Below are 144,179 nucleotides of genomic sequence, written 5' to 3'. Positions count from 1 at the left end.
AAATGATAAGAAAAATCTACAAGTTAAGCCAAGATCATCTAGAACTTTTTTTTGGCAGTATTCGGTCTCATGGCGGATATAATAATAACCCTACGGTTAGACAATTCCGTTCTGCCTACCGAAAATTAGTAATACGAGCTAATGATGTACAAAATATTAACACCGGAAACTGTATACCTCTTGAAGACATAGACATTCTTCATTACTCAAGTGCCGATCCAGTCAAAGTTTTAAACAACAGTTCTCATGGTTGTGTTTCTGATGCAGTGGATCAAGAAGAAAATGTAATAGATATAAATGCTTTCATCATGGATCATGATTACATTGGTTGTAATAGTAATTATTCTATTAGTAATTTTACAAAAGAAATTATAATTTATATATCAGGGTTTGTGGTGCATAAACTAACTAATACTCTTAAATGTGATATATGCAAAGATTCATTATGTTCAGTTGAAAGAGACTGTTTTTTTAACTCTCTTATTACCTTAAAAAATAAGGGAGGTAATAAAGGTGGTTTAATATATCCATCTGAAGATGTACTCAACATATGTTTCAAAACCGAAAAAACTTTAAAACAATATGACTTTTCAAATAAAGTTATTAACAAATTAAAAATTCAGTCAGAAGTTCTTACTTATTTGATGTACAATTCAACTATTTTTAAGTCACTACAAAGCCATAGCTGCGAAACCAGAAGTCCATTAACAGATCATGTAACTCTTCTCATAAAATCTATAACTTCAACATACATTAATTTAAAAATCAACTATAGTTTAAAAATTCTCAGCGAAAAACCTTCACTTAGAACATGATACAACAAACTTACTATTTTTAGGGGTCAATAAATGTTAATAATTCTTATTATATTTGTAAAAATTAAATATTGTGTGAATAAAACCATTTTTTAGCTGTATTATAAATTAGCCTGTTTAATTTTATTCTATGATATAAATATACAAATTACTCTACAATTACTATTATGATACCTACTTTAATTATCTTAGATCACGATTTTGAATAATTAGGTACCTTAAAAAATAAAAGTGTCAGTGGGTTGCTTACTTAAATATATTATAATGCAATTACAAACCATTGATTATATGCCTATTGTCTGTATAGATTGTAAATATGCTATTTAAAATAATAAAAAAAAAGGATTGTAATTAATATACATATTATATAGTGTATTCGAGTATTTTCAGGGTGCTATGTCGTTTACAATTATCATTATTTGACCCTTATTGTCATACATAGTATTTGGTCACTACAAAGTTGTGGTCACCCATCTGGGAACTATTAGTAGCGGGTGTTACTTACTCTCAGTCCCATTGCGCGAGTGGTAGCAGCCAACGTGCCGCGACCAGCCACACATTTTATTTTATGTAAGTGGTTAACCTGTACATTATACACTACTTGCGCATCAATGTTCAGACAGAACGGCCTCTCTATATTACTCTATGGGTGTGGTCATCTTCCATTTCTTTTCGTATTCCTGTCTATCCAACCAGAAACCACTCCCTATATTACATCCCCTCTCACCGTACAAACTACAACCACAACCATCCTATACATAGACTGCTCCACCTCCTAAAACTGCATTTCATTTTGTATAAAATGATATTTCTTCGTATCTTAGTTTTATTGCCACGTTCAAAATTAGGATGCTGTTAACTTCATAGGTAGCTATTTTTTAATTATGTTAATTATTAAGTTAGTATTATGTTAAATTTAATATACTATCTATTATGTTATCTATCTATAATTTTACATGTATACAATTTAAAATGTTTTTCTTCATTAACTGTTATATCACCAATATGTAAATGCCGACTGGCATCGATTAATTAAATAAATTAGTAATTTATATTAATCTAATAATATATATAATTCATAAAAATAGTCCAAGTTAGTGAAGTTTTTAGAATTTTTTCAAGATGACATTAATAATCATATATAAGCTCGAGTGGGCTTAATCCCAATCCATGGGCGTAACTAGAGTTTAAATTGTAGGAGAATTAACAATACCAAACACATAGTTCTGAGATACGTGCGTGAAGTTGCCCCCCCCCCCCACATTGTCGTATCAACCTCGAACCTTCACCAATATTTAGGAACTAATTTGGAACTAATTGGAACCTAGTTTTCGAAATTTGGAACCTCATACATTTCCTGGGAAAAATTTTTTTTCAGTTGGGGGGTCAACTTCACGCAGCCCCCCCCCCCCCACTTTGTCATATCATCCTCAAACCTTCACCAATATTTTGGAACTAATTGGAACCTAGTTTTCGGAATTTGGAACTTCTAACTTTCCCCAGGATATATTTATTTTTTGGGAGGGGGCAGACCCCCATATTTTCGTATCGACCTCGAAACTTCGTAAGTACAATAAAATTAATAATTACAATATTCAATGTTCAATAACTAATCAACAATTTTTAATATAAAACAACTATATAAACTCAATATTTAATGTTGCTGATCAGCAGATACAAAATTTCAAAATCAATGCTAAAACTAAACTAAAATAAAGTAAGAATATCATTTTTTTTCCTTATAGTACCTTATACTATACTACTTTAATAATATAATTATAACAATGACGTACGATTATAACTTAACATACATCAATACATGAGGTCAAATTTTTATAGTTGATGAATTAATTTTTATCTTGGCTACTAAATCATTGTGGGTTTCCCATCCACTTGCTCTTTTAACGTAGGCTATGTAATGATCATTGTTGTATCCAATTCCACCAACCAAAACAAATCTAAAAAATATATATGAAGTTAAAAATTAAAATTGTTTTTAAATAAATATATTTCATAACAAAGTATTTTATTATACAATAAAATAAATCAATACATTTTCAAAATATATCTAAATATTTCTTCCTTTGAAATGATAAACATACGTAATATTATAATTAATAAAATGTATATCATATTTAAAATATTAATCCTTGAAGCTTTATATCTGTAGGTATTGACTTATTATATTTGTTATATGTATTAGTTTTGATTACCTGTTTTTATCGACATTCACTTCCTCCGGATATTCATTTAATGCATACGAAGTAAACTCTGAATATGTATCTGTTTCAATGAATACGTGAGAGTTTAATTCTCTTAAAGTTTCCATAACTCCATCAGTACAATTTGAGCAATCAGAGTAGATACAATTTACATAATTGTTCAACCCTTCTTCTATGGTTTTGAACCCATTAGGAATTTTCATTATAACAGTTGCGTTTTGAAATTTTTTTTTCATTCCACAGTTCGAGCAAACTTTTGTTTCATACGCCGAAGGTTCGTCAATAAAATATTTCGAAATATTATGTAATTGACATTACATCTTGCGTTGATGAGATGTATATCAGTTACTCCAGAGTGGACGTCAAAAATTTTTGTAAGCATTAGAACTCGTTGTTTGTAAATTGAACGTGATGTTCCGTTTAAAGCAAGTGTTTTACAGAAATTCAGGTAACAATTATTTGATTTATTAGCAAAATTTTGATAGCTCAATACATCTGTATAAGCGGTTACGACTAAAACTGAAAGAGCGTCAAATGGGCATGTATTTTGTACTAAATACCTTTTTTTTGAAACAATTACTGGTGTAGCTAAGTTTCCATTTATCAGCAGACTGTTTAACGTTGAACGAGTTTTCACGGTTGATAAAATTCGCTCAATATCTTTTTTGTACCCATATATTTTGTATGCCTTGGTTTCATTTTAAGTGATTTTTTGTTTGGAAATAACTCTTTGACAATGCCTTTTCCTTTCCAATTTTCACATGCAGTTATTGATGTGCTAGAGGCATTACTTGATATTTCTTCGTCGTGTTCTGTCTTATTATTGATAAATGTTTGATCATCATTTGAGTGCATATTCGTATTTTCATTCTCAAAAATGTCATCGCACGGAAAATCTAAGTTTGACGATTTTAATTCAGGAGATGACTCGTATCTAAGCTCCTTACTTTTAAAAAGTTTAACATTACTTTCGATACTATTAAGATGTTTTAGAATAAATTTGTCAGCTCTTATCGGACGAAAATCGAATTTCAAAATTTGAGTTTTTAGCTCTTTGAAATCGTTCTCAACCGGTGCCGATGACGCCATACGATACGGTGACTGAAACAAATTACTTAAAACATTTGTCCATAGGGGGAAATGTTTGCACAACCTCATAGTGTCTGTTAATAAATCCTTCAAAAAGTATGCTGATATTCTGTTGCCTACTACTGAAGAATTTTTTATACTTTTCTATTTTATATTTTCTAAAAATATTTGTATATGTGAGTCTTCATTGTCATCGTTATCAATATTACAATCTTCAGAATCTGACAGAACTTCAGAATCAGAGATTGTTTTGTCCTCTAACTCATCTTCACGAATATCTTTTATTAGCTCTAATATATACAATCTAGCTGTCTCCGATGGCGTTTTAATGGCCGCTAGCAAGGCTCGAGAATAATCACAAACAACTTCATTTGGATGTCGTATTCCAGACGACATCCAAACTGCTAACCATTGAAAATAGACAGCGTATCATGCTTTTCTGATACCATTTGGGTAACAGAGATATGGCCAAAAGGAGTACTAACTGTACCTTCGTATAAAAATATACTTGCAGATAACAAACCCAACGACGTTCTTTTAAGCTTTTTCATAAATCCTCCCGATGCATCTAATGATATTTTGCAATATCCTTTACATATATCTTTATATATACTGATCTGGTGATTTGTCCAGTAGTGTACATAAAATGGATCAATTCCAATTGAATGTATTGATCCTGAGTAATTAGAATTGTTTGAACTCTATAAGTGACTGGATTGGACAATTATAAATTATACCTAATCTCTTGTCTTTACCTTCTTGTTTAACCTTTTACCCTGAAAATGTATTGATTTATTTTATTGTATAATAAAATACTTTGTTATGAAATATATTTATTTAAAAACAATTTTAATTTTTAACTTCATATATATTTTTTAGATTTGTTTTGGTTGGTGGAATTGGATACAACAATGATCATTACATAGCCTACGTTAAAAGAGCAAGTGGATGGGAAACCCACAATGATTTAGTAGCCAAGATAAAAATTAATTCATCAACTATAAAAATTCGACCTCATGTATTGATGTATGTTAAGTTATAATCGTACGTCATTGTTATAATTATATTATTAAAGTAGTATAGTATAAGGTACTATAAGGGAAAAAAATGATATTCTTACTTTATTTTAGTTTAGTTTTAGCATTGATTTTGAAATTTTGTATCTGCTGATCAGCAACATTAAATATTGAGTTTATATAGTTGTTTTATATTAAAAATTGTTGATTAGTTATTGAACATTGAATATTGTAATTATTAATTTTATTGTACTTACGATTTTTATTCTTTTTACTATATATTTTGCTTAATCTATTTAAACATAAAACGACATTTTGTTACTTATTACATAAATATTTTACATATACCTACTACGTAATATCATTGATTATAAATACTATAGATTGCTCACTGGCCGGTTTTTCGGTGGCGTGCTATTTGCACGGTATCGTTAGGCTGCGCTGCGGACGCGTGGTTAGTTGTGCACGGTAACGCTGCAATCGCTAGCGTCTAACTGAGTGCGAAATGCTAAATATAATATTAAGTACCTAATAACTAATAAACGTTCAAAATCTATTTTGGTTTCGTGTATAATTTAGTCAATGGCTCGATGTCTCACACACACACACACACACACACACATATGCAATAATGGATAATATGGTGTGTAGTTTTTCATTTCCAATTGACGCTTTGACAGTCGGTTCACGGTTGTATCGCGATTGTTAACACGTTCTGTAACGTTTCTTTTATTACGCCAAAATGTCGAGAAGAAAGTGTTCTTATTTTAATTGCAATAATATGCAAAAAAATACCAAAACTCGATTTCACACCTTTCCGTTGGATTCTAATTTATTAAAAAAGTGGATAATCCATTCCGGCAAGTACCTAATGGGCTATTTTTTATTAAATAATGTTCCTATAATCCTATTTAATTCAAATTTAACCTAATCTAGTAACATACTTCAAACTTTAGGGAATGTCGAGTTGGATTCTATAAACCCGAAAAAAATGAGAAATCGATTTTTATGCTCTGAACATTTTAATAGAGACCAGTATTCTAATCCAGTTGATCCTAAATCACAACTTAATTCCAACGCGGTTCCAAAAAATTATTCTGAAGGTAGGTAACATTTGACAGTTTAACAAAGTTTATGTGTATGCCTTTATAATTTATATAATTATATTTTATGATATAATATCTACTATACACAGCGCACGTGTTTCCTACATTAAATTAAATATATTATTGTTATAGTTGCATATGTAACTAGATCTACATCGTCGGTTAATATATTAAATTCACCCAAAACTTGGAACTGGAGTGTTTCCAGTACAGACTTCATTGAAGGTATATGAATTATAAATATTATAAATACAAAAATAAAAGTAGTTATCTGAAATATTAAATTAATTATGTAATTAAAAAAAGTGGGCAAGTGTGTATCGCTCTGCTGTATTAGTAGGTCACTTTAATGGATGTGTTAAATTTGAATGCAATGATAGGTATCATTGTATACGAAAAACGATTCTGAATGGAGATGATTTGTTAGTCTATCCGTCTAGCGTCTAGGATATATTATACAGGGTGTATAAGATAGAACTGACTAAAAAAAAAAAATTATGCTAATTTAACGTAAAACAAAAATTGTGAAAATTATATAATTAATAAATTTAAAAAATATACTCATTTCAGAAATTATATTGAAAATAATATTTGAAAGAAGTTATAACACTCCAAATTAATTTATGCAAAAAAATATTGATATTTTAAAAAATTCTAAAAAATTAACAAGATTTAGATAAATATTTTTACCATCAAAATTTTTTTTAAATTAAATTTACAAATTGGCTATTTTGAATTTTTTCAATAAAAATTTAATCAAATTTAAATTCTTTTATTTTTACTATTAAAAAAATAAAATTTTTATTTTCATATTGTAAGCGCAAGGATCTCTTAATGATGAACAAAAAAAATAAAAAAATATTAATTAGAACAAAAGTTATTCTAAAAGTCAGTTTTATCTGTTACGATGGAAGACATAAGCGCCAAAATTAGATAAGACAAAATAAAGTCTTATCGTACAAAAGCGCCAAAATCGTATCGTACGAAAGCGCCAAAATCCTAGGTACCTGTGTAAATTTAGACCACAGAAATTTTCAATTTTTCTTTAAAAAATTTTGTGAATTGTCGATAAAATTTTTTTGGCCCTACCAAAATACTTGAAAATTTAATACAAAGTTCCTCATAAGTTATTCTTATTGTGATTAAAAAATTATAAGAATACATAGGCACAATTTTTTTTTATTAGCATTTGAAGTTCAAACATTGACAAGAATTCGTCATAAAAAAAGAGAATTACAAAATGCAGACAAATTAAAAATTTTTAAAAATAAGTAATTGATTGGTGCTGCATAAAGTACGTGTTCATTTGATAGTTTTAGTTATTTTACAAGAAATCTTAAAAATTAACCTGTTATAAAAAAAAATAAATGTTTATAAATACAGTATATTAATTGAACCTTGTAGTTGTAAATTTCATATTATTGTTTGTATAATTATTTCTGTAAACGTGAATATATTTCAAAAAATTTTTTCATCAATCGAAAGCCATTAAAATAATACTTTTGATTTTGTTGAGCAAACATAAGGACTTAAAGCTCCATCGAATTTAATAATAAAAATTGCAACAATATCATTAACTCAAACTCTTAATGGTTTATGATTTACTAATTGCACCTAGGTATTATAGGTATATAAAATAATTACTGGAATATTAGTTACTGTTTATTTGAGTAAAATACCTACCTAAATAAACTAAGAATAGATAAGTCCCATCTTTCCAATATTTTTTAGTTTACTCTTTCTTAATTTTCTAACAGCTCTTATAATTAATAGTAAATTAGAACGCTCTAAATTAGTTTCTTTTCCCAATATGTTAATAGACAATAGTTGAAGGTTTGATTATTAATTAATAATATAAATAATTATTGTAATGACGATCAGCGGAGAGCAAAATAAATGGTCACTCATTTCAGTGAACATCGATCGGTAACGTAAAACAAAAATAAAAATTGATGCCCGTAGACACTGCGCACACGACCAAATCATTCAAAATAAAAATAGTGATTATTTGATTATTATTAGAAGTCGGACTTCGGGATCGGGAGTCGTCGACGTCATGACGACTGACGAGTGACGATAAAAACCAGTTATACCCGCACCGCGACAATCGCGGCGGTTACGGCATTTGGAATAAAATACGAATTTATTAATATTGTTTGTTCTTATCGCCATCTATCGAGAGTTTTAATGTACGCCACCGAAAAACCGGCCAGTGAGCAATCTATAGTATTTATAATCAATGGTAATATTAAACATATTATTATTCATAACCTTACCGAATGTAACCTAACTGTATTATTCGCAGCATAATTTCAGTGAGTTATTAAGTCGTTTAATTTCTCAATAAATGTATACAGTAGTAGAATATTTTATTTTCCATATGAATACATATTTAAATGTCAAACAAAATTTAATACATTTTGAAAAATTTCATTTATGAGAAATTAAAATATAATATATATATCAAAGGATATGCAATTTTTTAATATTATTTAACATTTTTTTACATAATACTTATAATAAGAAACATCACGTGTATTATTCAGTCTTAATTTCTGTAAAAAACATGAACTAACAAATTTCGAAAACTAGGTTCAAATTAGTTCCAAATTATTGTTGAAGTTTCGAGGTCGATACGAAAATATGGGGGTCTGCCCCCTCCCAAAAAATAAATATTTCCTGGGGAAAGTTAGAAGTTCCAAATTCCGAAAACTAGGTTCCAATTAGTTCCAAAATATTGGTGAAGGTTTGAGGATGATATGACAAAGTGGGGGGGGGGGCTGCGTGAAGTTGACCCCCCAACTGAAAAAAATTTTTCCCAGGAAATGTATGAGGTTCCAAATTTCGAAAACTAGGTTCCAATTAGTTCCAAAATATTGGTGAAGGTTTGAGGATGATATGACAAAGTGGGGGGGGGGGGGCTGCGTGAAGTTGACCCCCCAACTGAAAAAAATTTTTCCCAGGAAATGTATGAGGTTCCAAATTTCGAAAACTAGGTTCCAATTAGTTCCAAATTAGTTCCTAAATATTGGTGAAGGTGTGAGGATGATATGACAAAGGGGGGGGGGCTGCGTGAAGTTGATCCCCCCAACTGAAAAAAAATTTTACCCATGAAATGTATGAGGTTCCAAATTTCGAAAACTAGGTTCCAATTAGTTCCAAATTAGTTCCAAAATATTGGTGAAGGTTCGAGGTTGATACGACAATGTGGGGGGCCAACTTCACGCACGTACCAACAATTAGTAGTAAAAGCCAACCTACTTATTAGTGATATGATTACTGCAATTTACTATGATTAATGGATAAAAACAAAAGTTTATCGCTAAATTACATTTATTAAGAAGAACAAAAAATTTCAAGGGTTTGAAAATATGGTCCACAAGTATATTTAAAAATTAAAAGAATTAGAATAAACAAATTAATGAATTCATTATTAAAAGAAAAAGTTTGGAGGGTGTAGTGAGCAGCTTTGGTGAATTTTCTTGTGAAATATCTCTAACATGAGCACTATACAGTATTTCAAACAAATTTTGAAAAATCTGACGAAAATACGACATGCTTCGTACATGTGCAGTTTCAATGACTGTTGTTGATACCCGCAAATACGTGCAGTGGTCCTACCATTATAAGGCTATGCAGGTTTTCCAAACTTATTGAGAATACCTAGGGTATAAATTAAAGGAACAGTGCATTAAGCAATTACCTATAAGGCTATAACTATCATTAAATATACATAAGTATTTTTTTTTGCAATAAACGAATAAATATTCAAATATTGAAAATTTTCAACACTGATATGTATCAAAACAATTTGTTTCTTTGTGCATGAGTTAAATAGCATTGAAAATTTCATAATTTTTATTATATAGTATTTAGTGATACCTTATAAAGTTATAACAAAAATTATGATAATGATTATAATAACGTTAGAGATAATATTATATTGAGTACCTAAATAGTTGTAATAGTATATTGCACAGATGGCCAACATGAATAATTTGTTCGTAAGCCTCGTGTATAAATGCAATGATATCAAGAGCCAAAATATTTATAAATATGTGTATTTTATAGTCCTTTTTATTTTATTGTCACCAAAATTATACTATTATATTAACATGTTATATCAGATAATTCTATTTGACTTAAATTGAATAGGTAGGTACAAATTTAAAAAAAAAATATGTATTATATTTAGGTGATCCTGTGAAAACTTATGAGCTGCCTATTTACAATAATAACATAAGCAATATGGATGAAATATTTAAACATAGGTACCTATTATTATATATGTTATAAATTTATAATACATAATAATAATAAATATACATTATATAATTCGTTACCTTAACAGCAACAACACGTATCTCATTTTGGGCAAAATGAGATTTATATACCAAAATAGGGAAAATGGTAGTTGCCAGAAAAATGATAAGAGTGGTTACCCGGCGGTTAAATATAATGGTTATTCGACAAAAAGGGTGTTGCCAACCTTGTAAAATTAAAATGGATTTGGGTGGTACTAACTATATACCACTGGTTATATTGTATGATTAACTATGAAAAGGTCACTATGATTCTACATAGGAAATTTCCAGTAATAAAAACTTATTTTGCTCTATATTATACTATGACTTCTACATAGGAAATCTCCAGTAATAAAAATTAATTTTACTGTATATTTTACCTCCATGTTATATTGTATTTAATATGTACAAATATGCTATATTTATGAAGAATGAGTCGATGAGAGACATATTATTGCTATCACTCATAGGTACCCGTTAACATTTTTTTTTCAATTTTCATAATCAACATTTAATTTTTTTAAGAATTGTTTTTTTCTTTTATATGTTCTAAATAACACAACTATTTTTCTGATGAAAATTTGGATGGTTAAATTCCAAAGAAATTCATTCTATGTCGAATCCATCTAGTAAAATCTAAAATTTCAATTTTAATAATTCTTTAACATTCAGAAATGCCACTATTGTTAAATGTATTAAAAAATTTATTATTTATTACTAATTTTATTTAATCTGAGGTATAGATTATAGACGTATAGTGCTAAAAAGTAAAAACATTTTAAATATTATGTAAAGATTTTGTCATCAGTGATGTCTATATGTAGGCTGTAATTATTATTGCGATGATTTTTTTTCACGTTGGTATCACTGCTGATTCACTGGTATAAATCGTGGTTAAACATTCTTATCATTTTTCTGACAACTACTCTGTACCCACCAAAATATTTGAAATTGAAACCTCCTTGCGCATAAAATTGTTTATTATCATGCACGTTATAGAATCATTAGTTTCCCGACAAAAGTGATTTCAGTGATAACATGTATCGTAAATTCGCCTGTGATAACACGTATTTGACCAATTTTACACAGTGGATGTAGAACGTCCCTTAAAATATCTGCGTTCTATTCAATATTAAGCTAATTATAATATAAGTATTTTTATTATATATATTATGCATTGTATTACAATAATTATTAATTTGTTATTGATTATTAACTTATTTAATATTCCTAAACTCAGTTACCATTTTGCATAATTTAGATACGTGTTATTACACGTATAGGTATACAATTTATATAAACTTCATTGTACACTATGTACATTAACAAAACATTTCATTGCCTTTTGACTTTGAATAATTTAATAACTTATTTTTTAATGTTTCAAGTACTGAAATAAAGCATTTAATTGTTATTATAATGTATTAACTACCTATAGGTTAGTCATATTTTTTAAAACAATTTTAAGATTTTGTTTATTCATTGAGATACGTGGTTTTACATAATATTTTTTTTTAATTTGATTTTACCCAAACCTTTAATAGTAATTACTTAATTTAATATAAACCTATTACCTAACTATTTAATAAAAGTTTTTTTAGTTATTTTAAGTATAATATTTAAGCTTAATCCTTAAATTGTACCAAATAAATCCAAAGACTGGAATAGATTCTATAAAATGTATTGATACTTTTTTGTTATTATTTTGTTAAAATATTGTAACTGTCATGAAAAATAAAGTTATGATAATTCATCTTTTATATTTTTTTAAAACTTCACCAAAATATTTTTCTCTCTTTTAGGTACGTGGTCTCGACATTATTATTTTATAATAATTTAGGGATTTTTTTTATAATAACACGTATCTCTAAATTGAAATACCACGTATCTTATTGTGATGTGGCTAATTACACGTAAGTGGATTTTTCAGTAAATAATACAACTTTTTTCACTATTAGTTAAAAAAAACGTTGTAAAACTACTTAGATTAACAGAATAAATCTTGAATCTGGTCGATTAAGTATAAATTACTAATTAATTTAGTTTATTGTCTCTCCTGAAAAGTAGCAAAAAATGAGATACGTGTTGTTGCTGTTGATGTATACGATATAGGTATTTACTTAACTATAATTTTATATATATTTAATATTTAAAATAAATAAATAACTACCTACCTACATATTAACATATTAATTTATTGATTATAGTTAATGTTAGATATTATATAATTAGGACAATTTAACAATTCTCTTTTCTATGGGCATAGTAAACTATGTATCAATCAATTTATTTTAACACACATATTATAAAATTAAAAATTATACATAGGTAATTAAATAAAATTACTTACCGAGTAAACGAATAGTCGAATCACAGGTGACAGGTACACTAGTAAAAAATAATGGTATAATAATTTGATATTATTAAATTGAAACTAAAAATTAACAGTTAGTTATAATAGTTATAACAGTTAACGGCATAAAGGTATGTACTATGTTCGACGTTAGACGGCAAATGGCAGTGTGTGTGACTGTAGAAGTCCGAATAAGTAATAAACATAAAATGTGTAGATAATAGATAAAATAATATTAAGCTATAATATCTATGTGTTGTGTTGACTGTCGAGACAACCAGCACAAAGACGATTACTGGGAAAATACTAAATCGGTGTAAAACCATCGTTGGTTATCGCATTTCTATTGTTATTCAACGCCAATATTAGAGCAGGGTTTAATGTTTTATGTTATATAGTGTGAAGGAGGTCATACACTCATACTATTGTCCATTTTAATATTTCATAAATTTCTATAATATATAGTATTATACAGACAGTCAATGTATTTATATAGACGACACGCGCGACAACTAAATAATTGTAAACTAGAACTATATGATATAATATTATATTTTCGTTCATTGGAAACAGTGGTCGAGATTTGAAAAGAAAAATCGTAGTTGTAAAATCAATACACTCTAAAAATAAAAATTAATTAAATGGCATTTCTTAGTGCAATAATATGCGTAGCAGCGTATAATATTGTATACAAAATAGTAATTATAGACATAAGCATATAACTTAAAAAGGATAAAAATAATCATAAGTCATAATTTATATTTAATATCATAACATAATAATATAATAGTATTTTATTTTTTGATAACATATTATAATAATAATAGAGGAATCTCGAATCTCTATATATATTATAATTTATAGGCAAGTAACTCGTTATAAAAATAATCAATTTAAATGATATTATGATGTTTTTTTCCTAATATTATTTTATAATTCGTTTATGATATCTTATTAAGAGGCCGTCACAGTAGGAAAAAATCGACCGTAAAAACATACTTTTTTATTTCCAATAGTACTCGGGCCTCATTGATCGTAGAAACATGATTTTAGTATCAAAATAATCACGAGAAGTTGTACTTAAAAATCTTGTAACAGATTTTCTGTCAAACAAAATTTGCTGAAACATTAAACGATTTATATAATATTACTAATTTACGAATATATTTTTCAAGATTACGTATTACATTGTTTATTAATTTATATTGTATTTGTAAGGCGCAAGTACTGTAGTAATTATATTCCTCTATTGGCGCACAAAGGTAATTTGAGAGCACGAGCAGTTAAAAAAATTTACCCACCTGCCCACGCATTTTTATTTTATAACGTACCCTAATAATTTTTGTTTCAATTAGTGTTTCATTTATATATTATTTATGAATAATATTTTATGCTATAATTTTCAGCATAAAATACGTAGGTTAGGTTATGATATGATAATTATAGAATTATACTTGTGTATAAAAAGTATCTACCTATCTATGTAAAATTTGAATTTTACGGAGACTTTTGGAAGTTATGTATATATTTTCAAAAAAAAAAATGCTGCGAATGATAATTTGTATAGCCGATAGGACTAAGCCACTTAGGTCAATTATAATTTATATGTAATATGTTTGATTCCTATATGTCTTTATGTGTTATCTTATTCACGTCGTCGATAATATCAACACTTCAAAAAAATGTTTACAGAAAAATTGAAAATTTCAGTTGTCTATAAATACCTCAAAAAAAGTCAAAATATTTTGAAAATTAAACCATGTAAAGAAAATGCCAATCTAAATAACTGGTAAAATTTTCATGTATCTACGACTTATACTTTTAGAATAATAACGAATGTTTAAAATCGTTTGAGGATATATCGTTATCGTTACGCTATTTCGAAAAAAATTAAAATTCAAACGCACTTAAAACTTTTCCTATAACGACGCTTCGAGTTTTCTCTATAGCTATTTGACCGAAAACTTATGGAAAACTTACTGTTCTATTTTTAATCCTTAGTTATAAACGGAAAACATTTTATGATTTTTCAACTTCAAAATTACTTGCAAATTTTCGCGTTTTCGACATATTTCGTAAAAATTTGAACTATAAACGCTTATTAAAAAAAATTGTGACTAACGTTTTTTAATATTTTTTAGCTACAATAAGAACAACTCATAAGGAACCGTGTATTAAATTTTCAAGTTTTTTTGGTCGTCAACTCAATCGAAGCATTTTTACTGCCCCAAAACGTGATGACAGACACAAAAAAAAAAACACACATCATGGTAAAATCAATACATTCATCGCTCCGCTCAGAATCTAAAATCGATTTTTTTGAAAACTGTTGGAAAATGTTCACTTTTGACCTCTATAATGCACCAAGGATCTTCAATTTTACATCGGAAACCACCCCCAAAGTTTGAAATCGAAGCATTATTTCGACTAGTTATGCTGTACACACACAAAAAAAAAACACACATCATTGTAAAATCAATACATTTATCACTTCGTTCAGAATCTAAAAATAAAAAATATTTTTTATGTTATTTTTTTTATGTATATATTATTATAATATTTTGTATGTAAAAAGGGCATAATTACCTACGTGCATAATAATAAAATATAACTTTTTGTAAATATATTTTACATGTTTATTTGCCGCGCTAATTAAAAATCATCTGTAACGATTTATGGTCACAAATAAAATTAATTAGTCACCGATGGTTTTTTATTATTGCGGAAAATATATGCGTAACATATTTAAGTACATTATGTTATATTATATATTTTATTTTATTATTATGTACGTTTAGGTAATTATGCACTTTGTGTATAGATAATATGTACATTGTACAATTTGTACAATATGTACATATCACATATTTATAAGCTTATTTATAAGCTTATTTATACGTTAGTTATCCATTGTACCTATATGAATCTAAATTCTCAATAGTAAAAATTTGTCTCTAATCCAAATTTGTATATGTATCTCTATTGTTTCTTTTAATTTATACATTAATAATTTAATCACTTAAATAATATTGAACACCTCTCACCACAGCTATATTATATACTGTATATCGTTATTTTATGTTTTCATATTATAATTATTGTAATTGGGTTCGTCCGTTTAATAAATTATTAAATATATATTAATGTTATGTTTCAATTAATTATTATACATAAATTAAATGTGTTCTTTACATTTGTAAGTACCTACATTATTTATATTTATATAGATCATATGAACATGATAAGTTTGTAATGTTTGTATACAGATTGTTTTTTTACTGCCAATTGCTATTGTATTAAATAATATAAAAAATTAAAGTATTATTCTATTTATTTCATATAATATGTTATGTATAACACTCAACTTCCTATATTAAGTTTAAAAATAAAATAAGTAAACAGGTATGTATTTTATACTAACAAAAATATTTAAAACGTTATACTAATTGGAGATGAAAATATCGTACGATAAGTACTTCAGGTCACTAATAAGTAATAACGTAAAAAACGTGACACAGTTACTAAAAAAACCTATTTAATCGTAATGAAATTATTGTTACTACATGTTATGTGTAACACAATGTAAAAATTGTGACTATTTATTTCTTTTAATGTTCAACTGCTGTTGTAAAAATATTTTAGGAGCCATGTATTAAATTTTCAAATTTGTAACCTAGTTTTTTTTTTCGATTATTTAGAAAAGTATTTCTTAAGAATTTTAGATTCTGAACGAAGTGGTGAATGTATTGATTTTACAATGCTGTGTGTTTTTTTTTGTGTCTGTGTACAGCATAACTAGTCGAAATAATGCTTCGATTTCAAACTTTGGGGGTGGTTTCCGATGTAAAATTGAAGATCCTTGGTGCATTATAGAGGTCAAAAGTAAACATTTTCCAATAGTTTTCAAAAAAATCGAGAAAAACAAAAAAAAAAAAATGACAGAAAAACGGGAATTTTTACGCAAAACCCGTTTTCGAGCAAATCGATTTTTTTATATGGTTGTCATTCAAAAACTAATCACTGTAAATACTTGAAATTTTCACCAAATGTTTATGTTAGTGTTATCTATATACAGTTTAATTTTCAAAAATTTTCGAATTTTTTTGAGTTATTTATAGACATCTGAAATTTTTTTGAGAATTTTTATTTAAAATGTTGGACGACCAAAAAAACTTGAAAATTTAATACACGGTTCCTTATGAGTTGTTCTTATTGTAGCTAAAAAATATTAAAAAACGTTAGTCACAATTTTTTTTAATAAGCGTTTATAGTTCAAATTTACGAAATATGTCGAAAACGCGAAAATTTGCAAGTAATTTTGAAGTTGAAAAATCATAAAATGTTTTCTGTTTATAACTAAGGATTAAAAATATAACAATAAGTTTTCCATAAGTTTTCCTTCAAATAGCTATAGAGAAAACTCGAAGCGTCGTTAAAGGAAAAATTTTAAGTGCGTTTGAATTTTAAATTTTTTCGAAATAGCGTAACGATAACGATATATCCTCAAACGATTTTAAAAATTTGTTATTTTTCAAAAAGTATAAGTCGTAAAGACATGAAAACTTTACCAGTTATTTATATTGGCATTTTCTTTACATGATTTAATTTTCAAAATATTTTGACTTTTTTTGAGGTATTTATAGATAACTGAAATTTTCAATTTTTCTGAAAAAATTTTTTTGAAGTGTTGATAACATTTTTTTGGCCCTATCAAAATACTTGAAAATTTAATACAAAGTTCCTCATAAGTTATTCATACAGTGATTAAAAAATTACTAAAATACATAGGCACGATTTTTTTATTAGCATTTAAATTTCAAATTTTGACTAAATACATCAAAATTACCGCAATGTTCAAATTATCTTAGATCGAAATTCATAAAAGTTTTTCTTTTTATACCTAAGATTTGAAAATTTTATACAAGGCTCCTAAAATATTTATACAATATTATTTGAAAAATAAAAGACATATAATATAGTCACACATTTTTTTAATAAGCATTTACAGTTCAAATTTTGACTAAATACATAAAAATCACGAAAATTCGAAAATAAATTTATCCTAGAAATTCATAAAAAAATTTCCTTTTAAATCTAAGATTTGAAAATTTAATACAAGATTTCTTACAAATTTGTCAATCTTTATCTCAAAAAAAAATGTCAACCGGAAATTCAAATTAAATTTTTATTAGCATTTGAATTTCAAATATTGACAGAAATTCGTCAAAACCATGAATATTTGCAAATTATTTTGTAGTTCAAAATTCATAATATTGTTTGTATTTATATCTAAGGTTATAAAATTTAACACCAAGTTTTCCATAAGTTTTGCTTCAAATAGCTATAGAGAAAATTTGAAGCGTCATTATAGGAAAAATGGTTTGAGCGTTTGAGTTTTAAATTTTTATGAAATCGCGTAATGATAACGATTTATCGTCGTTAATTCAAACGCACTTAAAATTTTTCCTATAATGATGCTTCGAGTTTTCTCTATAGCTACTCGAAGGAAAACTTATGGAAAACTTTGTGTTGTATTTTTAATCCTTAGTTATAAACGCAAACAATTTTATGATTTTTCAACTTCAAAATTACTTGCAAATTTTCGCGTTTTCGACAGATTTCGTAAAATTTTGAACTGTAAACGCTTATTAAAAAAAATTGTGAATTACGATTTTTAATTTTTTTTAGCTACAATAAGAACAACTCATAAGGAACCGTGTATTAAATTTTCAAGTTTTTTTGGTTGTCCAATATTTTTTTACTGACACTTCAAAAAAAATTCTCAAAAAAATCGAAAATTTCAGTGGTCTATAAATAACTCAAAAAATGTCGAAAATTTTTTAAAATTAAACTGTATATAGATAACACTAACATAAACTTTTGGTGAAAATTTCAAGTATTTACAGTGATTAGTTTTTGAATGACAACCATATAAAAATTCCCGTTTTTCTGTCATTTTTTTTTTTTGTTTTTCTCGATTTTTTTGAAAACTATTGGAAAATGTTTACTTTTGACCTCTATAATGCACCAAGGATCTTCAATTTTACATCGGAAACCACCCCCAAAGTTTGAAATCGAAGCATTATTTCGACTAGTTATGCTGTACACAGACACAAAAAAAAACACACAGCATTGTAAAATCAATACATTCACCACTTCGTTCAGAATCTAAAAAAATGTATATGATGTATGTTTTATATATAAAAATAAAAATTTATAGTAGATTTCATACAATAAAATGGCTATAAATTATTAAACTTTATCTAATTGTTTCCCTCGATGAGCATGGTGTTTGATTAACAGCTCCCAAGAAAAAAGGTGCCATAACAGATTCTATGGCCTCTGGATTGTGACTTAAAAATAATTACAATAAAATTGTATTATATAATTAAAAATCATACTAGTACATAGATTAAGTTTAGTTATAATTTATTTTTAATTAATATTATAGTTATGGTATTATACATTTGAATAACAACCTAAAAATTATTACACTTAAAACTTTACCTAATTATTTCCTTTGATGAACATGGTGGTTGTTTGTCAGCACCTAAGTAACATGATTCTACAATAGGTTCTGCGATTTCTGGATTGGGACTTTGTTAACATAATTTTAGTGAATTGTATTAAATTAATAATAATAATATATAGGTATCTACCTCTTAGTCTTATCACGAATTCCTAGAATATTCATCACTCGAGAACTCAGCGATTTTTTAACTGATAATTTTTTTGATGCGCAGCGACGAATTTTTTTGTTGAGTTGATCCATTTTCTCGTGAATAAATAATTTAAAAATATATAAACCGTAATAAAAATCTAGCGAAAATGTATTAGTTACTAGTTTACTACTACCAATAATTACTGGCGTGAACAGTTAGACATGCAGGATGTCAATATTTAAATCCATTTATTTCAATATTTAATGTTTTATCATTAATAATTAAATAATTAAATAATTGTTATTTATTTAGAGACTTTCTTTTATGTTATCGACGACGTGAATAAGATAACACATAAAGACATATAGGAATCAAACATATTACATATAAATTATAATTGACCTAAGTGGCTTAGTCCTATCGGCTATACAAATTATCATTCGCAGCATTTTTTTTTTTGAAAATATATACATAACTTCCAAGAGTCTCCGTAAAATTCAAATTTTACATAGATAGGTAGATACTTTTTATACACAAGTATAATTCTATAATTATCATATCATAACCTAACCTACGTATTTTATGCTGAAAATTATAGCATAAAATATTATTCATAAATAATATATAAATGAATCACTAATTGAAACAAAAATTATTAGGTACGTTATAAAATAAAAATGCGTGGGCAGGTGGGTAAATTTTTTTAACTGCTCGTGCTCTCAAATTACCTTTGTGCGCCAATAGAGGAATATAATTACTACAGTACTTGCGCCTTACAAATACAATATAAATTAATGAACAATGTAATACGTAATCTTGAAAAATATATTCGTAAATTAGTAATATTATATAAATCGTTTAATGTTTCAGCAAATTTTGTTTGACAGACAATAATAAAATTGGCGTATATTATGCTGATTAAATGTTAATTAATATACAAAAACAGTAATTTGTGTACTTAGTATTATGAAATATTACATATTTATTTATCCATCGTTGATAATTTTTTTCACAGCGTATGATTTTAAATTTTTTACATAATATACAGTTATACTGATTTAAATGTAAAAAAATTCATCTGAAATATCAAATATCCAATTTTATCGAATAGTTTACTACAGTTTGAAAAAAAAAAATTGTTTGAATCGGACGTTTTCTCGCTGATTAGTTACAGTTTTAAGATTTGGTTCCATTTTGCGTAAAATACGATAGTAATAGGAATACGAAAATTGGAAATGTAGAATAATATTCTTCAATGACAAAATTATTATTTTCATACTGACAATTTGGCTATTTATAACCAGCGCGCGACTGAGATAGATAACCAGTTTTGATCTATGGAGCGGTACCGCTGCTTATGAACGCGGGGTGGTGGCAGAAGTACTGTTCAAAATGCTGCCACTGTAGTCACTAGAGCAGCACATGACGACGCCGAATTCATGATTTTTTTGCCAAAAACATACTTTTGTATTTCCAATAGTACTCAGGCCTCGTTGATCGTAGAAACATGATTTTAGTATCAAAATAATCACGAGAAGTTGTACTTAAAAATCTTGGAACAGATTTTTGATACCACAATTTGCTGATTTTATATAATTTTTTAAAAAAATTAAAATTTGTTACAAACTTCAAATGCAAATAAAATTGGTTAGAAAATATAAATCAAAAATCTGTTCCAAAATTTTGAAGTACAACTTCTCGTGATTATTTTGATACTAAAATCATGTTTCTACGATCAATGAGGCCTGAGTACTATTGGAAATAGAAAAGTATGTTTTTACGGTCGATTTTTTCCTACCGTGACGGCCTCTTAATGCTCCAATTAATAAATTACACGCCTATAATTGGACGGTGTTTGGGAAAAAGGGTTCAAGTCCAAAATCATAGTTTTTCAATAAACGAAAAAAACTTAATAAATGGTACCCAATCTGAAAATATTCAGGTCTTATATTGAAGATAATTATTTTAAGTTATAATTATTGCAATTTTAAATTTGTTTTAAGTAAAAAAGGAATTTCTTATTGTTTACTAGGACTTATGCCCAATGGCACTTAAATTCTGAAAATTTGCATGTGACTTGTGCCTTTGTTCACTAAAAATATTATCTTGTTATATTATAATTTCTAATATAATATTATTGTTAATGAACAAGGAACAAAACAAATGTATTCTTTTTTATATAATTATTATATTATAATACATTATTAATAAATTCAACAACAGATTTAAACTTTTCTTAAGTTTGTAACATAATTAGACGACTACATCAAACTTTGAAATTTAAATAACATATTATATTTTAAATAACACACTTGGTACTAAATATTATATAATAAATAAAATTGCACTTAATGTGTAATTCTAGTTATTTTGATTAATGTGAAACAAAAACCATCATAAAGATGAAAATAAAATTATAGTAAATGGTATAAATGGTATTTTATATAACTACAATATACCTAACATATAAATTATTTTTTTATATAAGAACCATTGTTTAAATACTTAAGTACTATAAAATTTTATGTTATTCACAACAATTTCATTGATGTGCCAGTGGACATAAAATGTCAGTACCTATATAATATAATGAATAATATTTATTATTATAATAAAATTAGGTAGTTTGAATACTACATATTTTGTATAATATCTACTTACCAGTGGCTAATTGGATCACAGTAACACGAAACGAAACGCAAAAAAAATAAAGTTAGTGTGACTTGTGCCCTTATGCACAAGCAATAATATGTTATAAAAATAACTTAGTCCGTTTATCACATATCAGTAAAAACACGTTATCGGACCTGGGCCGTTTCTCACCATGATCTATAAAGAAGATTCTTTATAGATCTTGGTTTCTCACTACACAAATTATTTCCGTTATGACTTGAATCAAAACGCACAAGACAATTTCATTGATAACAAAACATGATGGGTTCATTACAGTTTGACCAATCGATGCGGCACAAAATTTCCTACAAAATCGACTATTTACATCAAAATTACCAAAAATGGACTTGAACCCTTTCTCCAAAACACCGTCCAATTATAAGTACCAAATCATATTATTGTTTTTTTTTTTTTGTTTATGATGTCCGATACGGAATAATTTACTAGAACAATAATAGGTATTACTGTATTAGGTACATTGGTAATAATCGTTTCAGGATTTTTCAGTGGGTAAAGATGAAAAATTTAATGCAAAGTTAGCCATGATGGATGGTATTGGATTTATTAACAGCAAATATAAAATAATTTTCAATATAGGAAAAGAGAATTCTAATAGCATGTAAGTATTTGTGACGATGTTTACCTACGCATGATAATATTTTCAAATTTAAATTAAACACAATGAAATTATTGAAATTATTATATCGATAAATTATTTATTTTCATTGTATATCATATAGCTATATATATAGTGCATGTGTATACGTATTATTGTATTTACTATTGGGAACACATATATATAACTATTATCGAATAACATCGATATGCGCAGTTTACCATCATTGTTCTTAATTCAATAATCTTGGATTTTTTGTCAATATCGGTAATATATAATTATTTACGCATTTTGTAATATTTGTCTATTATTTAAAATTATACCTACCAACTCTAAAGCCTAGAACACAGTCTTATCGACACCGTGTTCTACACTGAACAATAAGGTGAATTCGTCTAAATTCTACATCACGTATGTTCTGACTGTTAAGAATATTGGTAATTCTGACCGATATCGCAGACTGCAGAAGTGCACACACTTCACACAACCGCATGTCTACTTCACATGTGTGCCTGTCTCGGGCTTCAGCTAGAAAGTTGCAACTTTGGAAGTAGCCAGTAGGTATGACCGCAATATATATTATTATTATTATTTTTTTTTTCTCATTAAAATTAGTCACCGCATGAAAATACGCTTGTTGGTCGCAATAGTCACAATCATTTATTAATATTCGATAAAAAGTTCAAATACTTGGGCAAAAGCTACCAACTTATTATTCCACACACGCTCAAAGTCTCGAATTGTATGATATTCTTCGAGCAGCAATAATTGCAAATTTCTATAACCATTATTGATTATAGACGTCCCTTATCGCCATTAGGGAAGGGGAGTAATTTTAAACGGAGGGAGCTTATTGTTTCATTAATTTAAAACTATTGTAATGTAATATAAAGACTGTTCAATTTTAAATAGGAGACACGACTCCAATTGTTGAGGAAGTAAAAATTAATCACAATTTACTGATCCATTTAAAATTATAAATTTGAGGCCCTTCGTTCTCTTCCCTACCAATATCGAAAATGATTACAATGCATACCTATGCTTTATTCACAAATTATTAATTCGGAATTAATTATGGTTTCTCTATAGGTATTAAAGTTAAATACCTATTTACCAAGCTATACGATCGTTCGAAATTAATAGGTGCCAACGCCCAGTATTTTTTAACAAATTTTTATTTTCGATTAACTGAAATTATAACAACATAATGTATATGCAAAGTTAATATAAATTATAATAATAGTATCTCTCGGTGGGTGTTTAAAGTTTAAGTAATAAATCTGTTATGCCGGGCTCACATAAAGTGTGGATTTTGTTTTGTTTCTTTATTAAAAAATACTTTAAGAATGACACGTCTCGTCCGTGTCGGGAAAAATCGTGATTCGTGATTAGTATGTTTCGTTTTGTTTGTTTGTCCTGTGTGGACCAAAATTACAGCAGCGTAACCATTTGTGGAAAATTATTTTTCAAAAATCATTCGTCGTTTATCATTTTTCTTGTTATCAGGAATCAGAATAGACGGACCTTTTCGGTTGTCAAGACAAGACTTAGTCCAAATGGCAAATACTCTATAATATGATCATATAGAGTGTTTGTTTAGTCTTGTCGTTGAACAGCCGCTTTGAAGCTAAACTACCAAAGTCTGTTCACTGACTCACTGTTGGAATGTGGGTCAAATTGTTTGAAAATAAGTAATAACAAATCAATTTTAATTTTAGGTAACTACACTACAACTATAAAATATTATAATAGTATCACAAACGTAGTGATAGGTATTTATAGCAATGATAGAATAACTGTATTATTCTGTGATTTAATATCAATAATAATGATTAATGGCCGTGGCGCGACGTGACATGATGAATTATCGCTGGTCAACAAGACTGTAATAAACAATAATCAATAATGCTTACCACTGTCCTATATTTATATCTGTGTAATGTTAGTATGTTACATCAAGGCCGAATGTCCATCCCAATGACATATAGTGAGTTTATAATGGTGGGGTAAGTTTCGGTCGTATACTTAGTAGGTACAATGAATTATTCACGACGTGTTGTTGCGAAACAGTAAAATTGTGCTTAGTTATTAACATTTTGTATTTTCTAGCCCACCGCCACCGCCGTTTGGTTTGGGTCGTCTTGTGTTTGAGCTGCTGCATCCAATGGTGTATTTGCTAGATAGCGTTGGTTAAATCGATTGTTTACTGGGAAATGGAAGGCATTGATGTGGAGTTTGCAGATGTGACCCTAACGGTCAATGTATGGGATCCTCTGGTGACGAAGACATTAAGACCAGGTAAAGTACATAATATCTACCTTAAAATACTATGGACAATAATGTGGAAAAATATTGTGTATACTGCAAGTGTGGCCAAAGTATTTTTGATGAAGTTTTACTGAGAACATATTTTTTCTTTAAGAAGTTGCCTATAACTGTTGTTAAATGCAGTCACTCGTATTTATTAAAGGGAATAATGAACTTTGATGTAGGAAGTCTGTAAATTATTGGCAGTTCCTGGCTTATAGTGTTCTTTATTTTCTACCATTATTCAGACTGTTCAAATTAAATCATCATATTATTATAGTTATCAGATATTAACATACTCTGTTGTTTTAGAAAAGAAAACTGTTTTGAACAATGTCAGTGGCTCGTTCCATAGAAATCAAGTTGGGGTCATACTTGGATGTCCTGGATCTGGAAAGTCAACTCTTATGAATATTTTATCTGGTTACATGTGAGTGTTTTACAACAAATTATTAACCAACGCTAATTATATTGGTATAATATATAATTTTTTATTTTATTATTTTATGTGTGTAATCTTTTATGTTATGATGTTTTATATTTTTAAACTGCTTAGGTCAAGTGGTTACCAAGGTTCTGTGACTTTAAATGGTGCACGACGAGATTTGCTATCATTTAGGAATATCTCAAGCTTCATCATGCAAGAGGATAATTTGCAACTATACTTGACTGTTCAAGAATCATTGGAGATTGCCATGAAGCTTAAACATTCAATCTCTAAATTGGATGTTCAAAAAAGAATCTCAGTGAGTTTCTAATAATTACTGAAACATAGCTAATTAATTTTAAAAGGCTGCATCATTAAAAATAATGTTTGTCTCTAACTTAAATAGAGTAAAGTAACAACAAAAGCTATCTCCGTATTTCACTTATTGTAATTTCATTAAAATTAAGGTTTCATTAAATTATTTATTTTTATTTATAAAAATAAAATGCTAAAAAAAGGTTCTGATGTAAAACTGATTTTATATTAATCTTTATAATTATTAAAATATCAAAATTTAAATGCTGTAATCACAATGTGTGAATTATGGAGGGAGATTTTTACATTTTACAATACGCTACAAAAAATTGAAGAAAAAATTATACTTCTGTGCTATCTTATTTATTATTTGTACCTTTCAGATAGACAGTTTACTTCATAATTTACTTTTACATGATAAACGAGACTCATTGGCTTATAATTTATCCGGTGGCGAGTGTAGAAGACTGATCATTGCTTTAGAATTGTTTCGCAGCCCAAAAGTGATGTTTTTTGATGAACCAACAACGTAATATATTTGTATTAGTTTTTGATAAATTATAATATTTTGGTTTGTTTTTATGGACCAGCAGAGGTCTGGATATTGTTTCTGCAAATAATGTTGTTAAGATTATGAGAAAATTGGCCGACTCTGGAAAAACTATAATATGCACTATACATCAAGCTTCGGCTTCTCATTTGACAAATTTTGACACGGTTTATGTTCTTACACCTTCAGGGCAATGCATGTATAATGGCAAATCATCACAAATAATTGATTATTTCTCAGATCTTTGATTTCAATGTCCTGCGTATCACAACCCTGCTGATTATGGTTGGAGATAACGCCTCGAGCAAAAATATATATTATTGTTTCACAAATTTATTGAATTATTTATTCAGTAATTGAACTGAGTTTGGGTGAATATGGAATACCCGTTAATACAATGATTGAGTTAGCTACTGAACAAAACAAGAATGATAGGCATATAATTGGTAAGAACAATAAACAAATTTAATATAAATTACTTAATATTATATTATTCATTGTTTAATTTATTTCAGACCCAAGTTCTAACTCTTTACCTGTAATTTATAGCCGAGAATATTCTACAAAATGTTTTCCTGAGCTTTGCATACTTATGCACAGAACTTTGCTATAACTACTTTTAGAGATCATGTTAGTGGTTTATAGTTGACATTTTGAAAACTATGTAAATTTATAAAAATATTTATTTTCAAGTTTCTAGATAAAGTAAGAATTTTTGTTCACTTCTTGCTGGGGAGCATGTTTGAAATTGTTTACATAGGACTTGGGAAGAGCGCTATGCACGTTCGTGACAATGCAGTCGTGTTACTATTTTTCTGTGTAATGTTTATGACTTATGTAGCAGCTTTTACAATGTCTATAAAATGTTAGTATTGGTATAAATACATTAAATATTTAAATAATAATGCTTTTATTGGTGTATTAGTAGTATAGAAACAATTTAATATTTATACTTGTATTTAATTAGTATTCAATAATAACATTTTTGTGCTTTATGCTATATGTTTTAGTTCCATTAGAGTTTTCAGTGATATGAAATAAATAGTTCAATTATTACAGCTCTTATATTTTATTTTATTTCAGATTTTTTGTACCTTTTTGTTTTGTTCATTGATATACTTGTTATCTGGTCAGCCTATTATACTCTTTAGAATTTCAATGTTTCTGTTGATATTTATTGTAACTGGACTTATGTCACAAGCAATTGGAATGCTCTCTCTGTAAAGGTTTTGTTGTAAGTTCTAAATCCTAAGCTAATATTTGTTAAATATGAAGTACTAAAATGTTACTAAATTTGTTCTAGATTAATACTGTTATTGTTGCATTGATATTAATGTTTTGGACGACTTATGCAGGTGGCATGATAAAAATATCAGATACTCCTAAAATATATAGATGGTTATATGATATATCATTTATGAAACATTCTGTGCAAGGTGTACTTCATTCAGTTTATGGATATGATCGTTCTGTATTGCCTTGTCCAGTCGTAAGTAATTTAATTATGTTTTAAGATTTTAAAAATTGATTAGGTACAGTTAGTATCTAGTTAATTGATAAAAATAAATCAATGTAAATTATCATAACAATTCAATATGTTTTAAGACCTTGTATTAATAATGTAAGAATTGCTTATAATCCAATAGTTATATTCGCTTTCTATGTATGTAAGAAAATGTACATCCACAAGAAATGGTTAAATTTTGTTCAAAATAATTTTAGATGAAATTTTATTGTACTTATTGGTATCTCATATGATTTTACACACTAAGAAAATATGTATTTAATATTTATACATTTTCCATAAATCTGATGGTTAAAAAACAACTTAAAATTAAGATACAAAAATTAGTGAGCAGAACAAATTATTTAATTGTTTTGCTGTTAAAATAATAACATTTTTTTTATGTTTGTTAAGATGTTTTGTCCATTTGGTTCTCTAAAAGTTTGTAAGGTTTCCCTTACGATCGGACATTAATATGGTACCGACCACCACGGATCCGAGACTGGTTAGGTCGGAGAAACGTGGATTTTGATCATATAACAAACATGGTAATTTAAAAATACAGGATATACATTTATTATCGGTATATTTCTTTAACTATAATATGGGTGGCACCCGAAAACTGTGCCTGAGTGGAAAAATATGTACAAATAATAGGTTACTCGACACCTGTGGGGTCACCACCACGTTAGCCTGGTCGCAGCCGTGGTTGTTTTGTTTGTCATTGTTGTTGTCGTTGTTGTTGTTGTTTTACTGCATGGCTTGTCCACCCTCGGACTTCCGGGTGACAGTCCTGGCCGATTTAGTTGTTCTACTCCATGGCTGGGAACATAGCAAACTTTTCTCTAAACTGTGTTGCGCCGGTGACCACGGTTTGTAGGTGAAACACGGCGACTGACTGATCGGCAGCAACGCATTACCGTAATGGTGGACTTTCAGGTATATATATAAGTAGTATAGATGTACCATTCCTGGCGCACTTTTATTTTATCAATAAAAGATCACAAAGAAAACAATGTGCAAAAAGATCAGACAATTGAAATGCAATAATTATTATAAGTTTTGCGAAAAACTTATAATATTAATAATTAAAAATTGAAATGCAATATTTTTGGGGAAATATTTTATTATATTATATTTTCAATCTTTTTTATTTTGGTTTTTAATTAATGTATTAAGATGGTTTATAAAATTATTTCTATCTATATTTGTTTTATGATGTCCCCAAGCTAAAGTATCAATACCATTTTCCAAAACAAATCTTTTATCATCATAAGCTTTTTTGTTTTGTTCTACAGTAAAAATATCATGTTTCTTTGTTCTAAATAAATTTTGTTTAACATATTTTGGGGTTTTATCAAATAAACAATTTTTAAAGTCATTAAAACATATTTTATTTTCCACCACGTTTTTTTTAACACCTTTAGCTTTTTTATTTTCTTTTTCACTATCTAAAATTGTATGTGAATATAATTTAGATCTTAAACCTATAAATTCTGTCATAATTTTTCCATTCAACTCATCTTTAAACTTACCTAAAACTTTTTTGTTAATTAAAGGTAGATCATAAATATTATCTTTTGGATAATCAGATGTATCAAAATGATCTAAATTAATTTTCATATCCTGATATAAATCATCAGTTTTTATTTCTATTATTAATGAGTCTGTATCAGTATATAACAATCTAACTCTATTTCCACATTTTTTCTTTAGTATATTATAATAAAAATCATACATTAATAATTTAGATAAATCTAAAACACACATTCCTATATAAATTGGTTGTTTGAAAGTTATTTGTGTTCTTTTCATATGGATTGCAGCTAAATTTTCTGTAAAAATTGTACTTCTATCAAAATTTGGTCTCACAATTAATTTGTCTAGTTTTGACACATTAGAACATAATCTTATATCAACATGATTTCTGACATTCATCATAGTACGTCCATAAACACTATTGTTCATTAATTTGAAATATTCTTTTTCAAACTCATTCTTAGCTTTTGATCTAAGATTAGTATTGAAATCAATATAAACTTTTAACCAAGGAGATTGACTAAATTCTAACACTCTATGAATTTTCTCTATCTTTAAACCTAATTTAATATATAATTTTAACGTTTCATAATGTATTTTATATTTTGTCTTATCATACAAAGTTGTTAATAATTTTGGGAGTTGTTCACCATCAAAATGTCTTTCTGGCGCTAAAGGTAAATCTGAATGTAGATCATGAAGTTCTTTAGGATAAGATAAATCAACTTCTAAAATATAACCTTTAGGTGATTCATCAGAAATATTCATTACATCAAATTTATTCAGATTGTCAATCCATTTGAAATCTCCAGTTGGTAAATATTTACTCATTGCCCATCCATAAAGATTATTTGCATCCAAGTATTGTAAGAATATTGATTCCTTAAGAGTATTAAATTTTTTTCCCATATATTTATTATTTGCTTTAGAATATCTTTGACTACATTGAGATAAGCCCCCTCTTATTCCGGATTCAAACATCAATATTTGATCGATATCTGTTAATAAATCTAGTTTTATTTTTGTCATTCTTAACATACTATCCCACGCAAATCCTGGTGTTGTGTAATACCACAGAGGATCTAATTTATAATTTTTTAAAGAAATGTCTCTAAAATTTTCTATTATATCTGTTAATAGTAAAACATCGATCTTATTATATAATCTGGTGAATTCACGAAGATTTTGTATATTAAATACTTTCCAAATTTTTTGTGAGTTTTCATATTCCTCTTTGGTTATATTTTTATCAGTGAGAGAACTATAAAAATTTTCTATAGGCGGTAAACATGTTTCATTAAATTTTTCTTCAGAATCCATATACTCATAAGGATAAGCTAACTTCCTAGTTATTAAATTTAAATATTTTTTAGGAAAATATTTACTAAGTTCTTTAAATTGATGTTTTTCAAGATTATTTGCTAGTTTATCTAAAGAACTTGGTAAAAATTTAAATGAATCAATAAATCTTAATTCTGTTGTTAATATTGTTTCTTCACCTTTGATAACTTTTGTGCGTTTTATAATTTTTGAAAACGAAATATATTTTTCCTCATTATTTGGAATTAATTTTATATCATTGTCATCATTCCCAAATTCTTTTATAAATAGATGAGCATCATAACCTGAAAGATTATGACATACAATTGGGATAAATTTAGGATTTTGATAAGTAAGATTACATATAGAATGAGCCGCCCCTCTATATTTTCCTGTCAAATGATCATGATCACAAACTTTTCTCATATTAATGTTTTTATTTTTTATTTCTTTTTTCATTAGATCTTGATATTTTTTAATATTTTCATCATCATTATACTCTTTATAATATTCAATAGCATTGTGAAAGATTTTTAATTTTTTCTCTAATCTTGGAGGTAATTCACTAAATAATCTTTCACATATATGACATTTATTAGAATTATTAAAATTATTTTTTTGGTTTGCAGTCATTAATTCCATAGGAACTATTTTATTATATATTTCTGAAATAGCTATTTCTTCATCATACATACATCTTAAAAATTCTTGAGCTACATTTGGACCAGAATATACTACAGGAGGTTTATAATCACCATTACTATATTTAATATAGTAACAAAAATTATTAGGTATATGTTTCTGATAACATTTTGTAAAAGACTCTTTATCATTTGGTTGACAAGTGTATATTGGTACGAGTGTACATTCATAGTCAACAATAATCTCAAAAGGGATTCTAAAAGAATGATTATACTTCTCAAATTCTAAAGTTTTATTAAAAGGTTCTGGTAGAATCATTTTAGCAGCTTTATTATTACCACAATAATGTTTATGTTCATTTAACTTATTTTCTGTATCAAAACTATTTAAACACATTTTACATAACTTTCTTTTATGACCATCTTTTGTAATTTGACTCCCAACAAGTTTCCATAAATCCTTAATCCAACAATAATGACCTTTATTCTCATTATCCTCTCTTGAATACAACAAATCTATATGATTAGTTTTTTCAATTTTAGTTATTTCTAGTGGTAAAATTATATTTATATATTGTTCTTGTTCTTCTAGATAGTAAATATTAATAGAAATATCCTCTGTTTTTTTAACAAATTTTGGAACGTCTGTGGTTTTTACTGGAAAAGCAATACCTTTTAATTCTTCATCAAATTCATTTTCCCATTTTTTATAATTTGTAACTCTTTGTGCATCTTTTTTAACATCTTTAGTATGTAAAGCAGAGAGTATTGACCAAAGAAAACATTTATCATCTTCATTTTGAACATTTATAACAGCGTGTTTATTTTGAATATCTTTAGGTAATGGAATATATGAAGAACCTTTAAAAGGAACATATTTATTTATATTTATTCCCAAACTTAAAATTTGATCAAGTCTCCATTGAGATTCTTTCATTACAAAATCTTCTATTTTATTTACATTTGTATAAAACTCATTTAAGTTAGAATTTTTTGTTAAAATTTCATTTTGTGTTTTAAAATTACATTCTTTATATATCATATCTTCTTCAGATTTACCTTTCTTATATATAGCTAACATCATAATATTTACTTTTAAATCTTTCTTTTTTAATTCACCTTTAATGCGTCCTATTACTGGGTTATCTAAACGATTTAAAAACACTTGTGGATCTTTAATACCCATGTTATTTTCAATAACATAAGTTTGTAATCTACTTTTAAATGCAGTTTCTTCAATTTTTAGAATAGGTCGATTATCTTTCTTTTCAAACATTTTTGCACTAAAATTAAAAACCTTATGTGGTTTTGGTATTCTTTCTTTTTTTAATCTTATTTGTTGTTGTGGTTTTGGTATTCTTTCTTTTATTGTTCTTATTGGTTTTGTTGGAATTGTATTGTACATTTTATTAAATTTAGGTTTAATTGTTTGATCTACATCATTTGTTTGATGACGAATAGATTTCATATGTCTAGACCAATTTTTGTAAGTAACTGTTAAGTTACATTTATCACAAGTTTTGTTAGGATATGTTTTTTTGTTATCCATTTTATTAATATTAACATTTCCTTTTGTACGGGCCGGGAACACAATAATAGGCCGTGACGCCCGGTCACCAAATACTTCGCGCGGCGCACTCACACACCGACCGACCGTGTATGTGTGTATACGTGTATAGCAGTTCAATAGAGGTGGTCGGGATCGCCGAGCAAGACTATTGAACGCTAGTGTGTGGTGGGTGTGTAGGTGTGTATATATGTGGTGTGTGGACTTAAAACTAAAATAAAAGGTAACACGGTTTTTGGTAACTAAGTTGCTGTAATATACAAATAATTTAAAATACACAAAATAATATAAAAATCACAGCAACAAAAAAGGTATAAAAAGATATAATAATATGGCCCTCTTGGCCCAACAGGTAAAAATGATATGGGGTGCTGCTATTTAAGCTGTAGCTCGTATAAAGACAATAAATATAAATATAATAATATGTATAAGGGCTCGACCCTTATGCTCAAACTGACAAGTATAACAATGTACAATATATACCTACGTGGCATTCTGAGTCTGCTTTTGGTCGGTATCTCCATACCATTCTTCAATGCTATCATCTCTTTTCCGAATACTTCAGCTTGTGCTTTTTTTATTAATACTTCCTTCGCTTCGTGTAGTTCTTGGACTGTCAGCTGATGACTTCCAGACCATTTTCTCTTAGATCGCAGATACTCCACAAACCGTCTCAGCCAAGCAATGGCACGCGTTAGCCTGCGCCAGTCTGAATATCTACTTATTAGGTCCCTCGATTCATCAATGGTGCTTAACACCAACTGAGGAGTTCGCTGCTCTGGCAGTTCGCCTTCATGCGTTGGTTTAACCAAAGAATTTTTCCAAGTTTCATCCTCTTCGGATAGCCAATTAGGACCATTCCACCATAAGACTGCTCCTTGCATCTGCCGTGGTCTTAAACCTCTTGAACATATATCAGCCGGATTTTCCTCTGACCTTACATAATTCCATTGCGTTGGTTCACACAGATCCAAAATTTGCGTTACTCGATTTGATACGTAAGTTTTCAAACGAATGCTTTGGCTGTTCAGCCAGCCTAACACAATTGTTGAGTCAGTCCACAACTTGAAGGACTTAAGGGGAAATTCCCATGACTGTGCTACCTTTTGAGCCAACTGTGCTAGTAGCAATGCGCCGTTAAGTTCAAGCCGCGGTATTGTGATATTTTTTAAGGGCGCTACTCGCGTCTTTGAACACAACAATCTGGAATGCCAGTTTCCCTTATTATCTCGCGAGCGTACATAAACGCTGGCTCCAAATGCTTCTTCTGAAGCATCGCAAAATCCATGAATCTCCGTTAAGCCACTAACTTCAGGTCTTGCCTTTCTTGGTATTCGTATGGTTTCTAGCTCCTCAAGCTCTTCGTAGAATTGCCTCCATTTTTCATGAATTTCATTTGGCAGCTTTGCGTCCCATTCAATTTTCATTGCCCATAACTGTTGGAGAAATATCTTTCCCTTTATCAACACTGGAGACAGGAAACCAAGCGGATCAAATATTCGGTTTAGCTCTGCTAATATTATCCTCTTGGTCAAGTGCCCCTTATTTTCTCTCGGCATAATTATGAATTGAAATTCATCCGCAACTGGCTGCCACTGTAGTCCCAACGACTTTACTAGGTCCTGATCTCCAATTTCCAATGCAAATAACGGTGATTCTCCATGCTCTGATAATTTCTGCCGAACAAATTCAGAATTTGAGCACCACTTTCTTAAAGGTAACCTAGCAGAATCCATGATCATACTGATATCCTTTTGCAGCTGACAACATTCTTCTTCAGTCTCTGCGCCTGTCATTATATCATCCATGTAGAAGTCCTCTATAATCGCCTTCGCTGCTGTTGGGTGTGATTGTTCAGCCGACTTACCTAGAGTAACAAGGCAGTAGATAGCTAAAAAGGATGCTGGTGTGGTTCCGTATGTAATCGTAGTGAGATAATACTCTCTCAGCTCTTCTTCAGGACTTGATCTCCAGAGAACCTTTTGCAACCTCCAATCCTCCTTTGCCACCTTTATCTGCCTGAACATCTTTTCAACATCCCCGGTTATGACAATTTGGTGTTTTCGAAATCGCGTAAGTATTGACAACAATTCTTGCTGAACTGTGGGCCCACACTTCAAGACATCATTTAGCGATAGGCCTGTAGTGCTTCTGGTGGAGGCGTCGAACACTACTCTTACCTTTGTAGTCAGGCTAGATGCCTTGACTACCGCGTGGTGCGGCAAATAGCAGCCGCTTTGGTTGTCAGATATGGCTTCGGTTGCTGCTTCTTCCATATGCCCCAAACTTATGTACTCCTGCATAAACTGCGTGTATTCTCTTCTCAGGCCTTCGTCTCGCTGCAGTCTCCTTTCTACATTTAGATACCGTGACGTTGCCATAGCTAAGGTCGAACCTAATTCACTGATTGAAGGCTTTACTGGTAAACGCACTACAAATCGCCCTTCATCATCACGAATGGTATTCTGCTTAAAATGCGCTACTACCTCTTGTTCTTCTAATGATTTGAGATTACTCTTCGATGTCTGCCCAAAATTAGCACAATCATCTACTAATTCTGTCCGCCAACTGCTCTCCATGTCTTCACCTAGGGAATTTGTCCCCAGAAAACAGTTCACTCCTAGCTCGCCGGTCACAATCCATCCCAAGGCGCTATCCTGCAAGCTTAACGGGCCTGTACCGATTATCTTACGCTCTGATCCGATTATGTCAAAAAAGACACCTCCACCTATTAGAAGATCTACACTCCTTTTCTGGTAAAATTGTGGATCTGCGAGGCCTCTTGACAATTCATTTGGAATCTTCCAACCATCTTTGGGCTCTGCACATGAAGCTAGATCCGTGACCATATTTGGCAACACGTAGCAGATTAATCTCAACTGATATTCACTCATTCTCGATTGGACACTTACTTCGACATATGAGGTGGATCGAGCTTCAGTAGACCCTATACCACTTATTGGTAAGGACGCTTTTTTTGTTGGCAACATCAATAGATTTGCTAGCTTCTTTGAAATGAAGTTTACCTGGGAGCCACTATCCAGAACTGCCCTGCATTCACGTTACTGCCCGAATTTTCCGGTGACGATAACGACCGCTGTCGCAAGAAAAACATGCGCACATTTGTGATACGCCAGCATAGCTGTCCTTGCCACCTCTTCTGATCCAGCAGCTTCTCCAATATTTTCTTCAGAACTTCCTTCAGCAGTTTCCTTTGAAGCTCCTTGGCTTTCATAATGCATGAGAGTATTATGTCTCCTTTTACACTTCTGGCAAACGAACTTTGATCTGCATGAATCTACTCTATGATATGGAGAAAGGCAGTTAAAACAAAGCCTTTTTTCACGCACGAGCGTTATTCTTTTGTTAGGGGACATATCTTTGAATTTATTGCATTGATACAATCTATGAGGCTCAAGGCAACAAGCACATGCTTCTTCTGGACATGCCTTTGTAGTTGCAGCCAGCGCTCTTTTTCCCGCCGTCGCTCCAATGTTCTTCTTCAGTCCTAGCTGTTTTGTCGCTACATTGTTCTCTTCCGCTTCCTTAAGTTCGGGAAGATATGTATAAGAATTTTGCATCGCGACACAGCGACTCGCTAGGAACTCTTCGAGATCAATATACTTGGGAAGCTGTGTGTTCCTTTGGTGGAGCTGCCATCCATGCAACGTGTCCTTGTCTAAACGCATACAGACTATCGTAATTAGCCATGCGTCCCATTTCTCAACTGGCTGATCCAGTGCCTTGAGAGCGGCGACGTGGGTACATACGTGCGAATGCAGCTGTTGAAGTAGTGCTGCTGTTGGTTTTTCCACATATGGTGACTCTAATAACGACCTAACGTGTGATTGTATGGTTAGACTCCTATTGTCATATCTCTGTTTCAGTCGTATCATCGCTACCTCATAATTAGCGTCAGTCATCGGGACTGTCTTGATGAGGTCCAGAGCTGCACCGAAGACGGACGCTCTCAGGTAATAAAATTTATGAGCTGGTGCGATATTGTTGTCCTCATGCACCATAGACCTGAAGCAATCATAATACGATTCCCAATCTTGAATATTACCATGGAACTCTGGCAGTTTTATGGAGGGCAGTTGTACACGCGCCTGAGTAGCTGACATATTAAGGGTGGAGCTGTGCGCGCTGCTATTGAAAGCGTTTTTTGTATTGATTATTTCCTGTATTGTAGATCTAATCCTAAAAAACTCAACTTCAAATCTCTCACGCTCGTCCTCCTCCTTATCCAAGTCATCAACCGTGATCAGCTCAATCTGAGTTTGGATATCGTCAAATTTTTGATTTATCTTAGGAAGCTCCTCCTGCCTAAATTCTAAGAGAGAAATAGCTTCTACCGTCGGATCAAAACTCTGCACGAAAGTTTTCATGCGAGTGAGCGCTGCCTTAACTATGCCTCGCTTCTTCTTAAGCTCTTTTAGCTGAACCAACAGTGCCTCGTCCGACGACATGCTAGCGATAATTTAATTAGTTAGTTTTAATACCTATTTTGCAAAGCTGTACTAAAAAATAAAAAATATATATATTCTCTCATATATTTCTTTCTCAGCAGTAAATAATAATTTATTAGAAGGCTAAATATATATATAATAAATAAAATCTGAATATACTCATACAACAAAGTAAATATGATCTAGTATCAAAATAATGCGATATCAAATTAAATCACAAATTGCTATATACGATAAATTGACAATAATATTTATAATTTATAATTCGCAATAAAACATAATAGATTAAAGAATTGAAATATTAATCATTAAGTATGCAGTTACGCAACTATAAAATATACCAATTAAAAATACCACAGAAATATGATATTTAAAGATATATAAAATATACGTAATAAAATAAGATAATTATCACGTCGAGGTCACCAATATGTACGGGCCGGGAACGACACAATAATAGGCCGTGACGCCCGGTCACCAAATACTTCGCGCGGCGCACTCACACACCGACCGACCGTGTATGTGTGTATACGTGTATAGCAGTTCAATAGAGGTGGTCGGGATCGCCGAGCAAGACTATTGAACGCTAGTGTGTGGTGGGTGTGTAGGTGTGTATATATGTGGTGTGTGGACTTAAAACTAAAATAAAAGGTAACACGGTTTTTGGTAACTAAGTTGCTGTAATATACAAATAATTTAAAATACACAAAATAATATAAAAATCACAGCAACAAAAAAGGTATAAAAAGATATAATAATATGGCCCTCTTGGCCCAACAGGTAAAAATGATATGGGGTGCTGCTATTTAAGCTGTAGCTCGTATAAAGACAATAAATATAAATATAATAATATGTATAAGGGCTCGACCCTTATGCTCAAACTGACAAGTATAACAATGTACAATATATACCTACGTGGCCTTCTGGCACGACAATAATAATAACAGTAATATAATATAGACAGCTATTAGAGCAGTAATAACAAATAATATATGGATATAAAATAATAACAGTTTAGTATAAAATAGACTCACAGTTTATCGTCGCACTGCTGGCCAGCTGCTACCAAGATCTATATAATTAATAATAATACACGACACACTATGTCTACACCCTAATTAAAAAACAATATAATATAATTTGATGAACGAAATACAATAAACGACAAATTTACTAATTTAATAAATATAATTTTACAGTAATGGCGATTCGCACCAGCGGTATTAATAAGGTGGCGATTAGCGCACACACTTAGAAAAATACAATGTAAATTTAATAATATTATAATAAATGTGGCGATTCGCACCAAGCGGTATATAATAAGGTGGCGATTCGCGCCTACGTAAAATAATAACAGGTGGCGATTCGCGCCCGTACAAAAAATAATAAAAAGGTGGCGATTAGCGCACTCACAATTTTACACTTTTTTGACTATTCGAGCCTTAAAAAGTGTACTTAAAATTTTAATTTCAAAGGCGATTTTCGCACATAAGTTATTCCGAACACACCACTTATCGGACTGGTTGACTGGGTGACGTACGGACCGTACGGTACGTAGACTAAATGTCACGGCGGCTGTGTTAAATAATAATCGCCAGCCGATTCGGCTGCGTGCGATAGCGCTTTAATCTGCATATTACATAATAATTCACAATATACATTTAATATAAAAATATACAATACAAAAATAAAAATATAATTATATGCGTTTGTGCGTGTGTGTGTGTCGGTCGGCGGCGAGATATTCACGTACGCCCCACATAGGTACCAAACTATATTATATTGGCGTCGACACCTTTAACTAAGGAATCAATTTTATTTAAACTTTCCATTCTTTATTATAGAGGATATTATTTTTTTTTTACATTCAAATTTTTAATAGAAATTATTCTATTAAAAATACATTTTTTAAAAACAGATAAGAGTTGACCTACTTACTATCCCACCTCTCGTCTGTTGTATCATAGATATCACTTCCTTTAACTCATGTCATTTAAAAACAATGTGAAACATATAGTCGATTTATTTAATTTAATATTATTTTAATATTAAGATCCCATAAAAAATTTACACATTTTAATATTTCCTAAATCTTGAACAACCTTAACATCTTCTAGAAAACGATGTCTATAATTACCTGTTGTAATTATCATATCATTGGCTATTCTACAAAGTTCTAACCAACTTGGTGAATGTAATAGCTTAGAAATATAAGGATTTCTAGTATTATCATCTTCTTGATCAATAATGAAAATATTTCCATAAATTGAAATTTTATGTAGATTATATTTAATTATTTCAGTATTATCATGATATTCAAAAGCACAAAATTCAACATATAAATTATCTTTTTTTGAAAATTTTTTCATATATTTTTTTATATCATTTTTCATTAATTTCAAATAATTATATTTGTTTTGTTTTTCTTGATTAATTGGTAATCCTTTGTATGTTTTATTATATCTAAAAGGTACAATTGTTTGATCTATATCATTTGATTGATGACAAATAGTTTTCAAATGAGCAGCCCAATTTTTGCTATCAACTGTTAAGTTACATTTATCACAAATTTTGGGAGGATATGTTTTTTTGTTATTCATTTTATTATTATTATCAATTTTTTTAACTAAGGGTTCAGTAATATTTAATATATTCATTTTATTATTGTTATCAATTTCTTTAACTAAGGGTTCAGTAATATTTAATATATTCATTATTTATTATAAAAAATATTATTATTTTTTAGATTCAATTTTTTAATAGAATAATTTCGATTAAAAATAACAATTCATAATATCTGGAGACAATAATAACGTGTGCCCGAATGGGGCACGCGTTAAATATAGAAAAATTAAATAACAATTAAAATATTGTTTTTTGCATCTCTTCGTTATAAAAACTCCCTTCAACCGCTTCATTGTTTAAATCTATAATTTTATAGGTTATAGGATTTGTGTTTAAAATTTCATTAACTATAAATATTTCTGTTGTCCAATTATTACTGTATTTATTAGCAAATGTTTTTTTATAAGCTTTTATTCTGACTCTATCACCCACGCTAAATTTTATTTTTAATTTAGGTTTGTTTTTTGTATAAAATAATTTGCGTAGAACAAGGTCTTCGTTAGATTTATTTACTTCACAAGGTTTCATACCAATAGATCTATGTATATCATCAAAATTATATTCATCTATTAAAGATTGTAAAATGTTAAACCATTTTTTAGATTTTTGCATTTCAAAATCTATTCTCATTTTTTTGTTTAATATTCTATTAAATCGCTCAATAATTGCAGATTTTTCTTCGTTTTGAGTATGATACATCAATCATTCCCAGCTTTACAGATACCCGTTATGAAAAAAGGAGGCCGGAACTCTTTTACAGATATCTGTAAAGCTATCGTGGGAGGGAGAAATTATCCAAGTGTTGTTGATCGTCAACTACAGTTTTTCAGTAGAACTAGATAGGTGGGCGCCTACACCTATCCAATTTACTGTAAACGTCTTCAAAGCATGATTAAATTAACAGGAGAATATGCGGCGCCACACATTCCCCACTAATTACGATCTTACTAAGAACACATTTAAAACAAACGCATTAACTGACCAGGCTACAACACTTGGACATGTATAAATGATATTTAAACACTATTTAAATAATTCGATTAATAAAAACCACATAATATATATATGTATATATGATAAGATATTCAATACCGGATGTTAAAAAAAATAATCAGTCTAGCTACACAAACGTTGATATATTATATATTATTATTATTATTATTATACGTAAATATTATTATACGTAATTATTCAACGTAGTTATGTTGTTATGCTTAAATGTATGTTTTAATGTTTCGATGTTTAAAAATTTTTATTTTTATTATAATAAATAATAGAAATGGGAAATGAAAAAGTTGAAAGTTATAGTGATAGTTCTACTAATTTGATCATCGAATGTAAACATGAAAATAAACAATGTCTACGTGAAAATGGTAAATATGATAGTGATAGTGATAGTGATAGTGATAGTGATAGTGATAGTGATAGTGATAGTAATTGTGATTATAATGAATATAATGAATATAATATATTTAACCTGGTATTTTCTCAAATCGAACTACGTAAAAAACAGTGTGAAGAATATGAACAAGAAATCAAGAAACTTAAGAATATGTTTATAAATTTCCGCAATGTGACAAAAAAAGATAATAGAACAACGTGAATGTGAATGTGAACGTGAAAACACTAAACGTCGACGTGAACATAATTAATTGATTTACGTAGTTATGTTGTTATTAAATGTATGTTTTAATGTTTCGATGTTTAAAAATTTTTATTTTTTATTATAATAAATAATAGAAATGGAAAATTTTAAAGCATCTTTAAATAGATGCGGCAACACTAAATATGATTTTGTAAAATTAGATACATTAGAACAAGGAAAAAAATATGAGGTGACTTTTTTCGAATATTTTGATACAGAGCATGGTAAAACAATAACTGTTGTATTAGATAATAAAATTAGAGTATTTTTACCAAATAGATATTTATAGATAATGATGAAATGACAGATGAAAATATATCGTTATATAAAAATTCGAAAACAAAATTTAATCTTATTTATAAAGGAATGAAAAAATTAAACAAAGGAAAATCAATGCATTTGATTGATTTTGAATAAATTAGAAAAAAAAATATATAAACTTTTATAAATGGTATTTATAAAAGTAAAAAAAAATGGTTATATTCATTTACCACAACCAGAATTCAATGATAATAATAAATTTAAAATAGGTCTCGAATCAATGTATTTAAAAAGTTTAAATTTGATTAATATTGAATCAGATTGTAAAATAGAAATTGAACATAGAGAAATATATATAAAAAAAGGTATATATAGCATTTCATATTTAAATAAATTAATTGAACCGGTATTCTTATCTTATAAAAATAAAAAAATTCAAATTGAATCTCCTTGTTATTATAAATTAGATGAAAAATTTAAAAAAAATTTAGGATTTGAAAATACAGAATTTGATTTTTCATTAGTTGGTAATACTTTAATGTATTGTCCTACTTCTGAAGAAAAATATATAAATATAGATCAAGAATGTACAATTAGATTAGGTAGAAATGGTGAAATACCGAAGATTGAAATTCCAATAGGAATATACACAATAAATGAAATTGAAAATTTAATGAATTGTTATGATTTTCCTAAAATAAGTCTTGAATTAATTGATGATTTTTTAAATATTACAGCCTCAATCGGTCTAAGTTTTGATGAATATTTATCAAATTGTTTAGGTTTTGATTATATGGGATATTTAATCCCTATAAATAGGGTATGGCCTGATTCGTGGAAACTAGGTCCTGATATTGAATATAAAATAACAGGATCAAACAAACCAATTTTTTATACACAATGTTTTTAAAAAAATATAAACGGTGTTATATTTAGCCAAACAAAAAAATCTGATAAAATATATAAAACTGAAATTGAAGGTAACTATTCAATTGATCAATTGAATAGTTTATTACCTTCAAATATCAAATTACTAAATGATAATAATTTTATTAAATTAACTTCAAAAAAATACTTGTTTGATAGACGAAAATTTAAAATTAAGTTTAGGGATTGATAATAATGTTTTATATAAACATGTAGGAGATTCTGAAAAATTAGATAATAATATAAATAAACAATTATTAGAAGTACATTGCAACATAATTGAAAAGTCTGTTTCATCTATTGATGAAAAAGTTATCGAAGAGGAACTTTTGTGTGTTTTTTATTATGATTCAAATAATCTTTTTATAAGATGTAATCCAATAATGTACAGACAAGTAAATGTAAGAACAATTCAAAAGATAAATATATATATTCTTGATCAAAATGGTGATATTGTTAATTTTGGTCATGATTTTATTGTTTATCTTGATCTAATTGAAGAAAAACAAAATAAATATTAAAATTATTTTTCAATAGAAATATTTCTATTGAAAACACAAAAATTTATTCCAGAAAGAGGTGGAGTACTATTATTGTTGTCAAAAAGACATGAACATAATTCTCTTAAAAGAAGTGTAAATCTATTATCTAATTTAATCAGTAAAAGATTCTTCAATTGTTCCTTTTTCAATATCAAATAAAAATTCATCATTTCTAACGAAAAATACATAGCAAATTGTACTTTTAGGTAAATCTTCATTGAAATCCACATGTAAAATAATATTTTGTTTAGTTGCAGAAATATTTGTTGGTTGTCTAGTCATGTTTACAAGATATATTGTTCTAAATGTTTTAAAATCGTTTGGATCATTATACATCAAAGGAAGTTCTTGATGAGTTTTATGAAAAGTTTTTTTATAATCCATCAAACTATCATAAGCCTCACAATATTTGTTTCGGCTGGCACGCCCAACAAATAACTTATCAGGAGATTGCCAACAGCAGGAATTAAAATATGGATAGTAAACAAGCGAATACCAATATGACAAATAATTGAATAATATTTGAAATACAGATAATAATACAAATGAGGTCTTAACCTATGTTAGTAATAATATGGTCACAAACGACCACCGTAAGTACAAAATACTATACTAATAATGTAATAGTATAACAATAATATAATAAATTTCGGATCACATGCGATCGTTATAATAATAATTTAAATAATAATATAATTCAACAATAATACGAATACAGAACGATAACAATTAATATCATATAAACATCCCGAAGTGATAATAAATATACACAATGATAGTACGACCTGATACCGTGGATTGCAGTGTGTGAGTCGTGGTGGAACCGCTGGACCAGTTGCGTAATAACTTGTCGACGTAGCAATAATGACGGGCAGCCGGTAATAATACTAATGGCCAACACTCACGTACTATAATAGTATTTTCGAATATGTCGAGTCACGTTGCGCACTTTGCGGACGAGCGATGATCATCGACTTAATACATAATAATAATGTAAACGTTCGCACTGCGACGAGGGACGGGCGAATAAGTACGTTTACATACGGCGATATATTTGCACGGCAATAATACCTTTTCTGCCAAAAACAAAGCGGCAACGGACGACACGCACACGTCGTCGCGGCTACGTCACCTGTACTGGTCGAGTCGAGAGAATACGCGGAGTCGCCGCCGCCGTGACCAGTCGGTCGACAGATAAGCTTATCGGGCTTTTGGTGGTGGACATGGTGTGCAGGTGCATGCATTGATTGTGGCGTCAACAATATTTTTCATTCTTAAAATCTAGATCTTGAGTTTCTTCAGGATAACGTCTTCCATTTATTTCAAACCTAAAATTTTTCACATTACAATGATCAAATTCACAAGGATCATGTTCTTGAGTATTTAACTTGTTTGTTTGAAATACCACACCGGCAAACAAAGGACTATTAAGACTTCGATATTGAGTTGTTAAATCGAGTTTTATGGTTTTTCCTGATATATTTCTTTCTTCAATACATTGCCATGATTTAAAATTAAAAATATTTTTTTTTTCTTGAGAAATTGTTTTTAAATCATTTAACAATAAAACTTTATACATAGGATTGAATTCTAAAATTGGAATTCTAAGTGTAAATTCATCAATAATAATTTTTCCATCTTCTGTTCCTATAACAACTTTTTTTAACAATGCATCATCATCTGTATATCTCGTAAAAATCATTTCCATATCACCTTGGAAAACAGGATATATTTGGTCTTTAAACCATCCTAATCCGAATTGTGATAATTTACCCATAACATTAAAACGACCTCCACCTTGATATTTGCTTGAAAATCCTGAGTTTATAATTGGTCCGTTTGGATCCACAGAAAAATCTAACACACCTTTAATTGTACTAGCAACTCCTGGATTTTCGATTTCATCCAAGACTTTACCATGTTTTTTAACTTCAATTCTAGTATATAAAAATGCAGGAAAATTATCAATTAGTTGTATTTTTGATTCTTTAGGATAATCTTTTCCATCTTTTTGCAAATATCTACCATAAATATAAAACTTTGCATCTTTAATGCTCAGAAAATCATCCATATTATCTATTCTAAAAATTGTAGTTTTATTAGGTGTATTAAGTTGTGAATTATTCGCACGTAAAAAAGTTTTATATTGAGATCTTTCAATATATTGATCGTATTTTTTAAAAATATTATACATTATTATTTATAATAGCAAATATATATATTTTTTTTTATATAAATGGATAAATTAGTGGTAAAAAAATATATTGAAGATGATAGTAAAGAAAAATCTTTATTTGAAATACCTTCACGAGTTTTAGTGGTAGGAGCATCTGGCTGTGGTAAAACAACTTTGTTGTATAATATGATTATAAGTTATTGGATTCCATATAAAAATCTATATATTTTTACAAAAAATATTGATCAGCCAGTTTATAAAAAATAAAAAAAAATATTTGATGGAATATCTTCTATAAACATTCATTTTTCTGATGGTGATATAATATCTGTTGATGATTGTGAACCTAATAGTGTAGTGGTTATTGATGATTTTCTTTTAGAAGATCAAAAGTTGATAATGGAATATTTTATAAGATCGAGATCAAAGAATATTAGTGTTATTTATTTAAAACAAAGCTATACTTCAGTAGATATAAAAACAATAAAAAATAATTTAACTGTTATAATTGTTTTTAATCAGTCAAATTATTATATTGAAAAAATATGGTTCGATTTTATTAGCAAAATTATACCATTAGACAAATTTAAAGACATTTTTAGAACTTATTGTAAAACATATGATAAAAAAAATAAAATAAAAACATATGGTTTCATAACAATAGACATAATAAAAAATTTTATCTATGACAATAAAGGTAATGATATTTTAAGTATTGATGAACGATGAAAATTATTTATTATGTAATAAATGGATATCAAACAAATTCAAAATGAATTAAAAAATAAAATTAAAAAAAATATAACATTTGAAGACCAAAACAATTCCAAGGTCGGAAATAACTTAGAAAACGAAACAGAAAAAATGAAACAATTAATTCATCTTAGACAAAATTTACAAAAAACTTTTAAAAAATCAGATTTAGAACAATCCGAAAAAAATTTAAATTTAATAAAAAAAGATGAAGATGAAGGTGACAACAATAACGCGTCCCCTATTCAGGGACAATATATACAAATAATTAATCTTAAAAAAATTTTACAAAATAACTATAGAAAAACAGTTTTAAACGATAAATATACATCAGAAGAAAAAGTAAAACATTATGAACCAATATTAAAAGCCTTATCAAATGTTGAATCATCTGTTAATGACGTTAAAGAGGTTGCTATTAAAACCGATAATGATATTCAAAAGATGATAATACCTACTCCTTATAAACCTCGTAATCCAGAATTATTACGACTAACAGAAGATCAAGATAATATGAAAACACCTAAAAGTTCTCCACGAATAACAACAAATAAATCTCCTATGCCTAAAAATATAATAATATTAGGTGAAAATGCGCAAAAATATTTACCAACTTTACCAAATGAAGCTAAAAGTGTTAATCCATTTGGAATATATCATATAAGTAAAAATGATGAATTCATGATCGGAAAATACCCTATAATATTTGACTTTGATGATATAATTTTAAATGGAAAAAAACATATACTAACCCCAGGTATGTGGAGATTATTAACTCATACAGATGTTACAAAACCAGAATTTTATACAAAGGAAGATTTTGAAAATTATGAAAAAATATTAATTGAAACAGATTCAATATACCAAAATAATGATATTAACACAGGAAAACTTAAATCAAGTGGAAGTGCTAAATATAATGAAATGATTAAACCTATTTGGGAAAAAATTAAACTAACATCAACAAAAACTAAAGAAAGTAAACCAAAAACATCAAAAAAAGATAAATCACCAACACTGAAAGAATCACAAAGTTTACCCAAAGGAGAAGGTTTAATAAAATATACAAATAATCCTATTGAATTTATTTATATCAATAATATAATAAAAATAATTGACAGACTATATTTTATATTAGCAGAAGAAATAGCGGGAAATTATGGTTTTCATAATGAAAAACTTGGTATTGTTCATTTGTTTAAACGAAACATGGAAACACTGATTGATACTCCCAAAAAAGGTGTTGAATATTTACTACAATCTTTGTTAAATTTACCAAAAGAAACAACAAATAAGTTAGAATATAATATTAAACAATTAATTGACAGACTACATGTTATATCATCTGCAAAAAGATCGGGAAAAAACACTTATCATGATGAAAAACTTGAAATTCTTAATTTTTGTATTAAAAAAATAGAAAAGATAATTTATATTCCCGTTAAAGGTGTAGAATACTTAATGTCGTATATTTCACATTTACCAAAGGATATTATAAAAGGTTCAGGGTTTTTTAATGATTTTTTAAATTGTTCAAAATTACCTCCGATACATTGGCCTGGATATAATTATCTAGGACCATTTACAAATTTAGATGAAAATATTCCCCCGATTAACAAGTTAGACGAATATGCAAGAGAACATGATTATTTTTATAAAGATCATAAAGATACTAAAACAAGACATATCGCTAATAAAAATTTACAACAAAAAGCAATGGAAAGATTTTATGCTTCTGATAGTTCTTTGAATGAAAAAATTGCTGCTTTGACAACTGCAAATGTAATGAAAACAAAAAGATATTTAGGAATTAATTTAATATTTGAATAAAATTTAATATTTTTAAATAAATATTTTGTATAATAAAATGCATTTTAAATTAACTGAAAACCATAAAAAAAAGTTGGCTGAAGCTCATAAAAAAAATTCTAATGCAACAATTCATATTGCTAGTGATAAAATATATAAAGGAGAAAATAAATATTATTTAGATCAAAATCAAATAGATAAATTAAAAAATGCCAAGAAAAAAAATTCTGGAGTAAGGTTGGAGATTACACCGAAGCAAATTAAAGGTGGATTTTTACCATTAATTTTACCTTTTCTAGAAGCTGCAGCAGTAGCTACTCCAGCTTTAATTGCATTGTATGATAGTTATAAAGATAGTAAACATAAGAAAAAAAAGAAGAGGAAATAATTCGACACAATAAAGAAATGGAAAAAAATAAAGGTTCTGGATTGAAGACAAATAAAAAAAAAAAATCGAAAAAATGATTAATTTCGATATATCAATATTTAGAAAAAACATTAAAAATTATCCAGGTTGATATACAACTTTTTGGAGTAAAGTAAAAAATATAAATATCGAACCGTTAAGTAATTTTGATATAATAAAATTTGGAAATAATATAAAAAATTTTAGAGGTTGTTTCATGATAAATGAATTACCTGAAAAACCTTGGTTAAATGAATGTGGGATATTTAATTTAAATAATTCTACTCAAAACGGTTCTCATTGGGTTGCATGGAAAAGAATAAAAAATTATAAAATATATTTTGATTCATTTTCGAGTACTCCTCCTCCTGAAATTTTAAATTATTTAGGTGATGATAATCTGTGGTATAACAATAACAAGTTTCAAAACTATAATGATCCTCCTATATGTGGACATTTATGTTTAGAATTTATTGACAATTATAAAAAATTTATTTAAATATAATATATTAAGATATTTTTAATAGAAATATTTCTATTAAAAAAATGATGATTATTTAGTTATATTCTAAGCAATTTGTGATCGGAATCTGTACCTCCCATGCCAAGACAACAAATTTTAATATTTCCTAAATCTTGAAAAACACAAATATCATGAAGATATTTGAATAAAAAAGTACCTGTTGTAATTATTAAATCATTAGCTATCTTACAAATTTCGAGCCAAGTTGGTGATTCTAGTATTTTAGAAGCATACGGCTTTCCATTTCCAGAAATATTGTGTCCATTATCGACGATTATAATATTTCCTTTAATAGGAATTGCATTTAGATTATATTTCATGATTTTAATATTTTTATTATTAGTAATATAGTATTCATATTTACAAAACTTAACAAATATTTTATTATTTAATATTGATTTTTCTATTTCATTTTGCATTTCATTTTCTTGTAATTTATTAAAATCTTTTGTTATATATATATATATATCATATCCATTGTTTTATTATACATTTCAATTCCTTTAACAAAGGTATTCAATTTCTTTTTAATAATTATTGTATTTCAATTTTAATTATTAATGTCATAAGTTTTGTAAAAAAAAATAAAAAATATTTTAATAATTATTGCAATTCAATTTTTAATTATTAATTTCATAAGTTTTGTGAAAAATATTTTTGGGGAAATATTGCATTTCAATTTTTAATTATTAATATTATAAGTTTTGCGAAAAACTTATAGTAATTATTGCATTTCAATTGTCTGATCTTTTTGTACATTGTTTTCTTTGTGATCTTTTATTGATAAAATAAAAGTGTGGCAGGAATGGTACATCTATACTACTTATATATATATAATAAGAGTGCGTTATGACATATTTATTTTTCTTTTATCGTGCGTGTGCGTGATCGGGTCTGGGTACGCCTTATCTGTCCGGACTTTACATTGTGGCACATATCATCGTAACATTATTATATCATATATCCGACCCATAATATATACCGGCTTCAATCTGTACCCGGGGATAATTTAGTCACGTTACAGAACCCCCTGACAGATTTGTAAGAGTACCATGCGCATAATCTGTCCCAAAAATAATGTGAAATTATCCCTGTTAAGAATTTAGATTTAATCAATGTATAGTTTCTTTCAACTTTCAGTTGCCTATCCGAGTAATTTCTTTTCTTTGTTTTATCTTTGATACATAATACATTTTTTTTTTTTTTTTTTTTAACATGCAGAAATTCCAACTTTACTATCTCTATTATCATATTCATTTGTCTTGGGGTGGATTATACTTTTTTAGATGGATGCAGTTAAACGTCCCACGAGTCAATCTCAACTCTGGGTGAATGACTGTATATGCATTACGGTTACGTATTCCCGATGGTTATTCGGTCGATATTACTTATGATTGAACTTGGTGAAAAATCTATGATATCAACCAATGGACTTTTCCCCGTCATATTTAAAAATAATTCGGCTGGTGTAGAGTGTGTTGATTCATGTCTCACGTTATTTAACACCCATTCAACATATCCTACGTATTTAGGCCAACTCTGATGTCTATTGTAGCAATATGTTCTGAATAACCGCCCTATTTCACGCATAACCCTCTCCGCGGGGTTGGACTGTGGGTGATACACACTGGTCATATACGGCTGGACACCAAGTTTACATAACGATTGTTGCCAGATTTTACTCGTAAATTGTTTACCATGGTCAGAAATAATAGTTGTTGGTTATCCGTACGTGGGTATATAGTTGGTTAGTATTTTCCTTATACATGCTTTCGCGGTTGCTTTGCACAACGGGAAAAGTTTAACGAATCGAGTAAAGTTATCGAGTACTACGGGGATATAGGTATATCGACATTGTCCTGTCGGTAACGGACCATATATATCTACTAATACGCGATCTAGTTTATCTCTGGCTAACACCGACACCATCTCGCCCTCGGGATTGTAGTTAATTACTTTACTACGTTGACATATGTCGCAGGCACGTACTACTTCGCGGACCGTTCTGAAAAAACGTCCAAAATAAATATGTTTACGAAGTGCATGTGCAGTTTTAACGACCCAGGGTGCCCGTAATAGTCGTGAAACGCAATAATTAGAGTTCTCTCTAAATGTTTTGGTGTATAAATAGACCACGGCGAAGCACTATGATCGGACTTTCGTACAAACAAGATATCATTATGTAGTAGGTAATATTTCGACAGTTGCTTACTCAAACAATTATTACCGTTGAGATTATCTCGAATTTTTAGCAATTTATCGTCTCGTTTCTGCTCGTTTGACATTTGGTATAGAATTTGTGTTAGAGAGCTGGGTAAAGTGGGTGGTATCATCATAGATAAAATTACTGGTTGTCTGTTGTCGTTGACGTCATCACGTCCAACTGGGTTTTGAGACAGTGTATCTACAGGGTTTTCTTTACCTGGGCAATGACGAATTTTTAAGTTATATTCTTGTAGCAAAAGTGTCTACCTGGACAACCGTGCATTTCGTAGCTTACACGTAAAGAGAAATGTCAACGCTTGATGATCGGTGTACAGCTCTATCGGATACCCTAATATATATACCCTGAATTTCTGACAAGCAAACACGATGCCTAATAATTCTAACTCAGAGATCGTATAATTCTTTTCGGCAGCAATAAGGGTTCGGCTCGCGAAAGAAATTGTGTGTCGTACATTGTTATGATCGACTTGAAAAAGCTCGGCACCGAGCCCTAAGATAGAAGCGAAACGTTTTATTAAAATCGGGATGCGTTAGGGAGACCTGTTTACTGAATACATTTTTAATCTCTTGAAAAATCGTTCTTTCGGATTGTCCAAATTCCCAGGGGACTCCTTTTTTCAATAAACGAGCAAGTGGTACTAATAACGTTGAATGATTATGTGAAAATTTCCTATAAAAATTACAGAATCCTATAAATGACTGTAAGTCTTTCCAGTTTCGGGGCTCTGGAAATTCGCTGATTGCTTGAGTCTTTTCGGGATCTATAGAAAACCCCCCGTCTGAGATATAGTGACCTAAGAATTTTATTCTGGATTTAGCGAACCTACATTTGCAATATTTGAGCGTTAAATATGCATTCAAAATTTTGTCGAACAACCATTGAATGTTTCGAATATGTTCAGTGAAAGTTTGTGACGCAATCAATATGTCATCAACATATATGTGTATATCTTTGGGTAGGACCGTATAACATCTCACATATTTATATATTTGAATGGTCAGTTCTATGTGGTGTTATGTGACAACCAGTTGTATATATATATATAAGGTCGCCAACCAGAGCCCGAGACCGAAGTCAGAGTACTCTGGATTTCTTTCTTTTTTTTATAATAATGTAATGTATAACACAATTTTGTTCTATATGATCGTTACGTATATTTCAAGAGTAAAGTGATAATATGAATTTATAAACAAAGAAAAGCCTTGCGGCATAAAAACTTTGTTTGTGAAAAAATAAGTTAAGCAATAAAAGATAATAAAACAATATTAGTAAATTACTAATAAATACATTAATTAATGTCATCGACTGTGACTTGACACATCATGCAAAGGAATAAAAATAATAATAGTGTATCGGCCATACCACGGGCGTCCGACCACGGCATAAGTATAAGTAATTGATTATTATTTGTTACTTATATATATTATTTTTATTTTTATTTTATTTTTTATTTTTATTTTTTTTATTTTACTTATGTACCATATTCTACGGTTGCGGTACGCCTCGGGCTACCACACATAATATATACATTACAATGGTAGTAATAGAGAATAATATAATATAATATTTAAATAAAAATACATGCATGATAATAATGAATACCGGCCAAGGTGTGATAATATATTTTTATTATTCTTGAGTTTAATATTTATTTTCAATTTTTTGTACTCACGTACTCCGACCCATCTTGGATACACACGCCCCAGGGCGTACCAGAAATGATCTGGATAATTTACTCCATATTGTGGTGTATATTACTTTATACGGTAAATTTACGCGGAACTGATTCCGCGTGTGTGCGCGTTGGAAACGGTGACACGAAAAAGTGAAGAGGAGAGAAAAAAACATTGGCCAATATTCATTAGTTTATTTAATTGCAACCTTTGCTCTCGCATCGAGTATTGTTCCCCGTCGACGCGGCGGTGGGAGGCTACCGATGTAGTGCGGCGGTGTTATCGTCTCGACACTGATCTACAGGAGGGAACATTATAACTTGACCAGCACTGTACTGATATATAATTTCGAACGTTACAGAGACCCCCCTGTAGAAGTGTACCGCGGGCTTGCCGAGGGATGCTTCTGCACACGAAAAGGGAGAAATTGTAAATATTTTATATTATTATGGTATAGTGGTCGTTTTCCGGGTTTCTCGGAGGTACATTGGTATGGTGGACCTTATCCTTCATACCAACATTATTGTGCTATTGTGGTGTTAAGACGGACATACTTTCGGAGGAAGATCACGTTAAATGTTCCTCGTACCTGATTCGTTACAGGGTCGTTTAATACATACGCGTTATGGTTTTTGACTTCGATAATATTGTATGGACCTTCATACAACATAAAAATTTTTTTAATCTGTCGGTCAACGGCAGAGGAGGAGTGATGGGTACGAACTAGGACTTCATCTCCTATAGAAAATTTTGTGGGTTTCCCCTGACGATTATGGCGAATGCGGCGTTCTTCAGATTTGATTCGTTGAACTTCGGCAGCTTGACTGTATAGTCATCTGCGGGTTTTGGGGGGCACTCTACGGCTTCATAAATCGGACTATATCGATCTTCTTTCAGAAAAATCTCACTAGGGGTAAAACCGGTCGCCTCATGCACAGTATGATTTAGAACCCACTCAATATATTTGACATAACGGGGCCATTCAGTATGAGCCTGGTGACAATAGGTCCGAAAAATTCTACCTAATTCTCGCATAACCCTCTCAGCCGGGTTACTTTGGGGGTGGTACACACTAGTAGTAGTTACAGACGCGCTAATGGCTGTAAGACGAGCCTGCCATACTCGGCTGACAAACTGGACACTATGGTCGGAGACAACGGTCTTTGGAGTACCGTGGATGGCAACATAATCGTTAATCATACGATTAGTCACGACAACGGCGGTAGATCGTTTGATTGGGAACAATCTAACGAATCGTGAGAAACAATCGAGGACGACAAAAATATATTTTACATGGTTCCATCCAGGTGGCAAGGGACCATAGAGATCAACACAGACACGTTGAAGAGGTGTGGTGGCTAACACATTTTGCATTTCGCCCTCTGTCCGTACTGTCGAAAACTTCGCACGTTGACAGAGGTCACAACTTTTGACAATCCTGCGGACGTTCGTACTCAGACCACGAAAGAAACACACATCCCGGATTGCTGAAATGCATTTCTTCGGACCGACATGTCCGAAGTGTATATGAAACTTGATAATAAGCTCATCAACTCGATGCAGAGGGACGCAGACTAACCACTTATCGGAGGAGAGATGTCGGCGATAGAATAAGATGTCCCTATACATGCAGTCAACACCAACGAGCTCTCAGATAAAGCATCAATAACTTTCCCGATCCTTTCATCCCTTCGTTGTTCGGACAATATATGATTGAAAGCTTGAATATGGGATTGGTGCTCAGAAAACAACTTACTGGGAGTGGTTATGAAAATGTACGGTGAACGATACTGCCCAGCGGTTGTATCACGGCCGATAGGATTGCGAGATAGAACATCGGTTATATTACTAGGTCCGCTGATATGTCGAATCCTTAGATTAAACTCTTGAAGCACAAGCGTCCAACGAGTAAGACGTGCGTTTCGAAGCCTACACCGGAACAAAAATATAAGTGCTTGATGGTCAGTCAACACATGAATGGGGTAACCAAGAATGAACACCCGGAACTTATTACACGCAAAAACGATAGATAAGAGCTCTAGCTCAGTTACAGTATAATTCTCTTCTGCGGAGTTCAACGTTCGACTCGCAAACCCAATCGTTTGTCTCTCAGAGGAAGCATTGATTTGAAACAATTCAGCTCCGAGTCCGAGGTTACTTGCATCAGTTTGTAAATAAAAGTCAGAATTGAAATCAGGGTGAGCAAGGAAACGTTCAGTAAATACTGATTTGACAGAATTAAAATTGGATAGATCGTTTTCTGTGAACCGCCACGGAACCCCCTTTTTCAAAAGGTTAATGAGTGGACCAATAAAAGACTCGTGATGGTCGGCGAATTTCCTATAAAAATTGCAGAACCCTATGAATGACTGAAGGTCCTTTTTGTTGCGTGGCACTGGAAAATCGTGAACAGCTTGGAGTTTGGAAGGGTCCATAGACATTCCTGAAGGTGTGATGATGTGGCCCAAGAACTTGATTTTGCCCCGGAAAAATTTACATTTGCTGAATTTTAAAGTCATTCCAGAGACAGCAATCTTTTTGAATAAAAGTAGAAGACGACATAGGTGGTCATCAAATGATGTCGAAGACACGAGCACATCATCGACGTATATGTGAAGGTCATCGAGCGCCTCATCTACGTCAACTTCTATTTGATTGGAGAGCACCGATTCCAAAGCCTGTTGGAACGCGGTATTCGAGATATTGAGTCCAAATGGTACTACACAGAACTGGTACGTTCGACCATCATACACAAAAGCAGTGTACTTCCTAACATCGCGGTGTAACGAAACTTGCCAATACCCAGCTGTGAAATCGATACTGGAAAACATCGCTTTTCCGCCAAAACGTGCAAGTAACTCATCGAGTGGGGGCGACGAATCACGCATCGGTAAGATAATCTTGTTCACTCTCCGAGCATCGAGACAGAGCCGGACTGTGCCATCTGCTTTACCAACACATACTATTGGATTACTGTAGGGTGATGAACACCTCTCAATCACCCCCCAGTTAAGCATACGGGCCAGTTCTTTTTCAACGGCGGGACGACGAGCGAAAGGCACTGGATATGGACGTACTTTGAATGGTACATCTTCTGTGGTGTTGAAACGACAGGTGTATAACGAATTCAAGCCGGGTCGTGTCCGAAAAATTTGATGATACTCATGAAAAAGGTCCAACATTTTCTCAAATTGTTCAGAAGAGGGTACTATAACGTTTGAAAGATGGTCCGTTATGTTGCCGAATGGTTATAGATCATCATTGGGTGTTATCTGTAGACTAGCCACGACGTTGTGACTGTTCGATGAGTGCAGTTGTTGATATATCATTTCAACACTAGATATCCAATGTTCGGAGACTGTTCGAACACAGTCTTCTGGGGATATCGACATAGTGAAGAACGCATTTATCGGATTTACTGATTCTTCTTGAGTAACCGAAATGGTACATCAAGTCCCCATCTTTTGTCATCAAAGATGACATCCGTGTTGAGTAATCAAGACAGACCTGATTCTGGGTTAACCAGTCATCTCCTAGTATGATCGAGGTTGCAAGGTGAGGAACAACAAGGCAGATACAGTCAGTGATATGCCCGGAAACGGAAAATGGTATGAGGACCTGTGTTGTAACTTTTCGACTACGACCTCGAACAGCAGTCGATATTGTCACTCCGGTGACTGGTAAAATCGACAAACATTCTCCTTCCGGAATGCTTCGTTTGATGTTCGCAAATATTTCTTCGGAAATGGCGGAGATGGCGGCACCTGAGTCAAGCAAGGCGTTAAACTGTTTAATGAAAATAGTGATCGGTAGTCCAGGTCGTTTTCCGTTTGGCTGGTCCCTATCCACGACAACAGGAGGTGGAACGGTACGCATAGTATTGGATATGGAGGCTTCGTGACGTGACGTACTTACGCACGAGCCTCGTCGGCGTTTCCCGAGACATTAATCTGGGTCACTGGTCGAGGTACGGCACTTTCCTGAACTGGTGTGCGAGGTTGATACCGGTTATTATTGTCTCGTCGGAAATTGTGTCGGGGCTGTTGATTTACATCGGTCTGGTGTTGAAAGGGTGGTCGGGTATTGTTCTCCTCACGACGTCGTTCACAAAATGAGGCAGACTCCTCAAATTCTTTTAATACCGATAGCAACTCGTTTGTAGCACGAGGGCCTCGACCACGGATAGCCATTCCTAGTGGCGTGGGGTAATGTTGAATGATGGTAGACACAAGGTCAGCTTGTTCAATAGGCGGAGATAGATACTTTGCCCCAGCAATCCATTTCATAGCGTGGGTGGCTAAACCATCGTATCGGGTATACTGATAGAGGCGGAAAACTTCATTCCGGGCCTTGCGTTGGGTGGCTGAAGACCAAAAATGTTGGCGGAATGATTGACGGAATTCAGCATATGATCGGGGCGATGGGATCAGTGACTCATACCAGACTTGTGCATCTCCGACTAAGCGACGTTGAGCAGATATGAGTTGTTGAGCAGGTGATACGAGTACACTTTCGAAATAGGCATCAACTTGCGTAATGAACTTTTCTGGATGAAGAACTCTAATTTGTCCGGAAAATTCAGCCACGGCATCTTGAAAACGTTCTTGAGGCCCAAGAAAAGATGATCGCGCTAAATCGAACATCGTCAAGTTGCCAGCTGGTTGGTTTACCGATGGAAACGCCGGAGGTATCGATGATGTATTATAATTGACAGAACAATTTTCAGCTGAGGTGGATGACAGAGGTGTCGGTTTCAAAATGTGTGATAAATCCGGATTGTTAGATACCCGATATTGATCAACTAACCGGGATATGTCATTCCTCATGTGTACAATATCATCTTCGAGTGTTGTAAGTCGACCGGACACATTACTATTGGTAGTGGATTGTTGGAGACCTTGAGCTCTGAGCTCTACGTTGTCGTCTTCCAATTTTGCCAGACGAGTATCTGTGAGTTGGTATTGATTAAGACACTGAGTAAATTTTTCTTCAGTTCCTAGATGTAGTTTCTCAATTTTTGATGTAGTCTGGGCATGGTTTTTGGCAAGATCGGTCATCACCTGCCTGAGCATTGCCTGAACATCCGGATCCGATCCAGGTTTTTCTGAGGATGATGCTTTGGGTTGATGATTAGCCGAAGGGTTACCAGGCATCGATGGAGCTGACATGGTTACCGTAGGTGGCGTTATGATCGGTGGGTTCGAAGTAGTGACCGTGTTGGTCATGGTTGCGGGAACTGTTTTGATCTTGTTAGAGTTCAATAGAGCGTCGAGCAGTCGATCGGGTGGACGAGTTTCCCGTTTCCCTGCACTATCCATACAAAGGCAAGATACAAGAACAAATAGTTGACAGAACGCGGGGGTAAACTTAAATAAAATCTTATCCAGATATCAAAGGTTTAGAGATAAATAAGACAATAGAAATGTGTTCATTTCCGGTACTGACGGGCGGGTGTCACCACAGATTTTGCAGTCGGAGTCATAAATACATACAGACTATAAATATAAATGTATATTTATATTATATACTAGCCGACCCGTCACAGCCCGTGATTGGTTGTTTATTTTGCCTTCGGACCATGATATGTAGAATTTTTTATTCAAATATTATTGTTTATTGTGATCGGCTAGTAAATATAAAAAACGGTTTCTAGCGTTATAAATGATAAAAATAAATACTGATAAAAAAGAAATAATTTATGGTTGATAAAGATTTATTAAAGAAAATTTATTAAAGATTTATTAAAATTTATTAAAGAAAAAAAAAGAATTAAAATATGAATTTTATAAGACTTCTGAGTATATGATGTTTTTTGTTATATTTCCTGTTGAAATTAAAATCATAAGATGATTCGGGTCTCCAGTTCGAGAAAATGCCACGTATAATTGCCCATGTGAAAAGCACTCTGTACGAAGATCTACGCCAACGTACTTGGATGTTTGACCTTGTGCTTTGTTTATGGTAATGGCAAAAGAAACTTTAACCGGGAATTGAAGCCGTTTGAAAGAAAACGGCAAGTCAGAGGGAATCATGGGAATTCTTGGAATAAATGCAATTTCTCCTTTCGCTGGCCCTGTAAGAATTACGGCTTCTATAATATTATTTTGCAACGATTTTATTTGTAATCTTGTACCGTTACATAAGTTCGGTGGTTGAAGATTACGTAATAATGTAATTGGAGCACCAATTTTTAATTTTAGTTTATGAGGAGGAAATCCCGAAGGAGAAAGAGAATTGAGAAATTCTTGTGGATAATGAATAGCATCATCTGTTGATGTAACTGTATCAATAGATAGATATTCACGTGAGTGTCCATCGAATTTTAGAAGGATGATATCATTAATTTCTTCTGCTGTTACATTTCTTGGAGAGATTATAGCTCTTTCACATAACCACTGATCTGATTTATTGGACAGATTAAAAATGTCTGGATAAACTGTAGAAATCAACTCTAACACGTTATTGACCACCCGTCCAATCGTGTGATTGACAGAAATGTAACCATTTTCATTTTCTAAAGTTCCATTTCCAATTTTCAACAACTGTGCTGGAAAAATATCGTCCCCTCCGCATAAATAAACTCTCATGTTTGTTCGCAAATAAAGTTTTTCAACATAGTTCCATATATGGGAAGATTTTAAGCAAGCATTAACGACATCAGATCGAGTACCTTTAGGGATTACTGGTAAGGTTTGACGGAAATCACCAGCGAAAACGAATGTTATGCCACCCATAAACTTATTATTACACCTAAGATCTTTTAATGTTCGATCAATTGCTTCGATATGTGATCTGTGACTCATTGTACACTCATCCCACACAACGAATGAGGTTTTTTGAAGAATTTTTCCATGAGGGCCATTTTTACGAATCGGACAAACGTATTCTGTATCAAATAATACATTTAACGGTAACTTGAAAGTCGAGTGAGCAGTTCTGCCGCCACTAAGGAGAGTTGCTGCTATACCAGATGAAGCTACTGCTAATGCAACTTTACCTGAGGATCTAATTTGAGCCAACAACAAATTAATTAGGAATGTTTTTCCTGTACCGCCCGGAGCATCTAAAAAAAAAACTCTTCCTTGATGATTCATTACGCTTTCTGTAATAACATTAAAAGCATATTTTTGATCATTTACTAATTTTGGTAAATTGATTTCTACAAATTCTTGTAATCGGTTATTATCGTAAGAACGCAAAATTGAGAATTCAAAAAGATCAGATGCATTTTCATTTCGAACAGGTGAGTTCATTCCAAATTCAGTTAAATATTTTTCAGACAGAAAAACAACTTTATCTTCTATTTCAATCAAACCTTTATTAAATATTTCATCAGAAAAAGTAAATTGCAAGTCATTTAATCGAGTGCGCTCTGTAAGAAGAATATCTTCACAAAAATCATTTCTGAACTGTTCCCACAAAGATTGAGGTTCAGACGGTTGGCAGAAAACTATGATTATTGCGAATAATTCTCTTAATTTTGAAGGACTTTCTGAAAGAGTTGCCTCCGCTAGAGTATTTTTCCATTGCTCGTCATTTTCTAAAAGCCCAAGAGCAAAACAGGAAGCTTTAAAAGTCGCGTGAATGACTCCATCAAAGGCCTTCAAGCTTTCAAATGAAGTAGGACCTTGTACATAATTTAGTAACAATCTTAAATGGAAGCACTCACTTTGATTTGGGTGAATCGTGTAAATTCTACCAATGGCAGTGTCCATTTTTATTCCTGACCAACCTGGAACATCTTTTCCCCGTCTTCTCTTTAACCAGCCTCTGCTATTATCCCAGGTGTAATAAGAAGGAACTTCATGATAGAACAGTGTTTTCGCAAAATCATCATGTGAACACAGTTAAAAAAATGCAGTTAGTGTCGTTTTTCTTGGATTTTCAATAACTTGATGAAGATTATTATCATTAAAGAAAACACGCTGTCCATTTTCTAGATGAACAGCCAAGTGCTGAACTGTCGGATCTCTATCATGGATTTCAAAATTGAAAATTCTCCAAAACGCTTCAGATGTACATATGTATCGACCATTCAAAAAATTTGTTATCTCATCGTTTTCACGATTAACAGAAAAAGTAGCTCTATCTGATCCTTTATTAATATATTTACATATGTATTTTATCGCTTTAACCGTATGACAGTATTCTACGTTAATATGCGCATTAAAGCACCTAGATAGCACTGGACAATACGGTACAACCCAACGGTTGTCAACCACGATTTCTGTTTTACCACGAACTTTTAATATTGCAGTATAACCTCCATCATCTGGTGATCTCCGTCGGTAAGTCGGATAACCATCATCTCCAGTTTGAGTATCCTTGACCAATTTGTGAGGGTATTTCTTACTACATTTTCCAATATTCATACATGGCAATCTAATATTTAACTCGCCGCATGGGCCATGAATCATATTCTTGCAAACTATTTCATAAAGTATAGGATCTCTGTCTTTGTTTGGTATCTCGGCAGAAATAATTTTATCAATTTCATCTGGCTGAATTTTCGTTTGTAACCACAAAAGAATGTGGCAGTGTGGCAAACCTCGTTTTTGCCATTCAACACTGTAAACATAACAATTTACATCTCCGAAAATATATTTATTTTTTAATACATGCATAAACTTTTTTAGTTTGAGATGAAAAACTCTAGAGATTATATCGTGTCTATCAAACGACTTTTGATCTTGAAATAATTCATTTTTTATTTCCGGCCATTCCGGGTTGCATGTAAAAGTAATAAATAAATCTGGACGGCCAAATTTACGAACATAAGTCATGGCATCCTGATTTTTTTCATGCATGTAACGTGGGGAGCCAGTAAAAGAGGAAGGAAGAATTACTTGTTGCCCAACGTTATTAGCATTAATATTTGCATCATTGTTAACAGCATCTCGGAGTTGAACATAATTATCCGCACGTAGTTGTTTTTGATGGTTACGAATAAAGTGTAGTGTTTCAGAAATCAATTTTGCCATCATATCTACGGCGAATTGGCTGAATAATGTTTTGTAATAATGTAGATGATTTAGACTTGTTTCTCTAACCATAAACCTATAAGAATAAAATTGCATGCAGGATACAGTTTTGGTTCGATTTTGGTTATTTTCCTGTAATATATTAATGTGATAACCGTCTTCGCCTCTATACTCTATTCGCCGTAAGTTGACCCACTTGCTCGACGAAAACCGGTCGTAGCTGCGCAGGCCACCGCGTCTTCGGAGCGCTAGTGTTGATCGTTACCACCACACCTGGCGTATACGTAGTGATTTGATTATCTTCACGACGTATCGACACTATCTCCGCGAACGCGCGCTATTATATTGCTATAATTCGTATAAATTATTTTGTATAACATTCTGTATGCACGGCGGCAGCTGACTACTACGACGAACACCGCCGATTGCCGAACACCACTGACCAATCACAAACCACCTGTCTCCGACATGGGGGGTCTGAACGTTTCGGCGGCTCAGTATGCATGCGCGCAAGTGGGTCAACTTACGGCGAATAGAGTATAGTATACATCAATGGATATTGCAATGCATCATAAGATCTATTCAATTCGGAAACTCGACTCAATTGTCCACTCCGACCGTGCAGAACTATATCTCTGGGACCTTTATCTTCATTAACTAATAATACAGCTACTTCATCGATGGTAGGTGCATTATATTGACCTCTGTGTCCTTCACGGAACGAACGGTAGCACAGGTGTGCGAAAACCTAATATATGGTCGATGCGTGACCAACGTATCCATGGTTTACAATATATATATATATATCCAACTTACGAACTATACGTCAATGTGTGCGCGGGTCTAACTGGCTATATAACCTTATTCTACCAACGAATTCGACAGAAAAAACAAAAATTAATAATAATATATATATATATATATATATATAGATTTGTGATACAGATATCCCAATGGTGAACACGGACCAAACCAGAGAAGAAAACAATCACAAAAACACGTATCCACAAATCTATAGATTGTTAGATCTATTGACCACACAAAGGGAACGGTCACACGGCGGGGCCGGAATGATCGCACCGAGGTGTTGACGTAAAAGATTACAATATTGACTGTCGAATCGGTGGTAGAAAATAAACTTAATGTAGGTCACCAAACACGTACCTGATAAAGAGCATTAGATATATTCATTTACAGGCACACACACCGACGCTTACATACCATACAGTGCTTAAAATTAACCTATGTACTATTCGCCGGGGAACTCTGGTCAGTGGGATGATAACACCTGCAGTGACGACGGACGACGGCGACGCACTTGGACCCAACGGCAGACGGTACGACGACGATGACAATCGGTCCCACGGCACCGCTACACGACGCCTCCCTCCACCGCACCATCGACGAACAGCAAACGACGACGACTAAGGTTCAACATAGACATTTTTCGTGTCACTGTAGAATTTCTGAAAATACACGCAGACAGTACCGGTTCTTTGGGAGTTTTCCCTACAATATATATATATATATTATCTACACCTTATTGTTGGCCGATATTTTCACTACGGTCGGACAGACAAAATTTCACTGTCATGCTGGTATGTACTATTATAAGTATACGGAATAGCAGATCTATGACAATATAATACATTGTGCCGCTGTCCACCACACTCGCCACATTTCCGTACATGCATGCAATATATAATAATAGGTATTCATAACGCATGTACCGGTAACGCTACCATCCTGGCAAGGTCGCCATCTATAACATCTCACATATTTATATATTTGAATGGTCAGTTCTATGTGGTGTTATGTGACAACCAGTTGTATATATATATATATATATAAGGTCGCCAACCAGAGCCCGAGACCGAAGTCAGAGTACTCTGGATTTCTTTCTTTTTTTTTATAATAATGTAATGTATAACACAATTTTGTTCTATATGATCGTTACGTATATTTCAAGAGTAAAGTGATAATATGAATTTATAAACAAAGAAAAGCCTTGCGGCATAAAAACTTTGTTTGTGAAAAAATAAGTTAAGCAATAAAAGATAATAAAACAATATTAGTAAATTACTAATAAATACATTAATTAATGTCATCGACTGTGACTTGACACATCATGCAAAGGAATAAAAATAATAATAGTGTATCGGCCATACCACGGGCGTCCGACCACGGCATAAGTATAAGTAATTGATTATTATTAGTTACTTATATATATTATTTTTATTTTTATTTTATTTTTTATTTTTATTATTTTTATTTTACTTATGTACCATATTCTACGGTTGCGGTACGCCTCGGGCTACCACACATAATATATACATTACAATGGTAGTAATAGAGAATAATATAATATAATATTTAAATAAAAATACATGCATGATAATAATGAATACCGGCCAAGGTGTGATAATATATTTTTATTATTCTTGAGTTTAATATTTATTTTCAATTTTTTGTACTCACGTACTCCGACCCATCTTGGATACACACGCCCCAGGGCGTACCAGAAATGATCTGGATAATTTACTCCATATTGTGGTGTATATTACTTTATACGGTAAATTTACGCGGAACTGATTCCGCGTGTGTGCGCGTTGGAAACGGTGACACGAAAAAGTGAAGAGGAGAGAAAAAAACATTGGCCAATATTCATTAGTTTATTTAATTGCAACCTTTGCTCTCGCATCGAGTATTGTTCCCCGTCGACGCGGCGGTGGGAGGCTACCGATGTAGTGCGGCGGTGTTATCGTCTCGACACTGATCTACAGGAGGGAACATTATAACTTGGCCAGCACTGTACTGATATATAATTTCGAACGTTACAACCGAACTAATATATTCAGGGGCCATAGGAGATAATGCCATCTCAAGTCCTTTACCAAACGCTGCGTTTGAAACATTTAACCCAAACGGTACCACGCAGAACTGGTATGAGCGACCGTCGTACAAGAAGCTGGTGTATTTCCGGACATCTGGGTCCAAAGGTATCTGCCAATATCCCGAAATAAAATCGAGAGTAGTGAAGTACTTTTTGTCAATGAATTTTTGCGAGTATCTCATCTATAGGTGGGGATGAGTCACGTATAGGTTCAATCACCGTGTTCAATTTACGCGCATCGAGACAGAGACGTATCGACCCATTGGCTTTTTGAACACTCAAAATTGGATTGTTATACGCTGCCTCAGACCGCTCAATCACCCCCCAGTCCAACATTCGATTTAGTTCGCGTTGTATCGCGGGACGCCGTGCAAATGGGACGGGATATGGTTTTAATCGGAATGGCTTGTGGTCAATGACCTTAAATTGATACGAGAAGTAATTATGCCACCCAGGACGGCCGGTCTTGAAATACTTCTTGATAAGCAGCCACTAATTGGTCTAATTGTTGTTGTTCAGCGGTGTCTAACATGCTACCGGTCATTTGATTACTACTAATGGCATTTTGATGGTTTATCGGTAATAGGCCGGTGTCACCTTTGTATTCTAATGGGTACGATACACTGGTTTCGTTATCAACGTGATTATATTCGTCGTTAAGAGACATATTATCTAATATGGTGTCGATACGAGGATTAATGTTATCGGATTTAATAATTACGTTTGGACTATCATCCCAAAACGGAGAGGAGATCATTTTATCATTGTAATTAATTATAATTTTGTTATCGGTTAACCAATCGTTTCCCAAGAATAAGTTGCGTCGATAGACTAGGATCAATTAAAAATATCGCATTTGATTTAATATCGTGCACGTCAATTTCCAAAAAGGTCTGAGTATGGATTTTCTTATTCTTACCTAGGAGGGCGGTTGAAACAGTGATGCCAGTAATTGGTAACATAGGTAGGTTCTGTTTTGGAAAATTTTTTTGTAGAGACTTAAAGAAAATTTCAGACATGGCTGAAACTGACGCACCGGTGTCTAATAAGGCAGCGTATTCGTGATTAAAAATTTTAATGTACATTTCCGGAATAAACGACGGTTTTTCGGGTTGAGGTAGATTTTCTGTTAATGGATGAGTTAGTATATTTATGGTATGAGGACTGTAGAGGGGACGTGACCTCGGTCCTTACGAAGCCCGTCCGCTCGCGTTTCCCTGGTCGGGTCCGTTTCCCTGGTTATCGGTTATTCCACGGCTCACATTTGTCGTTGGTGGGGCAGTACCGTTACTATTTTCGTGGCGGTTTGAATTTTGGTAATTAGAACGATAATTGTAGTTTCTATTGTTATTATTACGGCTGTTGGATTGATAGTTAGAATTAAAATTACGACCGTGATATCGAGAATTTTCATTTATGTTACCGTTATCTTGAGATGAATTGTTAGCACTATTGACCTCATTATCATCACGATTTGTCGCACTATTGATAGTGTGTTGATTATTTTGATTGCTATTCGTCGGCTTGAGAGTATACTCATAATAACTGATTTCATTAATTAACTCATCCACTGTTTGTAGTCGAAGATTACGAATTGTGTTGGAAATTGATCGAGGATAATGCGATAGTAGTCTTTCAATCTTCTCCGTTTCTGGAATAGGAGGGTGTAAATACCGAACTTTGTTGATCCAATCAATGGTATATTCTTGTAGATTCGATGTATCTTGGTGATAATGTGGGCGGTAGAATTCATTACGTACTTTTTCTTGTTTCATCGGACACCAAAAATGTCGTCGAAAACGTTCAACAAAATGGTTAAACAGGACTATGGAGCCTAGGGTGTACGACCACTTTTTGGCTCTATCACTGAGTCTACTGCATGCGGCGTTAATTTTTGTTAGGTCGGTAAACATTTGGTTTTGAAAATAATTGTTCAGTTTTTCAAGAAATTCTTCGGGGTGTATCGGATCAATATTACCGTTAAATTCCGGGACGACATCCTTTATTTTTTCTGTATGACTCGCGAAACTTTGGTTAAAATTATAGGGCTGAGGTATCCTGGAAAACTCTTGAGACGTCATCGTACCTGGTATACCAAAACGATAAGAGCTGTTACTGTTATTGTTCATTGTGCTAGTGGTTGTTATAGGTACTGAGGTATTGTGAACTACCGTCGACGAAAATACATTGCTACGTTCAGGTCGTGAAAATGTATTCACATTATCGTTTATGAGCGCTGGACCGAATGTTGACATGCGTGGAACACTTGACGTAGTCCCGTGTGTTTGGATTGTTTGGATTGCATTTTCCACCGCAGCAAGACGTGCTGCCTGTCCCTCGACTAGACATACTCGTTCCGTTATGCTTGACAGTTTTCCCTTTGTTTCACGTTTATAATTCGCTATATGACGATCAGTATATTGCTTACACTCAGTACGAAGTTTCTGTTGGTCGGATTGACATTGTACACTGGCGAAACTTAGATCTGCACGTAATTCCTCAATATTCTTGTCAAGTTTTGAGTCTAACTTATTTAATATACTCTGTTGGTGGTCGAACCTATCATTAATTTCTATACGATTGTCCTCGAATTTTTCATTGATCTCAGCAAGGCTGGTTCTAAAGTCCGTAATTAAATCGATCCGGTTCTGTTCAAGTTTTTCGTTGAGTGCACTACATGTTCGTTCGATGGAATCGTGGATTAAATCAAATTTCCTATTTGACTCTTCGCTTTGATTTCGAATCGCTTCATTTTGAGCCTGGACCTGATCAAACATCCGTTGGAAGTAATCCTGATCGTCCAGAACTTGTGTCAGATTGACCGGGGACGGCGTCAACTGTCCAAGCTGGTCCCCGTCCTCGGACATCGTGATATCGAAATCGGAGGCGGGCAGATTGATTTTATATGGTTGGGAGGGGTTGTATCGTTCCGGGGGGCGAGTATCGCATTTGCCGGCGCTTTGCATCGAATTAGACTGCTTCGTCGCAGTAAAGGTTTTTTATTTTTATGTTTATTTTGAGACACGTATAGGTTTAAGGTCCTTTCAGTCGATCATCATGAATTACCGAGTATTATAATTTATAATTGATTAGGTGAACAACAACAATGAGGTGAACAGATGATACGTACTCGAGAAGTATAGCGTCAATTAAGTAATTGAACACTTAATAAATAAAACAATCCTAGTGAAATACAATGATTTTAGTACTGTGGGGATTATAATGATACATTCTCTCACGCACTTTAGAGTTTGGACTGTAACCACTCCGACGGCGCAATTATACTAAACCCACCAATACTGATATATTACAATGAATTCTTACAAATACTAACTAGATATATAAATATTATATAACACTGGGTGGTTATTTAAATTTCCTGTGTTTAATTATTATTCTAACCCAGGGTTAGAGAGTGGAATGATCACTGATATTAAAATGAATATAGATTATATTGGTTTGAACTAGTTTGAATAACGTCGGCCAAGACCTATTCACACCGGGTGTTGGACTATAAGAGCGGACAATACAACAGTGTTTATTAATATAAACAACAACAACAATAGCGACACATCAATAGGGCGATTGACCATAGCGGAAATATCTAATATTATTATTAACCGAATACCTAATATTAATCAATTTTTTTTTTTTTTTTTTAATTATATATCTTTTTTTAAACTTAATGCCTATATTTTAACACGAAGTAGCTAACTGAAATACTGTATGTATAATATATATTATATTAATAGGGTAATTTGACTGCTGGGCGGGGAATATATCTTGGGAAACTACTGAACGCTCGGTAAATGGATCGTAATATATAATATAACACAAAACAATTTAAACATTTACCATAAAATCCGAGACATGACGTTGGCTCACTGGCTCCTTGTATATTGGGATCACCGATCACTGCTTCACACGTCACCAGCATCCACGTATCGCACACACACACAACAGTACAGTACCTTCAATTGGCCTCAACATATACATATAATATTTGAACATATATATTTTTATATAATATGAATTATGACATTACGCAATTTCATAATGTCACAAGAATACAGAATTATACAAAACAGTTTTTTTTTTTTTTTTTAAATTAAAATTTAATATTTATATATTATAGAACCACTCGGGTCCTGTCACGGTCGCCATTTTGTAAGGTTTCCCTTACGATCGGACATTAATATGGTACCGACCACCACGGATCCGAGACTGGTTAGGTCGGAGAAACGTGGATTTTGATCATATAACAAACATGGTAATTTAAAAATACAGGATACACATTTATTATCGGTATATTTCTTTAACTATAATATGGGTGGCACCCGTGCGAAACACGGCGACTGACTGATCGGCAGCAACGCAGTACCGTGGTGGTGGACTTTCAGGTGTATATATATATAATAAGAGTGCGTTATGACATATTTATTTTTCTATTATCGTGCGTGTGCGCGATCGGGTCTGGGTACGCCTTATCTCTCTGGACTTTACATTGTGGCACATATCATCGTAACATTATTATATCATATATCCGACCCATAATATATACCGGCTTTAATCTGTACCCGGGGATAATTTAGTCACGTTACAAGTTATGCTAAAAAAAATTGATATGGGTGAGAATTTGTACTGGATAAATATTAGCTTTATCGCTATTATTTATATTGTATTGAAAGTATGTGCTTTTATCGCCTTAAAGTATAAGCTATCTTCTACTTGAACCAAATACCAATCAAAACATTAATGCAATACGAGATACTAAAAATTGAAGATGATTCAATATTAGTATTCATTTTTTATTTAACTTCTTTTATTATTTAGTATTACTTTCAATTGAAAAACAATTACACATAAATTATATTATTTTCATGTAATAAACTAATAGTCAATTTACTTTAGAATAAACAGGAACCTAAATTTCTACAAAATTAAATACTTGTACGACCAGGAATAATTGTAATGTTAAAATAGGTGACTTTAAATTATTATTGATTATAATGTAATAATATGTACATCATAATAAATAGTTTGAAGGAAAATAATAAAATATTGTAACGTCACAGAATTTTGAGACTTTTGTATTAGAATATTACATAGTATCATTATTATAATCTTATGATATGTCCACGTCCTTTTATTATATAACTCATAGTATTTCCATAATCTCAATTAATATGCATGCGCTCATTAAATATTATAATGACAAAAACACTGTTATGTAATACTAGTCCCTGACCTCCCCCACATGCAATGACCATCGCGTCGATGTCGCAGCGGGCGCTCCGCCATTGCTGTCGGGCGTCGCGGTCGCAGCCGCTTGCGCATACGGACAGGGCAACCTGTTTCCCCACTATATATTATACGAAAGTTCCCGACGCGACGACACTGACCACCTCTCTACCCAAGAACATCAAGACGCCGGAACGGCCTACGACCATCTACCGACATCTACTGCCGAGCTGTCTGTTTTTCGCCACCATCGAGGATAGATCTTTTTTGTGCTTGTTTTTTTTTCTTCTGCTCGACACCGTTGGACTTTCGAAAAACGTCTCCCAGATGTACAATTATTATTTTTTGTTTGCACCATCGGCGGAATACCACTATGATGGGCTGATGTGACGTCATTGGCCCGTGGCGGACGAATCAATCTCAAACATCAACTCAGTACAAACAGTCGTCGTCAAGTATTATTTTTCCCCCACATTCCCCTTTTTTCATTTTGATTATGTATCACCTTAGTTTCTTTTTTATATACTCAGATTTTCATCAGAGGTGCCCCGGACCTCGGTGGTCCTGCGGAGCCGTGGGTCGTTTCCTTTATTACAAATAATATGTTATAGATATGTCATAATGAGATATTATAAATCTCACATATGTGCTCGGTAACCGTTCGTCGGAGGCGTAGCGTTAATATTCATTTTTATTTCCTTCCTTATACACTTGCCATGTGCCGAAATATTATCCATTTTATATTTATTGTATTTATCTGATTATATTTCTTATGCACTTGCCATGTGCCAAATTTATATTATTAATTTATTTCCCTGTTTGGTGCACCTTGCCACGTACAAGATTTTATATTATATTTTGAATGTATTTGCCATGTGCCTGTTGATATTATTAATTTTTTTGTATTATTTGCTATGCAAATTTAGTGCCTCGTGTAAAATAAATCGTATAACTACCTTTAAAATTCTAATTTTATTATTTAAAATATTTTTTCCCTTTTATAATAAATCTTTGGTTTTCATTAACCACTGCGTGTACAAAACCTATAAATTCCATCGACCTGACTCTCGAGCCAAAACGCGGTGCGGTTTATAGGTCATGTGGTCAGTGTTCCCCTTCACATGGGTGGAAAGTAAGTCCCTAAAAAGACCGAAATCTCACAATATTAATACTGACAGATGTTCTTAATATCTTTTTATTTATTTATTTATCAACATTTCACGGGCTGGGCCCTTTAAACAGTTGAAACAATAGAACAGTGCATAAACATTTATAAATACAATAACTAGAAAAAATATTTATATTATAAATAAAGATGAGTTACATAATTTAAAGATTGGCTAGTGACGTTATATGCCTTAGGTATTCCTTACAGGTTCATTTAACATAATATTGTTTATGTTTGTAATGTCTATATGCCTCTTCGTCCGAGGCAGTCACACAAGTAAAGCAAAGAAAAGTAAAAGATAAATTATCAGTTTTCAATCATCCTTCAAACCATCAACAACGCACCAGCTGAAGGAACGAAGGACTGAACATTGTAGTAGAACCAGCGATTCCGGAGAAAACAAATCGACGACCGACCACCACAGGACGAAGCCGACTTAACGGAACGAATCGCAGACTAACCGCTACATGACGATCCAGTAACTTTAAGACCAACAGTATACCTGTATTGTCTTCGGTTTATCCAATGACATTATGGAAGGAGCCAACGCTCGAAAATCACCGTGAATATAGAGCCACAAAATTGAACGAGTATTACCGCGGTCATCAATTTATGCGTCGTACACCTTATAAAACCGACGTCGTTTACGTGACACACCACTCAGAACAAATTATTTTTTTTATAATATTTAAATTTTAAATTCCCAGGCGTTTGACCAGGTATGGCACTCTGGTCTACTCTTTAAACTCAAAATGTTCTTACCTGCTCCGTATTTTTTGATAATTTGTTCATATTTAGAAAACCGTACTTACATAGTCAGGTATGGTAACTATGTATCGCCATTCTACCCAATTAAAGCAGGAGTTCTTCAAGGAAGTGACCTTTTTACCGATTTATTTAATGTTTACACGGCTGATATTCCTAAAAACCCAAATACACTGTTATGGCCACCTATGCTGACAAAGTGATGACACAGCAATTCTCTCACCTGGTAATGATCCTGTAGAAACTGTACATTTGTTACCATCACATTTAGATTTAATAGACAAATGGTCATCCAACTGGAAAATCAAAATTAATCCTGACAAATCAATTTATGTCCCATTTCCACTAAAAAAGTCCATACCCTTCCCCTCTATTTTCAAGGAATACCAATCCCAATATCCTCAAAAGCAAAATAGCTCGGCGTCCTAATTGACAAAAGATTGACCTGGGGTTCTCATATCAAGTAAAAAAGAAAAATTTTCAATAGTCGATTCCACTTTGCTCAATTCTGAAATCAAAATTACCCTTCCCCACAAAAATGATCATCTACAAATCCTTATTAACGGTCTGTCTGGGATTATGCAATCCAAATCTGGGGATGCGCTAAACCATCTCAAATACGTACCCTCCAAGCCTTACAATCTATCACTCTCCGAATTATCTTTTCTGCGCCTTGGTGGCTTGGTACGTATCAAATTTCACGCTTCAAAATTACTTTAAAATAGAAACAGTAAACCAACTAGCCACAAAACATAATAAAAAATTTCACTCTTAATGATAATTACAGTCTCACTCTAACGCTTTAATCGCTGAATATGCTTCCAACTCGCTTCCTAGTAATCCCCCACGCCGTCTAAAGAGAAAATGGTATCGTCATTTATTAAATGATTGGTGGTTCAAACCATTTAGTTTTAATTTAATTTATGTTAAGTTAATAATTAATAAATAAATAAAATAACGTTGCAGGGTTCTATCACTGGATGGCCTCCCTCCTCATGTGTTCAGGTTGTAAACATTTTTATGTGTAGTGTGTATTTTAATTTGCTTATTATGCCTTGTATCATAGATTGTAAATATTCTTTGTTAAATAAAAAAAAAAAAATACATTTTAAATTATTGCATTCACCACTACCTACTGATAATGATTTTATAAACAATAATTTTACCATAATTTATGTGAGTGTGATGAAGAAGAAAAAAATGTTACATAATGTTTGTAAAGTAAAAACCCATAAGATAAATTTCCAGCTTTTAGGGATAGTAAAAATAAATTATAGGTATAGGTGGGTACAATTTTTTTCAACTGATTACACTGTCGATGATTCCACGCAACGCCACTGCGCCAATCGTACCCATAATGTCGTGTTGGCAAAGTGCCCGTAACACCGCACGAATATCACCTTCAAGACCGTCGAAAGTTTAATAAATCTCTAGCTGCTGTGCGAGTAGTCCTCGTCAGTTCGGAGAGCCTTAAAAGGTCTAATCTTTTCAGTACCTACCATCCTCCTTAGCGCACATGGTTAGGCCATGCTCTTTCCCGGACGGTATTTACGAGCCAACGTCACTTGTCCTAGGGTGCCGGACGTAATATAATATTATGTTCCCCAACCCGAACGCTGCAACAAACCGTCACTAATTATTTTATTTAAAGTGGATAAGGTATTCACTAATGTAGAACTATTTCGTTGGACTATCGTCATTGCTTAGCATTTTGGAGAATAAACATTGGAAGTATGCATTTTTGGATTTTTAAGTTCTTATAAATAAAGGTATGAAATAGGTACCTACTTTGAATTAAACTCACATGTCTCGCGAGGACCATTAAAAGCTTAACTTAAAAAAGTAATCAATACACTCCATATCATCATAGAACATGAAAATTAATAAATATTTATATTTTTTCAAACATATTTCCATTTTGTTAATTGTTTTAATAGGTATATTATATTGTTTAGAAGTATTATAAAGATAATAAAAACATATCTTAAAATACGAATATAATTATTAGATGAAAGAAAATATAATAATAAAAGAAGTTTTTACTCTCCCCCTGCATGAATGCATTTTCTTTTTTAAAAACTCACGTTGCATGAAAAAAATCATAGTCATATTTATGGTATAATATCATTTCAATTGAAAATAGCATTTGACTTGTAAAATAGTGAATTTTTGTTAGTCGAAAAGTTTCCAATACATCCAAGTTAGGAGATAACAAAAACATAACAATATGATAAGAATTAATGTAGTGCTAAACTTATAACTGACGTATTTAAATCATCAATAATGAAATTCGAAAAGTAATAGATGTTATATAACTCCTCTAAAAACTTTTTGGCACCATTTTTAATCTTAGAAGAACAGTAAATTTCAACTAGATTTATCTCTGGAACTGAAAAATAAATTGGTATTAGAATTTTTGATAGTATATATTAGAATGCCCCACCACTAACTTATAAACTTGTACCAGTGGCTGAGTCAGGTAAAATTTATATGTGGGCGAAGTAGACTTAAAGAGGCCCTTTTTTAAATTTTGTTAACTTCTCCAATATTTCTCTATGGTTAATTATACAGCCCTTTAGAACGCGAAGCCCTTTAAAGAGTGAGTGAGGCCGTGGGCAATGGCCCACACCGCCCACGCCTAGCACTGCCACTGAGTTGTACATACATAAAGTTTATAAAAAGTAAATTTGCAGAAAACCAGACAAAATTGAACTCAGCACAAAGTGATTATAATTAATTTTATAATGAATATATTGAATGTTTCTATTATTGTATGATAATTATAATTTTTAAATTTCTGGATTTTGATGTATTTTTTCCAAGACGGTAACTTTATTAAGATGAAGTTAAAAATTTCCTATAAAAAGTTCCCAATACAATTTTGGAATTAAGAATATTCCATAGAATTTCTTCAGAAATTTCCAAAAAAAATCTAGCTCTTTCTTAAATTTTAATTTATTCTCGCAAATATTTATCATAATTAAAAAAATTGTTAAAATACAAATCATAAAGTCAACAAAATAAAATGATTACGTACCTAATACATCTATATCTAAAAAATAAAATAATAATTATAGTTAATGATTAATTATAAAATGCTTTTAAATTTTCTGATTTCGAAAAATCTTACTTATATTTTTACCGATACAGAAAAATTAAATCGAAAAAAATACCAAATTTTGATAAACAAATATTAATATACAAGGTATTAAACTATTTAAGTCTAAAAGGTAACTGTGCTTAAATCATGTGTACGGTTACGGATCAACTGTTCTGAAACGAGTGGTAGTTTTTAACCTATATGGTAAACCATGAGGTATTTTACAAAATAAAAATAATTACGTACTGTCCTTAAATGTTTCTGTAAAAAAAATAATATAATAATAATAATTATTATTATTATTATTCATGAAATATTTTTAAATTTCATGATTTCAAGAAATCTTTGTAATATTTTTTTCCCAACTAGAAAAATTCAATTGAAAACAATTTGAAAAAATGCCAAAAGAATATTAAAAATACAATGCCTAACACGTGAAATTATGACGTTATTCTGACAGGGAGGTATCTAGAAACTTCCCAAAATATTTCAATAGCTTTCCTCTCCCCCAACCAATAAAATACAAGACATATTAGTAGGCTATTTGGTGTACCATGTGTACTAAATATTTGTTTACTTTTTTTTATTATTTCACTAGCAGTCTTGTATTTTAATTTAATTAAATCAAACCATTTTGAAAAATAGTCAACTATAACTAAATAGTCTGTACCCTCAAAAGATAGAATATCTGCTCCTACCTTTTCATACGGGTAATTTGGAACTTCACGAGGAATTAGAGGGCTTTTTTTATTTTAATTTTGAAATTTATTGCAAGTATTGCAATTATTTATAAATTGTTCATTTTCATTAAACATTCCTAGCCAATAAATAATTTGTTTTGCTCTTAATTTTGTTTTATTTAATCCTAAATGGCTTTCATGTAGCAGTTTAAGTATAAAGGACCTTAGCTTGGTAAGAATCACTATTTTATCTGCAACATATATTATTCCATTTTCAATAATTATTTCGTTTCTTAAGTTATAGTATAGCTGCACTGATTTACCTATGTGTTTCCTATTTGGCCAACCTTGGTAATAGTACTCGATTATCTTATTAAGAACTGGGTCTAATTCAGATTCTGTATTTATATTAAGAACATTATTGTTGTAAAATCTATTTATACAATGCACCGTAGCCCCAGTATCAAATTCCTCTGTAAGGTTCTCTCGCATGTAGTCTCTAGATAATAAATCTGCTATATGCATTTTTTTTCTTGGCAGATATTTTAATCTAAAGTCATACTCTAATAGTTTTAGTCTCATTTTCTGTAAGCGATTTGATGGTATTTTTATTACATCCTTTTACATGACTGACACTAAAGGCTTATGATCAGTTAGTGCATTTATTGTGCGACCAAAAATATAGTAATGAAATTTCCTACATGCAAATATTAAGCTAAGAAATTCTTTCTCGATTTGTGTATACGATATTTCAGTTTCTGACATGCTGCGTGAAGCAAAAGCTATAGGTTTTTTGTCCTGGAGAAGACAGCATCCCAGACCGTCCTTTGACGCATCACATTGAATGGTTATTTCTTTATCTGGATTAAAGTGTGTTAGTATTGGTGATGTTGTTACAAGTTCCTTTAATTCTTTTAAAGCTAACTGATAATTGTGGACATATTTGGTATGAATTCTCTAAGGTAGTTGAACATGCCTACTAATCTCTGTAATTCTATTATCGATGTAGGTTCCTTAAGACTCACTATAGCTTTTATTTGGATTGGGTCAGGAGAAACTTCTTGTTCATTGAAAATATGGCCAGCATATTTTATTTCTGTTTTTTTTTTTTCATTGTAATTTATCTTTGTTAAATTTAATGTTTAGCGATTTAGCCCTGTCCACTAGTGTTTTTAATACTCTGTCATGAGATGTTTCATCTGTAGTGGCAATTAATATATCGTCAAAGTAAATTATGATGTTTTCATCATCTATATCCCCAAAATAATTTTGATTTAGCTTAATAAATATTTCGGGGGCTGTTGATATTCCAAAAGGGAGTCTATTAAATTTGAAATAGCCAAACGGTGTACTGAATGTACATAGGTCTGATGATTTACTATCAAGTTTCTTAAAAGAGAAATTTTTTAATTTTTATTTCGTATTTAAATCGCCATGGAGTGCCGTTTACCAAAAATATCATTTTTAAGATTTTAAATATTTAAAAAACTAAATGTCATATAGAAATTCTGATTTTTGCGTCGTCTTAAACACACAAAACCACACATTTATACGTCAATTAACTTTCAAAAATAAAATGTTTAGTTGGGTAAATCGTTTTGAGAAGTGAGTAACTTTTACACGTATAAGATTGGCGATTAAGAAGAGTAGGACCCAATGACGTGAAGCGGCTATTTAACATTTTATAATATCTCTTAAAGTAATGATTTTTTTGCATCAGATTTTTACCAAATCATTTCATATAGATATAGATACAATAATTTAATATTTAAAAATAATTTAAATAATTTTTTTTTTGTGTTGTGTGCTCCTTTAAGATACTATTATCTATGAAATCGTGGTACATAAATAGATAATATATTATCTATGGGTACATATTATTCTATTTTTTGCGCAAATTACTTTATCAGTATTCAGTGACCAGCAAGCTGCAGCAGTAAGCTGCATTATGCATACACTGAGATAGATAAGAATCTTATCTCAGTTCCAGCATACAACAAACTATACTACTATACTAATTACTAGGTAATCAAGAATTGATAGCAGTCATTTAGCATTAATATTTGTAGGCCCGAGGTATCTTATAGGTACGGTTAGGTTAGGTTAGGTTACATACTCAGGTAGCATACTCTGCCACTCCTGTAGTACCGCCTGTGCCTATACCTCTCACAAAAAATCCATATAAAATAATAAAACGCCCGGCGCTGCCATTGAATTGTACATACATAAAGTTTATATAAAAAAAATTTGCAGACAACCAGACAAAATTGAACTCAGCACAAAGTGATTATAATTAATTTTATAATGAATATATTGAATGTTTCTATTATTGTATGATAATTATAATTTTTAAATTTCTGGATTTTGATGTATTTTTTCCAAGACGGTAACTTTATTAAGATGAAGTTAAAAATTTCCTATAAAAAGTTCCCAATACAATTTTGGAATTAAGAATATTCCATAGAATTTCTTCAGAAATTTCCAAAAAAAATCTAGCTCTTTCTTAAATTTTAATTTATTCTCGCAAATATTTATCATAATTAAAATAATTGTTAAAATACAAATCATAAAGTCAATATATTTACAAAATAAAATGATTACGTACTAAATTCATCCAGCCCTAAAAAATAAAATAATAATTATAGTTAATGATTAATTATAAAATGCTTTTAAATTTTCTGATTTTGAAAAATCTTACTTATAATTTTACCGATACAGAATAATATAATCGAAAAAAATACCAAATTTTGATAAACAAATATTAATATACAAGGTATTAAACTATTTAAGTCTAAAAGGTAACTGTGCTTAAATCATGTGTACGGTTACGGATCAACTATTCTGAAAAGAGTAGTAGTTTTTAACCTATATGGTAAACCATGAGGTATTTTACAAAATAAAAATAATTACGTACTGCTCAAATATAGATCTGTAAAAAAATTAATAATTAATTAATTATTATTATTATTATTATTCATGAAATATTTTTAAATTTCATGATTTCAAAAAATCTTTGTAATATTTTTTCCCAAACAGAAAAATTCAATTGAAAACAATTTGAAAAAATGCCAAAAGAATATTAAAAATACAATGCCTAACACGTGAAATTATAACTTTATTCTGACAGGGAAGTATCTAGAAACTTCCCAAAATATTTCAATAGCTTTCCTTTCCCCCACCAATAAATTACAAGACATATTAATAGTTTCTTAAGTTTATAAAATCTTACCAATACTTTTACCGAAATAGAATAGTGTTGATAAAAATCATTTAGAAAAGTTAAAACCGTAAAATATATAAGTTGGGCATAAACGTATGACACTGAACTTGCTAATCAATAAACTATAATGTCATCTGGGATTAACTGTTTTTTTTACGCTGTATACGTCTTGAGGTAGAAAAACTATAAGGATTCCTCACAATTTCAATTATTAATGTGCGTATGTTTGAAAATAACCAAACGATATTCAATCAACGCTATTATAAACCGATCCCAGCACAGCATTTACCAGATTGCTGACATAATCTGTCGATAACTTAAGCTTATGCTAACACCACTTACCTAAAATAATTTTATTTTATTTTTATTTTTTTGTTTAATAAGGAAAAAGCCTTGGTAACGTGAACATTGGCTTGTTTTTACATGATAATGATAATTTAAATTAAATTGTACAATTCAATATCTTTTAAAAATAAAATTATATTTTGGATGGATTCTTCGTCAGGACCCAAGGCGTCATGAAGGTGTTTCGGTGTGTTCTATTTTTGTCTTGCCTCTTTTGTGTCTCTGCATTCGGTTATAATATGTTCGATTGTAGTTGTAATTCCACATGTAAGGCATATTTTTGGTGGCTCTTTTTTCATAAGGTGGCTATGAGTGTGATGCGTATGGCCTATTCTGAGGTGATTTAGTATGACTTCCTCTCTTCTTTTGAGCGACATTGGATTTTTCCATTTTTCGATAGTTCTTTTTATCTCATTTAATTTGTTATCCATTTCAAGCCATTATTTTATTATATAATTCCCAATTAGGTTTTTTTAAGTTCCATTTCTCTTTGGTTATATAGTTCTTGTTCCACCACCCAATCTAGATTGGTTGATATATTTTCTGATGAAAAGGATAGGTCTATGGCCGATACGGATCCATTGGCGGTATTGAAGTGCGTAGGGCTTCCGTCGTTTAGTAGTGTGATATAGTTATGGTCAAGCATTTTTTCTATTTTTTTTCCTCTAATATCAATATGCTTGCTTCCCCATAGAGTGTTGTGACTGTTAAAATCACCGGTTTGGATGTAGGATCGTGGTATTTGATTAATTATATTTTCTAGATTTTCGATTTCAAAATCATGTTGGTTTGGAAGATATATGTTATTGTTTTATGTGGTTTTATTATAATTGACAATTTACAAAATACGATGATACAACGATACCGAGAAACGTGGCAGTTGACGGTGTATATATGAAAACATAATAATAATAATAATAATATTAATGTCAGTGTTGACAACTACAACATCTCTCTTTTTCTTACAAATATTATTGAATACAATATTAGTATTGAATATTATAATACAAAATTATTAGTAATACAGTTTGATAGGTATATAATAGGTTACATTGGCTTTAATGCTTTATGGTTTATGCTAATTTACATTACAAAATCTTTAAATCTGTTAGGTACTTTTTTTTTTCTTATGGGTCTGGTTGATACCACTTTCACCAAGACACTTTTGTTAGACTTATTTTTCGTTTTTGATTCCTCCCCTATGTTTCCCTCATTACTGTTTCCTATAACATTATTTTTAGTATTTTTTAAGTGTTTACTATTTCTTCTGATAATTGTACCATTATTGTTTTCAACAAAGTATGATCTGGGTGCATTTGCCTTAGCTATGACCTTCCCCGGTAACCACACTTTATTATTTTGAATTAATATATTTGTATTAGGTTTAAATTGTGTTTCTTTTTTGATACCTTTTTTGTCATAATTGGATTTGTATTTTTGCAGGAATACTTTTAGTTTAGTTTTACTTTATGCTGAAGTCTGGGTTCTAATAATTTGTTAGCTATTGGTAATTTAGTTCTTAAAATCCTACTGAATAATAGTTCTGCTGGAGATGCTTGCAGACTGATTATTGGGGTGCGTTTATATTCTAGAAGCATTGACTCTTCATCAAATCCTTCTTCTAGGGCTTTTTTTAAGTAATTTCTTACTAGTTTGTACTGTCCTTTCAGCTAGGCCATTACTTTGTGGGTAATGAGGGCTAGATGTAACAACTGTGAAATTCCAAGTTTTAGAAAAAGTTATGAATTCACTTGAATTAAACGGAAAGTTGTCAGCTATGAAGGTTTTTGGTGTACCATGTGTACTAAATATTTGTTTACTTTTTTTTATTATTTCACTAGCAGTCTTGTATTTTAATTTAATTAAATCAAACCATTTTGAAAAATAGTCAACTATAACTAAATAGTCTGTACCCTCAAAAGATAGAATATCTGCTCCTACCTTTTCATACGGGTAATTTGGAACTTCACGAGGAATTAGAGGGCTTTTTTTATTTTAATTTTGAAATTTATTGCAAGTATTGCAATTATTTATAAATTGTTCATTTTCATTAAACATTCCTAGCCAATAAATAATTTGTTTTGCTCTTAATTTTGTTTTATTTAATCCTAAATGGCTTTCATGTAGCAGTTTAAGTATAAAGGACCTTAGCTTGGTAGGAATCACTATTTTATCTGCAACATATATTATTCCATTTTCAATAATTATTTCGTTTCTTAAGTTATAGTATAGCTGCACTGATTTACCTATGTGTTTCCTATTTGGCCAACCTTGGTAATAGTACTCGATTATCTTATTAAGAACTGGGTCTAATTCAGATTCTGTATTTATATTAAGAACATTATTGTTGTAAAATCTATTTATACAATGCACCGTAGCCCCAGTATCAAATTCCTCTGTAAGGTTCTCTCGCATGTAGTCTCTAGATAATAAATCTGCTATATGCATTTTTTTTCTTGGCAGATATTTTAATCTAAAGTCATACTCTAATAGTTTTAGTCTCATTTTCTGTAAGCGATTTGATGGTATTTTTATTACATCCTTTTACATGACACTAAAGGCTTATGATCAGTTAGTGCATTTATTGTGCGACCAAAAATATAGTAATGAAATTTCCTACATGCAAATATTAAGCTAAGAAATTCTTTCTCGATTTGTGTATACGATATTTCAGTTTCTGACATGCTGCGTGAAGCAAAAGCTATAGGTTTTTTGTCCTGGAGAAGACAGCATCCCAGACCGTCCTTTGACGCATCACATTGAATGGTTATTTCTTTATCTGGATTAAAGTGTGTTAGTATTGGTGATGTTGTTACAAGTTCCTTTAATTCTTTTAAAGCTAACTGATAATTGTGGACATATTTGGTATGAATTCTCTAAGGTAGTTGAACATGCCTACTAATCTCTGTAATTCTATTATCGATGTAGGTTCCTTAAGACTCACTATAGCTTTTATTTGGATTGGGTCAGGAGAAACTTCTTGTTCATTGAAAATATGGCCAGCATATTTTATTTCTGTTTTTTTTTTTTCATTGTAATTTATCTTTGTTAAATTTAATGTTTAGCGATTTAGCCCTGTCCACTAGTGTTTTTAATACTCTGTCATGAGATGTTTCATCTGTAGTGGCAATTAATATATCGTCAAAGTAAATTATGATGTTTTCATCATCTATATCCCCAAAATAATTTTGATTTAGCTTAATAAATATTTCGGGAGCTGTTGCAATTCCAAAAAGGAGTCTGTTATAAGTGTTTTTATTACTTGCTAGTAGATATAGTGACAATCGTTGTTTCCACCTTTTCAAATTTGCTTGAATATTGCCACTGAAGTTCATTTCTTTTGGTATTTTTGAATCCATTTTGAGTTTGTAGTGTATTTACAAGTTATAGTAATGGACAAACAAGTTTTAGCTACAGTGCCATGTTCTATGTGGTTTTATTATAATTGACAATTTACAAAATACGATGATACAAAGATACCGAGCAACATGGCAGTTTACGGTGTATATATGAAAACATAATAATAATTATAATAATAATAATAATAATAATAATAATAATAATAATGTCAGTGTTGACAACTACAACAGTTATAAATAGTTATTTTTTCTTTTATGTGAACAGTTATTGCTGATACTTCGAAGTTGGAGGTGATTTTAATTTCTTCGGAGGGAAAAAATGAGTTTGCGCATATTGATGCTCCTCCACTGGCTCGACTTATGATGGAACGGTTTTTTGAATACCCGAGGTAACCTTTTGCGATGTGGTTTTCGGGTAAATTTGTTTCTTGTAAGCAGATTACCAAGGGAGAGTATTTATGAATTAATCTTTTGAGATCGTCAATTTTTTTATAGAATCCATTAATATTCCATTATAATATATTATGATCTGTATTTGTTTTGTTTAATTTAATTTTTTACATTCTAATATTTAGCTATTAATTATTATTTTGTTTGGTATGGATATAGGGTGTTATTGGATTATGAGTGTATTTGGGTATATTTTAGTATTCTCGTATGGTTTAATCCAACACTAACACTTATTAAAAATTAGTTAATACTATAGAAACAACAATAAATATCACAATAAGAAATATAAAATATAGATATAAAATTTCGATAGGGAAACATAAAACAGTAGTAGTTGTAGTTAGTTAGTTAAATATAAGATAATATAAAAAAAATATATAATAGCAACCGGATGGTGGGTCGGGATATTATTTGTGTGGTCTTAGACTCTAATGTCCAGATTGGTCAACCATTCTGTTGCTGCTGCTATAACCTTGTGGAGGTGTTTCATTCCGCCTGGTAAGTTGCGTACTGGACATTCTTCCACGAAGTGTTTGGCTGTCTGATTTTCGTGTCCGCAGTCGCATTGTGGTGTATCCTTAAGTCCCCATTTATGCAGCATATTTCCCGTTTTTCCGTGGCCAGTCCTAAGTCTATTTAAGCTCACCCATTCTTTTCGAGGTAGTTGGAACCCCGGAGGCCTTTCCGTAGGTTGTTCAATGATACTAAATTTGTCAGGTTTATCTAGTCTCCATTCATCAGTCCATTTAGAGTTAAGGTTATAGTTTTCCTTACTTAATTGCTGTGCCAGCTTCCATGGAGGTTTACGGGATTTCAACCTTTGTTTGGGATTATTATTTATGTAACTGTGTATAGGTAAGTTTTTATTTTAATCATGATTTTTATATTCACGGACTAAGGAACTGTATCTTCGGAGGTGAGGTGGCGCTATGTTGCTCAGTACTGATAGCCAGGGGACTGGTGTTGACTTTCTTGTCCTCATTGTTGAATTAAGCTGGTTGTCTATTTTGTTTGTATGTGAGCTGTTAAGCCATACTGGTGCACAGTACCCAGCTACCGAGTAGGTGAGGGTAAGTGCTGATATTCTAATCGTGTTGGCATCTGAGCCCCAGGTAGTTTGGGCCAGCTTATTTATTAAACATAACATAACAGTGATAAAACTTTGCTCTTACCGTTTTTTTTTATTTTTTTCATTTGTAAGTACCTCTTTTTTTTTGCGGTCGCTTTTATTCGTTTCGTCTTTGTGCCTTTTCCGCCTACACATGTTTTCAAGCTTCATCTCGACAGATTAACTAGTAGAAGAATTGTGCAAACGAAATTGCATCTGCCAGCTTGTGTACATCAGGTACGTTCTTATCACTTGGGATCCCAAACTTGTGAACTACCACCTTATCAACAAACCAGTCAGCTGTTTTTCGGTGACTTTAACGCTGGGCTTTTTCATTATCCACCTGCGTTTCAACTCCGATTTAGCTTGCGTGCTGTATTACATTACTGTACTTTGTGTTGTATTCTCTTGCCTTAAGGAGTTATTTTCAAGCATTTTTATATATTTATTTTTTTTTCAATACCCTTGCATAAAATTATGTCTTTAACACCCTCTTCCGTGGCTTCAAATACTCGTGCACAGGCTCAGAAATCTCCTTCTACCTCTGACATTTTGAAGGCAATCAATTCGCTCCCTACTTCTCAATCATCGCAGTTTAGTGAACTTAAAAGTAGCATTTCGACACTCACTTCCCAAGTAGCAGATCTGGCTACTGAAAATGCTTCTTTCCGGGCTGAAATTGGTGTGCTCCGTTCAAGAATTGATGTTTTGGAATCACGTCCGGTCCTCTCTATTGATTCGTTTTCTGTGATTTTTCGTGAATCTACTAAACGAAGCAAAATCGAATTTAATGCAATTGCATATGGAGTGCCTGAATCCGCTGCCAACACTGCTGCTTTAAGATTTAATGATGATCTACGTACACTTAGCAATCTTTTTGAACAAATAAATATACCTGTACCCACCAATCTTAAGCTAATACGCCTAGGCAATAGTAATGCGAATAAACCGAGACCTTTGAAGGTAATCTGCCAATCCAAGGCCGATGCTTCTCATCTTATTTTAAATTTTAATTCACAAACGTGGAATTATTTATTACTAGAACCTGGTTTTCGTATTGTTCGGGACAAAACCACGCTTGAACGGGAACTTTTGCGTAAAGCTCATTCCGATCTGAAACGTAAAATTGAAAGTGGCTCTTCAGATTTTACTATTTCATATGTCAATGGTGTACCTTCAGTGATTAAAGCCAGTCCAAAAAACATGAACCCCAGAGGAGGAAGCAATCATCGACCGAGTTCCGCTCAGCATTTGCATTAGTTCCTGATTTCAACTCTGGTTTGCATGTTTATTGTAAAAATAATATTTTTTGTACCTTTTGCCGTTTTTCTCATTCTACCTTTAACTCATTTTTATCTAAATTTAATTAATATTAAAACTAACTTTTCTTCTATACCCTACCCTAAGTTTAATAGTTTTGATGTTATACCTAATATTGATCATTGTTTTAAAATTTACTACAAAAATGTACGTGGCCTTCGTAGTAAATTGTTTAATCTCCGAACTAATTTTATTTTATTATCTTATAATGCTTATATTCTTACTGAGACTTGGCTTTCTGATGACATCTCTAGTTCCGAATTATGTTTTGATGGGTATTTAATCTTTAGGTGTGACAGAAATGTACGTACAAGTAACTGTCGTCGAGGAGGAGGTTCATTAATTGCTGTCAAGAAAGAGCTAAGACCAACCTTAATTACGACTTCATTTGACACTTGTGAGCAAGTTTTTGTTCGCCTCACTCTAACCAGTGGTCTCTCTGTATTTTTAGTTGGAGTATATTTACCTCCTGGTACAAATTTGTCTGTGTATGAGAGTCATGTTGAGGCCTTAGACCGGGTATGGAGATCTTATAATTTTGATCTTGGTTTAGTATGTGGTGACTTCAATATGCCCAATGTTGAGTGGTCCGTCTGTGGTTCGGGTCTTGTCTATACAGGTAATATAACTGATAAGGTCCGTCTTGTGATCAAGTACCGTCAGGTATGGTGATCAGTTTAGTTTCCTTCACTTCGTCCAGAAGAACCAAATTCTCAATAACTCTGGATCTCTTCTTGACCTAATTTTCTCTAGTAATGAATCCACCTTAGTCCAGCAGGCTACAGATTTATTAGTTCCATGTGACATTTACCACCCAGCATTGTCTATTTCCTGTCCCTTTCCTGTCCCTTTCCTTCATTCCTTCCAATGCTTGATGCTCAACACACATATTATGTTTTTAAAAATGCTAACTACGAGAGGATTATTCATAGACGTGAGAGCTCAAGAGAGTTATAAGAATGGTTGAGATAATAATCAGAGATATAATAAAATACTATGTTACTTTCTTTTGGAGCATAATTTTTATTTTTCCCAGCTCTTATCAGTTCCTCGATTTCTTTTAAAGATTTAGAATGCCGTGATAAGTTTTCTAGACCAATGCTGTTATGACTCTCTGAAAAATTAAGCGCTTCAAAGAGGTCCTGAGAAATATTTGTTACTAAAAGATATCCTAGTCCTTCACTTTGTATAGAATTATAAAGATTTTGGCTGGAATTCCTAACAATTGTTTGCGATGGAAGGAGAATAATTTGTTTTGCATATAAAACACATTGTGGGTTTAATGTTATTTACCCTGTCCCATTAAGGATGATGTTGTGCGGATCCTCATTGTCACACTTAATAGCTACATTTTCACTTACAGATACGTACAACCATGTATTTGTAAATTCTAAGCAACTAAATAAAGAATTAGTAATTTTTACATATTGAACTTTACATACAGAAGAATTTTCCTTTAGACCTAAGAGAGAATTAACCCCACAGATTGTATTTGTTGAACTATACATGCACGTGATCTGCGAGCAATAAAAAGAAGTGTCGATGCGTTTACAATTTCCTAACAGCGATTCTGTTAGAGGGATAAAATATTCACGATTTGAGCTCAGTGCTAACACAGAAGGTACAGATGTAAAAATAGAATATGTCTGGCCCTGGTTTCGAACAGGGAATGGTATAAACCTATAACCCTTGTAGGAATTAGAACTGATTGAAGGGATCTTTTGTATAAGCGTGTTGTTTGCGAGTAAAATAGAAACTTGAGTAACCTGAATAAATTTTGTGATACTAAACTTCTCAAATGGGAAAGGTAAATTTAAGCCAATGGGAAGAGTTAATTGAATTTCTCGTAGGTGCTCTCGTAGATGAGCTTGTCCATGAATTGCAGAAGATTGCGTGAATTTTGTATTTCGATTGTCTTGTGTTTAGCTATGAGCTCGTTAACTAATTTTTTGGAGTATAGGAAGATGCAAAATCTTTTTTTTGAAATTCTGGAGACTGAGATTATATTTTTGGGTTCAACGATGTCCCCAATCTTTTAATGTTCGCGCATCGCGGTGCGCAATTCTTTGCGGCGACGACGACCTGCTCCTATCAACTCCCTCTTCATCCATACACCTCTCATTCCGTTAATTATGTGAGTTATTATAATTGCTATCTATGTATATTCTCTTTGTTTTCGTTTCTTCCGTGTATAATATTATTGGTCGGCTTTTTGTCATATGTAATTATTTATCATCATTGTTGTTTGGTCTTCGTGTTTTTGTTTATCACTCGTTTTTCAGCCAACGCCCTTTTTTTTATTATTATTATTTTTTTATTGTCAACGTCTTTTTATTGTTATCACTTATTATTCTAGTGGTCCGCTATTAAAGCGATCCTATTTAGTGTATTTTTGAGCCACTATTAAAGTGATCCGTGTTGATATGAGTGTTCCGCTAATATAGCGAGCACCAACGTTATTTACGTATTTAAATTATTTATTGTATTTTGTGGTGCACACGGTTGCCTTATTATTATTAATAAAATAGATTTATTCCGAGAGCCAAAGTCGTAAGTCATTCTTATTATTAATTTATTATTATCACTGTCGAACTTGTCGGCTGTATATTTTCACCATCGGAGTCGAGCGAATCAGAAAAGTAAGTCCGCCAGCATAGGTATGTTGTGTGAGAGGCCGCCCAGGTCGTCAAGTTCGGGATTTCTATTCCGTATATCTATTACTCTTCGTCAGCCATACGTGTCGATGCGTAAGACCGCCAGCAACTGCAAGTAGTTGTGTGAGAGGCCACTTAGGACATCTAGACCCCAGTTCAGCCCTGGAATGCCGTCGAATCAAGACACTAGCAGTATATACACTATATATTATATGTATACCTAGTACATTAAGTTGGTTTTTAAGTATTGTCCCCATGAATGTGAGCTCTGTGGTCATTTTAACAGACCGGACCGATCCCAGAGACCCCCTCCCATAACTAAACTGCATCATCCTACTTCCCGTGTTCCCGTGTTAGGGCTTTTACATCCTAGTGTCGTCGTCGCGTAAGGTGACGCGTCAATCGATTTGGCGTGTGTTGGGTGTGCTATGTACTGACGTCCCTTTTAGACCACTAAATATGCATGTCAACATAGATGTACTTACGTGTACCTTTATAACACCATTGCGCACTTTTTACCTTTTTTTTATCTTATAATTTTCAGTAATTTTATCATATCATCAAATTTAATAATAGAGCAAATAATAATTGAAATTTAGGACTATTGCGTTGGAGGTTACCAATTTTTTTGGTTTTAAACGTCACGGAGGCAACTCACCCATGATTCACGGTTGTAGGACTGATCACCTTCCAGCAACTCCGGGGAAAAAGAGAATCTACGTAGCAAGCAGCTAGAGCAGTCAGGACGGCAACCAGAGCAACCAGAGTTGACTTTTATAAATTTTGGCTTCAGCTTCATTTAATTTTGCTGTTGCAATTGTACTTAATTTATAATAGATCTCCTTAATTCGACTCGCGTACTTCACGACACACTGGTTTTCTTTCATACGCGCAAAATGTAACCCTTAAGTTATTGTTCTCTCAGATGACTTATGTTCAAAAGCTCCCTTTAAAATTGATTTTATACTATTCCATGTACTAGTCTCGCGGTATTTACATGCTTCCAAAGTATTTCCAGCTAACTTCGAATTTAATACCTTAACTAACAAATCCAATTTATCCTTATCTACTGCTTTTACTGCAATATCACAGGTATTAATAAATTCCGCGACATTATAGGCACCCGTATATACCGGTATAAGAGACGTAGTTTTATCAAAATCCATTTCAAGTGTAACGTTACTAACTTTTCTGATTCGTTTTTCCGCGATTAATTTCGTGTGTACTACCCTCGGATCAGATCGTGTTCCTCCACTTTTATATTGACTACTTGGTGTTTCAACTAAATCTGCCCAAGATATCCCTTTAGCTGTTCTTAAATACCTATCTTGGTCAGAATATTGTGGACTCAAGTATTCTATTGTTTTATTCAAATCGATTTACTCCTCGGTTTTCACTAGGTATATTTGTTTCAGCAACTACTGAGCTAGCACCACTTACCTCTCCTACTTGTACGCCTATGTCCATAGTACTATCGTTAATTATTTCCGTTAAATTCCCAGTCGGATTCTCTGACGTATCTCCCAAGTTTTTATTCATCAATATATATTTTATTCATTTAGTAAAGTTATTTAAATAAAATAATAAATTTATTTTTATATTCCTAAAAAAAAAGTTAAACTTATTTATTTATTTTGAAACTCTTAATATTATTTGCTTACTGATAGTAATTGTTATATTTATTACCCCGTACTCCAATATTCACTACGATTTACTTCTTACTAATTTATTTAATATAAAGCTTATTCTAGGGCCCCTAAGCTACTTTATTATACCTATATCCTTTTCTCAATTACTCTTTATTCAATATACTTTTTAGTATTTCTCTTTTTATTCAACTTACAGTTGTGCGCACATTTATTCCAAATATTTATTCAATTATTTATTTCTTCCTTTAAAACTCAATAATTTATATATATCAATAATTCTCAAAATCATAAAATTATGGTTTAACTACCATTTTAATAAACTCTCAATTACTTATTTATTTCATTTAATTCAATTAAATATCTCTTTTTTTCAATTCAATTTATTACATTACGCACGTAAATCCAATTATATATTTTCTCTATTATTTTCCTAAATTATATTATATTCGCTATTATATCTCAAAATTATTCTCATATAACATTTATTTAAATTCAATTTATACTCAATTATTCTCTTTATAACACTTTTATCGGTACATATACCTTTTTATATACTACCATTCATATACTCAAAATTTACAACTCACAATACTGTCACTGCTTGAGTTGCTTCTATCGTTGCTCTGGTTGCCGCCGTGACTGCTCTAGCTGCTTGCTACGTAGATTCTCTTTTTCCCCGGAGTTGCTGGAAGGTTAACAGTCCTACAACCGTGAATCATGGGTGAGTTGCCTCCGTGACGTTTAAACCAAAAAAATTGGTAACCTCCAACGCAAATAATCCTAAATTTCAATTATTATTTGCTCTATTATTAAATTTGATGATATGATAAAATTACTGAAAATTATAAGATAAATAAAAGGTAAAAAGAATCAGGCATTAATAATTTTTGTTAATGGGTTGCCAAAACATTTAAATCTTGTATTAAAAGCTAAGGATCCGAAGACCTTAGAGCAAGGGTCACCAATTAAAATTTTCCGCAGGCCACATTAAAAATTCAGAAAATTCTCGCGGGCCAATAAAAGAGGACACGAAATTTTGAGTTGTTACACGAAACAGCGGAACAACAGGAATAATGCAAATTTATCGGGAAACGCTCAGATGCCAACCTCGAGTGGGGTGAGATTGGTACATCAAATAATCGATGCAGAACCCTCACAGAACGACGTTTACGCATTTCAACGGCTATAATTCAAAATCATATAATATTGCAATCACCTAGTTTTAATACAGAAAATGTTCAATTACTATTAGACACGGGTAGCGATTTAAATTTAATAAAAATAAATAAATTAACTGGTAACACGATAATAAATGAAAATTAAAAAATGTATCCAAAGAGCATAAACGAATAAATAGTTCCTACAGTTGGACGCACAATAATTACATTAATAATAGATAAAAACGAATTTAAAACCTACTTTTTTGTGGTAGATAAACAGTTTCCGGTCGATAAAGACGGAATACTAGGACAGAAAATTCTGATAGAAAATAACGCTATAATAGATATCGCAAATAGTACATTAACAATAAAAGATAAAAATGACTTTAACGAAAATAAAATATGTTTTACATTAAGACCACGAACGAAAACAGTGGTTTGCATACCGATTGCAGATCCCGATATGGAAAATAAAAATATTTTAATAAATAAACAACAATTATCAGAGGATGTGTATTGCGCAAATATTTATAATACGGTTAAAAATGGCAAGGTTATAGTTAGTGTATTAAACATATCAGAAGTAACACAGGAAGTGAACATAGCTCAGATTAATAAAATATCATATGAATACAACGTGGATGCAGATAGTCACGAAATAAAAAATATAATTCATGATAATGCACGAGTAGATAAAATAAAAAGTCTTATTAGGAGCGACCATTTAAATACAGAGGAACGCGAAACTATAATAAAAATTTGTGAGCAATATGCCGATATATTTTATTTAGAGAACGATTATTTAACTACGACAACGGTGGCGGAACATGTAATCAAATTACCTGTTGACCAGGCCCCAGTTCATCGGGAGCCATATAGGTTACCACATGCGCAGTTACCTATAATTGAGGCAGAACTTGCCAAGATGGAAGAAAACGATATCATAGAACGGAGTATGAGTCCGTTTAACGCGCCACTATTATAAGTGAAAAAGAAAGCGGATGCTTCAGGGAAGGAAAAGTTTCGAGTAGTCATAGATTTCAGCGCGTTAAATAATGTTACCTTAAACGAATTCCACCCTTCACCGAATACTACAAAAATTCTAGAACAGCTAGGTCAATATCAGCTTTTCACTCTACTCGACCTTCGAGCGGGATACCATCAGGTTCCTTTAGCAAAAGATTCTAGAGAGCTTACGGCCTTCTCAACAGGTCAGGGTCAGTACTATTTTAAGCGATTATTGATGAGATTGGCGTCAGCACCCAGCACGTTCACACGTATGATAGCAAACGTTTTGTCAGGGCTAATCGGAGTAAAGTGTTTAGTTTATTTAGATGACATAATAATATACGAGAAAATCTTGAGTGACCATAACAATAAATTGATTAGCGTACTCGAAAGACTACGTATATGGTATACACAATCTAAAAATAGAACCAGATAAATGTGAGTTTCTCAAACGAGAATACCTGTTCCTAGGACATATCATTTCGGAACATAGAATTAAACCAGATTCAAAGAAAGTTACTGCAGTTCTAGATTTTCCAATACCAAATAATGTAAAACAAATAAAAAGTTTTCTAGGACTTAGCGGGTATTACCGGAAGTTTATAGAAAATTATAGTTCGATAGCTAGGCCGATGACTAGATTGTTGAAGAAAGACGCAAAGTTCGATTGGGACGATGATTGTCAACAAGCGTTTGATAAATTAAAAACATTACTTTGCTCAGAACCAATTTTGCAATACCCAGTCTTTACGAAGGAATTTATACTTACGACCGACGCGAGTGGGAAAGTGTTAGGTGCAATATTATTATCGCAAGGAAAGATAGGGAGTGATCTACCTATCTCGTACGCGTTTAGGACGTTGAACCAATCCGGAGCGAATTATTCAACAATGGAATTAGAATGTTTAGCAATTATATTCGGAGTAAAACATTTCAGACCATATCTCTACGGTAGAAAGTTCACTATTCTTACAGATCAACGATCGTTTTCCTGGTTGTTCAATTTAAAAGATCCTTTATCTAAATTAGCAAGGTGGAGAATCGAATTGGAACAATATACATATGAAATTAGGTATAAGCCAGGTGTACAAAACGCGAACGTAGACGCGTGGAGTCGCATGTATAATATTAAGGAAATAAAAAATGAAAGTTACGCAAACTTTATTGAAAAATCGGAAACTATGATAATAACTAATAAAAAGTGAAAGAGGTACCTGGTACACGATGAACTAATAGAGTCACCAAATGAATACCATAATAGTATCGGAAATAGAAAAATATTATAATTTTAGGTCAGGAATAAATTATGAACTAAAACAAAGATTCGGAATGGATAAAACGCTAAAATCGAATAAGGATATCGGGAGCGTTATAAAGTTTAAGACCGATTATGGGTATATAATATTTTTGATAACGAAAAGTAAACAAAAGCAATTAGCGACGTATGAAAATATGCATCTTGCATTATTGAATTTAAAATATTTCTGCGATGAACATTCACCAAATAAGTTAGCTATGAACCAGGTAGGGCGGAAAGACGGTTTGGATTGGGCAAAAGTTCGATCCATGAACGATAATTGTTTCGTAACACAAACATCGAGATAATAATTTTTAATAAATTAGAATACAATAAGGAGGAAAAATTAGTTATCTTTAAACAATTTCATGATTTCTTACTAGGAGGTCACGCAGGGATACATAGAACATATAAAAAAAATAAACGGCAATTTAACTGGCAAAATTTAAAGTAGGAAGTAATGGACTACATAAAATGTTGTGCGTCATGTCAAGCGAATAAGACTACGAACAAACATCATAGAAGTCCTATGGTGATCACTACCACGAGTTCTAAACCGTTCGAAAAATTATTCATGGACATTGTAGGACCATTAATAGAAACTGACTCAGGTTTCAAGTAAATACTTACTTTTCAAGATGTTTTAACGAAATATTCGTTAGACATTGTAAACTATGGATAGACCGTTTACGACTATGTCTGTTTACGCCGCCAGCACTTGCTTGAGCAGTTTGCTGAACGACTCGCGGAGTGTGGGGATAAATGACAATATTAAAAGAAATGTGGTATAAAGAGTATATAATGATCAATCGATTCGTAAACACAAAACATGTAATACGGAACAACGCCGAAGACGTCTCTTTCGGACGATTGTAATAATAATAATAATAATGATAATAATAATACCAACAAAATGATATACACTCTTGATCACCCTCTGGACACAATCTACGAATACGAAACAACAGGCAACCACATATTGGAATTACTTGAAAAAATCAAACCTTCACTTTTAACTGTTAAAGCTAAAAACCATATAACCCGGATAACAAACAAGCTCTTTAAATCAATGGATAATGAAGCCTCCATGGAAGCTTCTGAAGCTGATTCCGAAACTTACTGATACTTTCTTATTCATTCACACAACACACAACCATCACAAAAAGCTAGCAAAAAAACAATCCAAAAGACCCAATATCAAAAAAAAAAATAATACTTCTGATAATGACTAAAATAATTCAATGGAACCTTAATGGCTTCTTCAAGAAACAAGAAGAGCTCAAACTCATCATCCAAAACCACGACCCCCAAATTATATGCCTACAAGAAACAAATTTCAAAGACAACTTCACAGCTCACCTCAAAAATTATGAAGGATTCAGTAAAAATAGAATATTATCGGACAGAGCCAGCGGAGGAGCCACAATATATACAAAATCAAACATCCCAACCAAAAAAATAAAAATAAATAGTAATTTCGAAACAATAGCTGTATCCATAGAACTTAACGAAAAATTCTCTATATGCAACATTTACCTGCAAAATCAAACGGATTTCTCTCTACCGGATCTAGAAAACATTATACGCCAACTCCCTAAGCCCTTCATACTAGTAGGTGACTTTAACTCACATAATATAATTTGGGGCTCAAACTCCACCAACTCTAGAGGAAAAATTGTAGAAAAACTCATACAAAACGAAGACCTAGTACTTTTAAATGACTCAACTCCCACTCACATTAATTTTGGAAATGGCAACTTTTCTTGTATAGATCTTTCTCTAAGCTACAATCGCACAGAGACTGGAATGGGAAGTTTTACCAGAAATATATAGCAGCGACCACATTCCAATCAAAATTAAAATATCACATAGGCAAGTAAATATTAATCATTCAAATAAACATAGGTGGAATTTAAAAAACCCAAATTGGAACCTATATGCCGACCTACTAGAAGAAGAAACCATTAAGATTGTTGACCACAACATCACTGATATAGAAGAGACAACCCTAACCTTCACAAACCTCATAACTGACAGTGCAAACATAACAATAGGCACAACTAATCAAACAAACAAACCCAGAGTACCCTGGTGGAATGAAAAAATAAAAGAAGCAATATCTAATAAAAATAAAGCACTATCAAATTTCAAAAAAAAATAAAACCCCCGAAAATCTTATCGATCTCAAAAGACTCAGAGCCAAAAGCAAATTCCTCATAAAAAACAGTAAAAAAGAATCATGGAACATATACACATCTACCATAAATGGAAAAACGAGCCCATCACAAGTATGGGGAAAAATAAAATCATTAAAAGGCTTATCACGTCACAACGACATAGTTATCAAAGTCAATCAGCGAACCATAACTGACCAAACAGTAGTAGCAGATACAATAGGAACCTTCTTTCATGAAAACTTTAGCGACAAACTATACGAAGAAAAATTTATAAACGAAATTAAGATCCCTAATGAGTTCTCACAAATCATGTCATCCGTCGAACCAAACAACCCAGACCAGATAAACCTAAATCTAAAAATCACAATGGATGAGTTAGAACATACTCTGAGTTTATGCAACAGTAAAAGTCCGGGCCCAGACACAATCCCTTATAGCTTCTTACATAACATGGGCTCTTCGTCAAAGCAACACCTACTCAACATTTACAATCACATATGGAAAAAAGGGCAGATCTCCGTTAAATGGAAAATGGCCAATATAATTCCCATCTTAAAACCAGGAAAAGACAAACTTCACCTGAAGGTTACAGGCCTATATCCCTCCTTAACACGATGGCTAAAATATTAGAAAACATAGTCAACACTCGACTGATTTGGTTCCTGGAAAAAGCAAAAATTCTATCTGACCTGCAAAGTGGCTTCCGCAAACACAGATCCACTATCGACAGCCTTACGATCATCAAGTCAGAAGTACACGACGCACTCAACTCAAATTAGTACCTCGGTTTGATAAGCATTGACATCGCCAAAGCCTATGACTCGGTATGGAGACATAGAGTACTACAAATACTCTCAAAAATACTAACAAACGGCAACATGTTTAACTACATAAAATGCTACCTTAACTCAAGACAATTCTCAATCTCTCTTTCAAATGCCCAATCAAAAAATTACTCCCAGCAAAATGGAATTCCTCAAGGTTCGTCATTATCGGTCACCCTTTTTCTTTTAGCAATAAACGACATAACTAACACCATAACATTTCCTGTAAAGGCCAACCTTTTCGCCGACGACTTCAATTTCTGGTGCAAAAGCTCTAATCTAAAAACAGTACAACACTTCCTACAAGATACAACAAACAACATCGCAAAATGGTCAACACTCACTGGTTTCAAAATCTCCAGCCTTAAATCGCAATGCATTATATTCTCCAACAAAAGAGGCCAAAAGCACATCAACGTCCAGTTAAATGACATCCTCATCCCAAACGTAAACACAATTAAAATACTCGGAGTTTATTTCGACAAAAAAATCAACTGGTTACAACACCTTAAACAACTCAAGATATCATTGTCAAGAAATCTCAACATCATGAAAATGATAAGCCACACCACATGGGGAGGAGACGAAGAAACACTCATAAAAATTCACAGACAGCTCATCAGAGCAAAAATGGATTACGGTGCAACAATCTATCAATCAGCCAAATCTCACCACAAAAGAATAATAGACTCTACTATAAACTCCAGCTTAAGATTCGCCATTGGAGCTTTCCGATCTAGTCCCATAGAAAGCATTCGTAACCTAGCACTTGAACCCCCTACTGAGCTTAGACACTTAGAAAAATCACTACTCTACGCTGCCAGCATCACAAGAAACTCTGGCAATCCAGCAAACAAATGCATTTCAGAAATTACCGATTACGCTAAAGTCCATGGTATAGAATTCAACGCGATAACGAAAGTTCAACCCCTCAGATTCCCCCCATGGGCCTTCAATATTGATATAAACCTGGATTTAACTAAATTCAAAAAAGAGCTCACTTCCTCTACGATTTACAAAAATCACTTAAACGAAATTCTCCAAGATCATAAAAATGCAAATTATTATTACACTGACGCTTCTAAATCTAGAAAGGGCGTGGGAATCGCAATTACTAACCATGACCTCTCCATCAGATTCAAACTCCCCGAAAGCTGTTCTATATACACGGCAGAAGCCATAGCAATACTCAAAACAGTAGACCACATATTACTTAATCACGATCATGGAAACCCCCACAAAAGCAATTTAATCCTGTCCGACTCACTTTCCACACTCATGAGCCTCAAAAACCCCTACAACGCTACAGATATAGCAAAACTTATACTTCAAAAAACTAGACTAGCATATCAGACAGGAATCAAAATTTCACTAGTATGGATCCCGGGGCACAGCAACATAGAGGGCAATGAAAAATTGAAAAGGCAGATCAAGAAGCCAAGAAAGCAGCAGAGCACAGTGATATACCCTTATTAAATATTACTACATTCGATGACACTAAAAACCAAATTAAAGAACTAACTAAAATAAAATGGCAAGCACACTGGTTCGGACAAGCCACTAAATTGAGAAAAATCAAAAACACCATATTCAGTTGGCCCAATCTCCTCACAAAACGAAGAGAAAGAGTTATCATTAACAGACTTCGTATCGGGCATACTCGGCTAACCCACGGCTACCTCATGACAAAAGACGAAAAACCTAACTGCACAACATGTGGCACCGAACTAACAGTTCATCATATCCTCACAGAATGCCGACAATACACAGAGGCACTCGATCAGCTGAACATCCCAACCACCTTAGATGCAGCCCTCGGTCCAAATGCAGACTCCACATTCAAAATTTTGTCTTTTTTAAGAAAATATGAATTGTACGACTTAATTTAAAATTATTATATTTAAAATACCAAAAAAATGTAATCAATAATGTAAAGTTTAAGACTAATGGCCGTTGTCGCCGATGTCCTTTTGATCAATAAAAAAAAAAAAAAAAAAAAAATGAGATAGCATAAACTATAAAGGGCACAATAAGTGCGCAATATGCAAATTAATACAAATACAAAAATAAACAATAATAGGTAATATCAACGATACCGCTGGTCACAACTGAACGCGGAATCCCACGACGATGATAGATGTCGTTAATACGAATGGTCTGCGCGATCCCGCGAAGTTGCCAAATTATATTGTAAACAGCTCGGCGATGGTGAGTCCGTTGACCTCTTGAGTTACATGTCTCATACAGTCATACACCAGTCACACGAGCACTTCGCGGCTTAGTAGGAGTATATATGCACACGAAAATGCGAGCACATGTAGTTACGTGCGACGGATGATGTTGGGGAATCAAACCCGCATACAAAATAATAAACAATACAAACCGCCGATCGATGCAACTATAATAGCCAATAGGTAATATAATACGAATTATGAGGCCATCGACATACGGCACACGCTGCGATCGACAAAACGCACACAGTGAAACATAGAATTGTCAGTCGACACACGACGACAACGTGGTACCAAAAAAAAGGCGCACGACACCGGGTCACGGCAACTGTACCGGACGACGGTGGTGAATAAAGAGAGCGAGCCGCTGGAGAACCGGTGGTCAGCGATGCCGGTCGCCAAAAGCTCCGCGCAAGCGCACTTCGACATCGGACAGCCAACGGGGTGACACGACAAGTGTCCAAACGGTCACACTGTTGGCCACGAGCGCGGCTCAAGTTCAAACAATGTCCATATGTTTGGATTGACAAAGAACAACGGCAGAATACCGGATGGTATAAAATTGGAATATATATATACACTTGAAACGTATAAATTGTATGGTTAAGAGAATTATATTATAGGGACAACATAATTAGAGGAACTACGAGTATATTAATATTGTTATAAAAGAAAAAAAAATGGAAAAAAAAAATAATGTAAACTATGGTTATGGGAAAATTATATAAATCATATAAATAAATAATTAATGTAATCCACAAATACATATATATATATATATATATATATATATGTATTATTAACAAAATCATTATTATTATATAAATAAACACAAGAGACGAAAATGTATTACTAGTTACTACTGTAACTACTAATAAAAATATATTATATTATATAAAACATTAATGTTATTGTAATATAATCATTGTAAATGCGATAAGCATATATATATATATATAAACATTATATCATAAAATGTAAACCATTAATAATCATTGTATGTAACACTAAGAAACTATGAAATTGTAAAACATATGGCGTTTGAAATTGTACACTAGTTAAAACTTGTAAATTTAAAAATTTAAAGTAACTGTTGTAATACTAATTAAAGATTTCTGTCTTGAGGACAGAAACCTTTTTTTAGGAGGGAGGTGCTATGTACTGACGTCCCGTTTAACCACTAAGTATGCATGTCAACATAGATGTACTTACTTATAGGTGTACCTTGGGAATAGGATTGCCAAACTAAGAGTACTCAAAGAGTACTTATAGTACGACATTGTAGTAATGACAGGACCACACGGAGATCGTTATTTAGATAACCTAATAAGGGCATCGGTTTATGGAGATTAGCGAATAACAGGATGTGAACCGAACAGCCATATGAGCGTGGGATGCTACGGTATCCTAGTGATACGCACGTACGCATTTGCACGATTCGACCATAGACACATACTTATGTTATCGATAGTAGAGGAAACGCAGAAAGTAGGACTATATAGGAGAGCCCCGCATAGACCAAAATCAGACGTGAGCACCAGAGTCAGTGCAAGCACCTTCACATCAGACACCAGTCCAAATTTAATCATGTGGTATCAATATTTTTCAATAAAATTCTTCTTGTTCAAATAATAGTGTTCTATTCACATCGCAATCAAATAAATATATAATCAATAATCACAAATCAAGTTGTTATACTTATTTCGCTCAACCCATCTACCTCAACACAAGTCGTTCGTGCTCCAGTATGCTGGGACGCTACAGGTGACCTATCGACGTTATTAGTAGGGCCATCAGCCGGTGTACCGTAAAAAAATATATCACCGTGCTTTCGGGCTTACCGAGTTTCCGAGCTATCCGTCGTGTTTTTTTGCTTTTGGTCGTCCGCCCGTAGTGGGGCGCAATCAGTATTCTATTTGAGAAACTTCATCTATTGCTTCGAATACAATGGCTTGTTCTTTTTTGAATATGAGCTGTTGCCTAATGTTTCGGTGAATGTTATTGTTGGATTAAAGCTGGTAGTGGTAGGAGATGGTTGGAGCTGTTGTTTCTGTTGGCTAGATGATATCGTATTATTTTTTATTGTATTGGTTGTAGCTTTTGAATTTTGAGACGGATTGCCATTTGAGTGTGGAATTTTTGAGATAGTAACCTGTAGTTTGTTAGAAGTTGTTCTAGTAGGTGGGGAAGTGTGCTTTGGTGAAGCAGAGGTTCCTTGGATAGGAAGGGGCGTACGATGAGTAAAACTCATTTTTTGCGAAGGTGTGAAGATATAATTACGTTATATTAATTCCTTACCTTGACCCGTACATGTTGGTTTTATTTGTGGAAAAATCGGATAAACCGTTGTGATATAAAGGAGTGATTCTTTTATCAAACAACACTCATTATTTAAAAAAGTATTGACTTTTTCAAAATATTTTTTTACATAGTTTCAAGTTGTTAAAAAACCAACGCTTTTATTAAAAAATTATATTTTTAAATATTTTTTATCCTTATCATTTTTTAAGTTTTTTACTTTTTTGAATGGCAACATTGTTTTTTAATTTCATATTCCAAAGCAGAATATTTTTCTAAAAATTTTGATACATAAAAATCGAATTTAGGACGAGTAGTTTATGAGTTATAAGTATTTAAAATTTAGACAAGCGGAGTAGTGGACAAACATTTTGCGGAGTAACCCCGTATCACTCCACTCTGCCAGACTAAACTTTAAATACCTATAACTCATAAACTACTAGAGCTAAATTCGAAATTTTAACGTAATAATAAATAAAAAAATAGCTTTATTAATTTATGAAATTTTACGTTAAGTATAGGTTAACATTTGAAAATCAAAAGTTGATAGTGGCTTATCTAATAAATATAAGGGTGAAAAATATAAAAAAATAAACAATTCAAGAACAGTATAAATCTACAATTTTGAAAAAAAAATTTGAAAAAAGTCAATACTTTTTTAAATAATGAGTGTTGTTTGATAAAAGAATCACCCTGTAGATAACGCACTAAACTTTATTTATTATTATACATGACTGTCACTATCGGAGTGTGCCACGGGACTGTTAAAATATTTTTGTATTTAATATAAATATAAAAAATTCTAACAATATATTCATATTTTATGAACAGTTATTATATGTTTGATATTGAAAATTTAGACACTACATTATTACTTTAATATAGGTAGTATATTTTAAAATTAATTTTAATTTTTAATACACACAAATTATACATACCTTTAATATAATTCATATATCTGATTGCAAGACCTGTAAAAATAAACTTGTGACAAATTATAATTGTTTTTGGTAGATCTTAAAATCTATACATTTTACATCATATACGTCGGTAACTCTTTACGTTTTTATAAGGGATTCAGCTTTTTATTCATCAGATGAAACATTTTTATTGAATCACCATATTTATTCGAAATCTTCAAAACTTATCATAATTATGTTACTGGTACGAGTAGTTCGGGTATTACGGAATATTGGTTCCCGATAAAAATTATTTATCATTATACAAATGTTCGAATACAATCCATATGTAGAAATCGATTTTCATATGACATTTTATTGGTTTTATGTCTTGGAAAGAATAAATATTATATTATATCTAATAGATTGGTGAAAATGGAATGTTTATTTGTGAAAATAATGAATAATTGAATGAAAGCCAAATTTGAACTTAATTGTTTTTAAATGTGTGTTGTAAATTCATACCACATAAAAAAAGAAATAAAAATATATTCTTTATTCCAAACAACCGATTTATTATGATACCATATTATTGTTGATGTCATTATTTTATTATTATTAGCATTTATAAATACGTAAGTAAATAAATAGCGTATTATGTATATGTTACGGGTAAAGTACAAAATATGGTTAGTGTTCACATTATCCGGGTAATGTGTACACTACCTCTACCTATTGGATAAAGTAAAAATACTATTTATAAAACGTTTATTTCGTACTTTACTCGGGTATTTTACACATTATCTACGACTAAGTGGGTAAAGTACTTTGATAAAATGTATACGATAAAATAACGATTGTGGATAAATGTTTATGAAGAAACACACGCAATAATATTTAGTACGGTGCTAGTTCGTCTTAATACACGCGTCGTACATATAATAGGTTTTTAAAATGACTTCACGCGAAAAATTTTAAGAGTGTTTTTATAAAATAGTTAATGAAAAAAATAATAATTCAGTTTATTTATCGGCAGTTAAGTATAACGAAATAGTTTCGGAAATTAAAAATGTGAGATCAAGTGGAATAAAAGGTATAAATAGTATAAAAGGTGTAAATATAAAATGATATATTCCATATCGAATATTGAAAAGATACGACCTCATTACTATTGGAGAAGAAGATAAATTAATATTGCCGTTGTTGGAAGGTAATACAAACATTTTGTACTATATTACTAATGAAAATATCTATGATGTGCTACACGATGTACATTTGAGTATTGGGCATGGTGGAAAACACCGCATGAATGCTGAAGTTAAAAAAAAGTATAAAAATATTCTGTAATATTTTGGAATACTTTGTAATTCTAAATGTCATCCAAACTCAAATTGTTCTTATAAATAATTGTATTTCGCTTTTAAATTTTAATTAAGTAAATAGTAGAATTGTTCAAATATATAATTTATAGTTTAATAGTACCTAATAATAATAAATAATTTTTTTTTGAATTAGTATAATTTGGTTTTTGGTACTAGAAAGACTTTGTATAATCTTACCATTTTAAGTGTTTGATGCGTTGGTCATGTTGTACCGAAGTTATAAGTTTACGATTATAGTTATACGAATTCATTATCCACAGCACACCGGATAATGTATAAATTGATTGGATACTACATATTTAAGGTGGATAATGTATACATTACACTGTACGTATGGATGAGGTTCACATTACCCGCGTAATATGTACACTAAGCGTTTTTGTACTTCACCCGTAACATAATATATAAAATATAAATATTCCAATACTTTTAACCATATTTATTTATTTAAATTATTTACGAGCATTAATCATTGAATTCAAATATAACTATTGTACAGCAGAGCGTTACCCATTTGTTTATCTTTTTTTTTTTATAATTCAAAATTTTATAATATAACTTTATTGTTTGTACGATGTTTTCTTTACACGAATGTCTATTTTAACTTTTAGATTTCATATAATTTTAAAGTGTTTATTGGTTTTCAATAAATTTAAAATATTTAAATGAATCATTCTCTATAGAATTTTAATAACTTGTTTTAATAATTTTTTGTGGTGGTAAATTCAGAAAAATCGTTATAAATACATTTACACAAAATTAAAACCTAATGTAGTATCGATAAGTACAAACCTTTTAATAAAATAGCTAAAAAAACAGAAAAACAATAATAATTCGTTATTTATGGGATATTATTAATGCAACTACCATGGACGTACAATGTAATCTTAAATACAGAATGATAGAAATAAACGCTTTTAAAATATTAAGTTAATTATAATAATTTGAAATTGATTGAAATGTTGATCAATACTAAATTTGAAAATGTTTGTTTATTTTTAAAGTTTATGAACACAGAGTAACCATATTATATAAAAAGAAATATATAATAAAATAACGGATTCATACATGTAACGATACTTGACGAAAAATTAAAAATTTAAGAAAGGTGGTCATTACAAAAGCTATGAGACGCGAATCCCATAAATTTAATTTTCAAAATTAATCACATTAATAAAAAAATAAATAAAAATTTTACGTACACATTTTATCTAGAAATAAATTATAACAAACATAATAATATTTAGTAGGTAAATTATATTATACTTACAATAATTCACATTTCACAGTACTTGCATGTAAAAAATATACTAATGCCCTTATTCTACAAACATTTAATTACGTGCAAATTTATAACGATCTATCGATGGGAGTCAATCGTTAGCGAGATTTAACATTTTTAAGATGTCAGAACATTTAATATAAGATTATCAATAGGTTATTATAGCAATTAAAAAAATATAGTTAAAATTCCTAGTGCATGATATTATATTTTTTCTATCGCTCATAATAGATTGGTAGATGAATTACGAAGCCCATAATTAATTATGCGTTTGAGTTAAGTATATACCTATGGAAGATACATTGCATTTGACTAAAGTGTATGTCATTGTTTTTACTTTAAGTGAGTATAATACTAATTTATAATTGCAATTTAAATTATGTATTTTACGGTGGTAAGTCTATCAGTTTGGTAGATTATTAAGTTACCTATAATGATATCTACAAATGCAATACATTATAGATTTGAAAACAAATAGTTTGGTTTACAGAGTTTTACTCTAGGAGAAACAAAAATAACCTGAGCTCACAGTAGTGTGCTGGCCAAGTTCTTACAATATTAGTGTTCGATCCTTTTGTCCAAAATTGATTACCGCCGGTCTTGGACATGGGTATGATTAGAGTGCCTTGATAGAGAGAGTGTGGCCATACGGAGTATTGCTATGATTGGACGAAATATTTTACCGCCATTAGTTGGCTACTTTTATTTTTGATAAGATGCTTTTACATACACAATCATAAGTTTTTTAAATTAAAAACAATTTACTATATGTATTTAATTGTTATTATTTGTTAAATCGTTTGAGTATAATAATTTTCGAAGTTTGCTTTAATTTTTGTAAGTATAATTTTCAGTATACCTGTATGTTAACCATAAATTATCAACTACAGGCAATCAACCTATCTGATACCGTGTAATATGTAGGTATTTATAAAATAAAATAATAATATATATAATAAAATTATTTAGTGTATTAAATAAAATAATATACACTTTATAATATGCACTATAGTTTAATTACAATTCGAAAAATGCCTGGGTGTGCAGCTGTTGGATGCACAAATTCAAATAAAAAAGGATTTCTAATGAAACATTTTCCTAAAGATGCTGCCAGAAAGAAAATGTGGCTGGTAAAAATGAAGAGGGATAATTGGGTACCAACAAATTACTCATGCTTGTGTGAAGTAAGTAGACTACCTAGGTATATTTAAATAACTAATTATAGTTAATTTTAAAAAGTTTAATATAGGTAGGTATACCTATGTATTTATTATTCAATGTGTATTTACCAGAATATATTTTGTGCATAGCAAGTAGGTACCAGGTACCTACTAAATTTTAGCAATTATTTTATATTTCATTTAATCATTTAACTTGCCATGTTTCCAAATATATTTATTTTAACCAAAATAAATAAATAAAATAAATACCTACTAAACTTACAAAAAATTTAGTTACAGAAAAAAAATAGGTAGTTTACATATTAAGTAGGCTGTAAAAAATATTGATTGTCTGTTTAACTTAATATTTATTGATATTTTATTTTGCAGTTACCTATCTCATAAGTAATACATATAATTAAGTTAATTTTTAAAAATAAAACTACATATTCATTAATGATTTTAAGGTTCACTTTGAAGATCAAATGTGGGAAAAAACAAGAGAAGATGGTAGCAAACGGCTAAAATGTGACGCAGTGCCTACTCAGTTTTCTTTTACCAAAGAATTACCAAAAAGAAAACCCCCTACAGTAAGGAAAATAAAATCTCCCTCGAAGAAAAATATCCCCAAAGAAAATGCATTAGAAAATATACAAAATCAGTATACATCAGATAACATAACTATAATTGAGGAAGACCAGGTAACCCAAAGTAAAATTAGTTATGAAAGTATGTTAAAGAAAATGGTTAATTATGAACGACAGTATAAAAATTCTGTTGCAAAGATGAATATATTTAAAAATCGCCTTCAATATGTGACTAAAAAATTAGAAATGTATGAAAATAACACTGTAATCCTAAATTCTGTCTTCAATAGTGATCAAATTAAAGCGTTGAATAGGAAATCAACAAAATTTATGAAATGGTCAAACTGCACAATTACAAAGGCATTAAAACTTAAATTTAGCTGTGATAACAATGGCTATAAAGAATTAATTAAACAAAAAAATCCATTGCCATCTTTAAGAACATTGCGAAGAAGAATTCAAAATATAAAGTTTGAACCAGGAATTTTACATGAAGTTTTTAAATTTTTGAAAATAAAAATTCAAACATTTAAAAATGATCATGAAAAAGAGTGTGTCTTAATAATGGATGAAATGGCTATAACACCATCAAATTTATTTGATGTGTCTTCAAATAAAAACATAGGACAAGTAACTTTACCACATCATGAAGGAACAGCCACGAGTGTTTTGGTTTTTATGCTTGGTGGTATAAGTACAAGATGGAAGCAAACAGTAGCATATTTTTTTACCGGAAAGTCTGTTAATGGCAATGTTTATCATGATATTGTAGTTGATATAATTTCCGAAACAGAGTCTATAGGATTGAATGTTGTTGCTCTTATATCGGATATGGGGCCTAGTAACCAAAGTTGTGGAGGAAATGGAATATAACTGCTGGGCGTCTCTGTAAATTGTCAAACTTTCTACCTCATCCCCTTGATGACAATAGGAAATTGTTTGTTATTCCAGATGTTCCTCATCTTTTTAAGAATATTAAGAATATGTTAATAATTAATAAAGAAATATTTATTAGCAATAAAATACAGCAACTTTACAATCTTCCTACAAATAAAATTTCTTCAAATCATATTGAAGATGTTATTAAGTATCAAGAAAAATTAGATTTCTTATTAGTTCCTAAACTGTCTGAACAAGATTTGATGCCAAACCATTTTCAAAAAATGAAGGTTGGAAAATCGACAAATGTAATAAATCATGACGTATATACTGCCTTAAGATTCTTGTCTGAAGAATTAAATAAGCCAGAATATCTTACAACTGCCTGGTTTATTAACTTAGTAGATAGATGGTTTTCTTTGATGACGTCGAGACATCCAGTTTTAGCTTTAAGTAAATTGAAACCAGACATTTATGAAGAAACCATTCAATTTTTAAATAGTTTTATAAATATTATGACAGATTTAGAAGTAGGACATAAAAGAATGTGGAAACCGTCTCAAACTGGTTCCATACTAGCAACAAAATCAATTTTAGATATTCAAAAAATTTACTTGATTGATAAAGGATTTAAATTTCTCTTGACTTCAAGATTTACTCAGGATTGCCTTGAAAATCTATTTAGTGTTCTAAGATCAAAGAATATAGTTCCTAATGCATTGCAAGTGAAAAATAATTTGAAATTGTTATCTGTATCTCAATATTTAAAGGAAGTATCAACAGGGAGTTATGAGGAAGATGACAGAACATATTTATCAGGATTTTTGGACACTTTAGACACTAAACCAATTGAAAATCAATTACAAAACATTCAGCTGCCATCAGAAACAAATGAACCTGATATCAAACTTTGCAATGGTGAGTTAAACTCTCTTTACAATGTATGCGGCTATTTAATATTTAGCATTAAAAAAAAAATAAAAATTTGTGCTGCTTGCTTGAGTTCAGTGGGCTCCAAAAATAGCATTAATGCTGCTTTTGCAAAGTTATCTAAACTTAAACGCTATAAAAAAGGATGCTTGTTTTTTTGTAACGAAATTACATTTAATTATTTTTTGGCCATGGAAAATATTTTCAGAAAATATTATCATACTGTGAAAAACCAAAATTGTAACATCAAAACATTTTTCATTGAACAAATGAAAAAAATTGAAATTCAACACATTCCAGATTGTCATAACTTAAAGAATACTATTATATCTAGATTTGTTCTTTTTCGCTTAAAAATAGCCGGGAAAAAAAACTTAAGCTTCTTAATAAATATGGTAGCAAATCTATTGCTTTCCATACATAAAAAATTATTATTTTTAAATTGAATTTCAAATAGATATTATTTTATTTAGAAGTATTTTTTTTTTAATACATCTAAGTTTATAGATTTTATCTTAAGGTTTATGCTTTTGTGATTAAAAATTATACTTATACTTATTGCACTGTTTTTTATTCTGATTTGCGATTGGCTATTATACTATTATATTCCTATTAGACATGTTGTTTTGTTTTGCTTTTTGAAAGAATTTAATGCAACTAATTAATAGTGCTTTCAAGCTAGAAATATTAGGTATGTATAATTTGATAATATAATTTATATACATTGGTTTGGGTATAAAGTATTATTTTAATTTTCAGATGTCCAATTACTGAATAATGTTATTACAGTGCCTTGAAAGAATCTCCAATTATAGTTTTTAATTTTTAGTAAATAAATAACTAATCCTACACATATTTTGAGTGAAATAGATTAGCTATTTAAACCATATTTACCATTTACCAGTATAAATAGTTATTATTTTTAAAATATAATTTAACAGAGAATATTTTTTAGATATTATATTACTTGGTAATTTTTAACTGTTTTATTTAAAATAAATATTCTATACTTTTAGAATAGGTATAATAAAAAGTAGGTACGTGTCCTATAACATGTTATTAATTAAGATTATATTATAAATCTTAAATTAATATTTGAGTCTGAGAAGAAATGAGAAATTGAGAACAATTTGAATGAAAAGTTTTCATTGAAAACTACAAAATAATACGTAAAATCTTATAATATTAATAACTGATATACACCGAAATATTTGTTTAGCCAACTAATGGCGGCCTAATCTCTTATCGTTTGTTATCGCTCCGTATGGCCACACTCTCTCTATCAAGGCACTCTACGTCTTACAAGTGCATGCATTTTACGCTCAGCAGAACATGTGTAGCTCTGTTAGATTTGAAATTATAGTGAATTGACCTCTTGTAGAATTTAAAAGTAAGAGTAATATTTAGACTACCTCATAGATTTTTTTTTTTACTTTATATTGATTTTGAACAGGTTATAAGTATTTTAAGATGTACTAATAATTTAAAATTTAAAAATATATTATAACTCGCTTCAAAATTATAGTAAAGAGACCATGAATTAGTCTAAATAATAATCTTACCTTTAAATTTTATAAGAGGGCAATTTACTCTATTTTTAAACTAACGGAGCTACGGAGCTAAAAGTTATTTTCTGAGCGTAAAATTATCGATAAAAAGCACTTGTAAGACGGAGAAAACACATGTGGTATAACGTCTTCTTAAGAAGAATGGTTCTAAAAACAGGATTATAATCTTTTTAAAACTATGGTGGATTGGTGGAGACGCAGTGCGCAAATAGTTCTGGCAGCGTCGCGACGATAACACAAAAAGGAAAAGAGTTCTGAAACAAGAAGTGACAATGAATCCGACGAAAAATGGTTTGTGAAATTTGACCTCGTTAATAAACAAAAATGTATAAAACACCTGGCGCAAAAAACGTTGGATAGAAAAAAAAAATAGAAAAAGCGGGTAAGTGGGTATCGCTCTGCTGTACATAATTGGTGGTGGGGTGGACCTCTGACTAGGCTATGTTAAATTTGCATGCAATGATAGGTATCATTGTATACGAAAAACGATTCTGAACGGAGACGGTTTATCTGTCTAGGATATATAAAATCTTAGATTTAAAAAGAAAATTTTGTATAAATTTCTAGCTTAAAATAATTTGCGAATTTTCGTGATTTTTACGTGTTGTCAAAATTAAAATTTAAATGCTTGTAAAAAAAAAATGTGACTATGCATTTCTTTTATTTTTTAACTACTAATGTAAAAATATTTTAGGAAACCTTGTATTAAATTTTCAAATCTTAGATATAAAAGGAAATTTTTCATGAATTTCTAGGATAAAATAATTTACGAATTTTCGTGATTTTTACGTAGGTTGTCAAAATTAAAATTTGAATGCATGTAAATAAAAAATGTGGCCATGTATTTCTTTTATTTTTTAACTGCTATTGTAAAAATATATTATGTGCCTTGTATTAAATTCTCAAATCTTAGAATTAAAAAGAAAAACTTTTATGAATTTTTATCCAAGATAATTTGAACAATGCCGTAATTTTTATGTATTTAGTCAAAATTCAAACTATGAATGCTTTTAAAAAAAAATTATTCATATATATTTCTTTTATTTTTCAACTGCTATTGTACAAATATGATAGGAGCCTTGTATTAAATTTTCAAATCTTAGATAAAAAAAAAAAATTTTTATGAAGTTCTAGCTTAAAATAATTTACGAATTTTCGTGATTTTTACGTATGTTGTCAAAATTAAAATTTGAATGCATGTAAAAAAAAATTGTGGCTATGTATTCCTTTTATTTTGCAACTGCTATTGTAAAAATATGTTAGGCGCCTTGTATTAAATTTTCAAATCTTAGAATTAAAAAGGAAAACTTTTATGAATTTCTATCTAAGATAATTTGAACATTGCCGTAATTATTATGTATTTAGTCAAAATTTGAACTGTAAATGCTTATAAAAAAAATTTGTGACTATATATTTCTTTTATTTTTCAACTGCTATTGTAAAAATATGTGAGAAGCCTTGTATTAAATTTTCAAATCTTAGATATAAAAGGAAAATACTTTATGAATTTCTAGTTTAAAATAATTTACGAATTTTCGTGATTTTTACGTATTTTGTCAAAATTCAAACTTTGAATACTTTTAAAATAAAATTATGCATATATATTTCTTTTATTTTTCAACTGCTATAGTAAAAATATGATAGGAGCCTTGTATTAAAATTTCAAAATCTTAGATCTAAAAAGAAAATTGCCATAATTTTTATGTATTAAGTCAATATTTGAACTTCAAATGCTAATAAAAAAAAATCGTGCCAATGTATTTTTATACTTTTTTAATTACTATAAGAATAACTTATGAGGAACTTTTTATTAAATTTCCAAGTATTTTGATAGGGCCAAAACATTTTTATCGACACTTCAAAAAAAAACTTTCAGACAAATTAAAAATTTCAGTCGTCTATAAATATCTCAAAAAAAGTCTAAATATTTTGAAAATTAAATCATGTAAAGAAAATGCTAATCTAAATAACTGATAAAATTTTCAAGTATCTACGACTTATACTTTTTGAATAATAACAAATATTTAAAATCATTTCAGGATGAATCACTATCATTACGCTATTTCGTAAAAATTTAAAATTCAAACGCACTTAAAATTTTTCTATAATGAAGCTTCGAGTCTTATCTATAGCTATTTGAAGGAAAACTTATGGAAAACTTAGTGTTGTATTTTCAATCCTTAGTTATAGACGCAAAAAATTTTATGATTATTCAACTTCAAAATTACTTGCAAATTTTCGCGTTTTCGACAGATTTCGTAAAAATTTGAAATATAAACGCTTATAAAAAAAAATTGTGACTAACGATTTTTAATTTTTTTTAGCTACAATAAGAACAACTCATAAGGAACCTTGTGTTAAATTTTAAAGTTTTTTTGGTCGTCCAAAATGTTTTTACTGACACTTCAAAAAAAAATTCTCAAAAAAATCGAAAATTTCAGTGGTCTATAAATAATTTAAAAAAAGTCAAAAATTTTTGAAAATTAAACTGTATATAGATAAAACTAACATAAATATTTGGTGAAAATTTAAAGTATTTACAGTGATTAGTTTTTGAATTACAACCATATAAAAAAATCGATTTGGTCGAAAACTGGTTTTGCGTAAAAATTCCCGTTTTTCTGTCATATTTTTTTTGTTTTTTTCGATTTTTTGAAATTTGTTGGAAAATGTTAACTATTGACCTGTATAATGCACCAAGGATATTCACTTTTACATCGGAAACCACCCCCAAAGTTTGAAATCGAAGCATTATTTCGACTAGTTATGCTGTACACAGACACAAAAAAAAAAAAAACATCATTGTAAAATCAATACATTCATCACTTCGTTCAGAATCTAAAATTAATATTAGAATTTAAGTTTCGTAATTTTCAAAGACATCCGTTGAAAAAAAATCTATAATATTGTGGAATATTATAGAATATAATATGGGAATATTATAGAATATAATATGGGAATATTATAGAATATAATATGGGAATATATGGATTATAAAAACGGCCGGAGAGACGCCGAATAAATGAGTCTAATCATATAGCGTTAAATATATTTTTAAGTACGTAATATTTTGTTATTCATGTGATATTTTCAATAGACATAATTAGGGCTCAGATGTTTATGCACTTAAAACTACTGTAATAATGTGATAAAATATTATCATTTTTATATGTTATCAAAATACGAATTTAGAACATATTATTTTGTTATTAATTATATTACGAATTATGTTATTGTTACTTGTTACAGTAATTAGATATTAATTTATAATTTATAATTAATTTTTTTAAATTTAAATACACAACATTATATAATAGCATATAATATTTGTTTGTATACTAATTATGACTGCGTATGAACTCAATGTCCCTCACGGAGGACAATATAATATCTCATTAGTCATTACGATAATACTAAAAAAATACTTAACATTTTTTATATTTATATTTATATTTAACATATTTATACTCCATTTACTACATATTTAGTAAAAAAAAATTGTTACCATCCATGTTTAAACCAAGGCCTGAAAGGGTTAAAAAACTATGAAAAAAAATAATTATGAAGATCAATAAAAAAAAAAAAAATGCTTCATACCTTCATCATCTGAAAAATAAGAAAAAAATATTAATAATACCTAATCATAAAATTTGTCTAAAAATGTTTTAATAATAGACCGTGGAAGAAAAGAAGTACTGTCAAATTGTAAAATTGTACAAATAACTGTTGTAATAAATTTATTTTCAAGTTAATTATTTTTAGTATATTATATGCATTATGCATATATATATAATTTATATATAAAACGTTGTTTTGTTTATATACTGATTATGATTGCGTAAGAACTCAATGTCTCTCACAAAGAACAATCAATCTAATATCTCATTACGATATAACTAAATAAACATTATTTCATATATGTTTTAAATCTTCGTCTGAAAGGGTTAAGAAACTATGAAAAAAATAAAATTATGAAGATGAATAAAAAAAAAAAATGCTTCATACCATCAGCTGAAAAATAAGAAAAGAATATTAATAATAATCATAAAATTTGTCTAAAAATGTTTAATAATAGGCTGAGGAAGTAAAGAAGTACTGTCAATTGTAAAATTGTACAAATAACTGCTGTAATAGATTTATTTTAAAGTTAATTATTTATAGTATATTATATGCATATATATATAATTTATATATAAAACGTTGTTTTGTTATATACGTTATTATTTTATATATGTATAATAATATCCCTTTCAGTCCCTATGACCCCCACAGACGATATTATTTTTAGTTAATTCTGATAAGGTTACAAATCGGTTATAATAAATAAATAATATTTATTCATCATGCCAATAATGTAAAGAATACAAAAAACATAATATATATAAAGTGATTCTTTTAATGTATATTTTATAGTAAGAAAATATGTCTCTGAAAAATTTTGTCACGAGTTTTTGAAAAAAATAGACAACAAATATATATTTTTTTCTATAAGATGAATTGGTTTTACAAATCTGAAATTTTTTCTTTGATAAGACAACATTATAGTCAATCACAGATATCTATACTAACTAGATATGGTACTAGACTAGTTTTACATTGACAGTAGTGAAGCTCGGCGGCGCGCTCTTATCACACATCCGCCATGTTTTCGGGGGTCAAAACAATGATTTGAATGTATGAAAAAGATACAATTTAAATTAATGTTCATGAAGTATTAAAAGATTTAAATTTAAACACGCATTCAATTTCAAACCATAACCATACAAATAATAAAACTTACATATATAGATCGATAAATGCATATTTAGCAACTATTTGGGACTTATTAAATAACTTGAATGGTATAGTGTGGTTTCGTGAAATAAACTGTGTAACATCAGTTACATACACAGACATATATTAAGTTACTTAATATAATTATATATCAGTTAATTAATAATAATAATAATATAATACAATAATTAACTTCATAAAATACAAATCACTTCATATCATACTCAATTTCAAAGAATGATTATTCAAATTTATAATTTAGGTATAAGGAGATATATATTTCAAATTTACTATACTATAATATTATTATAGAATACAAATATAAAAATGTTAATACAAAGTAAATAGGTACAATAGATTCATGAATATGAAACAAAGAAATATTATTAATAAAGTTTAAACATAAATATTTATTGGTTATTAAATAAAATCAGCTTAGTTAAGACACGTCGTTTGCTAACTTGTTTATCTTTAGATTTAGCAATATAGTGCAGACGTATTTTGAGATATTCCTTACAAATTAAAGATACTAAATGTAATTTATGGTTTTCTAGAAAACAATCATCCAAACAACTTAAATTTTTAAATACATTATTACTGTAGACATAGTTCTTAGTATAAATAACAATTTTAGAATATGAACCCAACTTTAGATGTATAAAATTATCTGTGAGTTGAATAAGAGTATTTTCAACAAATTTCAAGATTTTTAATACATCAGTTGAACTCTGTACTAGTCCTCCCCTATTTTTAATGTTAACGAGAGCCGAATAAGAATTTTTATGACTATAATAATTATGATCTATAGTAGTTTTTTTTTCTAGTAGACTTTCAGTACACGTAGGGCATTCTATTTTCTTAAAAATGGTTCTTACTATAAATCCACTAATATAGTATAAAATATTATCTTTAAGAATATTTATGTTAACACTATCATTTTCAAAAGAAAGGAAGTCTGGTATTTCTTCATCATCATCTTCAATAATTTCTTCAGATTTTCTTTTTTTCCAACGTATTTCAAAAATGCTGTCATAACATGAGTGTTTGCGCCACGACCGTTCCTACAGTGAGGTTGACACCCGTGACTCGCACCTCTCTGGATGTAGGTAATTTCAAACTAAATAAAATGCAATCTTTTAATTTATATTACAAACATTACTCAATATATTGAAGCTTACCAACTGGTACAAATACAATAAATAATAAATACATTACATAAACAAAAGTAATAAGGGGAAGGAACATGTGCCTAAGGCTGAGCTGCAAAGACGTTGATGATTGTGCTGAGCTGCGAATACGTTGGTGATGATGCTGAACTGCAATGGTGATACCAAGGAACTACAAGGCTGTAGATGGGGCCCACAATGATGGTGCTCCCACGACGAACTGTCTGGTGGATTACCAAGCTGGTAAAAATGTCGAACCACTGTCGTATCGATGATCACACGTCGAGCTGACCGTCTCCAATGTCAATGGTGATTACACGCCGAACGGGCGGTAAATATAAAATATAATAAATGTCAGGCTTGAACTGCACGTCGTAGTTATAAAAAAATGGACAAAGACTTAAAAACGTTAAAAGACACGAACATGTGCTTTCGAACGGAGCTGCTCATAAGTCATAAGAACAAAACAAAACCCGCGGAACATACATGTGTTTTCAACGGCTTGGTAAAGCATTATATTCGACCATATGGCGACGACGCCACGAGCGGCGGCGCCGTCGGCGGCAACCAGTTGGTCAGTGCCGCCAACATTCCGAACTGGAAGTCGGGGCACGTACGGGGCGCGAACATACTCCCCCTTGTGATACAAGGGTGTATCACAACAGTGGCAAGCTAGCCCTGGTCCGGAGCTGGAACTGGAGATGAAGTTGTTGAGTGTAGACACAGCTTCATGACATCAGGCACATGGGGGGGAGACATTTTTTTTTTTGAGCAAAATCAACACATAATCATGTCATGTGGAACAATAACATGGTTAAAACAAGTTATGTTTATAAACATAATTTAACAATATACAATATAACTTTCACAAACTTAATAGCAAGTGACAAAATTTAACAAACAAGTTAAAAAAAAACAAATGAACAAATAAAATATACAATGTATATAACAGATTACAAAATGTAAGAAACTAAATACAAAACAATGTATGAAACAAAATATAAAACAATGTATGATATAATATGAACAATGTGAGAATTATATTACCCCATCCATTGAGGCGTAGAACACAAGTGTCAACCACGGTCAGGAACGATAATGACACATCACATTGACACTAATTTTCATACATTGTTGTTATACAAGATAGGTAAAGGATTATGGATCATTAACAGGAAGCGGAACTATCTTCACCACAGGTCTCGTGACTAGGCCCTGAGTAGTCATAATCTTAACCACCCTTACCACCCCATCTGGGCCTGGAAGGAGTTCATGAACTCGTCCCAATTTCCAAACAAGTGGAGAAGAAGATTGGTCCTTGAGTATGACCAATTCACCCAACTTGATGTTTTCCTGGTCAACTGCCCAACGCCCTCGCATCTGTAGGGAGTTCAAGTATTCGCCAGACCACCTGCGCCAGTAAGCCTGGTACAGCTGATGGAGGAGCTTCCAACGCTGCTTAAGGTTAGTCGAGCCGACTGGAACCTCAGCTTCAGGTACAGCACGCAGTGGTTTACCAATCAAGAAATGTCCAGGCGTTAAGCATTCCAAATCATTAGGATCATTAGACATAGGTGTCAGTGGTCTAGAGTTTAAGGCTGACTCCACCCTACACAAAATGGTTACAAACTCCTCTAAAGTCAAAACATGGTTACCTACTACCCGGACTAACAAGTGCTTGGTCGAGCGGACCGCAGCCTCCCAGAGACCCCCGAAATGAGGAGCACTTGGCGGATTAAAGTGCCATGAACAAACCGATGAGGAACTGATCTGTTCCCGGTTTTTCGGATCATTGACAAGGTTGGACAACTTTCTAGCCGCTCCCACAAAATTTGTTCCACAGTATGAATACACAGAGGTAGGTAACCCTCTGCGTGAGACAAACCTGTCAAAAGCTGCTAAAAAGGCATCAGTGGTCAAATCGGTAACCACCTCAAGGTGAACTGCCTTGGTAACCATGCAGACAAATACGGCAATATAGATCTTATATTGTCGTGCTTTGCGTAGACTAGTTTCTGCCATAGTTAAGGGCCCTGCATAATCAATTCCTACACAACTAAAGGGTCGGCTCTGCTGTACTCTAACCGCAGGCAGATCGGACATGATCGGTTGAGGATGTCGAGCCGATAACTTGGCACATGTTATGCACTGCCGTACTGCCCGACGAATAACATGGCGGTCCCCAATGATCCAGAATTGTCTACATATCAGAGCTGACATGAGACGATAGCCAGCATGACATGCATACAAATGCCAATGCCTGGCTATGAGCAAAGACAAATAAGAGTCCTTCGACAACAACATCGGAAACTTGCGTCGATCTGACAGCAGAGAGTGTCGAAGTCGCCCTCCTACGCGAATGACACCTTCATGATCTATGAACGGGGCTAATCGGGCCAACAATCGCGAGGAAATTACGTGTCCGGATGACAACTCTCGAAGCAACTGCGGAAAAGTGTGCGACTGGCTGGACCTTACAACTACCACAAGAGCTTCGTGATATTGTATGCTTGAAAAGAATTCGTCAACTGGTTGCTTCAGACATCTCTTGATGAAGCGACGCATACACATGACAATTCTCAACAGGCGGTGGAAGGATGAACACCTGGAAAACCATTCAACTGGCTCCCCCATGAGATTGACAACACAAGAAACAACTTCCTTAACTTCCGGGAGCTGTTCCGGAGAAATTAAAGAGATTTCAGAAGACCAATTCTCACCGAACTGGTGGAGAAAGGAAGGACCTGTCCAATATAGACTATACTGAGCTAGCTCACTTGGAAGCAGGCCCCGAGAACCACAGTCAGCTGGATTCATATCCGAACTGACATGAAACCACCGACATGACGGGAGCAACTTGTGAATATGATAGAGTCGATTCGACACAAACACCTTGTATGCTACCTGAGGAGTATTTAACCAAGATAACACCACAGAAGAATCCGACCAAGCAAAAACATTACGGATCTGAATTTGAGCTGACAATGTGGTGTATATACGGTTCATCCAGCGAGCGAGTAGGCCTGCCCCACACAGTTCCAAACGAGGAATTGTGGTAGATGTTGTAGGTGCCAACTTTGTCTTACAACCCAGCAAGTAAACTGTAACTTGGTGGGATTGGTCCGTTACTCGGAGATAAACAATAGCCGCAAAACCCTTGATGGACGCATCGCAGAACCCACATAAATCAAAGTGACAACCTGTCTGTACTCCCACAAACCGAGGGACACGTAACAAAGATATATGTTGAAGTTCGCTGACAAACTCAGCCCAACACTGCTCAATCTCTGGAGGTAACTGATCATCCCAAGATACACCGGTCTTCCACACGCATTGCATCAAATGTTTGGCATAAAATATTACCGGAGCCAGCAAACCAAGAGGATCAAAAATCCGAGCTATGATCGACAACATGCTACGCTTGGAAGAGACAAATTTAGCCGAACTGACATCATAATTGAAGGTATCTTCCTGAGGATCCCACTTCAAACCCAACACCTGAACTGGCAACGACGCATTATCATTAAATGGAAGAGGGCCAACTGCCTGATTTTCTGGAGGAATGTTCTTTAACAATTCAGGAGAGTTACTGGACCACTTCTTTAACTCCAAGCCGAACTGACTAAGGAGTGAAATGAGTTCATACTGTAGGGCCAAGGCATTGTCAACAGTATCTGCTCCTGTGCAGATGTCATCCACGTACGTTTGATGCAGGAGAGCTGCCTGGACACGTGGGAACTGCTGGCCATCTGTGAGTGCTATCTCTCGAAGAACCCTGAGTGCTAAGTACGGAGCTGTACCCACACCATAAGTGACGGTATTCAGTTCGAACTCCTGAAGACGGTAATGAGGCGAAGGTCTCCAAAAAATATGCTGGTACTGGCGATGCTCTGGAATCAGTAAGATTTGCCGGTACATTTTACAAATGTCGGCAGTAAAAACTACACGGTGAGTTCTGAAACGGAGCAAAATATCTACTATGTCCTGCTGGAGCTTAGGACCGACAAAAAGGGCATCATTTAGCGAAATGTTGGATGACGGTCGAGCTGACGCGTCAAACACCACGCGCAATTTTAACTTGCCCCCATCCATCTTGTGCACGGCATGGTGTGGTATGAAATAGGTACCCGGAGTCTTGGCCACTGACATATGTCCCAGCGCTTCATAGTCAGCCATAAATTGCTGGTAAGCTTCATATAGGGGTTTGTCGCGTATGAGCTTACGCTCCAAACGTTCGAAGCGGGACACTGCTAGTGGACGAGAGCCAGAAAAGGTGTCTGCGGTCGGTGGGACACGGAATGGGAGTGGAACGACAAACCGACCCGAACTGTCTCGGTAAGCTTCCATATCAAATATCTCATCACACTTGCCCTCCTCTGTGGCAGACAGTGGAGCTTCTTCTGGTTCTTCGACCTGCCAGAATTTCTCAACCAGAGACCCAAGAGATGTGGTAAGCAGCGAAGTCACTGAGGATTGATGATGTTGGTTAGAAAGCACGTGTTGGTCAATTGGTCCGAGGAGGATCCATCCAAACATTGTTTCAAATGCTGTCGGAAGACCTGGACCCAGCTCTTCACGCTTGCTGCGAAGCACCCGGGGGAAGACATCAGCACCCAACAACAATTCAACCGGAGCGGGAGAATCAAACTGTGGATCAGCCAGAACTAGGTGGGAGCATTGATCCCTAACAGCGAGCGGCAATTGGACTGAAGGCATCACACCAGTGATAGTGGGTAAAATCCAGGCATAAAGTTCCAACATATGATTGCCCTCCAGCGACTGGATGCTGAGCTGCACCCGACCTTCAATGGACTGGACTAACTGCCCTGCCAAACCAGCGACTGGAACTCTCCATGGTTCCTGACGTAGACCTAACCGGCTCACGCATGAAGTGGTAATAATGCTTATCTGGGAAGCTGGATCTACCAATGCCCGAACTGGCTGCAGACATCCTGCCACATCCTTCACATTAACTGTAGCTGTACCCAAGACAACGGATCTGAGACCTTGAGTACTGATAAGAGACACGGCAGGTGATTTAGGGGTCTTGGCATGAGAATTATCTCTATGTAACATATGATTATGACGACCATGACACATAGAACAAGACGCCTTACACTTGTTAGCCCAGTGGTTACTACCAAGACAAACCATGCACAAACGGTGCTTGCTGACTAGTAGGTAACGATCATCAATAGACATGTCTTTGAACTTGGGACATGACACCAAAGAATGTGGCTGGTTGCATTGAACGCACAATTGGGAACTATCACTAGGTTTGTTGGCAACCAAGGTTACAGGAGCCTTAGCGCCATGAAAAGGCTTCGAGCTTGAAGCTTTAAACCTAGCAGGATTACCTCTCGGTTCAATAGAGCCAGCCTTGGTGGAAGATCTAGCTGTCGGTGCACCCATAGATAACCCAGCGTTTTCCAACACTTCAATACGGTCCTTAATGAACTCTAAGAGACTATCAACCGTTGGAAAATCTGTAGTGTTATCTTGCTCAAACAATCGACGACTTGTTGATGGCAAACAGCGAACGGCTAATGCAAATAACAAGAATGAACCCAAATCTGGAATTTTAAGTGAACGCAAAAGGGCAATCTTCTCACTGAAGGTGTTCATAAAACTAATCAAAACAGCCGGCGACTCTAGGTGGTTGATAGGCGCACTGAACATATCACTCACTAACGCGGTGGCCAACTGTCGAGGCCTCTCATATCTATTGACCAATGTGGACCAGGCAAGCCCATAGGTTGAGTCAGAAACTGTAATGCCTTTGATAACGTCAGAAGGACCAGTCTGTAGGCAGCCTAACAAATAATAAAACTTTTCGATGTTAGTGAGCTCAGCATTACCATTAACAAGAATCAAGAACCGATCCCTAAAGTCAGGCCAGTTTTGGAGTCGACCATCAAAGGTGGGTAAAGGAATCTCGGGTAACCGTACACGGGATCCTGCCGGAACTAAATTAGAAATGGCCTTATCCAAGTTAACTACCGGGTTTGTTACTTCTTTAGTCTCATTCAACTTGCCTGCATGATCGATGGAACTATCACCCGAACTGGGTGTCGATCCACAACGTAGCTGACTGGCTAATGTCTTAGCGCTCACTAATGTAGATCTAACTTACAACTCTACATTATTAGAAAAATCTCCTACCATGTCCAACTCAATCATAGCCTCAAGCACTGAATCATTTTCCACTAAGAACTTAGCCCAAAATTCATCAATGTCCTCAATGGCTAATAGAAACTTTTGACGGAAGGTAGGATCAGTCGATGCCTTTAAACCTAAACCATAAATGGCTTCAATCTGGCTAGCTGCAGCGTCCCGCTTAAGCATAGCACGCTGTTTGTTACGAGTGAAACGCTCTACATCACCCATTGTAACAATATAAATAAGAACACTTCACAAGGTAAGACTATGAACTATAGTAACTAGTGAAGATGATTCAATGAGTTAAAAAATTAAACCAATATGTGAACAAAATATTATAAAGAAGGAATACTCAATAACACCACAATTGTGTAGTAACACTTAAAGAAACTTAGATATTTAAATAGAACAACAATTCATAAAACTATTGATAACTATCAACAATATTTAACAACAATAAAAAAAGAAAGGGATAACCAACAAAATAACAATGTGTGGTTGAGCGCAACTAACAACTATGCAACCAACTAAATAGGAACAACAGCAATAACCAATTAAGTCTGAACAGAAGGCTACCGACTTAACATCAAAAATTAGTCCATAGCAATGACTAAATGATAATACAAGAACAATAAAATATTGAGATCCAAAGTCAACAGTAACAATATAACAGTAACAATATAACAAATACTTTATACAATAAATAATAAATTAAGATAAGTATTATAATAATGCCTACCAACACTTATCCGGGTAGCATGTAAACTGATATGACACCCAAGTACCTAGCTGGTCACGCTTAAACTATAATGAGATAGTAACAGGAACTAATGGTATAGGAGGTTGACAGGATTAGAGCTTAATACCTGTATAACAACAATGTACATACAATACTTCAATCCAGGTAGATGCTGTGCTTGTCTGTCTGAAACCACGCTCTGCTACCATATGTTTGCGCCACGACCGTTCCTACAGTGAGGTTGACACCCGTGACTCGCACCTCTCTGGATGTAGGTAATTTCAAACTAAATAAAATGCAATCTTTTAATTTATATTACAAACATTACTCCATATATTGAAGCTTACCAACTGGTACAAATACAATAAATAATAAATACATTACATAAACAAAAGTAATAAGGGGAAGGAACATGTGCCTAAGGCTGAGCTGCAAAGACGTTGATGATTGTGCTGAGCTGCGAATACGTTGGCGATGATGCTGAACTGCAATGGTGATACCAAGGAACTACAAGGCTGTAGATGGGGCCCACAATGATGGTGCTCCCACGACGAACTGTCTGGTGGATTACCAAGCTGGTAAAAATGTCGAACCACTGTCGTATCGATGATCACACGTCGAGCTGACCGTCTCCAATGTCAATGGTGATTACACGCCGAACGGGCGGTAAATATAAAATATAATAAATGTCAGGCTTGAACTGCACGTCGTAGTTATAAAAAAATGGACAAAGACTTAAAAACGTTAAAAGACACGAACATGTGCTTTCGAACGGAGCTGCTCATAAGTCATAAGAACAAAACAAAACCCGCGGAACATACATGTGTTTTCAACGGCTTGGTAAAGCATTATATTCGACCATATGGCGACGACGCCACGAGCGGCGGCGCCGTCGGCGGCAACCAGTTGGTCAGTGCCGCCAACATTCCGAACTGGAAGTCGGGGCACGTACGGGGCGCGAACAATGAGTTATCTAATGCAACACAGTTTGCAGCATAAGATGAAGTTATTAAATTCTTTAAACATAATTGTTTCATAGCTGTTCGAAATTCCAGAACATTAGGGTTATTATTGTGACCAAACCTTTGCCTTATTTTAGAAAAATATATTTCCAAGTGGTCTTGAGAAAATTTGTATGTTAAAAGATATTTATAATCAGTAACAATAAAAAGTTCCTTAGCCAAGTTTAATATTGATTTGACAGCTACAGCAAAACCTACAAACATAAATATAATAATGAGTGTAATGATATAAATATACAAAATAATACATGTTAGTATGTTACGTTAAAATTCCAACAAATATAATCACTGACCGATCACAAATGTTTTTCTAGGAGTTGAATGAATTGGGATTCCTTTAATATCTGTTAGACTCAACAAATAATCTACCAAAGGTTTTATCATATTTTCCACTTCTTTAATGTTGTCTCTGTATAATGGTTTTTTAAATCCTTTACCAAAGGGGTTACGGGTATTAAGAAAGTCAAATATTCTATCAATTACCCTGATAAATCGTTCTGTAGCTTCACCTATAGTAAATTAAAATAACTGTACTTATACTGAATTACTGATTATAATTAAAACTTACTGTTTTTAAATGCAGATTCTTCTAATGACCTAAGGAATTGTATTGCATCAGCAGTCGACGAGCTTAAGGTCTGTGCGGCCATTTTCACCTTCATTATGTTTTTCCTCCAATCAATATGAGCAGATGTCAATTTATTAGCCAAGTGCAACCCTATGTTTTCTTGGGCTATATCAATGAAGCACATAATCATTATTATACTATATTTTATATAATTAGATATTTGTGAAATGAAGTAAATCTAATCTTTTAATATACCTTTATTAAGATCTTGGATAAATGTCCAATCAATTATGCCATCAACACTTTTAAATTTTCGGTAAGTACCAAGGGCATTTCTTGCTAGTTTAATATTGTGGCATGCATCTGGTATATAATAAATCTAAATAAAATAAAAATAAATAAATTATACAGAGTTCATTTTTATTATAGATAGTTTTTACCTTCCGATCTATGCCAGGAATATAAAAATATTCTATTAACTCATCATATGATCCATGAAGTTTACATCCAAGATGTGTCATAGTGGATAAGTTAGTACTGGTGCCATCACATGTTACACCCCAAACTCGAACACCAACATTATTTGCCATTGTAATTGCGGTTGTAACAAGACCAGCCTGTATCACTGCAGTACTTTTAGATTGTAAAAAGTAACCTATTGGATGTTTCCACTTTCCATTTAATCCAACTAACATAAAAACCAATGCTTCTGTAACTGGGGTCTCCTGTGCTTCAGCTTGAATTCCTCCAAAATCACAATAACCCAGAAATTTATCTTCACTAGCATCATACAAGATTTTTTTTCTTATACACATCGAATCAAAAACTAAATTGCAATCCTTGTCACTTTGTGGAATGCATTTCATATATTCAAATACTTCATTGAAGAAACCTGGATTAGCATTGACAGAAGAAGTCCAGTTGCTAATGGACGATGGATGTGGTAGGCTTAATATAGTTCTGTAATAGGTAGCAGTAATATATTTTTATTAGTGATATATTTGAATACATAATATAAATATAACATAAAAACATAACACATCAAATACATTTAAAAAAAGAAAATTTCACACAAATAACTGATAATAGTGTTTAATTACCGCCAAAAATTATAAGCTTTAGGAGAATAATAGTGTAAAGTCAAAGCAAATTGTTTCATCTCATTGGAATAGCGACAACCAGTTCCTTTATTACTATTTTTAAGCTCATTATTAAATAATTCTAATATAGACCCTGGCAGAGAAAGCATTTCAATAGCAAGAATAAAGCATCAAAGCATTATAAAAACAGCAAAACTTTTATTTATGATCAAAAATTCTTACCACTAAAATGATTTTCAATTAATCTTCCATGTTCACCAACAATTAAACCTTTATTGCGTAAATCATCTAAGAGATCTTTTAAATTGTTAATTGTTTTTTCTTTCCTCCTAAGCTTTTGTTTTAAAATTTTTATTTTATTTTTTAACTTGGTTTCACTGGTAAAACTATTTATAGTTTGTACTTCTACATCTTTTGTAGACTGTGTCTCATTAATTAAAATATTAACTGGTTCAGGACCATTATCTAAAAAAAATTATTAATACCTAATAAAAATGATAAAATGATAAAATTTTAAACAGTTTTAATACCTTCAATAACTGGTGTAGTATCATTATTAACTGGTCTAGGAACTTTCGTCAGAGGATTTATTCTGTGTTTTTTAACTTTTTGGTAGTACCTATGATGGGAATGATGGAAACACTGATGGAGTAGCATCCAATCTTAATAATGGTCTACTTGCACCTGGGCGTATTTGAAAGTCTTCACTAGTAAAATGATCACTGCAAATTCTACTGTGCTGTGATGGTTTGAAATTTTTTCTTTTTATAGCATTAATCCACTTCTTCATCAACTCTTCATTAGAATGTGGAAATCTAATTTATAATAAATAATAATTTAAACAAAATACAGTAAGGTTATGGTTGTAATATAATATGAATATTATACTAGTATTTTTTAATTGCTAATTTTGTTTTAAATAGGTAGGACACTTACCGGAAAAAATGTGATGACTGTCCAGCTGAAGCCCTATTTTGACAGCCATACGCAACACACACATGAGGCATATTTAAGTATTAATTAGGAGTACATTTTAAAATCGAAATCCACATGTTTGTATTGTATCATTAGGTCAATATTTTGACCCCCGAAAAAATGGCGTCTACATCGACGGTGAGCTTCACCTGATAACGGGAGTTCGCTATCTAGTATAGTATAGATATCTGTGTAGTCAATATGTGCGAATGACTAGTATCAGTGATGTTATAACAGTTGTTATGTATGCACTTCATAAGAGACATCGGGCTGTTACCGAGTCAAATTATGATAAAATATTATCATTTTTATATGTTATCAAAATACGAATTTAGAACATATTATTTTGTTATTATTTATTTTACGAATTATGTTATTGTTACTTGTTACAGTTATTGGATATTTAATTTATAATTTATAATTAATTTTTTGTAATTTAAATATACAATATTATATAATAGCATGTTATATTATTTGTTTTTATACTAATTATGACTGAGTAAGAACTCAATGTCCCACACAGAGGACAATCTAATATCTCATTACGATATAACTAAATAAACATTCTTTCGTAAATGTTTTAAACCTTCGTCTGAAAGGGTAAAAAACTGTGAAAAAATAGAATTATGAAAATCAATAAAAAAAAAAAATGTTTCTTACGATGTTTCCCTGAAAAATAAGAAAATAATATTAATAATAATCATAAAATTTGTCTAAAAATGATTAATAATAGACCGAGGAAGAAAAGAAGTACTGTAAAATTGTAAAATTGTACAAATAACTGTTGTAATAGATTTATTTTAAAGTTAATTATTTATAGTATATTATAAACGTTGTTTTGTTATATACGTTATTGTTTTATATTATGTATGATAATATCCTTTTCAGTCCCTATGACCCGCAGAGGACATTATTTTGAGTTAATTCTGATAAGGTTACAAATCGGTTATAATCATGGCTTAAGATAAACAGGTTACGAAACGCAGCTGTGATTATTGAGGCTCTAGTTTGTCAATTCTCGGCACGCTAGTTACTATTCTCACACAGGCCATCAGCTGTTTATATACGAGCATCTTTGGGCATCATTTCTGTTGTATAGTTTTAATGGGTAGTTTCGTAACCTGTTTATCTTAAGCCATGGTTATAATAAATAAATAATAATTAATCATGATGCCAATAATTTAAATAATACAAAAAACATAATATTTATAATGTGAGTATTATAATGTATATTTTATAGTAAGAAAATATGTCTCTGAAAAATGTTGTCATGAGTTTTTGAAAAAAATAGATAACAGAAATATTTTTTTCTATAAGATAAATTGGTTTTACAAATCTTAGATTTTTTTCATTGATAAGATAACATTATAGTCAATATGTACGAATGACCATTATTCTCCCAAAACTAGTATCAGTGATGTTATAACAGTTGTTATGTATGCCCCTCATAAGAGACATCGGGCTGTTACCTAGTCAAATTATGATAAAATATTATCATTTTTATATGTTATCAAAATACGAATTTAGAACATATTATTTTGTTATTATTTATTTTACGAATTATGTTATTAATACTTGTTACAGTTATTATATATTTAATTTATAACTTATAAGTTATAATTAATTTTTTGAAATTTAAATACACAATATTATATAATAGCAAATAATATTTGTTTGTATACTAATTATGACTGCGTAAGAACTCAATGTCCCTCACAGAGGACAATATAATATCTCATTACGATAAAACTAAAAAAATATTCTTACGAAAATGTTTTATAGTTTCATCTGAAAGGGTTAAGAAACAATGAAAAAAATAGAATAATGAAGATCAATAAATAAAAAAAAAATGTTTCATACTATCATGCTCTGAAAAATAAGAAAAAAATATTAATAATAATCATAAAATTTGTCTAAAAATGATTAATAATAGACCGAGGAAGAAAAGAAGTACTGTCAAATTTTTAAATTGTACAAATAACTGTTGTAATAGATTTATTTTAAAGTTAATTATTTATGGTATATTATATGCATATATATATATATAAAACGTTGTTTTGTTATATACGTTATTGTTTTATATTATGTATGATAATATTCCTTTCAGTCCCTATGACCACCGCAGAGGACATTATTTTGAGTTAATTCTGATAAGGTTACAAATCGGTTATAGTAAATAAATAATAATTAATCATCATGCCAATAATATAAAGAATACAAAAAACATAATATATATAAAGTGAGTCTTATAACGTATATTTTATAGTAAGAAAATATGTCTCTGAAAAATTTTGTCACGATTTTTTGAAAAAAATAGACTACAGATATATATTTTTTCCTGTAAGATGAATTGGTTTTACAAATTTGAAATTTTTTCTTTGATATGATAACATTATAGTCAATATGTACGAATGACCATTATTCTCCCAAAACTAGTATCAGTGATGTTATAACAGTTGTTATGTATGCCCCTCATAAGAGACATCGGGCTGTTACCGAGTCAAATTATGATAAAATATTATCATTTTTATATGTTATCAAAATACGAATTTAGAACATATTATTTTGTTATTACTTATTTTACGAATTATGTTATTGTTACTTGTTACAGTTATTAGATATTTAATTTATAATTTATAATTAATTTTTTGAAATTTAAATATACAATAATATTATATAATAACATTTTATATTATTTGTTTTTATACTAATTATGTCTGCGTAAGAATTCAATGTCCATCACAGAAGACAATCTAATATCTCATTACGATATAACTAAATAAACATTCTTTCGTAAATGTTTTAAATCTTCGTCTGAAAGGGTTAAGAAACTATGAAAAAATAGAATTATGAAGATCAATAAAAAAAAAAAAAATAATTCATACCATTAGCTGAAAAATAAGAAAAGAATATTAATAATAATCATAAAATTGGTCTAAAAATGTTTAATAATAGGCTGAGGAAGTAAAGAAGTACTGTCAATTGTAAAATTGTACAAATAACTGTTGTAATAGATTTATTTTAAAGTTAATTATTTATAGTATATTATATGCATATATACAGGGTGATTCTTTTAAGTGGGTACACTAATTATCTCGAAAAGTATTTACTTTTTTCAAAATATTTTTTTATATGGTTTCAAGTTGTTAAAAACCAACGTTTTAATTAAAAAATTATATTTTTAAATACTTTTTATCCTTATAATTTTTTATGTTTTTTACATAGAGTTTTAATTTCATATTCCAAAGCAGAATATTTTTCTAAGTATTTTGATTCATAAAAATCGAATTTAGGGCTAGTAGTTTTTGAGTTATAGGTATTTAAAGTTTAGATAGGTGGAGTGGAGGGTACGGGGTTACCCCGCAAAGTGTTTGTCCACTACTCCGCTTGTCTAAACTTTAAATACATTTAACTCATAAACTACTCTAACTAAATTCGATTTTTATGAATCAAAATACTTAGAAAAATATTCTGCTTTGGAACATGAAATTAAAACTCTATGTAAAAAACTTAAAAAATTATAAGGATAAAAAGTATTTAAAAATATAATTTTTTAATAAAAACGTTGGTTTTTAACAACTTGAAACCATGTAAAAAAATATTTTGAAAAAAGTAAATACTTTTCGAGATAATTAGTGTACCCACTTAAAAGAATCACCCTGTATATATATAAAACGTTGTTTTGTTATATACGTTATTGTTTTATATTATATATGATAATATCCCTTTCAGTCCCTATGACCCCCACAGACGATATTATTTTTAGTTAATTCTGATAAGGTTACAAATCGGTTATAATAAAAAAATAATATTTATTCATCATGCCAATAATGTAAAGAATACAAAAAACATAATATATATAAAGTGAGTCTTATAATGTATATTTTATAGTAAGAAAATATGTCTCTGAAAAATTTTGTCACGAGTTTTTGAAAAAAATAGACTACAAATATATATTTTTTCCTGTAAGATGAATTGGTTTTACAAATCTGAAATTTTTTCTTTGATATGATAACATTATAGTCAATATGTACGAATGACCATTATTCTCCCAAAACTAGTATCAGTGATGTTGTAACAGTTGTTATGTATGCCCCTCATAAAAGACATCGGACTGTTACGGAGTCAAATTATGATAAAATATTATCATTTTTATATGTTATCAAAATACGAATTTAGAACATATTATTTTGTTATTAGGTACTTATTTTACGAATTATGTTATTGTTACTTGCTACAATTAAATACAGGTAAAATACACCATGTAGATAGAACCTATTGGATGTAACTTATAAAACTATTGTTGATAACAATTTGTAGAAAGGATAATATTTTTATATACTAAGCAACTTAAATATAATTGTCATACAGATGAATAAAATAAAAATAAAAAACAAAGAACATGATTCATACCGTTTGCTGTAAAATAATAAAACAATATTAACAACAATTTTAACATTTGTCTAAAATTTTTAAATAATAGGCCAAGAGAAAAAAATTGTCATATTGTACAAATTGATGTAATAGATTTATTTTAAGTTATTAGTAATTACTAATTACCTATAATATAATATTAATATGTCTCTATTTCTTAATAACTGTGTGTCCTTGTATCTGTTACCTAATTGTTACATTATATTTTATTCATTATGACATTTTGATTTAATAAAATGATTAGGCAAATGCGGGGTGCAAAAATTTTCAGTGTTCTCGATTTGCGAAGTGGGTACTGGCAAGTACCGCTTCACGAAAAGGCGCGAAAATACACAGCTTTCCGGACACGTAGAGGTCTGTTCCAATTTAGGGTCCTCCCTTTCGGTCTAAAAAATAGTCCTATGACGTTCGTGAGGGTCATGAACGAAGTCATGAGAGGGTACCAGGACGAGTTCGTACCAGTTGCTATGTACTGACGTCCCGCTGAGACATCTAAACACGCATATACACATAGATATGTATAAGTGACCCTGGGGCGTATGATTTCGCCAACCAATTATATTGTGTAGGACCTCAATAGTTATATCGAAGGCCAAACTTCTAGCCTTTCCAAAATATTACCATAATTGGAATTAAATATACGAAATATTAAATATGAAATCGTAGTCTTGGCAGGCGTATCTAGAGATATGATAAATGTCGTCGGGTTATGGAGATTACGTATCGCGAATAACCAGGATGTGGACCGACCGGTCGCATGGGCGTGGGAAGCTGCGATATTAAAATAATACACGCGTACGCTTTTGCACGACTCGGCCATGGACACATACGTATCTTATCGATAGGAGAGGAAATGCAGAGAGTAGGACTATCTGGACTATATAGGAGAGCCCCGATTAGACCCAATTCAGACGTGAGCCACCAGAGTCAGAACAAGCACCTTCACGCCAGACACCAGTCCAATTTAATTATTCGGACTTAGAATATTTTGCAACCAAATCATTTTGTGCAGTAAAAGTGTTTTATTTACATAATAATCAAATAAATATCTAATAAATTAATCACAAATTAAGTTGTTATACTTATTACACCCAATCCATCTACCTCAACACCAGTCGTTTGTCCTCCTGTATGCTGGGACGCTACAAATTTGGCGCAGTCGGTAGGATTTTCCATCAACGGGAAGCTGAAAATTTTTTTGTTTTCAACTTCACGGAGGCAACTCACCCAAGAGTCACGTTTGGAGGACTGATCACCTTCCAGCAACTCCGGGAAAAAGGGAATCTACGTAGCAAGCAGCTAGAGCAGTCAGGACAACAACAAGAGCAACAATGGAAGCAACTCAAGCAGTGACAGTATTGTGAGTTGTAATTTAAGTTTCGGGGTATTTATTTATGTAGGAATTTTAATTATAAGGCTCTGTCACGTCTCCTTTGGATCTGTTAAGACCATCGTATAAAATTTATTGTGAAGGTGTATATATATATATTATCTACTTAAAGAAATAATATGGTAGGTAATGTATAAAAGTGTAGGAAAATTTTGAGAAATATATATATGTTATCTACTTAAAGAAATAATATGGTAGGTAATGTATAAAAGTGTAGGATAATTTTGAGTATATAAAGGGTATATGTACCGATAAAAGTGTTATAAAGAGAATAAATGAGTATAAAGTGAATTTAAATAAATGTTATATGAGAATAATTTTGTGGTATAAATTAATATGAAATGAATATAAGTGAAAATAAATGAGAATAATTTTGAGATATAAAAGTGAATATAATATAATTGAGAAAATAATAAAGAGTATATATATAATTGGAAATACGCGCGTAATGTCCTATAATGTAATGTCATATAATGCAATGTCATATAATAGATTGAATTGAAATAAAGAGATAGTGAGTTAAAAAAATAATTGAGAGTTTATTAAATGGTAGTTAAACCATAATTTTTGTGATTTTGAGATATATTGATATAAATGGATAATTGAGTTTTAAAAAGAAGAAATAAATAAGTGAATAAATATTTGAAATAAATGTGCGCACATACATATATAAGTTGAATTAAAAGAGAAATACTAAAGAGTAAAATTGAATAAAGTGTAATTGAGAAAAGATATATAATAGAGTAGCTTAGGGGCCCTAGAATAAGCATTATATAAAATAAATTAGTGAGAAATAAATCGTAGTGAATATTGGAGTATTGGGTAATAAATATTATAGTTACTTTTAGTAGGTAATTAAATTAAGAATTTCAAAATAAATATTTTGAACAGTTATAGAATTAATAATAAATAGTGGTTATTAAATAAATAGTGATAGAATAGTTAGCGACATTAGAATACAATTTAAGTGTTTAAATTTTAGGTACATACAATAAATAAATAATTTTATTTAAATAATTTTACTAAATGAATAAAATATACATTGATGAATAAAAATTTGGGAGATACGTCAGAGAATCCGACAGGGAATTTAACGGAAATAAATAACGATAGTACTGCGGACATAGGCGTACAGGTAGGAGAGGCAAGCGGTGCTAGCGTAGTAGCTGCCGAAACAAATATAGTAAAAATCGAAGAGTTAATCGATTTGAATAAAACAATTGAATACCCGAGTCCACAATATTCTGACCAAGATAGGTATTTAAGAACAGCTAAGGGAATAGCTTGGGTAGATTTAATTGAAACACCGAGTAGTTTACCTAGAAGAGGAGGAACTCGATCTGATCCGGGGGTAGTACACACGGAATTAGTCGCAGAAAAACGAACTAGAAAAGTTAGTAACGCTACACTAGAAATGGAATTCGATAAAGCTACGTCCCTTATACCGATATGTACGGGCGCGAATAATGTCGCGGAATTTATTAATACGTGTGATATTGTTGTAAAAGCAGTAGATAAGGATAAATTAGACTTGTTAGTTAAAGTAATAAATTCGAAGTTAGCCGGAAATGCTTTAGAAGCATGTAAATACCGCGAGACTAGTACCTGGAATAGTATAAAGTCAATTTTAAAGGGAGCTTTTGAACATAAGTCATCTGAGAGGACACTGACTTTAGGGTTACACTTTGCACGTATGAAAGAAAACGAGTGCGTCGCGGAGTACGCGAGTCGAATCGAAGAAATCTATTATAAATTATGTACAATTGCAACAGAGAAATTAAATGAAGCCGAAGCCAAAATCTATAAAAGTCAACTTAAAAATCAGGCATTAATAATTTTTGTTAACGGGTTACCGAAACATTTAAATCTTGCACTAAAAGCTAGGGATCCAAAAACTTTAGAGGATGCTATGCAGGTAGCAAAAGACGAAGAAACCGAATATAACGCTAATTTAGATGTAGAAAAATTACGGAAAAACTTGGAAAGACAAGATTTAAACGGGGGAAATGTACTTGAAAATAAGTTTAGGAAACAAGGAAATGATAATAATAGTAACAAACAAAATTTTAATCGCGGAAATAATAGATATAATAATTATAACAACGGGTATAACGATTCTAACAGGCGAACTAATAATAACGTATATAATAATACACTCGATAAAAATTTTAATCGGAACGGATATAATAACGGAAGACAAAACCAGAGCAATTTTAATCAGCGTAATAATAATCAAAACAGGATATCGCCGAATAACGCAGGATGTTATATCTGTGGCGGCACAAATCATTTCGCACGAGACTGTAGGCAGGCAGGTCAAAATCTGAGACAAAACATTAATATGAATAGACAACAAATTCCAAATTTCAATCCGCGTAGAAACAACAATAGTAATAATAACGTAGTGGAACCACTGAGTTGCACCTATTGCAATAAAAGAGGACACGAAATTTCGAGTTGTTACACAAAACAGCGAAACGATAGGAATAACGCAAATTCGTCGGGAAACGCTCAGATGCCAACCTCGAGTGGGGTGAGATTGGTACATCAAATAATCGATTCAGAACCCTCACAGAGCGATGCTTACGCATTTCAACAGCTATAATTCAAAATCATATAATGTTACAATCACCTAGTTTTAATACAGAAAACGTTCAATTACTATTAGACACGGGTAGTGATTTAAATTTAATAAAAATAAATAAATTAGTTAATAACACGATAATAAATGAAAATGAGAAAATTTATCTAAAAGGCATAAACGAAAAAATAGTTCCTACAATTGGACGTACAATAATTACATTAATAATAGATAAAAACGAATTTAAAACTGACTTTTTTGTAGTAGATAAACAGTTTCCGGTCGATAAGGACGGAATACTAGGACAGAAATTTCTGATAGAAAATGACGCTATAATCGATATCGCAAATAGTACATTAACAATAAAAGATAAAAATGACTTTAACGAAAATAAAATATGTTTCACATTAAAACCGCGAACGGAAACGGTGGTTTGCATACCGATTGCAGATCCCGATATGGAAAATAAAAATATTTTAATAAATAAACAACAATTATCAGAGGATGTGTATTGCGCAAATATATATAATACGGTTAAAAATGGCAAGATTACAGTTAGTGTATTAAACATATCAGAAGTAGCACAGGAAGTGAAATTAGCGCAGATTAATAAAATATCATATGAATATGACGTGGATACAGATAATCACGAAATAAAAAATATAGTTCATGATAATACACGCGTAGATAAAATAAAAAGTCTTATTAGGAGTGACCATTTAAATACAGAAGAACGCGAAACGATAATAAAAATTTGTGAGCAATATGCCGACATATTTTATTTAGAGAACGATTATTTAACTATGACAACAGCGGCAGAACACGTAATTAAATTACCTGTTGACCAAGCCCCAGTTCATCGAAAACCATATAGGCTACCGCATGCGCAGTTACCTATAATTGAGGCAGAACTTGCGAAAATGGAAGAAAACGATATCATAGAACGGAGTATGAGTCCGTTTAACGCACCACTCTTATTAGTGAAAAAGAAGGCAGACGCGTCAGGGAAGGAGAAGTTTCGAGTAGTTATAGATTTCAGGGCATTAAATAATGTTACCTTAAACGAATTCCACCCTTTACCGAATATCACAGAGATTCTAGACCAATTAGGTCAATGTCAGCTTTTCACTCTACTCGACCTTCGAGCGGGATACCATCAGGTACCTTTAGCAAAAGATTCTAGAGAGCTTACGGCCTTTTCAACAGGTCAAGGTCATTACCATTTTAAGCGATTAGTGATGGGATTGGCGTCAGCACCCAGTACGTTCGCACGTATGATGGCAAACGTTTTATCAGGACTAATTGGAGTAAAGTGTTTAGTTTATTTAGATGACATAATAATATACGCGAAAAACTTAAGTGACCATAACAATAAATTAATTAGCGTATTCGAAAGATTACGTATACATAATCTAAAAATAGAACCAGACAAATGTGAATTTCTAAAACGAGAATGCCTGTTCCTAGGACATATAATTTCGGAACATGGAATTAAACCAGACCCAAAGAAAGTTACTGCAGTTCTAGATTTTCCAATACCAAAGAATGTTAAACAAATAAAAAGTTTTCTAGGACTTAGTGGATATTACCGGAAGTTTATAGAAAATTATAGTTCGATAGCTAGACCGATGACTAGGTTGTTAAAGAAAGATGTAAAGTTCGATTGGGACGATGATTGTCAACAAGCGTTTGATAAATTAAAAACATTACTTTGCTCAGAACCAATTTTGCAATACCCAGATTTTACGAAAGAATTTATACTTACGACCGACGCGAGTGGGAAAGCGCTAGGAGCAATATTATCACAAGGGAAGATAGGGAGCGATCTACCTATATCATACGCGTCTAGGACGTTGAGTCAGTCGGAAGCGAATTATTCAACAACGGAATTAGAATGTTTAGCAATTATATTTGGGGTTAAACATTTCAGACCATATCTCTACGGTAGAAAGTTCACAATTCTTACAGATCATCGACCATTATCTTGGTTGTTTAACTTAAAAGATCCTTTATCTAAATTAGCAAGGTGGAGAATCGAATTGGAACAATATACATATGAAATTAGGTATAAACCAGGTGTACAAAACGCGAATGTAGACGCGTTAAGTCGGATGTATAATATTAAAGAAATAAAAGATGAAAGTTACGCAAACTTTCTTGAAAAATCGGAAACTATGATAATAACCAATAGAAACGTGAAAGAGGTACACGGTGAACTAATAGAGTCACCGAATGAATACAATATAGTGTCAGAAATAGAAAAGTATTATAATTTTAGGTCAGGAATAAATTACGAACTAAAACAAAAATTCGGAAAGGATAAAACACTAAAATCGAATAAGGATATCGGGGGCGTTGTAAAATTTAAAACGGACGATAGATATATAATATTTTTGATAACGAAAAGTAAACAGAAGCAATTAGCGACGTATGAAAATATGCATCTCGCATTATTGAATTTAAAATATTTCTGCGAAAAACATTCATTAACTAAGTTAGCTATGAACCAGTTAGGGCGGAAAGACGGTTTAGATTGGGCAAAAGTTCGATCTATGATACGATATGTATTTCGTAACACAAACATCGAGATAATAATCTGTACTAAATTAGAATACAGTAAGGAAGAAAAATTAGTTATTTTTAAACAATTTCACGATTCTTTACTAGGAGGTCACGCAGGAATACATAGAACATATAAAAAAATTAAACGGCAATTTAACTGGCCAAATTTAAAACAGGAGGTAAAAGATTACATAAAAGGTTGTGCTTCATGTCAGGCGAATAAAACTACTAACAAACATCATAGAAGTCCCATGGTAATCACTACGACAAGTTCTAAACCATTCGAAAAATTATTTATGGACATTGTAGGACCATTAATAGAAACTGAGTCAGGTTTCAAGTACATACTTACTTTTCAAGACGATTTGACAAAATATTCGTTGGGAGTCCCGTTACATGACCACACGGCGAACACGGTAGCGAAAGAATTTGTTACTAAGTTCGTATGCGTGCATGGAATACCTCAAACGATTTTAACAGATCAGGGCACTGATTTTCTTAGCAAAATCTTTTCCGAAGTATGTAAATTACTAAAGATTAACAAAATAAATACAAGTCCTTATCATCCACAAACCAACGGTAGTTTAGAAAGGTCACATAGAACTTTAGCCGAATATCTAAGACATTACGTAGATAAAGATTTAAATAATTGGGATCAGTTACTGCCTTACGCACTATTCGTATATAACTCAACAGAACACACCGCAACTAATTACCAACCGTATGCGTTGTTATATGGAAGAGATTTAGATATACCAGTAAAATTAAAATGTAATCCAGAACCTAGGTATAATTATGACGATTATGTATTCGATCTAAAACAGAAAATGCAAGAGTCGCATAAAATCGCGAGAGAAAGGTTAATACAAAAGAAAATAAAATCTAAAAATCATTATGATAAAAAGGTTCACAGTGAGGACTTAAGGATAAAAGATTTAATATTACTTAAAGATAAAACCCAAAAGAATAAATTGAGCGCGTTATGGAAAGGACCATACGAAATTCTAGAAGTCCTAGATAGTGAAAACGTGGTAATAGCGCGAGGTAGACAGCGGGTCACCGTGCATAAGAACGATGTAAAGAAATATTATGAGACCATGGTATAAAGTAAATAAAAAAAAAAAAAAAAAAAATAATAGATAATTAAATATTGTATAAAGAAAAAGTAATAGACGTACGTAATAATAGAGTAGTACGCAATTAGCGAAATTAGATATAGGTATAAGTAATAAATAAGTGAAGAAATGGAATAATCATAAGAAGAAGATATTTGCATAAATAAATAGGTATAAACCCAAAATAGTAATAAGAAAATGTACTATTATAGATTAATGATCGTAATGGCAGCCCACGGGGACTCAGACATTCCGGACGAGTCAAGTGTGCAAACTAAAATATATTATAAATACACGGCGGGTAACGTAGTTATCAAAAATGTGACGGAAACTCAACATAATGATATATTAATACCTTATATGTATGGACGGAGGTGTAACTTAAACAAGTTGCGAATTAAGTGTACTACGTCAAGTGGCGATGACATGGAAGTAGGAGTAAGAGATCACCCAAGAATGATGGTGCTAGAAAGGAAGTGTGTGTTGGTTATAATGAGTTTAGATGGTAAAGAAGATACGACCGTTATTGCTAATAACCTTTACTTAATGCACCACATATTGGATTTGGAACCGGTAATGGAAATACAGACTACAGAAGCAACAGAAGTGGCACAAGGGGGAACTGAAGTGAAGAAGAGATCACTACCTGATAGTCTGAACTCTACCACCGCTACGAATAGTATGAATGAAACAGCAAGGACAGAATCAATCATCAATTCGACATTATCAATAGCTGAAGCAACGAGACCAGTTAATGGAACGAGTTTGGTTAAGCAAGACAACGCGACGACCACTACTATGACGACACGAACGGATAATGCCACTAAACTTACGACCGATAATCCACCCACAACTAGAGTAAAGAGGGGGACCACGCAATATACGCCAAGTTTTATGATCAAGGTACCACAAAGAACCACGGACGCTGGACAGAACAGTCACAAGCATACTAAATTTTACGACGCATCTGATGATGAAATAATTAATAAATTGAATACGGACGACAACGGTATCAATAACACGAATAGTATATTCGAAACTGTGTATACAGAGAAAGAAAAGAACGATAAAAAGGCAAAAACTAACGGGAATATAAATCTGTTAAACTACATGGTCTATGTTTTAACAGGATCATTATTAATGACGACTATATTATTAGCACTTTTTATTAAATGTAATTATAGATGTGTACATAAAAGTAGATACAGATATATGGTACAAACGCTAAGTGAAGGTCAGGAAATGAGACAAACGGAATGCTGAATAAAATATGAAAGTAACACGAAAGATAGTATAATATAAGAAATAAACTATAAATTAATCACGTAGATAAATAAATTAATAAAGGAAGTAGAATTAGTAAATATTGATAGAGATGTACAATAGGTACGCTGTAGGAAGTAATTGATTAAGTAGAAAAAAAAAAAAAAAAAGAAGTAATAAAGTAAATAAACAAATAAATAATAATGGCGGGAATATAGGAATTAATTAAGTACTAAATATAAGGTATATGTATATTAACATGTACTAATAAGTATATTATTACGTAGGTTAACACTAGTGACAATGAGTCAAGGACAACTTCCGTATACCATCGAAGAATTTAAAAATCAAACAACAATGTTTTGCGAAAATCGAGGGGTAGTTAGAATCGAAGGGGCTATGTGGGAGTTCGTAACATATGTACCATTAGAAAATTACGATGCTAGGCATGATAAACTATATAATGAAATTATGTCAATGACCAGCCATTGCAAGGATAAGCTGATGGAATATGAAATCTGTTCACGGTTTGATAATATATTGAAAACGATGTTCCAAGAAATCTCTATACAACGAGAGCAAATGTATGAATCTATAGGCAGATATGTGTCCGATAGCAAGGGGGAGTCGACTACGAAAGGTCATAGGACTAAGCGAGGTTTAGTAAACTTTATAGGATCGGCTATGAAAACGTTATTCGGAGTATGCGATGACGACTGTACGAAGGAAACAACCGAACACATAGGTCAGATAGAACATAGTAATGAGAATATGATCCATATACTTAAAAATCAAACGACAGTAGTAAAATCAGCCATAATAGGTGTAAGTACGGCTGCCGTCGAAATAAATAAATTATATGGGGAGTTGGAAGAAAAACAAGGGATGTTATATAAAAAGATTAGCGAATTAGCAAACAATACACACACACTAGAAACTCTGATTCTCACGAATAGAATACACAGTATTTTCACGGCATTACTAACACAATACGCATACGAAACCACCACGATCAGTGCGATTATAAACGCAGCTAGAACGGGGGTACTTCATCCGTCGCTTATAACGCCACGGGAACTTGCAAAACATCTAACTGAAATTAAGTTAGTTTTACCACTCAATTTTAATTTACCAATGGGTACAAAACCGAGCGAGATATATGAACTAAGCAAAATTACTAAAATGGCAGTTTTTTATAGCGGTAATCAAATAGTTTTTCTAATTAGAATACCTTTGATCACGGAAATAGAATTAACATTATACAGGATTTTACCTATACCACACCCGATAGAAACACAATTAAACGGAAATATAGATTATAAACACAGTATCATTCTAAAACCAGAATTCCAATACATCGGTATTACTAGAAATCGTAGGCAATACACCACGTTTACGGAAACGCAATTACTTCAATGTAAGGAAACCGAAGTTTTTACAATTTGTCCAGAATTTCAACCTATTCAACATGAGTCGGAAAACCAACCATGTGAAATAACGTTATTTAAAAATCCGGATACTCTACCAAGCTCATGCGAGGCAGGTATTATCATATTATCTAAAAATATATTTCATAAATTAAAATATGCAAATGCATGGATCTATACAACTAGTGGGGAAACCTTAACCATAACATGCCAAGGAAATAGAGAACCATATATAGTAAAGCTAAAACATCAGGGGTTAATCAAACTAAATCAAGACTGTAGGGCATATGCCGAAGATATCATATTGAATCCAACGAGAGATATTAAATCTAAATACTACGTTAACTTTATACCACGAGTAGGGGAAGGGAAGTTAGTAGCCACGCTTCCTAGGCAAATTAAAAACTTGAATCTACCTAATATAAAGACCAGACATGATTCACATAAATTAGATAACGTAAACGATTTAACACATTCTTTAGACGACGTACAAAGTATGATCGATGACGAAATATTTAGGCAATCAGGACATGTGACCGATAATGAAAATAATAATTACTTGATATATATAATAATAGGATTGATGACCTTTGCGACAATACTATTGTTATTTATATATATAACGTATAGGTGTAGATTAAACACTTGGGAACCGATTAAACCACGATATAATATAACTCCACACCCTATACCAACAAGTCGAAGTACATTTTATGTTGATACACCGATAATTGCGGAAGAAAGACCTAAAAGTCCACTACTGGGGGATACACCGGACAGATTGTCCTTATCTCCACCAAGAATAAAAGATTAAATTACTGTAAGGGAAATGTAAAATAATTAATATTAGAAAGTAATAAAATTATAAAAAAAAATAATAATTAAGTATAATTCGTAAATAAGATATAAGTATAATATAATAAAGTATAGTATAAAATAGGGGGTAAAAATAGATTTAAAACTATACATATTAAAAATAATGACCTATTAAATTAATCAACAGAAAGGAAACACACAAGTTTGTCATCATGGATTTTGAATTTTCGATGATAAATAAGACTGATATGGTTCTGATATCCGGGGCCATATCCAATAGTTTGGACAGATACAAAATAAGGAAATTGGAGGGAAGACCGTTAGTACTACCAACCAACACGGAGGTCAGACCTATATTGGACCGAGAGGTTGTGGTAGTAAGAAAAGAAATTAAACGTATTTTTAGATGTAAAGAAGTGTTGAGAGATACTTGTTTAGGACAGTTAGAGTTAAGTTTAAACACAGAATTAAATAATTTAGATAAGGAATATATAGAGGAATATTTAGCACATGGAGATAAAATTAATATAATCGTACTATGGAACGGACATTCGGATGTAAGAGTATTACATAAATTAAAAATAAAACAGGTTCCGATTCTTAACATTACTTGTTACGACACGAGGTTCGACCAAAATTTCAGCATAAGGTTAGAAAAACTAGCAAATAAAGAGATAATATTCGAAACCGATATCGGAAAGTTCGATAAAATAGGGAGATTGCTGAACCTCCAAGAAACGCATGATGCAGTTTGTAAAAAGACACATAATATAACACATGCCCATGATCCTCGGACGGATGTACAATTTACAAAATGTATATTCGACCACGTAGTAAGAAAAATGGGGTATGGTAATTTAATTAAACATTTTAGATAACTATAGGTAGAGAATAGAAAACTATAGATGGACCGCTACGACTTGAGACCTATGCAAAAGAGTCGTAACGGATATGTCCATAGGTTGGAATAGATAAAGAACACCGGAAAAACCGGATAGTACCTATAAACTAGAATATATATATATACACTTAGAACGTATAGAATGTATGGTTAAGGGAATTAAATTAAAGGGATAAGTTAGTTAGAGGAACTTTATTAATATTGTTATAAAAAAAAAAAAATGAAAAAAAAATAATGTAAACTATGGTTATGGGAAAATATTATTATTAGTATTATAGGACAATTATGTTAATCAAATAAATAAACAATTAATGGAATATACATGTACTACTAACACAATCTTTATTATTATATAAGTACGGAAAAAAAAAAAATATATATATTATTAATATAACTATTAACCAAAAATATATCATATTATATAAAACATTATTATTATTGTAATCTAATTATTGTAAATGCGATAAGCATATAGATATATTTATACATTCTAATCATTGCATGTAAAACTATGAAATTGTAAGAACTTGTAAGACATATAACATTTGAATTTGTACACAAGCTAAAGCTTGTAAATGTAAAAATGTAAAGTAACTGTTACAGATACTATTTAAAGATTTCTGTCTTGAGGACAGAAACCTTTTTTTTAGGGGGGAGGTGCTATGTACTGACGTCCCGCTGAGACATCTAAACACGCATATACACATAGATATGTATAAGTGACCCTGGGGCGTATGATTTCGCCAACCAATTATATTGTGTAGGACCTCAATAGTTATATCGAAGGCCAAACTTCTAGCCTTTCCAAAATATTACCATAATTGGAATTAAATATACGAAATATTAAATATGAAATCGTAGTCTTGGCAGGCGTATCTAGAGATATGATAAATGTCGTCGGGTTATGGAGATTACGTATCGCGAATAACCAGGATGTGGACCGACCGGTCGCATGGGCGTGGGAAGCTGCGATATTAAAATAATACACGCGTACGCTTTTGCACGACTCGGCCATGGACACATACGTATCTTATCGATAGGAGAGGAAATGCAGAGAGTAGGACTATCTGGACTATATAGGAGAGCCCCGATTAGACCCAATTCAGACGTGAGCCACCAGAGTCAGAACAAGCACCTTCACGCCAGACACCAGTCCAATTTAATTATTCGGACTTAGAATATTTTGCAACCAAATCATTTTGTGCAGTAAAAGTGTTTTATTTACATAATAATCAAATAAATATCTAATAAATTAATCACAAATTAAGTTGTTATACTTATTACACCCAATCCATCTACCTCAACACCAGTCGTTTGTCCTCCTGTATGCTGGGACGCTACACAGTATACCTAGACGATATAGTAGTATTTTCAAGGAACGAGTACGAATACCAGGCCCACTTAGATAAGATTCTCCAGCGGCTCAAACGGTCCGGACTAACGTGTGCAACACAAAAAAGTATAAAATCGGACTTCGTGAAATTTCATTTTTGGGGCATATTGTAGACTCG

The 144,179-nt window shown here is 31.6% G+C and overlaps 8 protein-coding genes, 1 long non-coding RNA gene and 2 pseudogenes across 10 annotated transcripts; 6 read left to right on the top strand and 5 right to left on the bottom strand.

The window, feature by feature from the left end:
- The first annotated feature begins 5,563 nt into the window (after positions 1 to 5,563).
- On the top strand, positions 5,564 to 6,850 carry LOC149054359 (peroxynitrite isomerase THAP4-like). Its single transcript, XM_089230312.1, has 3 exons — positions 5,564 to 6,002; positions 6,099 to 6,245; positions 6,381 to 6,850. Exons 1-3 carry the CDS (start codon positions 5,885 to 5,887, stop codon positions 6,479 to 6,481), a joined length of 366 nt encoding a protein of 121 aa, XP_089086438.1. The 5' UTR covers positions 5,564 to 5,884; the 3' UTR covers positions 6,482 to 6,850.
- A 12,314-nt stretch (positions 6,851 to 19,164) lies between these two features.
- On the bottom strand, positions 19,165 to 19,677 carry LOC149054358 (uncharacterized). Its single transcript, XM_089230311.1, has 3 exons — positions 19,565 to 19,677; positions 19,413 to 19,502; positions 19,165 to 19,258 (listed from the first exon to the last, which is right to left on the bottom strand). The coding sequence occupies exons 1-3, from the start codon at positions 19,675 to 19,677 to the stop codon at positions 19,165 to 19,167; spliced, it is 297 nt and encodes a 98-aa protein (XP_089086437.1).
- A 3,081-nt stretch (positions 19,678 to 22,758) lies between these two features.
- On the top strand, positions 22,759 to 69,668 carry LOC149054356 (ATP-binding cassette sub-family G member 1-like; annotated as a pseudogene).
- On the bottom strand, positions 56,974 to 58,380 carry LOC149054357 (uncharacterized). The gene has a single exon (XM_089230275.1). It carries the CDS (start codon positions 58,378 to 58,380, stop codon positions 56,974 to 56,976), a length of 1,407 nt encoding a protein of 468 aa, XP_089086401.1.
- A 4,301-nt stretch (positions 69,669 to 73,969) lies between the features above and the next one.
- LOC149054353 (uncharacterized) lies at positions 73,970 to 114,863 on the bottom strand. The gene is made up of 8 exons (XR_016192280.1): positions 113,275 to 114,863; positions 113,183 to 113,203; positions 104,064 to 104,482; positions 101,929 to 101,961; positions 78,805 to 78,819; positions 78,496 to 78,510; positions 75,148 to 75,471; positions 73,970 to 74,499 (listed from the first exon to the last, which is right to left on the bottom strand). It is a non-coding gene; the product is annotated as an uncharacterized LOC149054353 (long non-coding RNA).
- LOC149054355 (uncharacterized) lies at positions 105,361 to 107,173 on the top strand. 2 transcript variants are annotated; one of them, XM_089230309.1, is made up of 3 exons: positions 105,361 to 105,473; positions 105,566 to 105,737; positions 106,181 to 107,173. In XM_089230309.1, exons 2-3 carry the CDS (start codon positions 105,585 to 105,587, stop codon positions 107,171 to 107,173), a joined length of 1,146 nt encoding a protein of 381 aa, XP_089086435.1. In that variant the 5' UTR covers positions 105,361 to 105,473; positions 105,566 to 105,584. The 2 variants fall into 2 exon arrangements, with proteins under 2 accessions (XP_089086435.1, XP_089086434.1); XM_089230308.1 differs by lacking the exon at positions 105,361 to 105,473 and having other exon boundaries at positions 105,552 to 105,737.
- LOC149054354 (uncharacterized) lies at positions 107,284 to 108,533 on the top strand (annotated as a pseudogene).
- Positions 114,864 to 116,774: 1,911 nt separating the features above from the next.
- On the bottom strand, positions 116,775 to 122,003 carry LOC149054352 (uncharacterized). Its single transcript, XM_089230283.1, has 2 exons — positions 121,750 to 122,003; positions 116,775 to 121,680 (listed from the first exon to the last, which is right to left on the bottom strand). Exons 1-2 carry the CDS (start codon positions 122,001 to 122,003, stop codon positions 116,775 to 116,777), a joined length of 5,160 nt encoding a protein of 1,719 aa, XP_089086409.1.
- A 3,527-nt stretch (positions 122,004 to 125,530) lies between these two features.
- On the bottom strand, positions 125,531 to 126,566 carry LOC149054351 (THAP domain-containing protein 1-like). Its single transcript, XM_089230310.1, has 3 exons — positions 126,141 to 126,566; positions 125,735 to 126,019; positions 125,531 to 125,669 (listed from the first exon to the last, which is right to left on the bottom strand). The coding sequence occupies exons 1-2, from the start codon at positions 126,209 to 126,211 to the stop codon at positions 125,824 to 125,826; spliced, it is 267 nt and encodes an 88-aa protein (XP_089086436.1). The 5' UTR covers positions 126,212 to 126,566; the 3' UTR covers positions 125,531 to 125,669; positions 125,735 to 125,823.
- A 4,749-nt stretch (positions 126,567 to 131,315) lies between these two features.
- Positions 131,316 to 141,778, top strand: LOC107170648 (uncharacterized). Its single transcript, XM_089230306.1, has 2 exons — positions 131,316 to 131,973; positions 139,812 to 141,778. The coding sequence occupies exons 1-2, from the start codon at positions 131,945 to 131,947 to the stop codon at positions 141,763 to 141,765; spliced, it is 1,983 nt and encodes a 660-aa protein (XP_089086432.1). The 5' UTR covers positions 131,316 to 131,944; the 3' UTR covers positions 141,766 to 141,778.
- A 201-nt stretch (positions 141,779 to 141,979) lies between these two features.
- LOC149054350 (uncharacterized) lies at positions 141,980 to 143,931 on the top strand. Its single transcript, XM_089230307.1, has one exon. The coding sequence runs from the start codon at positions 141,980 to 141,982 to the stop codon at positions 142,643 to 142,645; it is 666 nt and encodes a 221-aa protein (XP_089086433.1). The 3' UTR covers positions 142,646 to 143,931.
- Positions 143,932 to 144,179: the final 248 nt, after the last annotated feature.

Source organism: Diuraphis noxia, unplaced genomic scaffold (genome assembly GCF_037042655.1).
Source record: "Diuraphis noxia isolate RWA-SAM2 unplaced genomic scaffold, SU_Dnox_SAM2 contig0007, whole genome shotgun sequence".
NCBI lineage: Eukaryota > Metazoa > Arthropoda > Insecta > Hemiptera > Aphididae > Diuraphis > Diuraphis noxia.
The sequence above is the reverse complement of the archived record's forward strand: the minus strand, read 5'-3'. Positions and strand labels throughout refer to the sequence as shown.

What these genes read in the sequence shown, in the direction of transcription:
- LOC149054359 (XM_089230312.1), top strand. Translation starts at nt 5,885, where the DNA reads ATGTCGAGAAGAAAGTGTTCTTATTTTAATTGCAATAATATGCAAAAA. An exon ending in AAAGTGGATAATCCATTCCG is followed by an intron (nt 6,003 to 6,098) that starts GCAAGTACCTAA and finishes TTCAAACTTTAG; the next exon opens with GGAATGTCGAGTTGGATTCT. An exon ending in TCCAAAAAATTATTCTGAAG is followed by an intron (nt 6,246 to 6,380) that starts GTAGGTAACATT and finishes TTATTGTTATAG; the next exon opens with TTGCATATGTAACTAGATCT.
- LOC149054358 (XM_089230311.1), bottom strand. Translation starts at nt 19,677, where the DNA reads ATGGATCAACTCAACAAAAAAATTCGTCGCTGCGCATCAAAAAAATTA. An exon ending in ATTCGTGATAAGACTAAGAG is followed by an intron (nt 19,503 to 19,564) that starts GTAGATACCTAT and finishes ATGTTAACAAAG; the next exon opens with TCCCAATCCAGAAATCGCAG. An exon ending in TCATCAAAGGAAATAATTAG is followed by an intron (nt 19,259 to 19,412) that starts GTAAAGTTTTAA and finishes ATTATTTTTAAG; the next exon opens with TCACAATCCAGAGGCCATAG.
- LOC149054357 (XM_089230275.1), bottom strand. Translation starts at nt 58,380, where the DNA reads ATGGATAGTGCAGGGAAACGGGAAACTCGTCCACCCGATCGACTGCTC.
- LOC149054355 (XM_089230308.1), top strand. Translation starts at nt 105,555, where the DNA reads ATGCACTATAGTTTAATTACAATTCGAAAAATGCCTGGGTGTGCAGCT. An exon ending in ATTACTCATGCTTGTGTGAA is followed by an intron (nt 105,738 to 106,180) that starts GTAAGTAGACTA and finishes AATGATTTTAAG; the next exon opens with GTTCACTTTGAAGATCAAAT.
- LOC149054352 (XM_089230283.1), bottom strand. Translation starts at nt 122,003, where the DNA reads ATGGGTGATGTAGAGCGTTTCACTCGTAACAAACAGCGTGCTATGCTT. An exon ending in TTTTCTAATAATGTAGAGTT is followed by an intron (nt 121,681 to 121,749) that starts GTAAGTTAGATC and finishes ATCGACACCCAG; the next exon opens with TTCGGGTGATAGTTCCATCG.
- LOC149054351 (XM_089230310.1), bottom strand. Translation starts at nt 126,211, where the DNA reads ATGCCTCATGTGTGTGTTGCGTATGGCTGTCAAAATAGGGCTTCAGCT. An exon ending in CAGTCATCACATTTTTTCCG is followed by an intron (nt 126,020 to 126,140) that starts GTAAGTGTCCTA and finishes ATTATAAATTAG; the next exon opens with ATTTCCACATTCTAATGAAG.
- LOC107170648 (XM_089230306.1), top strand. Translation starts at nt 131,945, where the DNA reads ATGGAAGCAACTCAAGCAGTGACAGTATT. An exon ending in ACTCAAGCAGTGACAGTATT is followed by an intron (nt 131,974 to 139,811) that starts GTGAGTTGTAAT and finishes ATTATTACGTAG; the next exon opens with GTTAACACTAGTGACAATGA.
- LOC149054350 (XM_089230307.1), top strand. Translation starts at nt 141,980, where the DNA reads ATGGATTTTGAATTTTCGATGATAAATAAGACTGATATGGTTCTGATA.